The following is a 108,777-nucleotide window of genomic DNA, read 5'->3' as shown; positions in this document are numbered from 1 at the left end:
AAGCTGTTCTGGCTCGTGGCGGCCCAAAGCCCTATTAAGACACTTTATGTTGGTTTTTCCTTTATTATGGCAGTAACTGGAGTGTACATTTGTGAGGTTCTTTTTGATAGCTAGCTAGCTAGCTTCCTTCAGTTCAAGGGATGGGAGGGCCAAATTATGTAGACGTACTGAAATATGCAGGGCTTATTCCAGACATACCCACACAATATGTTAAGGCAACAATAAATTAAGCTACTTCAGGCTAGCCAAATCAGCGACACCTATGCTGACCCTGTCCATTAACAGTGATTGAAGTCAGGAACGGCCGCATGAGTCAACGATTTGAATAGATGGAAAGGATGGCATGAATACCAGGTTTTGATGCATTTTTAGGACATTTTTTAATTTTGAAAAAAAAAACACCAACAGAATCATTAAGAAAAAACACGAAATTACTAAAATTGAGGATTTAAAAAATATATAATGTCATTTTTTTTATTTGGCTTTTATAACAGCTTGTCACGTCCTGGCCATAGTAAGTTGTTATTTTCTATGGTAGAGTAGGTCAGGGTGTGACAGGGGGTGTTTGTCTGTTTTTGTATTTCTATGTTCAGTTTCTAGTTTTGTATTTCTATGTTGGTGTTGTTTGGGTTGATCTCCAATTGGAGGCAGCTGATCCTCGTTCCTCTAATTGGAGGTCATATTTATGTTGATGTTTGTCCCACCTGTGTTTGTGGGTGATTATATTTTGAGTAGTGTGTTTTCTCTCTGCGTCACGGTTTGTTGTTTTTGTGTTTCAAGTATTAGTGTATTGCATTTCAGTTTCACGTTAAATAACATATGTGGAACTACGAACACGCTGCATTTTGGTCCGATCCTTCAGACAGCCGTGACACAGCTTTTTTATTAGATTATCACACTACCCTGACTACCCTGACAGCACGTCACTGGTGGCAGTAGTGGCATTAAAACCAGATATCTGAACCCATAGAATTTCTAGGATTCTATTCTATTTTGAGCATTTGATGCAATTTTTTGATGACTTGAAGGTCTTTTTACATGCTTGATGACTTGAAAAAAAATGGTACCCTTTTTGCATTTGCACAACTCGGCCTTCATGACTTGTAAAAACATTTTTTTTAACCAAAAATGTTTTTAACCATTAGATTTTTTGTCTGCACCACTTTTGTATTATATTGTACATGGCCTTGATAACTTGAACATAATTGTAATCCTTGGCAGTGGGAAAAAAACAACACTTCAGCATTTGATTACTTGTGATGGCCACATCTTGAGAAACACACAAACCAACTGGACACAGACGTCATCTCTGTGCCCATTTGGTTCTTTTCAACTAACATGAATTCCACGTGAAATCAACAAAAAACTTCACCATGTCCATGGATTTACTGTAGGTTAAAAGTTGGGTGAAAAAAATACTAAATGCCCTTAAGCTGAGGACTTTTTGCAAATCCAAATCCAATGTTGATTCAACCAGTTTTTGCTCAGTGGGTACTATCCATTGAGAGCTATAGAGTGGAGACTCATGAAAGGGGGTTCTGATTGGATTGTTAGTCATGAATCTGAAGTTATATCGGCCGATTTGCTCGGACTCAGCTCAAGGTATCTCTGTTAACCAAATGACACCCTATTCCCTATATAGCGCACCTGAGAATAGGGTGCCATTTGGGACACATCCATAGTGAACCATGATGTATAGAAACTCGAAAGATATTGGGAACATATCCAGTACAGTATAATTGTTTTCTCTATTCATCTTGTCACGTAAAGCTTGAGTTTGGTTTGCCCAACAATAAGATTGGTGTGTGGTGTGTGGTATGTGAGTGTGTGAGTGAGTGAGTGTTTGAGACAGAGAATGAAACAGAACGAGAAAGATGGAGATAACAGTAACATAAACTCAGCAAAAAAAGAAACGTCCTCTCACTGTCAACTGCGTTTATTTTCAGCAAACTTAAAATGTGTAAATATTCGTATGAACATAACAAGTTTCAACAACTGAGCCATAAACTGAACGAGTTCCACAGACATGTGACTAACAGAAATGGAATAATGTGTCCCTGAACAAAGGGGGGGGGGGGGGTCAAAATCAAAAGTAACAGTCAGTATCTGGTGTGGCCACCAGCTGCATTAAGTACTGCAGTGCATCTCTTCCTCATGGACTGCACCAGATTTGCCAGTTCTTGCTGTGAGATGTTACCCCACTCTTCCACCAAGACACCTGCAAGTTCCCGGACATTTCTGGAGGGAATGGCCCTAGCCCTCACCCTCCGATCTGGAGGGTCATGTCAGGGTGAGCCTGCAGGAAGGGTACCACATGAGGTAGGAGGATGTCTTCCCTGTAACGCACAGTGTTGAGATTGCCTGCAATGACAACAAGCTCAGTCTGATGATGCTGTGACACACCGCCCCAGACCATGACGGACCCTCCACCGCCAAATCGATCCCGCTCCAGAGTACAGGCCTCGGTGTAACGCTCATTCCTTCGACGATAAATGCGAATCCGACCATCACCCCTGGTGAGACAAAACCGCGACTCGTCAGTGAAGAGCACTTTTTGCCAGTCCTGTCTGGTCCAGCGACGGTGGGTTTGTGCCCATAGGCGACGTTGTTTCCGGTGATGTCTGGTGAGGACCTGCCTTACAACAGGCCTACAAGCCTATTGCGGACAGTCTGAGCACTGATGGAGGGATTGTGCGTTCCTGGTGTAACTCGCGCAGTTGTTGTTGCCATCCTGTACCTGTCCCGCAGGTGTCATGTTCAGATGTACCGATCCTGTGCAGGTGTTGTTACACGTGGTCTGCCACTGCGAGGATGATCAGCTGTCCATCCTATCTCCCCGTAGCGCTGTCTTAGGCGTCTCACAGTACGGACATTGCAATTTATTGCCCTGGCCACATCTGCAGTCCTCATGCCTCCTTGCAGCATGCCGAAGGCACGTTCACGCAGATGAGCAGGGACCCTGGGCATCTTTCTTTTGGTGTTTTTCAGAGAGAGTAGAAAGGCCTCTTTAGTGTCCTAAGTTTTCATAACTGTGACCTTATTTGCCTACCGTCTGTAAGCTGTTAGTGTCTTAAAGACCGTTCCACAGGTGCATGTTCATTCATTGTTTATGGTTCATTGCACAAGCATGGGAAACAGTGTTTAAACCCTTTACATAGAAGATCAGTGAAGTTATTTGGATTTTTACTAATTATCTTTGAAAGACAGGGTCCTGAAAAAGGGACGTTTCTTTCTTTGCTGAGTTGATTCTCATCTTGTCTGGCTTTCTAACATGTTGTATTGTGCTTGCTCATATGCTCTATTGTTGACATGTCCCTCTGACTCACACAGACTGCTGTAAAGTGGACTGACTTCCTCTCACACAATACCTGGTAGGCTCAGCTCACACTGAGCTGAGTCTACCTAAAGCAAAATCCTTCAACACTAGTACCCCAGACAGCTTATCAAAAACATGTTTTTAAAATTGTTATTTCTAATGGAAATGAATTGCATCTTCTAAAGATACACGGCAAGCTTATCAAGGAGACAGTGTTTTGGTAGCCCTTTTTATGGCAGATATGAAAAAAGTGCTTCCGCGTCACCCGCCACCACAATTAGAACTTCATTATTCAGCCTGTAATTTGGTTCTTGTGAAATGTTCAATTATGAATCCCAGCTAATGAATAGCACTGAGAAATGTTATCTGGGAAGCGGCGGGTCCTGGGTCATTAGCCGATCTTAATCCAAATGGAAAACATACAAGTGCATTTTCATAACGCCACTTGACTGTCTCTGGCTGCATTTTTATGCAACTCTCGTATTGTGCAAAAGCCAGCATCTTATGGAAGCATCCCATAGTGCAAATCTCTCTGCTGCCTAATGTAGACTATTCGTCACACACGCACGCAAGAACAAACCACACACACACACACACACAAACAGCACTGTTCCACTATATACAGTATTGACAGTATCGAATGAACACTTCAGGCAGAGCAGATAACTACTTGCCTGCTTATTATGGGGTTAATAACCGCCATGGGGCGACGCTTGTGAAACATCTGAATAGTGATTACTTCAATGCCTTGCATACATGTTCATTGTTGTGTGGTTGATAATAAAAAGGCTTGTTTGTTTGTATAATGTACATATTAATTCTAATAATTTGCAATTCTAGTAATTCTAAAACATAATTTACAAGGCTTGTGACGTGTTCATATCCTATCTAGGGAGGGGGAGGGTAACCATAGAGATCCTATTAATTAACTTTTATACAACGGGTTACCAACATATTCAAATAATGATTGACATTTTGCTTAAAAAATGTATTTATTCATACTATTTCATCCTTCCACAAGATATAGTACCGACACAAATCTAGGGTTTCTACCTAGTCGTTTAGTCTTTTTGATCTGTATCTATGCATGTGACCCAGTTGTTCGTTCTAAATGTTCCATTGCCATATTGGCTGGCAGCGTTCTTCTCCCTTGCTTGCTAGCTAATTTACGGTCATGTCAAACAGTGCAGTCAGAATAACAACAGTAGCCACATTTGCATTTGTTTAAACTCTTTTCTAGTGACATTTATTTGGAAATATGAGGCGCGATATTGCCTGTCACAGAAAATGTGCTCTCTTGTTGTTCAGATGAGCTAGCCAACAACACATCTAACACAATCTTTTCAAACTAGAGCTGGAAAGACTGCAAACTAGCTGCACTTCGTTTCGTTTGACCTTTTTTCAATTGAAATGTCTTTGTATATATCCATAAAAATTATGCAAGCTTATTCATGATTTAGACTGGCTGAGAAACGCTGCCTGCATTTCTGTCTTGTCCCGACACGTTCATTACTATGGGACAGCAGGAGCAGGGGCGAAAATCTGATATCAACTTTGGGGGGGACAATTACATGAAATTTTCTCAAGAGCAATTCCTGAGGGGGACACCAAAAGTATTGCTGTAACACATAGCCTACATTGTAATATGGTAAATGTATATTGAGGAACCAAAGAAATAAGGTGTTTGCCGTACTCCTAACTACCGGTACCCAAACCTACACAACTACATTTACACATTTTAGTCATTTAGCAGACGCTCTTATCCAGAGCAACTTACAGTAGTGAATGCATACATTTCATACATTTTTTTTTTCTGTGCTGGCCCCCCGTGGGAACCAAACCCACAACCCTGGCGTTGCAAACACCATGCTCTACCAACTGAGCTACAGGGAAGGCTAACTACTCACAACAGCAATACCATTGCCTTTAACAAATCTTAGTTCAGTCACCAGTTTAAGTTGAGAGTGGGGGTATCCATGGCATTTTCCAATTATGTTCCTATTTTACAAGTAAAAAAAATGGAGAACCTTTCATAATGTTGCCAAACAAAGACTCAACAAACTTACCTGAGACTCCCTGTCTCTGCCAGTCTGTCCCTGCATATCTGTCCCCAACTCTGCTGTCTGTGTGCCATCTGTTGCCTGCTCTGCCTAATGACATCATTGTGAAACATTTCCATTAGAATTTCATTTCTTTCTTATGAACATTTTATCAACTAGTCTTTGAGATATTAGGCTACTAGGGTTCTTACTTTGCGTTTTGGTGTACTGAAAAATACTCTGATGTCCGTCTTTTATTTTTCTGCCATTTTTCTACCTGGCTGGCTGGCTACACACACACACAGTGTGTAGGTTATTTACAGTAGGAGATGGGCTTCTATCATCTTATCTTTTATCATTCTATTTGGGCTTCGATCTAAAAGGTAGCTAGCAAATGTGAAACGGATTAAAATGACAAGAGTTGACAGCTGTATGAGTTCACCATTTACACAACATATGCTGCAACCTTTTGTAATTTTAATAGTTTGTTTCATATTGGCTGGCTTCCAACAATAGCTGAATTTGCAAAGCTAGCGAGCACCAATTCAGTTTCAGTGGTGTTTGCTATAATCTTTGCTACCCGGGTTAAATAAAATAAATAAATAAAAGTTCCCTTGCGACAATTTAGCTTTTGCAACGAGACCATTAAATATATTTAAGACAATGGTAGAAGAGAGTGTAGTTCTGTTCAGTTTGGACTTCAGTTTATCGCTAACCTTATCACAGGGACTTTGAAGCACTAACTTACATCATCTGCATGCTGATCTCGGAATAAATTGACGATAGCAAAGATTCCATCTTTGACGAGGCCACATAAATGGAATAGGTACTAGCTTGCTTAATAGTTAATATTTGCGCGCTAGCTCTGCATATTCAGCTAGTGTGTGTGCGCGATTGACTGGATTAACCTCACGTCAGTTACGTTCATTGAGTGCCTTTCAGACAGTGGCTACGACCCCTCTGTTACCTTGCCAGTGGATCAAACCATTGTGAGGAAAAGGGTGGGGGGGGGGGGGGGTCGCAATCTTTTGAAACTTAAAAACGCGCTATTAAGTGTCTATAATCAGCAGAATTGCTTTCATTGCGTATTATTAATATTATTTAAATTACATAGTTATGTTTCAGTGATATATTGGGGGGGACAAATCATATTTTTCCCAGGATGGGGGGGTCGTGTCCCCCCCGCGATTTCCGCCCCTGAGCAGGAGATCGAATTTGACTATTGAAACAATGTGGCAATGTCTGAGATACGTACAGCAAGTTTTATACAAATCGATGCTGTTGAAAACGATGCTTTTTATAGTGGAGATCAAGTTTATAAATTGCCTGGCTGGGCTGATGAGACAGTGAATTGCGCAGTAAGATGGAACTGAGTAAATAGGCATTTTAACGTCATAGATTTAGCCGGTGTTAACTTGTAGGTTAGACACCGTCTGGAATGAGGTTTAAACCAATCAGCATTCAAGATTAGACCCACCCGTTGTATAAATTGTCATGAACCCTCAAAGTTCCATAATGGGGGTGAAAATGGCAGCCATATTGGGCATGGTGAAATCCACAGTCTAATTGGAATAAATGGCAGTAGAGGCATAATACTTATGCAGTTTATATGGGTTTTATGAAAAAAATATGTATAAATAGCCTCTAAAATATACACTGAGTGTACAACATTATGAAGAACTGCTTTTTCCATGACATAGACTGACCAGGTGAGTCCAGCTGAAAGCTATGATTTATGTCACTTGTTAAATCCACTTCAGTGTAGATGAAGGGGAGGAGACAGGTTAAATAAGTATTTTTAAGCATTAAGACAATGGATTGTGGATTGTCTTAATGGATTGTGTATGTGTGCCATTCAGAGGGTGAATGGGCAAGACACAAGATTTAAGTGCCTTTGAACGGGGTATGGTAGTAGGTGTCAAGCGCACCGGTTTGAGTGTGTCAAGAACTGCAACGCTGCTGGGGTTTTCAAGCTCAACAGTATGTATCAAGAATGGTCCACCACCCAAAAGACATCCAGCCAACTTGACACAACTGTGGGAAACATTGGAAACAACGTGGGCCAGCATCCCTGTGGAATGCTTTCGACACCTTTTAGAGTCCGTGCCCCGACAAATTGAGGCTGTTCTGAGGGCAAAAGGGGGTGCAACTCAATATTTGGAAGGTGTTCCTATTGTTTTGTACACTCAATGTACATACATAACTGTTGTCTTTGTTCTTCCATCAATCAACTGAGGGCTCTGACTAGGTTATTGCGGCTCAAATTATGTTCCACTTCACCCACCTATACCAGTCATGACGGACACTGTCTGACCGCGGTGGTGAAATTAAATATAGACTTTTCTCCTACCCTCTGAAGACCATGAGAGATGTTGTATGGTCACCTAACATAACATCTTTGTGTGTGAGAGAAGTGTGATAGACTATCCACTGGGCACAAACTGGATGAATCAAAGTTGTTTCCATGTCATTTCAATGAAATGACATGGAAACAACGTGGAATAGACGTTGAATTGACACCTGTGCCCAGTGGGAACTTTGTTGTTTGTCTAATGCAGAAAATAAAGCCAGGTAAGCCGCTATATCGCGCTCCCCCTTGTTATATCTTAAGGCATATCTGAAAAAGCTTAAGAGAAATGACTTGGTTCAGACAACATGGCTATGGATCGGCATGGACAGAAAGGACTCTTCATTTCCTTGATCAAAATAAATACTTCCTCTTCCTGCACTCATTCCTACTTGTTTCTTGTCAGCTGACAAGGTAATGAATGATTTGTTATGGATTGGTCGATCTGCTAGTGCAGCTCAATTTAGATGTTTTATGAGGATTTGTCAAATCGTATTTGTAAGGATAACCACAAATGATGTACTGTGAGTTATTCCTGAATGCTTTCTCATAACCTTGGATGTGAATAACTTTTAGATAGTTGGAATAGAGCTACAGTCTAGAGGGGACTATTCATGTCAGTACTACTGAAAGTACGTTTTTGATCTGTTTTAGTGCGATTAAAAAACTGGTACAATATTTGTGTCATTTCAATTCAATCTATCCAACCTCTGAGTGAAATTTGTAAAGTTTGTGAGCGAGCGGTGCGCCATTTCCTTTCCAGTATAGTTTGAAATATGCATATTCTTCTTATACACTAAAGAAAGTAAATCTTTAATTACCTAGGTCATAAATATAGATGGTGAATATCATGCATTTTGAACGTTTTCACAGTCTACCTCAATATTTAATCAAGACTCACAGGTAGGCCTATAGGCTAAGGATGTATTAATTCAAATGAATGTTTAGATGGAAAAATATATCACCTCCATGCCAGAGGGTGTATTACCATTAACCTCTTGAGATTAAAAAAACTGGGCACTAGGCTGTTTAAAGCCTCCCAAAAAAGGTTGTGTTATTTGTTGATTAAAACAAAAACTATAAGTCTGACATATGGCTGGATTCAGCTCGCTGCTGTGCTTCCAACAATGTGTATTATACCATCCAGTGTGTGTAAGCGGTACTACACCACCTAGTTTCAAAAGCGTGTCTGCTACATTTTCATTGGCTCAGAAAGGCTCATGTGATGTCAACAGCAATAGACGGACTTCCGTGTGAGGTAACGTTGAACGTGTCTCAACCGGGGCAATCCAAAAACATGTATTTTGTCTCTGTAGGATTTGACATAAGCCTCCCAGGCCTTGTGAGTATGGGGGGCCAACAGTAACGGTCCGTGGGTAAAAATCACTGGGGAAGCCAGTCCTGGGGAAAAAAAGCCATATTACAACCTATGTGTTGTGATAAATTGTCAAAACTCGCTAGGAGAGGTGGGGGGGTGTGAAGTCAGGCGCAGGAAACTAAATATACAGAGAAAGTGTTTATTCCAGAGTCCTTCAAAATAAACAGGGACAGGACCAGAATAAGCAGTCGACACAAATGGTCCGGAACGCAGTCCAGAAAATACACCTGTCTAAATGAGCCAAAGCCATAAACCGCTACCCAAACCCACGACAGGGAAAACAAAACAATCCCGCACGAACCCAAACTGGTAAGGCGAGAATAAATACCCTACTAATGAATCTAAACAAGAAACAGGTGTAACACAAGACAGACCAAACCAAACGAAAAGGGATCGGTGGCAGCTAGTAGACCGGCGACGACGACCGCTGAGCGCCACCCGAACAGGAAGAGGAGCCACCTTTGGTAGAAGTCCTCGAGGACGACCCGGAGGGCGAGGCGCAGGGTGATCCGGATGGAGGCTGTGGAACTCACCCAGCAGTGATGGATCCAAGATGTCCCCCACCGGTACCCAGCACCTCTCCTCCGGACCGTACCCCTCCCAATCCACGAGGTACTGCAGGCCCCCCACCCGACGCCTAGAGTCCAAGATGGAACGGACTGTGTACGACGGGGCCTCCTCGATGTCCGGGGTGGGTGGAGGGACCTCCCGCACCTCAACGTCCTGCAGTGGACCAGCTACCACCGGCCTGTGGAGAGACACATGAAACGAGGGGTTAATACGATAGTAAGGGGGAGCTGTAACCTATAACACAACTCGTTTATTCTCCACGGGACTTTAAATGGCCCTACAAACCGTGGGCCCAGCTTCCGGCAGGGCAGGCGGAGGAGCAGGTTTCGGGTCAAGAGCCAGACCCGGTCCCCCGGTGAGAACACGAGAGCCTCACTGTGGTGGCGGTCAGCGCTCTCCTTCTGCCATCCACCGGCCTGTTTCAGGGATTCCTGGACGGCTCTCCAGGTCTCCTTTGAGCGCTGCACCCATTCCTCCACCACAGGAGCCTCGGTCTGGCTCTGATGCCATGGTGCCAGGACCGGCTGGTAACCCAACACGTACTGAAAAGGCGACAGGTTCGTGGAGGAGTGGCGGAGGGAATTTTGAGCCATCTCGGCCCATGGAACGAACCTTGCCCACTCCCCTGGCCGGTCCTGGCAATAGGACCGCAGAAACCTGCCCACATCCTGATTCACTCTCTCCACCTGCCCATTACTCTCGGGGTGAATACCTAAGGTCAGGCTGATCGAGACCCCCAGACGTTCCATAAACGCCCTCCAAATCCGGGACGTGAACTGGGGACCCCGATCAGAAACTGTCCTCAGGCACCCCGTAGTGCAGGATGACGTGTGTAAACAGGGCCTTCGCGGTCTGTAGGAAGACCGGGCAAAGGGAGGAGACGGCAGGACTTAGAAAACCGATCCACAACGACCAGCATCGTGGTGTTCCCCTGTGATGGAGGAAGATCGGTGAGGAAGTCCACCGACAGGTGGGACCACGGCCGCTGTGGAATGGGGAGGGGCTGTAACTTCCCTCTAGGCAGGTGTCTAGGAGCCTTACACTGGGCGCACCCAGAACAGGAGGAGACATAAGGCCTCACGTCCCTTGCCAACGTGGGCCACCAGTACCTCCCTCTAAGACCCCGCACCGTCCGCTCAATACCCGGATGACCAGAGGAGGGTAGCGTGTGAGCCCACCTGATCAATCTATCGCGAACACCAAGCGGGACGTACCTCCGACCAGCAGGACACTGAGGTGGAGCAGGTTCGGACCGTGAAGCTTCAGGGGTGTGCCCGAGCACTGAGAACACGGCTCCAACACCAGCCTCGGACGCGTCCACCTCCACTATGAATGGCAAAGAGGGGTCCGGATGCGCCAGCACGGGAGCATCGGTAAACAGAGCATCCAGACGAACAAAAGCTCTGTCCGCCTCCACCGACCACCGCAAACGCACCGCCCCCCTTCAGCAGTGAGGAAATGGGAGCAGCCACCTGCCCAAAACCCCGGATAAACCTCCGGTAGTAATTGGCAAACCCTAAAAACCGCTGCACCTCTTTTACCGTGGTCGGAGTCGGACAATTACGCACGGCCGAAATGCGGTCACACACCATCACCACCCCAGATGTGGAAATGCGATACCCCAGGAAAGAGACGGCTTGTTTGGAGAACACACATTTCTCGGCCTTGACGTACAGGTCATGCGCCAACAGTCGCCCAAGCACCCTGCGCACCAGAGACACATGCGCGGCGCGTGTGGCGGAATAGATCAGAACGTCATCGATGTACACCCCCACACCTTGCCCGTGCAGGTCCCTGAGAATCTCGTCCACAAAGGATTGGAAAACGGCTGGAGCATTCTTCAACCCATACGGCATGACGAGGTACTCATAATGGCCAGATGTGGTACTAAACGCGGTCTTCCACTCATCTCCCTCTCGGATACGCACCAAGTTATACGCGGTCCTGAGATCCAGTTTTGTGAAGAAGCGTGCTCTGTGAAATGACTCCACCGCCGTGGCGATGAGAGGTAGTGGGTAACTGAACCCCACTGTGATGGAATTTAGACCTCTATAGTCAATGCACGGATGCAGACCTCCCTCCTTCTTCTTCACAAAAAAGAAACTCAAGGAGGTGGGTGATGTGGATGGCCGAATGTATCCCTGCCTCAGAGATTCGGTGACATATGTCTCCATAGCCACCGTCTCCTCCTGTGACAGGGGATACACGTGACTCCTGGGAAGTGCAGCGTTAACCTGGAGGTTTATCGCACAATCCCCTCGTCGATGAGGTGTTAATTGGGTCGCCCTCTTTTTACAGAAAGCGATAGCCAAATCGGCATATTCGGAGGGAATGCGCACAGTGGAGACTTGGTCCGGACTCTCCACCGAGAGAGTCGCACCGATGGAAACTCCCACACACCTACCCAAGCACTCCTCTGACCACCCCTTAAGAGCCCCCTGTCTCCATGAAATGTTGGGATTGTGAAAAGCCAGCCAGGAATCCCCAGCACCACTGGAAACGCAGGAGAATTGATGAGGAAGAGGCTAATCCGCTCCTCATGACCCTCCCGTGTTGCCATGACCAGTGAAACCGTGGCCTCCCTGACCAGCCCTGACCTGAGAGGTCGACTATCTAGGGCGTGCACGGGGAAGGGTTGGTCCAACTGAACCAAAGGAATCCCTAACTTACTCGCGAACCCACGGTCCATAAAACTCCCCGCTGCGCCTGAATCTACTAGCGCCTTATGCTGGGAATGAGGGGAAAACTCAGGAAAAGAAACCAACACATACATATGGCTGACAGGGGAGCTCTGGGTGAGCCTGGTGCGGACTCACCTGAGGTGTCCGAGTAGTGCTCTGCCTGCCCTCTCAACTCCCAGACGAGCTCCTCCAGCACCGGTCAGCAGTGTGTCCTCTCCAACCACAACTGGTGCAGGAGGAGGCTCCTCCTCCCCTTCGACCTAGCTGCAGCACCCCCCAACTCCATGGGCGTCGGAGCAGGAGTGCTGGGAGGTGGAAGGAACAGGGCCCGATCAGGACGCCCACGAGCAGCCAGCAAGATGTCCAATCTTTTTATTTAATTTTTTTATTTCACCTTTATTTAACCAGGTAAGCTAGTTGAGAACAAGTTCTCATTTGCAACTGTGACCTGGCCAAGATAAAGTGTAGCAATTCGACACATACAACACATAGTTACACATGGCATAAACAAAACATACAGTCAATAATACAGTAGAACAAAAGAAAACAAAAGTCTATATACAGTGAGTGCAAATGAGGTAAGTTAAGACAATAAATAGGCCATGGTGGCGAAGTAATTACAATATAGCAATTAAACACTGGAATGGTAGATGTGCAGAAGATGAATGTGCAAGTAGAGATACTGGGGTGCAAAGGAGCAAGATAAATAAATAAATACAGTATGGGGATGACGTAGGTAGATAGATGGGCTGTTTACAGATGGGCTATGTACAGGTGAAGTGATCTGTGAGCTGCTCTGACAGCTGGTGCTTAAAGCTAGTGAGGGAGATATGAGTCTCCAGCTTCAGAGATTTTTGCAGTTCGTTCCAGTCATTGGCAGCAGAGAACTGGAAGGAAAGGTGACCAAAGGAGGAAATGGCTTTGGGGGGGACCAGTGAGATATACCTGCAGGAGCGAGTGCTACGGGTGGGTGCTGCTATGGTGACCAGTGAGCTGAGATAAGGCGGGACTTTACCTAGCAGAGACTTGTAGATAACCTGTAGCCAGTGGGTTTGGAGACGAGTATGAAGCGAGGGCCAACCAACGAGAGCGTACAGGTTGCAATGGCGGGTAGTGTATGGGGCTTTGGTGACAAAACGGATGGCACTGTGGATAGACTGCATCCAGTTTGTTGAGTAGAGTGTTGGAGGCTATTTTATAGATGACATCACCGAAGTCGAGGATCGGTACGATGGTCAGTTTTACGAGGGTATGTTTGGCAGCATGAGTGAAGGATGCTTTGTTGCGATATAGGAAGCCGATTCTAGATTTAATTTTGGATTGGAGATGCTTAATGTGAGCCTGGAAGGAGAGTTTACAGTCTAACCAGACACCCAGGCATTTGTAGTTGTCCACATATTCTAAGTCAGAGCTGTCCAGAGTAGTGCTGCTAGTCGGGCGAGCAGGTGCGGGCAGTGATCGATTGAATAACATGCATTTAGTTTTACCTGCGTTTAAGAGCAGTTGGAGGCCACGGAAGGAGAGTTGTATGGCATTGAAGCTCGTCTGGAGGTTAGTTAACACAGTGTCCAAAGAAGGGCCAGAAGTATACAGAATGGTGTCGTCTGCGTAGAGGTGGATCAGAGAATCATCAGTAGCAAGTGCAACATCATTGATGTGTACAGAGAAGAGAGTCGGCCCGAGATTTGAACCCTGTGGCACCCCCATAGAGACTGCCAGAGGTCCGGACAACAGGCCTTCCGATTTGACACGTTGAACTCTATCAGAGAAGTAGTTGGTAAACCAGGCGAGCCAATCATTTGAAAAACCAAGGCTGTCGAGTCTGCCGATAAGAATGTGGTGATTGACAGAGTCGAAAGCCTTGACCAGGTCGATGAAGACGGCTGCACAGTAATGTCGCTTATCGATGGCGGTTATGATGTCGTTTAGGACCTTGAGCGTGGCTGAGGTGCACCCATGACCAGCTCTGAAACCAGATTGCATAGCGGAGAAGGTACGGTGGGATTCGAAATGGTCGGTAATCTGTTTGTTAACTTGGTTTTCGAAGACCTTAGAAAGACCGGGTAGGATAGATATAGGTCTGTAGCAGTTTGGGTCTAGAGTGTCACCCCCTTTGAAGAGGGGGATGACCGCGGCAGCTTTCCAATCTTTTGGAATCTCAGACAATACGAAAGAGAGGTTGAACAGGCTAGTAATAGGGATTGCAACAATTTCGGCAGATGATTTTAGAAAGAGAGGGTCCAGATTGTCTAGCCCGGCTGATTTGTATGGGTCCAATCTGATGGACATGTCGATCTGTTGGTCCCGAGTGAGGGTGGTGTCTCGGCAAGCTAGCTCCCTGCGGACGTCCTCTCGTGAGGCTGCACCTATAATGGTCCATCAGGGCCCTGTCATTCCACCCGCGCCGGCGGCAAGGGTCTGGAACTCCAGCGCAAAGTCCTGTGCGCTCCTCGTCTCCTGCCTCAGATGAAACAGCCGTTCACCCGCCGCTCTGCCCTCCGGTGGATGGTCGAACACAGCCTGGAAGGGGCGGGTGAACTCTGGGTAATGGTCCCTCGCCGAATCTGGACCCTCCCAGACCGTGTTGGCCCACTCCAGGGCTTTACCCAAAAGGCAGGAGACGAGGACGTTAACGCTCTCCTCTCCGGAGGGAGTCGGGTGAACAGTCGCCAGGTAAAGCTCCAACTGGAGCAGGAACCCCTTACACCCGGCAGCCATCCCCATCGTACTCCCCTCGGGAGCGCGAGCCGAATCCCACTGGGGCTGGACGTCATCGGAGAGGGTGGTGGTGCAGGCTGAAGAGTGGCTGAAGACGGGGTAGGGAGACCGCTCCTCTCCCATCTCTCCATTCTCGCCAACACTTGATCCATAGCCGTCCCCAGACGGTGTAGCACGGCTGTATGCTGTAGGACACGCTCCTCCATGGACGGGGAGGGCGCGTCCGCTCCTGCTGACTTCATGTTTATCGGTGCGGGATTCTGTTAAAACTCCCTAGGAGAGGTGGGGGTGAAGTCAGGCACAGGAGACTAAATATACAGAGAAACCGTTTATTCCAGAGTCCTTCAAAATAAACAAGAATAGGACCAGAATAAGCAGTCCACACAAATGGTCCGGAAGGCAGTCCAGAAAATACACCTGTCTAAATGAGCCAAAGCCATAAACCGCTACCCAAACCCACGACAGGGAAAACAAAACAATCCCACATGAACCCAAACTGGTAGGGGCGAGAATAAATACCCTACTAATGAATCTAAACAAGAAACAGGTGTAACACAAGACAGACCAAACCAAACGAAAAGGGATCGGTGGCAGCTAGTAGACCGGTGACAACGACCGCCGACCACCACCCGAAAAGGAAGAGGAGCCACCTTCGGTAGAAGTCCTCGAGAGGGCGACCGGAGGAGAGCGGCGCAGGAAGTGATCCGGATGTGACTGTGGAACTCACCCAGCAGTGATAGATCCAAGATACTCCCCCACGGTACCCAGCACCTCTCCTCGGGCCGTACCCCTCCCAATCCACGAGGTACTGCAGGCCCCCACCCGTGCCTAAGTCCCAGATGGAACGACTGTGCGACGGGGCCTCCTGCGGTGTCTCCGGGGTGGTGCTGGAGGGACACTCCCGCACCTCAACGTCCTGCAGTGGACCAGCTACCACCGGCCTGTGGAGAGACACATGGCTGAGAGTTAATACGATAGTAAGGGGCTGTAACTCATAGCACGCTCGTTTGTTCTCCTGGGACTTTAAATGGCCCTGAGCCATCGACACAGCTTCCAGCAGGGCAGGCGGAGGAGGCAGGTTTTGGGTCAAGAGCCCAGACCGGTCCACGGTGAGAACACGAGAGCCTCACTGTAGTGGCGGTCAGCGCTCTCCTTCTGCCATCCACGGCCTGTTCCAGGATTCCTGGACGGCTCTCCAGGTCCTTTGGCGCTGCCCATTCCTCCCACCACAGGGGCCTCGGTCTGGCTCTGATGCCATAATTGTGCCAGACCGGCTGGTAACCTGTACTGAAAGGCACCCAGGTTAGGTGGAGGTTGGCGGAGGGGAATTTTGAGCCATCTCGGCCCATGGAGGCAAACTTGCCCACTCCCCTGGCCGAGGTCCTGGCATTAGACCACGCAGAAACCTGCACCACATCCTGATTCACTCCTCCCACCTGCCCATTACTCTCGGGGTGAAATACCTAAGGTCAGGCCTGATCGAGACCCCCAGGCGTTCCACTGCGCCACTCCAAATCCGGGGCGTGAATGGGGACGATCAGAAACTGTCCTCAGGCACCCCGTAGTGCGAGATACGTGTAACGGGGCCTTCGCGGTCTTAGAACCGGGCAAAGGAGGAAGACGGCGAGACTTGAAAACCGATCCACACACCAGCATCGTGGTGTTTCCCTGTGATGGAGGAGGATCGGTGAGGAAATCACCCGAGCAGGTGGGACCATGGCCACAGCTGGAGATGGGAGGGCTGTAACTTCCTCTGGAAGGCGGGTGTCTAGGAGCCACCCACACTGGGCGCACCCAGAACAGGAGGAGACGCAGGCCTCACGTCCGCTTGCCAGCGTGGGTACAGTTACACTCCCTCTAAACCGCACATCCGCTCCAATACCGGATGACCCAGGAGGTAGGCGTGTGAGCCCACCTGATCCAATCTGTCGCGAACACCCAGGCGGGAGGCTCTTGCCTCCACGACCAGCAGGACACTGGGAGGTGGAGCGGGTTCGGACCGTGAAGCTTCGAAGTGTGCCCGAGCACTGAAACTCTCCAACACCAGCCTCGACGTCCTCCTGAATGGCAAGAGAGGTCCGGGATGCCCAGGCATCAGTAAGCAGAGCATCCCGGAGCCAGACCACAAAGAGGCTCTGTCCGCCTCCACACACCACCGCAAGCGCACCCCCCTTCAGTGAAGTAGGGCAGCCACCTGCGAGCCACGGATAAACCTCCGGTGATAATTGGCAAACCTAAAAGTAACTGCCTCATTTTACCGTAGTACGAGTCGGACAAAATTCCATGCGGCGAAATCTTGCAGTCACACACCACATCACCACCCCAGATGTGGAAATGCGATACCCCCCCAGGAAAGAGACGGCTTGTTTGGAGAACACATTTCGGCCTTGACGTACAGGTCATACTTGGCAAGTACTTCAAGCACCCTGCGCTTCAGGGCCACATGCCTTGTTGGCGTGTGGCGGGAATAGATCACAACGTCTCAGCCGATGCACCCCCACGCCCGCGTACGGGTCCTGAAATCGTCCAAAGAGATTTGACGGCTGGGCATTCTTCTTATACGGCATGACGAGAGTACTCATAATGGCCAGATGTAGTGCCCTAAGCGCTGGTCTTCCACTCATCTCCTCTCGGATCGCACCAAGTTGCTCGCGGTCCTGAGATCCGTTTTGTAAAGCGTACTCTGTGAAATACTCCACCGCGGCGCGTGGAGGTAGTGGGTAACTGAACCCCCTTGTGATGAATTTAGACCTCTATAGTCAATGCGGATGCAACCTCCTCAACCTTCTTCACAAAAAAAAACTCCAAGGAGGTGGGTGATGCGATGGCCAATGTATCCCTGCCTCAGGGTCGGTGACATGCTCTCCACAGCCACACGTCTCCTCCTGTGACAGAGTATACACGTGCTCACGGAAGTGCAGCGTTGTGGCCTGGAGAGTTTTGTATCGCACCAATCCCTGAAATGAGTAAGGTGTTAATTGGAGGTAGCCCTCTTTTGCAGAAACGTGGCCAATCTGGCATGTTAGGAGGAATGCTTTGTGTGGAGACTTAGTCCAGACTCTCCACGAAGAGAGTCGCTTTGATCACTCCACACACCTACCGAGCTTGCTCCTCTGACCACCCTTAAGGCCCCTGTCTCCTTGAAATATTTAGGATTGTAAAAAGCCAGCCAGGGGAGATCCACCGGCACCACACTGGAAACGCAGGAGGGTTGTTGGGGAAGAGGCTAATCGCTCCTCACTGGCCTCCCATGTTGCCACGGCCAGTGAAACCAGCTGGCCTCCCTGACCAGCCCTGGCCTGGGAAGTGAACTATCTAGAAAATTGCGGGAAGGGATTACTAGTCCAACTAGACAAAGGAATCCTAACACTCGCGGGCCACGGTCCATATAAACTCCTGCTCGCTAGATCTACTAGCGCCTTATAACAGGAATGAGGAAAAACTCCAGGAAAGAGAAACCAACACATACACATATGGCTGACGAGGCTCTGGGTGAGCCTGGCTCCAGAGAGGACTCACCTGGGGTGTCCGAGTAATGCTCTGCCTGCCCTCTCAACTCCCAGGCAGGCTCCTCCAGCACGGTCAGCAGTGTCCTCTCAGCACAGCTGGTACAGGGGCTCTGCTCCACTTCGACTAACTACAGCACCCCCAACTCCATGGGCGTCAGGCAGGAGTGCTGGAGGTGGAAGGAACAGGGGCCCGATCAGGGCGCGAGCAATGTGAGATGTCCAGTCTTTTTATTTAATTTTTGTTTTCACCTTTATTGTAGCCAGGTAAGCTGATTTGAGAACAGGACTACCATTTTGCAACTGTGACCGCAATGGGAGATAAAGTGTGGCAATTCGACACATACAACACCGTTACACATGGCATAAACAAAACGCTGCAGTCAATAATACAGTAGAGCAAAAGAAAGCAAAAAGTCTATACTTTCTACGGTAGTGCCAAATGAGGTAAGTTAAGACAATAAATAAATACATGATAATGAAGTAATTACAATATAGCAATTAAATCACTGAATTTGTAAAATGAATTACAACTTCATGTTGTGATAAATTGTCAAAACTCGCTAGGAGAGGTGGGGGGGTGTGAAGTCAGGCGCAGGAAACTAAATATACAGAGAAAGTGTTTATTCCAGAGTCCTTCAAAATAAACAGGGACAGGACCAGAATAAGCAGTCGACACAAATGGTCCGGAACGCAGTCCAGAAAATACACCTGTCTAAATGAGCCAAAGCCATAAACCGCTACCCAAACCCACGACAGGGAAAACAAAACAATCCCGCACGAACCCAAACTGGTAAGGCGAGAATAAATACCCTACTAATGAATCTAAACAAGAAACAGGTGTAACACAAGACAGACCAAACCAAACGAAAAGGGATCGGGTGGCAGCTAGTAGACTGGCGACGACGACCGCTGAGCGCCACCCGAACAGGAAGAGGAGCCACCTTTGGTAGAAGTCCTCGAGGACGACCCGGAGGGCGAGGCGCAGGGTGATCCGGATGGAGGCTGTGGAACTCACCCAGCAGTGATGGATCCAAGATGTCCCCCACCGGTACCCAGCACCTCTCCTCCGGACCGTACCCCTCCCAATCCACGAGGTACTGCAGGCCCCCCACCCGACGCCTAGAGTCCAAGATGGAACGGACTGTGTACGACGGGGCCTCCTCGATGTCCGGGGTGGGTGGAGGGACCTCCCGCACCTCAACGTCCTGCAGTGGACCAGCTACCACCGGCCTGTGGAGAGACACATGAAACGAGGGGTTAATACGATAGTAAGGGGGAGCTGTAACCTATAACACAACTCGTTTATTCTCCACGGGACTTTAAATGGCCCTACAAACCGTGGGCCCAGCTTCCGGCAGGGCAGGCGGAGGAGCAGGTTTCGGGTCAAGAGCCAGACCCGGTCCCCGGTGAGAACACGAGAGCCTCACTGTGGTGGCGGTCAGCGCTCTCCTTCTGCCATCCACCGGCCTGTTTCAGGGATTCCTGGACGGCTCTCCAGGTCTCCTTTGAGCGCTGCACCCATTCCTCCACCACAGGAGCCTCGGTCTGGCTCTGATGCCATGGTGCCAGGACCGGCTGGTAACCCAACACGTACTGAAAAGGCGACAGGTTCGTGGAGGAGTGGCGGAGGGAATTTTGAGCCATCTCGGCCCATGGAACGAACCTTGCCCACTCCCCTGGCCGGTCCTGGCAATAGGACCGCAGAAACCTGCCCACATCCTGATTCACTCTCTCCACCTGCCCATTACTCTCGGGGTGAATACCTAAGGTCAGGCTGATCGAGACCCCCAGACGTTCCATAAACGCCCTCCAAATCCGGGGACGTGAACTGGGGACCCCGATCAGAAACTGTCCTCAGGCACCCCGTAGTGCAGGATGACGTGTGTAAACAGGGCCTTCGCGGTCTGTAGGAAGACCGGGCAAAGGGAGGAGACGGCAGGACTTAGAAAACCGATCCACAACGACCAGCATCGTGGTGTTCCCCTGTGATGGAGGAAGATCGGTGAGGAAGTCCACCGACAGGTGGGACCACGGCCGCTGTGGAATGGGGAGGGGCTGTAACTTCCCTCTAGGCAGGTGTCTAGGAGCCTTACACTGGGCGCACCCAGAACAGGAGGAGACATAAGGCCTCACGTCCCTTGCCAACGTGGGCCACCAGTACCTCCCTCTAAGACCCCGCACCGTCCGCTCAATACCCGGATGACCAGAGGAGGGTAGCGTGTGAGCCCACCTGATCAATCTATCGCGAACACCAAGCGGGACGTACCTCCGACCAGCAGGACACTGAGGTGGAGCAGGTTCGGACCGTGAAGCTTCAGGGGTGTGCCCGAGCACTGAGAACACGGCTCCAACACCAGCCTCGGACGCGTCCACCTCCACTATGAATGGCAAAGAGGGGTCCGGATGCGCCAGCACGGGAGCATCGGTAAACAGAGCATCCAGACGAACAAAAGCTCTGTCCGCCTCCACCGACCACCGCAAACGCACCGCCCCCCCCCCCTTCAGCAGTGAGGAAATGGGAGCAGCCACCTGCCCAAAACCCCGGATAAACCTCCGGTAGTAATTGGCAAACCCTAAAAACCGCTGCACCTCATTTACCGTGGTCGGAGTCGGACAATTACGCACGGCCGAAATGCGGTCACACACCATCACCACCCCAGATGTGGAAATGCGATACCCCAGGAAAGAGACGGCTTGTTTGGAGAACACACATTTCTCGGCCTTGACGTACAGGTCATGCGCCAACAGTCGCCCAAGCACCCTGCGCACCAGAGACACATGCGCGGCGCGTGTGGCGGAATAGATCAGAACGTCATCGATGTACACCCCCACACCTTGCCCGTGCAGGTCCCTGAGAATCTCGTCCACAAAGGATTGGAAAACGGCTGGAGCATTCTTCAACCCATACGGCATGACGAGGTACTCATAATGGCCAGATGTGGTACTAAACGCGGTCTTCCACTCATCTCCCTCTCGGATACGCACCAAGTTATACGCGGTCCTGAGATCCAGTTTTGTGAAGAAGCGTGCTCTGTGAAATGACTCCACCGCCGTGGCGATGAGAGGTAGTGGGTAACTGAACCCCACTGTGATGGAATTTAGACCTCTATAGTCAATGCACGGATGCAGACCTCCCTCCTTCTTCTTCACAAAAAAGAAACTCAAGGAGGTGGGTGATGTGGATGGCCGAATGTATCCCTGCCTCAGAGATTCGGTGACATATGTCTCCATAGCCACCGTCTCCTCCTGTGACAGGGGATACACGTGACTCCTGGGAAGTGCAGCGTTAACCTGGAGGTTTATCGCACAATCCCCTCGTCGATGAGGTGTTAATTGGGTCGCCCTCTTTTTACAGAAAGCGATAGCCAAATCGGCATATTCGGAGGGAATGCGCACAGTGGAGACTTGGTCCGGACTCTCCACCGAGAGAGTCGCACCGATGGAAACTCCCACACACCTACCCGAGCACTCCTCTGACCACCCCTTAAGAGCCCCCTGTCTCCATGAAATGTTGGGATTGTGAAAAGCCAGCCAGGGAATCCCCAGCACCACTGGAAACGCAGGAGAATTGATGAGGAAGAGGCTAATCCGCTCCTCATGACCCTCCCGTGTTGCCATGACCAGTGAAACCGTGGCCTCCCTGACCAGCCCTGACCTGAGAGGTCGACTATCTAGGGCGTGCACGGGGAAGGGTTGGTCCAACTGAACCAAAGGAATCCCTAACTTACTCGCGAACCCACGGTCCATAAAACTCCCTGCTGCGCCTGAATCTACTAGCGCCTTATGCTGGGAATGAGGGGAAAACTCAGGAAAAGAAACCAACACATACATATGGCTGACAGGGAGCTCTGGGTGAGCCTGGTGCGGACTCACCTGAGGTGTCCGAGTAGTGCTCTGCCTGCCCTCTCAACTCCCAGACGAGCTCCTCCAGCACCGGTCAGCAGTGTGTCCTCTCCAACCACAACTGGTGCAGGAGGAGGCTCCTCCTCCCTTCGACCTAGCTGCAGCACCCCCCAACTCCATGGGCGTCGGAGCAGGAGTGCTGGGAGGTGGAAGGAACAGGGCCCGATCAGGACGCCCACGAGCAGCCAGCAAGATGTCCAATCTTTTTATTTAATTTTTTTATTTCACCTTTATTTAACCAGGTAAGCTAGTTGAGAACAAGTTCTCATTTGCAACTGTGACCTGGCCAAGATAAAGTGTAGCAATTCGACACATACAACACATAGTTACACATGGCATAAACAAAACATACAGTCAATAATACAGTAGAACAAAAGAAAACAAAAAGTCTATATACAGTGAGTGCAAATGAGGTAAGTTAAGACAATAAATAGGCCATGGTGGCGAAGTAATTACAATATAGCAATTAAACACTGGAATGGTAGATGTGCAGAAGATGAATGTGCAAGTAGAGATACTGGGGTGCAAAGGAGCAAGATAAATAAATAAATACAGTATGGGGATGACGTAGGTAGATAGATGGGCTGTTTACAGATGGGCTATGTACAGGTGCAGTGATCTGTGAGCTGCTCTGACAGCTGGTGCTTAAAGCTAGTGAGGGAGATATGAGTCTCCAGCTTCAGAGATTTTTGCAGTTCGTTCCAGTCATTAGCAGCAGAGTACTGGAAGGAAAGACGACCAAAGGAGGAATTGGCTTTGGGGGTGACCAGTGAGATATACCTGCAGGAGCGAGTGCTACGGGTGGGTGCTGCTATGGTGACCAGTGAGCTGAGATAAGGCGGGACTTTACCTAGCAGAGACTTGTAGATAACCTGTAGCCAGTGGGTTTGGAGACGAGTATGAAGCGAGGGCCAACCAACGAGAGCGTACAGGTTGCAATGGCGGGTAGTGTATGGGGCTTTGGTGACAAAACGGATGGCACTGTGGATAGACTGCATCCAGTTTGTTGAGTAGAGTGTTGGAGGCTATTTTATAGATGACATCACCGAAGTCGAGGATCGGTACGATGGTCAGTTTTACGAGGGTATGTTTGGCAGCATGAGTGAAGGATGCTTTGTTGCGATATAGGAAGCCGATTCTAGATTTAATTTTGGATTGGAGATGCTTAATGTGAGCCTGGAAGGAGAGTTTACAGTCTAACCAGACACCCAGGCATTTGTAGTTGTCCACATATTCTAAGTCAGAGCTGTCCAGAGTAGTGCTGCTAGTCGGGCGAGCAGGTGCGGGCAGTGATCGATTGAATAACATGCATTTAGTTTTACCTGCGTTTAAGAGCAGTTGGAGGCCACGGAAGGAGAGTTGTATGGCATTGAAGCTCGTCTGGAGGTTAGTTAACACAGTGTCCAAAGAAGGGCCAGAAGTATACAGAATGGTGTCGTCTGCGTAGAGGTGGATCAGAGAATCATCAGTAGCAAGTGCAACATCATTGATGTGTACAGAGAAGAGAGTCGGCCCGAGATTTGAACCCTGTGGCACCCCCATAGAGACTGCCAGAGGTCCGGACAACAGGCCTTCCGATTTGACACGTTGAACTCTATCAGAGAAGTAGTTGGTAAACCAGGCGAGCCAATCATTTGAAAAACCAAGGCTGTCGAGTCTGCCGATAAGAATGTGGTGATTGACAGAGTCGAAAGCCTTGGCCAGGTCGATGAAGACGGCTGCACAGTAATGTCGCTTATCGATGGCGGTTATGATGTCGTTTAGGACCTTGAGCGTGGCTGAGGTGCACCCATGACCAGCTCTGAAACCAGATTGCATAGCGGAGAAGGTACGGTGGGATTCGAAATGGTCGGTAATCTGTTTGTTAACTTGGTTTTCGAAGACCTTAGAAAGACCGGGTAGGATAGATATAGGTCTGTAGCAGTTTGGGTCTAGAGTGTCACCCCCTTTGAAGAGGGGGATGACCGCGGCAGCTTTCCAATCTTTTGGAATCTCAGACAATACGAAAGAGAGGTTGAACAGGCTAGTAATAGGGATTGCAACAATTTCGGCAGATGATTTTAGAAAGAGAGGGTCCAGATTGTCTAGCCCGGCTGATTTGTATGGGTCCAATCTGATGGACATGTCGATCTGTTGGTCCCGAGTGAGGGTGGTGTCTCGGCAAGCTAGCTCCCTGCGGACGTCCTCTCGTAGGCTGCACCTATAATGGTCCATCAGGGCCCTGTCATTCCACCCCGCGCCGGCGGCAAGGGTCTGGAACTCCAGCGCAAAGTCCTGTGCGCTCCTCGTCTCCTGCCTCAGATGAAACAGCCGTTCACCCGCCGCTCTGCCCTCCGGTGGATGGTCGAACACAGCCTGGAAGGGGCGGGTGAACTCTGGGTAATGGTCCCTCGCCGAATCTGGACCCTCCCAGACCGTGTTGGCCCACTCCAGGGCTTTACCCAAAAGGCAGGAGACGAGGACGTTAACGCTCTCCTCTCCGGAGGGAGTCGGGTGAACAGTCGCCAGGTAAAGCTCCAACTGGAGCAGGAACCCCTTACACCCGGCAGCCATCCCATCGTACTCCCTCGGGAGCGCGAGCCGAATCCCACTGGGGCTGGACGTCATCGGAGAGGGTGGTGGTGCAGGCTGAAGAGTGGCTGAAGACGGGGTAGGGAGACCGCTCCTCTCCCATCTCTCCATTCTCGCCAACACTTGATCCATAGCCGTCCCCAGACGGTGTAGCACGGCTGTATGCTGTAGGACACGCTCCTCCATGGACGGGGAGGGCGCGTCCGCTCCTGCTGACTTCATGTTTATCGGTGCGGGATTCTGTTAAAACTCCCTAGGAGAGGTGGGGGGTGAAGTCAGGCACAGGAGACTAAATATACAGAGAAACCGTTTATTCCAGAGTCCTTCAAAATAAACAAGAATAGGACCAGAATAAGCAGTCCACACAAATGGTCCGGAAGGCAGTCCAGAAAATACACCTGTCTAAATGAGCCAAAGCCATAAACCGCTACCCAAACCCACGACAGGGAAAACAAAACAATCCCACATGAACCCAAACTGGTAGGGCGAGAATAAATACCCTACTAATGAATCTAAACAAGAAACAGGTGTAACACAAGACAGACCAAACCAAACGAAAAGGGATCGGTGGCAGCTAGTAGACCGGTGACAACGACCGCCGACCACCACCCGAAAAGGAAGAGGAGCCACCTTCGGTAGAAGTCGTGACATAAATGCGTTGTTTGCTCTATAATCTATGCCTTGCCACTGTGATATATAGGCCTAAGGCAGAGACAATAAGAACACACAGTGGCAGAATAAATTCAACCACACTTTTGTTTCATCACAAAACCGGAGAGCAACATCTGTCCGGTGGAGTCCACAAAGCAATTTGCATGTAACAAACAGTTACATCACCTACAACATGGTCAATCAAGTTAATGTTGCCGACATTTCCGGACTACTAAACAACTATTGATTTAGAACACTGGAGAGTTACATCAAGTTACAAAGAAAACAGGAGCTGCCTCTACTATTCCAGCACCATTTCAACTTCAACATCATCAAATCACCTATGCTTAGTCCAATCAATGTAAGCTAAATATCATGTGGCTGTCCATGGTACTGATATCTGTATGTGCGTAAGTAGAAAAAGCATGTTGAGAAAAACAAGTAGAGAAATGCCAGTGCCATCCTCCTCTCTTTCATGTTGCCGAAACGGTCTATGACTTTGTCATACAGTACATGCTTTTGTTTTTGTTGTCCTAGGCCACCTGGCTAAAATGCTTGCTCGCTAGCCAAACTTCCTTTAATGGGCAATGATTAGCCAGCTAGTTAACATTAGCCTACTACATCTAGCTACATATTGAACTTCCATCCTCTCAGGCCAGAGGCACAATGTATGAATTCATCGTAGGATCAGAATCGCCTTTATAGTAATTGGTCCGGACAAAGAATTAAGTAAAACAACAAATCCTAATCTCTTCTCCACCCATAGCTAATTTAGGAAAGGGGCAATTTTAGCTAGCTAGTTAACCACAGGAGGGCAACAACACAACGAGATGCAACAATTCAAGTTTTTTTCTGTTAATGACGTTTGGCTTTTGATGTGATTCGTGTGAAGCCAAATCCAAACTGGCTTCCCTTTACACTTTTTTTGGGTGCGCCAGGATCATTCAAAGTTGAGTTCACTCAGTTTAGCTCAATGCTGATTGACTATTATTGTGTAATTTTTTTATCAAGTAAGGCCAAATGCTCGCTGGCTTTCCTTGCATCCAATGCTATGGGTGGTAACAATATCATACTATTTTTGACCAGACAGCATCAGATAGATAGGCTACACATACAGAGACAGAAGGATGCTGTTTCGCTCGCTCGGATGCTTTCTCCAGTGAGATGCATTCAGCCACTTGCAAATTGAAGAAAAACTACGAAACACAGAGAGACGAAAGATACATGTTTTTATATGTTTTTCCTTTTTTATTGGTCATATTTTTGGGGAAGCCTGGCTTCCCTTGGCATGCATGAATACACGCCACTGGGGGCCAACCATATAATTAGAAATTTGAATACTAGAATGGACATGAACCTTCTTATGATGGGATTAAGATCAGCCATTTTGGTCAGGAATTTAGTCAACCATGGTTTGCCAGTACTGTGATCACATATTGTGTAAAATAATGAATTAGAATAATTGATCTGCACTGTATGTTTGTTAGTTAGCTAGCCAGAAGTGGTGGAAACATCATCAATTGTCATACTTGAGTAAAAGTAAAGATAACTTAATAGAAAATGACTTAAGTAAAAGTGAAAGTCACCAGTAAAATACTACTTGAGTAAAAGTCTAAAAGTATTTGGTTTTAAATATACTTAAGTATCAAAAGTAAATGTAATTGCTAAAATAATCTTAAGTATCAAAAGTATAAATATTTTTAAATTCCTCATATTAAGAAAAACAGGCGGCACCATTTTCTTAGATTTTTTTATTTACGGATAGCTAGGGGCATGCTCCAACACTCAGACATCATTTACAAACAAAGCATGTGTTTAGTGAGTCCACCAGATCAGAGGCGCTAGGGATGACCAGGAATGTTCCATTGATAAGTGTGTGAATTAAACTATTTTCTGTCCTGCTAACCATTCAAAATGTAACGAGTACTTTTGAGTGTCAGGGAAAATGTAAAAAGTAAAAAAAATGTTTTGGAATGTAGTGAAGTAAAAGTAAAAGTAGTTAAAAATATAAATAGTAAAGTAAAGTACAGATACCCCGAAAAACTACTTAAGTACTTTACACCACTGCTAGTCAGACAGTTTTAGAGGAATGATTCCAAACATTTTTCTAATGAACTGCCAATATTCCATTCAAACAATGCAATCAATCCACAGCAATACACTGGCTGAAACCAGTTGATGATAGGACTTAGACAAGTTTTAAATGCAACAAGTACTGATATTGTATCATATAATAGCACTCATGGCATTTCAAGAAAACAAAAATTGAGACATTTATTGTCTGTTTACAAATTTAGAGGCTATTTATTCAGAAAATGTGTATAAAACCTGTATAAACTGTATTTACAGTATAATTATATTACAATATTTTAGGTTGACAATCATTCAGTTACACAATTTCTGATATCACATGCCTTACTTTAATTTTCCTACATAAGTACAATCACCCTGAAAAATATGTCTGACATTTTCACCCCGTTCTGGAACCTTTGAAGGTTAATGACATATCACCTCTAGTAATTTAATAGAATCTCTATGGGGCCAACCAGGGGAGAACGACAGCCCCATGGAAGTTAAAGGTCGCCCGCGGTACTGCAGGCATTGTTAGCAGAAAACAGGATCCCCCATTATAATGAATGGTAAATGGCAATCTTCGTGGTGAATCTTCTAGTAATAAAAAAAATAAAAGTATGTCCTTGAACAGATTATTTTAAAATTGCGAACAGAAGTTCTAAGGATAATTTAGTTGCTAATGGCATTCTGCAGTACCCCAGTCGGCCTTCAACTTGTGTTTCTCAATGAGAGGGGTAGCACTGAGGTAGCCTGCAACGTCACTTCCTGGAGTAACTGTGCATGTTATGTTTCCATGAGATGCCATCTTAATGGACTTAATTTGGCTTTAATGTGCTATTGAGTCTTCACATAGGAATGAATGGTGTCATGTAATAGATGGCTTTGTCCATCCATTGGGGCCAACACTACAGTGAAATTCATGGAAGTAGTGCCTCAAAATATATATTTTTTATTTTACAATTACTCATAACATAATAATACATTTGAACAGTATAGGACAAATAATCATTCATGTCATGTCATGAAGTCTCTGTTTGCAACAACATTTTTAAAGGATTCAAAGAGTGAAAAGCCATTTATTTTTATTTGATACTCAAGATTTCTATAGAAAACATAACAGATATGGACCAGTCCAGCATATTACACAGCTCTCCAGCATTCTGTGGATATAAGTCTATACTAGTCTATTCTTCATGGCCTTCTCTATACTGTCTTTTATCCGTGCATAACCAATATAGGTGAAAATCACTCCAAGGCTGTCAGCTCAAGAGAACCAGCTATATGATTTATTCAGATTCACGTTCCACACTCTCCAGGTGTTGCCATGCACTTGCTTAAATTTGCTGCATTTCATAATGGCAGCATTGGCAATGTTGAAATCTAAAATGAATGGTGAATGACTCAGATTTTTCACTTTAAAATGAATGCCAAAAAAAAACAATGATTGCAAAGTTAAACAAACCATACAACTCTGTGCTCAAGGACTACAACACATTTACAACAACACATTTACTTGAAGAACAGTACAGATGCAACGTTTGGTAACAGAATGACGGTTTGTGCTGTTTATGCTGTCATTCTGTTACCAAATGTTTGTTTAATGTTGCAGTCATTGGTTTTTGATTGACATACATATTAAAGTGAAAAATCGGAGTCTTAGCATCATTCTGTTATCGTGGAAATAACTGTAGGCAAAAAAAAAGGGGGTGCAAGGGTTAGGGGTAGGGTAAGGATTTAGGTTAGGTAGTGTTCAGTATGGTGGAGGGAGGAGTGTCCATGTAGTTAATGGCTTCTATTGGTCTGTTTAGTGATCAGATGTCTTTTGCTTTATCTATGTATTTGTGTCTTAGTAAGTCCATCCAGAGACAGAGCAATGAATCTAAGACCCTTTTATAACCATCTGACTAGTTTGTAATCAAAATCTGAGATGTTGATCAATAGCATACTCTAACTAGTTAACTTCCAGTCAGATCATCAGACCTAAGGGATGTGAGCACGACAACCCTTCTTCCCAGAGGTGTGTGGGGGGATGGGAATAATGCACGTGGCAGGGTAGGAACCATAATTGTTGTTAGTGTTTCCCTGGGGACCATGTTTAGTGGAGGACCAACAGAAAGGTATAAAGCACCCCTTGGTCCTTTTCAGTAAAGAGCTTTACCCATAGAGATGCATAGGGTTCTCAACTTGTATCTCTGCTCTTATGGCATCTGTGATGGCATGGGCAGGGCCATTGAGGCTAGGGATGGGTACGGTTAATCGATTAATCTACTTGCGAGAATACACATTTAAAAATATAGATATATTTATATATTATAACAATTAAGAGGCTTTGTCTGAATTAAATCAAATTATCAATGTGACATTGCTACAGTACTATATATAAGTATATACTAAAGCTGGGCGACATGGGCAAAAAGTCATATTGTGATAAATGTAACTATTGTGTGTCATGACTCCTGCCGAGGGTGACTCCTCTCCCTGTTCGGGTGGCGCTCGGCGGTCGTCGTCACCGGCCTACTAGCTGCCACCGATCCCTTTTTTCCCTTTTCTGTTGGTTTTGTCTTGATTGTTTGCACCTGTGTATGATTAGTGTTTAGTTGAGTATTTAAGCCCGTTTCCCCACCTGTTCTGTGTGCGGGCTTACTATCTGTTGTCGACTGTTGTTTATGCAGTGGTACGTGTTATTGGATCATTGTGTTTGTTGGATCACACCCAGTTGTGTTTTCGTGGGTGTACTGTTCTTTTATGGTGCAATTCATTAAAAGCCCGTTAGCAACTACTCCTGTTTCCTGCACCTGACTCCACACCCACTACTGCAATCGTTACATTGTGCTCGAAAAGAATAAATATATCGATAAAAAAATTGTGTTTTAATGGACATTTACTTTACAGTTGCAGCAGGGCTCTAGATATATATTTTTTTCAGTGCCAAGTAAGACAACTGAGATGGTAGCCTATGATTAAAAAAGTCAGCTATTTCATCTGACATATCCAGGTAATGCACGATTGATATTTTGATGTGCAACCTGTCAAAATAGGATCCAGAATGATCACATTTTTGACAACTTTGTGCATATTGGCCTAGGCTATATTATTCACCACCCCTTGAGAAAGTGGGAACTCACAACACTTAGCTAGATTGCTAACTCTAAATATGATATTGTTGCTACAGTAGATAGCCATGTCAGCTAATTGATTTATCTATCAGTAAATGTATTGCACTACAAAACAAGTATATATCCTCAACTCCGCTCCGCTTGCATGGTTGTAAAGTGGTGCCAATATTGAAAGGTGAGAAATAAATGATATACTCCCAGAAAGCTGTGACTCTCCTCTATGTAACTTGAACAACAGTAGTTACTTTGAAACCTATATTTATAGATATTGCATTTTGAGCAATGGTCCATGCGCACAGTGGGGAAAGGAATTGAGAGTGGCTCACTCACACAGCAGCCGACAGCGAAACAGGGACAGGAATATACTGTATTTTCAAAGCAGTAATCAACATAATGGGAAAGGGGGGTACCTAGTCAGTTGCCCAACTGGATGCATTCAACCAAAATGTGTCTTCCACGTTTAACCCAACCCCTCTGAGTCAGAGAGGTGCGGGTGCTGCCTTAATCGACAACTGCACCCGGGGAGCAGTTGTTGTTGGGGTTAAATGCTTTTCTCAAGGGCAGAATGGCAGATTTTTTCAACGTGCCTGCTCAGGTATTCGAACCAGTGACCTTTTAGCTATTGGCCCAATGCTCTTAAAACCTCTCTAGGCTAGTGACCAACATCCAGTGAACGTGCAGGGCACCAAATTCAAACTACAGAATTGTAAATAGTTAACATTCTTGAAAATACACATGCAAAATGTCAAAATAAAGTGTAACTTCTTGTTAATCCAGCCGCAGTGTCAGATTTCAAAAAGGCTTTATGGCGAAAGCAAACCATGCAATTGTCTGAGGACAGCGCCCCATCATACAAATGCATAACAATCATTTTCAACCAGGCAGGTGGCGACACAAAAGTCAGAAATAACGATATAATTCATGCCTTACCTTTGAAGATCTTCTTCTGGTGGCACTCCAATATGTCCCAGAAACATCACAAATGGTCCTTTTGTTCGATAAACTCCTTTTTTATATCCCTAAAATGTCCATTTATTTGGCGCATTTGATTCAGAAAAACACCGGTTCAAACTCGCCCAACATGACTACAAATTATCTAATAAGTTACCTGTAAACTTTGTCAAAACATTTCAAACAACAATCCATCCTTAGGTATCCTAAAATGTAAATAATCAATACAATTTAAGACGGAATATACTGTGTTCAATAGCGGATAAAATCAAACTGGAGCGAGCTATAGGTCGTACTTCTTCATTTCTCAAAGGAAAAACATCAACCAATTTCTAAAGACTGTTGACATCTAGTGGAAGCCATAGGAACTGCAACCAGGTGCGTCATAAATCTAGTTTCCCATAGAAATCCACAGACATAATTTTAACAGTTTTAGAAACTTTTGAGTGTTTTCTATCCAAATCTACCAATTATATGCATATCCTAGCTTCTAGGCCTGAGTAACAGGCAGTTTACTTTGGGACGTCAAAATACCGCCCCCTATCCCAAAGAAGTTCCGCTAGACTACCTACCGCATAATGAATAGGCTATTACTTTTGACCAAATAATGTTTTTTGAACAATCTACAGGAACCTTGTGTAGAAAAATTACCGGAAATGACTAACATAAGCAAAATGCTTCAGCAAGAGGAAGACAATGTCAGTTACGGTCATTTTCGGGTTTTGGTTCCCAGCTCTACTATACACCATGGCATTTGACATTCTTAAAGGTAGACTCAGTGAAATGACAAAAACTAAGAGCGTTGAAGTGCGAGGCTCAACTTCTCTGTTGTTTTGGTACCCTGGCATCCACGCTGTGAACAGCGTGAAATGCACCCGTGCACATGTGCAGATACCATGTGTGACTGTGTGAGAGTGAAGTCTTGCATCTCGCTCATCTTAATATCTGCAGTGCTGCTCGTGGCAATTTCATTTTCAGCTTTAATATTGCAGATAAAACCTAAAATCTATCAAATTAAATGTTTGCATCATTTCTAATCCCCTTAATTTTTTATTTTAAAAAACAACAAACTTTTGAATGTAGTTTTTATTTGAATGACGTGCACACCATAAAAAAGACATATGGGCAGCAAGCTGTTAATGTCGGGCAATAAAAGCGGCACTGCAGTCAGAGGCTCCATATGAAGACTAGCAGCTGAAGTGGGATAGTTCAAATTATTGCAAAATGGAATAAAAATTATGGAATTAAGTTACTTTAGTGAGAAGGTTTAGACTACAACGAGCAACCAACAGGTAGGCTGTTGCTTAACCTGAATGGAGTAGTTGTAGACAAGGACTTGGAGCACAGCAAAATAGCTTCAATTAGCCTTGCTAGCTAGCTAGTTGGATAACTTAGCTGGCTAGCGTAGCTAGATTCTTTACATCGATTTGATGTAGTCAATACAGGCCCTGCCAGATGGTATGATGGATAACCTAAGGCAGCAACAAGTTTGTCTAATTAGCACGAGTATGGCTACTTTCGCTCCCTCTTCCTCCCTCCCGTCTTACACCGGCCCCTACCCTTCCCCCGCCCTGCTGCAGCAGCAAACAGAGCTTTCTGAGTCATGCAGCAAACAAGTGCTGTTTAGAAAAAAAGTTGTATAAAAGTTTCACAAAAAAACACACATTTAGACTATTCGGATATCCCCCCAAAAATGCATGATATTATACGAATAGTGAAAATATTCCCTAATTGATGCTATCTCCATTTGAAGTAGTACATTTTCTTCTTTTGATGTTTACATTCACATTACATTTTAGTCATTTAGCAGACGCTCTTATCCAGAGCGACTTACAGTAGTGAATGCATACATTTCATACAATTTCATAATTTTTTTTTTGCTGGCCCCCCGTGGGAATCGAACCCACAACCCTGGCGTTGCAAACACCATGCTCTACCAACTGAGCTACAGGGAAGGCTATGTTTGAAAAAAGTGTAAAGCTAATATTGGTGATTTCACGCCACCTGCAGTGCTGGAGTCAAATATTGTGTATCATTAATTTATTGTGGCCACTACATGGCGGTGATATCGCTAAAAAGCCATTTACAAACTAGGCAAACCAATTTGAAGAAGAAGACAATGCTCTGATCAATGGCTGATTGCTCCCGAACCATATGAATCCCAATCCAGTTGACTACTTTAAAATGGTGGAAGCCCTCAATGGTAAAGTCCATGCAAAAACAGGTTATTTACAAGTAATGATCTCTTTACATCACTATGGCTAAACTGTGTCTTAAAAGTTGGTAAAACAGTACACACTTACACAAACAGCTTCCTGTTTTAATACTTTCAGTATGAGTTTTAATGACCACAGCTATATATAAACCTAGAAGCCTACAGAGTGAACTCCACAGTATACTGTATACCACCACCTGCATAGGGTGTACTGCATAGTCAACAGATTACGTACAGTAAGTGTTTAAATCATCTGAAGCATGCTTTACTATAAAAGGACGAGGGATAGCAAATAGATCTCATCTTAGTTTGTTACCCAGGCAAGGCAAAGGACCGGTTCAAGGAAGAGAACAGAAAACCGGGAACGAAAATGATCTATACTGTTCCGGAACAGAAACGTTATTTTAAAATCACAGGAACCAGTTAATGATGTTATTTTACGTTCCGGGCATTTTTTTCAGTCCCTCAAAAAACGCAACAAGGCAACTATGCAAAGACCTCACTCAGAAATGTATTCCAGTGTCTGCCTGTCAGTTTAAAATCTTTGCCAGTGTGTGTACATGTGTAGGCAACCTGCCCTCCCCCTCTGAAACTTAGGCTACTGTAGCCTACTGACGTTACCAGCGTGATTCAGAAAATAGTGAGATATTTAATGAGAGATTTGATTAGCTTTTTCAATGCTAGTTAAGGTTACTAAAGTTATCACGTTTGACATTCGATTTATTAACTACAAAAGGTAATATGTGTTTTTAATTCTGGTTCTGCTCTTCACACACAAGCTTCTTAGCTAGCTAGCTACCTCTGATCCAACGTTAAACCAACTCTCTGAAGTTCAAGGACATTCAAAGTTCCTCCATAGAAGCCACTCCTCCTTAGGTATAATTCTGTAGGTCTAATTCAGATAATACATGTCATAACAAGATGCCCAGCGATTCAAGCCAAGTCTCCTCCTCCACCCTCTTTCACTCACTCCCAACCCGCAAAATTTCAGTCGCATCTCGCGACGCGCCCTAAACTTGTCTGTCCATCGCACTTGGACACAACTAGCTATAGCTTGCCCATTCAATAGCAAGCTGCTCTATCAACACTGATTGGTAAAGTAATTTTAATGTTGAGTGAATGTAAGAAAAAATGTATTTCAGAGGTTTAAAAGGAACAGAAGGGAACGGTATAAGCCGGTACTTTTTGGGGGTTCAAACCAGTTCAGAACTTTATTTTGCAGGTGGGAACAATGTAATCTCTATGCCTATGCACATGTCTGCATGTTCAACTAGTCTACCCTAATGGTATTATGCTGGCACACGTTCATACTGTGTTTAACTGGATCCTGGACTTCCTGACGGGCCGCCCCCAAGTGGTAAGAGTAGGTAACAACACGTCTGCCATGCTGATCCTTAACACTGGGGCCCCTCAGGGATGTGTACTTAGTGCCCTTCTGTATTCACTGTTCACCCACGACTGCATGGCCAAACATGACTCCAACACCATGTCAACACAGTGGTAGGCCTGATCACCAACAACGATGAGACGGCCTATAGGGAGGAGGTCAGAGACCTGGCAGTGTGGTGCCAGGACAACAACCTCTCCCTCAATGTGAGCAAGACAAAGGAGCTGATCGTGGACTATAGGAAAAGGCGGGCCAAACAGGCCCCCATTAACATCGACGGGGCTGTAGTGGAGCGGGTCGAGAGTTTCAAGTTCCTTGGTGTCTACATCACCAACGAACTATCATGGTCCAAACATACCAAGACAGTCGTGAAGAGGGCACGACAAAACCTTTCCCCCTCAGGAGACTGAAAAGATTTGGCATGGGTCCCCAGATCCTCAAAAAGTTCTACAGCTGCACCATCGAGAGCATCCTGACCGGTTGCATCACTGCCTGGTATGGCAACTGCTCGGCATCTGACCGTAAGGTGCTACAGAGGGTAGTGCGAATGGCCCAGGACATCACTGGGGCCAAGCTTCCTGCCATCCAGGACCTATACAATAGGCGGTGTCAGAGGAAAGCCCATAAAATTATCAGAGACTCCAGTCACCCAAGTTATAGACTGTTTTCTTTGCTACCGCATGGCAAGCGGTACCGGAGCGCCAAGTCTAGGACCAAAAGGCTCCTCAACAGCTTCTACCCCCAAGCCATAAGACTGCTGAACAATTCATAAAATCGCCACCAGACAATTTACATTGACCCCCCCTCCCTTTTGTACACTGCTCAGTCCCTCCAGGATTCCGCGATTCTACGATCGCATAATTCAATGCAAAAAAGGGTCCAATCAAAAGCGGGTTCGTAATTGCTACACTGTTACTGTGAAAAATGGCCAAATCCAACCACACGTCAACAAAGTTTTTCCTCCCTGGCCTGTCAGCGTATTCATGTGCGAAGATGATGAGTGATTGTTGATGGCTGACAGGCAGTACAATGAACAGAAATCACTCTCATTTGCCAACAAAAATAACAGCTAAAGACGGTGCGAAACAATTTCCAAATGTTTTTGGAAACGAGAAAGTCAACAATCAACAGTCACTTTGAATCAGCAAAGCGTATGAGAATGTCAGAACAGTTCCCACAGCAGCGGCAGATCACCATGACTGAAGTGGTAGCAGGAAAGACTGGCAAGCGCTGAAAGAATCAAGGTGAGTGGCGTTTTATTCAAACTTTTTCTCCACTTTAGTAGGGTGGTCGGCACTCTGCTCTCCCCAGTCTGTCTATGAGGAGCGCTGCTCAAAGCACTGAGTGCAATTTGTCAGCTTTGCCATTTTATACTCTGTAAAATTTAATACGGATCTCGAAAGCACAATCTTTCTGGATAAAAAAAAATGGTAATACTGTTTTAAAAGTTAATATCAACCACAAAACTCTATTTTTACGTTTTCTGTTCCTTATCGCCCTTACGACCCTTTAAACATTTTTTTTTTTAAAATCGCAATCTCAAGTATTTTGAAGACAATTTATGCGAAAGAAATGTCGATCCTCAAATTGAAAGCGATTGATCAGTTTTGAATCTTATTTTTGAGAGAGAGTGTGAGTGGGAATGGGAGGTGCATCTCGTGTTGATAGCAAACCCCAAGCCTGATGGAGAGGAGAGGTGTGTATGAGTGGATTATGACAGAGCTGTTTGTTCAGGAAAATAAACAAAATTGAGCACTTTAGATGTTTCTAATTGTTTTTGTATTATGTATTCTGCTTAAAATTTTCCTAAAACTGAGCACATATGACTTTGTATTGTCTATATGAAATTAACGTGAACTAAAAGATCGCAAAATGTATCGCAGAATTTCAGAAAAGCTGCTTCAAAATTAAGTATTTCTGGCCGCAGAAATCACAAAAAAAATCTGCGAAATCCTGGAGGAACTAGCTGCTGCTATTCGCTGTTCATTATGTATGCATAGTCACTTCACCCCCACCTACATGTACAAATTACCTCAACTAACATGTACCCCCACACACTGACTCGGTACTGGTGCTCCCTGTATATCCTCGTTATTGTTATTCTTGTTACTTTTTATTATTACTTTTTATTTTAGTCTACTTGGTAAATATTTTCTTAACTCTTCTTGAACTGCACTGTTGGTTAAGGGCTTGTAAGTAAGCATTTAACGGTAAAGTCTATAGTTGTTGTATTCGGCGCATGTGACAAATACAGTTTCATTTGATTTTGATGACAAATGTGAGTGAAAAACAAACGTTCAAAAAGTAAATTGCCTAGAGAAGTTCTTAGATTACTGTGTGTTGATCATTCGAAATTAAACAACGCGATGAACTAAGTTTGTGGGCATGCCTCATCTACCTAGCGGGGCGGTATCTGCATTCGCTATGAATGCTGGACTTTGTTTCACTATGAACACACAGGAAGGCGAAATTTCCCGATTCTACCAGTGAAATGAAAGTGTGCTCGTTCTAGCTTTTGGTTTGGATAACATTAATGTTTACGACAAAAACGTAATGTTGTTAATATAGTAAGGACTATATGCTGTGGCAGAGCCATGGTGAAATTCCCCTTTAACTTGTATTTTTCATTCGGTACATGGGAATTTAACAGCAAAAGTCATTTCTTTATGTGCACTACGTCATCACCCACAGCCTTTTGTCCGGAAAAAGTATGTTTGGTGGAAACACATCTCTGGTGGAAGAATGCGCAAACTGTTTTATTCAGAGTTTTGAATATTTGCATGAAAAACTGTGGCAAATAGGATGGAAACCTAGCTTGTGAGATGACACAAAGCCAGTAAATAAAAATAATAAACAGGATATTTACTTTGTATAATCAATATAGCATGTGTGTTTGGAAGATACACTGTATATAGTTTCATTCATAAAAATGTGAAAATTGCCCCTCAGTGCTGTACATAGTGGAGAGTGGGGTAAATTGAGCAAAAGGGTTAGTTGAGCCACCCCGTGTTTCTAGGAAACCATGGTTAGGTTCTGAACAGAGTATAAACTCAAACGGACGACTAGAAAAAGCTCAAACCATGTTTATTCAACCCACTGGTTGCTCCAGCTGCAAGCACACTTTGCACATGATCAAAACAGGCATGATTAATTCTGTGTATGGAGTTCTAACTTGAAATATACTTATTCCTGTAACTATATAAGGCCTTATCAATTACGTCACGTGGATAATGAATGTATATGTTATTGATAACTGAAGGGTGAAGAAGAACTTTGTTTATGGAAAGTTACTGTGAGAGAAAAGGGGAACAGAGACTATAACCAAAGTCTTAAACAAAGCAAAATGAGATTAGAGGTGTAACTTCTCCAAACTGCCATCTGTTGCCCAATACTGCCTAAATGTTGCGCTGTTGCTCTTCATCCAATCACTACTCCATGATGTTTACATTAGTGAACAGACTTTGGTTATAGTCTCTGTTCCCCTTTTCTCTCACAGTAACTTTACATAAACAAAGCTCTTCGTCACCCTTCAGTTATCAATAACATATACATTCATTATCCACATGACATAATTGATAAGGCCTTATATAGTTACAGGAATAAATATATTTCAAGTTAGAACTCCATACACAGAATTAATCATGTGACCAAATATTTAGGATGAGCCGAGGTCACCATTTCATGGAGTCTGTGAAGGAAGAAACCACATGGAAAAAGTGGTTAGCAGGTTAGGTTAAAAAAAAACGGATTTTCACAAAGTCAAAATAATGTGTTATAGGTTTCATGCTTGTATCTAAACCAAAGTAGATTGTTTTGTACATCAGTTGAGGTCTCTATAAGCTACAATATAAGGTCCTAAACCTACAGTATATACAAAAGTATGTGGACAGCCTTCAAATTAGTGGATTCAGCCATTTCAGCCACACCCGTTGCTGACAGGTGTATAAAAAATAAAAAATAATAAAAATAAAAAAATCGAGCACACAACCATGCAATCTCCATAGACAAACATTGGCGGTAGAATGGCTTACTGAAGAGCTCAGTGACTTTCAACGTGGCACCTTCATAGGATGCTACCTTTCCAACAAGTCAGTTGCCCTGCTAGAGCTGCCCTGGTGAACTGTAAGTGCTGTTATTGTGAAGTGGAAACATCTAGGAGCTACAACGGCTCAGCCGCAAAGTGATAGGCCACACAAGCTCACGAAATGGGACCGCTGAAGCGAGTAGCACGTAAATATCATCTTTCTTCAGTTGCAACACTCACTACCGAGTTCCAAACTGCCTCTGGAACGTCAGCACAAGAACTGTTCGTCGGAAGCGTCATGAAATGGGTTTCCATGGCCAAGCAGCTGCACACAAGCCTAAGATCACCATGTGCAATACCAAGTGTCGGCTGGAGTGAGGTAAAGCTCGCCGCCAGTGGTCTCTGGAGCAGTGGAAACATGTTCCCTGGAAAGATGAATCACGCTTCACCATCTAGCAGTCGAAGGACAAATATGGGTTTGACAGATACCAGGAGAACGCTACCTGCCCCAATGTATAGTGCCAACTGTAAAGTTTGGTGGAGAAGGAATAATGGTCTGGGGCTGTTTTTCATGGTTCAGGCTAGGCCCCTTAGTTCCAGTGAAGGGAGATCTTAATGCTACAGCATACAATGACATTCTATATGATTCTGTGCTTCCAATTTTGTGGCAGCAGTTTTGGGATGGTCCTTTCCTGTTTCAGCATGACAATGCCCTGTGCACAAAGCGAGGTCCATACAGAAATGGTTAGTTGAGATCGGTGTGGAAGAACTTGACTGGTCTGCACAGAGCCCTGACCTCAAACCCATCGAACACCTTTAGGATGAATTGGAACGCTGACAACGAGAAAGGCCTAATCCCCCAACATCAGTGTCCGACCTCACTAATGCTTTTGTGGCTGAATGGAAGAAAGTCCCAACAGCAATGTTCCATCATCTAGTGGAAAGCCTTCCCAGAAGAGTGGAGGCTGTTATAGCAGCAAAGGGGGGGACCAACTTCACATTAATGCCCATGATTTTGGAATGAGATGTTCGACAAGCAGTTGTCCACATACTTTTGGTCGTAGTGTAGCATGAAAGTAGCTGTGTGGGCTAATATAATCCAAAATGTTAGCCTTGGGGTAAGCTGAGCAATTGGCTACCAAACCCCCATACAAATTATGACATTTTGTTAATTTTATGCATAATATACTTTTGCAATGTGCCTTGTATATCAACTCAAGATAGTGACCTATGTACACAAACTTAAAACAAGCAGTGATCTAGCCCCCCTTGAGGTTTTTGAGAAAGCAACCAATGAAGTGAGAAGTTCATTTGAGCAGCAGCAAGGAATAAAAAAACATTGACTGTAACACTGAAAAGGTACAAAAAAGACAAAAAAGAAAATGAGCATGTGCAAAAGAGAGGCTATGGTAAAGTATGTTTACATAAATTCAGATTATTTCCAGCGATACACAAGATCCTGAAATATATGTAGATATCTTTGTTAGGAAGAGTATTATATTTCCCTTGACGTAGTGATGCTGAATGTAAAAAAAAAAAAAAGGCTCAACATACCCAACTCTCCCATAGGTCAAATAACAGTCCTAGGGCCAGTTGCAGCATTTGCAGCTGTCACTGAAGACTAGGCCAGCGGGGCAGCTCTGGATCCAGGTGATGCCGTTAGCACAGTTATAGAAAGAGCTCGGGGAATCTGCTTTGACATACAACCCACCAGCCCTGCCTGCACAGAAACTACCACCGGGCACAAGGGTAGTAGTGGTGGTGGCCTTAGTTGTGGCCTTGACTGTATGTGGTTTCCCTGGCCATGGGGTGTGTGTAGGTGGCAGGGGAGGTAGTTCTGGGTGAAAAGAAAACGTAATATGTCTATTCAGAATAGCACTCGACCACAAAAAAAAAAACATTGACATGTTTGTATATATTTGGACAAGTAAGAAATAGTTGAAATGCGATTTACCAATGTTGAGGAGTTTTTGAAGATGGCTGATCAGGGAATAGTTGCCCTGTCCACATGACTGTCCAGCAAAGTCATCCAAGTCCAGTGTCCAAACCATGGCCCCTCCAAAGCCATTTTCCTTTAGGTAGCCGACCTTAGGAAGGGAGAGCATAGGAAAAAAGCAGGAGCATGTCTTTGATTCTTCTGCAATTTCATTGCACATTTGAAAAATAGATGTTTGGTCCAACATTTTGGATTATAACCCAGGTATTCTGCTGCATACCTTTGTGTCATAGCTCTCCCTATTGTCAAATCCCACCCATTGATTTCCTTTAAAGGCATAGGGAACCTTTTGATCCTCAATCCACTGGACACTGGCTCCTTGGAGGAAAGTACAGATCTGGAAACATGAGGGGCAACAGGTTACCTCAATCAAAAAGTTAACTATCAATTTGATACCTTTTCAAAAAAATACGCAATTAAGCCTTACTACCTCATAATAAGACCAGAAACCAGCCTCCCTGGTGAAAGGTCCGGCTGCAGCACCACCGTTGGCTGACGCTCCGACCCCACTATCTACAGAGGCGAGCTGGAACGAACGTCCATACGTAGCAAAGCCCATCATCAGCTTCTCAACAGGGGCTCCCTGATCTCGCCAGTATTTCATGGCAAAATCCTGCCAGGGAGATCGAGACAGAAAAGAGAGACTTTGAAACTAGTTTTGCATGAATGTATACAGTACTTTCTTTACACTCACATTTGATAGGCTTTATTTAACATGTAGACTAGAAGCTGGATTTATGGCGTTTTAGTCATTGAAAAGCCCCTTTCTCACTGTGTTGAAGTAGATATGGTCTCCTGTGTCATGGGATCCCTGGTAGAGAGGGCTGTTGTGTCCTGTGAAGGTCTCCCAGGATCCATGGAAGTCATAGGTCATCACGCTAATGAAGTCCAGGTATCTAAAGACAGAAAGGTCATTCCATATGATTTCATATATCAGCTTTCAAATGATATCAAACTCAACAGTTTATCTTTCAGTGATAAAGACATGAATGTCTCATGGTAGGGTATGCAAAAGTGGTCAACTTTGTGCACCTCTAGCTCCTAAATGTTTTGGCATTCACATCCAAAAAGTCACTGACCACTTCCACCATGGGCAAACATGAATGAAAGGTTTCATTCAAATCAAGAGGTGCAGTCAAAAAGGGATTGAAATGTATGGAATGACCCAGAAGACAAGTTTAATTAATACACATCCATTAATCCAAATGGGATCCTGTTCACTGTATTATTGTTTTCTAAAATGTGACTAAGGTGGTTATAATGTTAAAATCCATATTTACTTAGCAACTTCTGCAATTTCATAGCCAGAATCAATGGTCCCTTTCCCAGCAGCCACAGCAGCAGTAAGCAGCAGCCTGGGGCGGCTGACTGCCTTGCCCTCAGCCTCAAAGGCCTCCAGGAGCTCCTACAAAAACAACAGATGTCTTTTTACTCATATGGCATTACATGTATTGCCATATGGAATGTCTGAACATCCCTAAATAAAAGTCTAGTAGCATGGTTTCCCAAAACTAGCTACACCCCGGCTCAACCATAACCCTAGCCTCATGTCCACATCCTGGCCTAACTATAACCATAGCCATATCCCTAACCCTAACCATCACCTTGCACAACAGTGTGAATCTGTGCTTGTCCTCTGGAGGGCTTCCCCGTGCTCCAGGGTACTCCCAGTCCAGGTCCAGCCCGTCAAAACCATGCCTCCGAAGGAAACTAATCGAAGACTGGATGAACTTCAGCCGATTGTCAGGTGATGAAACCATGATACTGAACCTAGGGAGAATTAGGGATGCTCAAACAAGTTGACTTAACTAAATATAAAAGATATTATCAATCCTTCAAAAATATACTACCCTTTACCCATGTAAATATAAGAAATTAGATAGCTCACTGTTGTGTGCCAAAATTCCATCCACCGACAGCCAAAAGTGTTTTGAGCTGAGGATTTCTGTTAGATGACAAAAATACAATTACTATTGTCAGTAAACAATTACCCCTGAACATCTCAGAATGTCTTGGTAAAAGATGCAAACCTGTCTTTAAGTCCATTGAAGGAACTGTAGAGGGTCTCATCATTCCACTCATAGGTGGCAAGCTCATTGGCAGGGTTGATAATGGAGAAGGCGTAGATCAGGTGAGTACACAGGTGAGGGTCAACATTAGCCGGCAGGAACTTCCCAGTTCCAGATCTGTACTGGGACCAGTTGGTAAAGTAGCAGACCAGTTGGGAGGTCGAGCCTTAGACAGGAACAGAATGTCTATCATATATGGTTTTTGCAGAGTCACTGTCAGAATTTCCCAGGGTGACACAACTTCATGGTAGCATCGTCCTTATATATCACAATTTTTAGATGACTGATACAAACATAATTATCTTGATGAATACTGAGTGACAATTCAAGTAAAATAAAAATCCTAAAATGTTGATATAATGTGTGGGAAATGTCATAATGTTTTTTTTTAAAGTGGAAACTCACCCAAGTGGCACAGGGCGAAGCACAGACCTTCAAAAGCACATATTTAGAGTTAATAAAAATTTCACACAAACAGAATATATGTGAACATATTAATAATGTTTTTACCTGCAAGTAAAGTGAGCTTGCTCATTGTGCCTGCTTCTCTGCTAGATAGGTTAGAGGGCTTATTTATGTCCGTCTTAAAAAGAGGAAGAAGAAAAAAGGAGAAATGACAACTATTTGACTATGATTTTTTGTTCCACTTTCTATGACTAATTATTAACCCGAGTAAATCATCTGACTTCCCCAGAAACAGTTCTGTCATTGTAGTGGAAATATTTGTACAGTGGCTTGCGAAAGTATTCACCCCCCTTGGCATTTTTCCTATTTTGTTGCCTTACAACCTGGAATTAAAATGTATTTTGGGGGGGGTTGTATCATTTGATTTACACAACATGCCTACCACTTTGAACATGCAAAATATTTTTTATTGTGAAACAAACAAGAAATAAGACACAAAAACTGAAAACTTAAGTGAAAGATTAGTGGAATCTGTGTGGGTAACTGGACAGGTAGGATGACTGACTGAGGGTGAACAGGTGGTCACGGGTCAGGTGACAGAGGAATGGATGAGACTGAGGCAGGAATTCCTTTAACCATAAAGTGGTATATTTACTGAGTAGTCTGTGCTGCATAATAAAGGAAACAGAATAACGTGTATCCAATCAAATCCATCATCACAAAGATCTAATCATCACGATCATTCATTGTGAACATCATTTTGGGAATTCAACAATCCAGTTCATTAATAAGTCAATAGGAATCATCGGTGAGTAATTTAGGCTCGTAACTATTTATCATAAAGCATGAAAGAATAATACAAACAGTGATCGGTTATTCAATCTATAGTCGCCATTAGTTGGATATCAGAGCCGATCAGTTCAACAAACAATTACTTTCTTATTTCACCCTTTCAAGTGTCTTCATGTGTACACGGAATTTCATTACATATTAACCATACCAATTGCATAATTGGCCTATTATGATCCGTAGAGCCGGAATCATTGACCATTCACACTAGAAAACCTGTTTGAAGCGTGCGCTCCAAGCCACACGATAATAACTTCAAACAACAACTGATGGCCCACTCTCCCGATCGCAACAGGTAGCTCAGATGAAAGGTAACAGAGTCGGTGGACTTACGTGGCTTCATGGACGCACATAACTTCTGTATTTGACAGAGTTAAGGAAGAGAAAGCAGCGCGATCAGGTGATGGTGATTTCCTCCTTTTATGGAGTGGAGATCTGTCGGACATTTCCACCTGACCTAATTAACGCTGGCCCAGCTGAGTAAGTGGCAATGAATTAAAGGATTATTCCACCAACTCCATGGGCTTTTTCTACATTAAGCGTGCATAACTATTCACCCCCCCAAAGTCAATACTTTGTAGAGCCACCTTTTGCCGCAATTACAGCTGCAAGTCTCTTGGGGTATGTCTCTATAAGCTTGGCACATCTAGCCACTGGGATTCTTGCCCATTCTTCAAGGCAAAACTGCTCTAGCTCCTTCAAGTTGGATGGGCTCCGCTGGTGTACAGCAATCTTTAAGTCATACCACAGATTCTCAATTGGATTGAGGTCTGGGCTTTGACTAGGCCATTCCAAGACATTTAAATGTTTCCCCTTAAACCACTCGAGTGTTGGTTTAGCAGTATGCTTAGGGTCATTGTCCTGCTGGAGGGTGAACCTCTGTCCCAGTCTCAAATCTCTGGAAGACTGAAACAGGTTTCCCTCAAGAATTTCCCTGTATTTGGCGCCATCCATCATTCCTTCAATTCTGACCAGTTTCCCAGTCCCTGCCAATGAAAAACATCCCCACAGCATGATGCTGCCACCACTATGGGGATGGTGTTCTCGGGGTGATGAGAGGTGTTGGGTTTGGACCAGACATAGCGTTTTCCTTGATGGCCAAAAAGCTCAATTTTAGTTTCATCTGACCAGAGTACCTTCTTTCATATGTTTGGAGAGTCTCCCAAATGCCTTTTAGCGAACACCAAACGTGTTTGCTTATTTTTTTCTTTAAGCAATGGCTTTTTTCTGGCCACTCTTCTGTAAAGCCCAGCCCTGTGGAGTGTGCGGATTAAAGTGGTCCTATGGACAGATACTCCAATCTCCGCTGTGGAGCTTTGCAGCTCCTTCAGGGTTATGTTTGGTCTCTTTGTTGCCTCTCTGATTAATGTACTCCTTGTCTGGTCCGTGAGTTTTGGTGGGCGTCCCTCTCATGGCAGGTTTGTTGTGGTGCCATATTCTTTTCATTTTTAATAATGGATTTAATGGTGTTCTGTGGGATGTTCAAAGTTTCGGATATTTTTTTATAACCCAACCCTGATATGTACTTCTCCACAACTTTGTCCCTGACCTGTTTGGAGAGCTCCTTGGTCTTCATGGTGCCGCTTGCTTGGTGGTGCCCCTTGCTTAGTGGTGTTGCAAACCCTTGGGCCTTTCAGAACAGGTGTATATATACTGAGATTATGCGACAGATCATGTGATACTTAGATTGCACACAGGTGGACTTTATTTAACTAATTATGTGTCTTCTGAAGGTAATTGGTTGCACCAGATCTTATTTCCAAAAAAAAATTGAAACAACTTATTTTTTTCATTTCACTTCACCAATTTGAACTATTTTGTGTATGTCCGTTACATGAAATCCAAATAAAAATCAATTTAAATTACAGGTTGTAATGCAACAAAATAGGAAAAACACGAAGGGGGATGAATACTTTTGCAAGGCACTGTACATATTCCTCACCTGACCTCATAACTAGACTATGTAATTTGTATATTAATGAAGTCTAGTAAACTGTATTATTGAACTCCATAAGATAAATAGCAATGTGCAAAAGGACTATTGTTGAGTTACAGGAAAAGGCATTTCAAGAAAGGTCTAACAATTGAATATCAATGCAAGTGTATATAATAACATTGTAAAATGAATGAATTCCATTATACAAGGCAAAACCATTCCTTAATTTCGCTTAAATTACATGACATTACTGGCATTGACAAGGCATTAGTAACCTCGACATGATCAGAAAGAGGGGAAAAGACAGACAAAGAGAGGATCCATGGCTCCAAAGTCCTCGGAGGAGTGAGAGAGAGTTTACCTCACTGCAACAGGAACCAGCAAAAAAGAGAGAGTAGTAGTAGTAGCTTGGTCTGGGCAGGATAGCTCAGAGCGTCTCTCTCTTTTCTATCAATTTCCTCTTGCTTGGAGGACAACTGAAATGGGCAGGGCATTTGTGTGAGGTAACCCTTACCTCACCTCGCTCATCAACTCATCCTTGACCGCTGGCTACGTCCCTTCCGTCTTCAAGAGAGCAAGAGTTGCACCCCTTCTGAAAAAACCTACACTCGATCCCTCCGAAGTCAACAACTACAGACCAGTATCCCTTCTTTCTTTTCTCTCCAAAACTCTTGAGCGTGCCGTCCTTGGCCAGCTCTCCTGCTATCTCTCTCAGAATGACCTTCTTGATCCAAATCAGTCAGGTTTCAAGACTGGTCATTCAACTGAGACTGCTCTTCTCTGTGTCACGGAGGCTCTCCGCACTGCTAAAGCTAACTCTCTCTCCTCTGCTCTCATCCTCCTAGACCTATCTGCTGCCTTTGATACGGTGAACCACCAGATCCTCCTCTCCACCCTCTCCGAGTTGGGCATCTCCGGCGCGGCCCACGCTTGGATTGCGTCCTACCTGACAGGTCGCTCCTACCAGGTGGCGTGGTGAGAATCTGTCTCCGCACCACGTGCTCTCACCACTGGTGTCCCCCAGGGCTCTGTTCTAGGCCCTCTCCTATTCTCGCTATACACCAAGTCACTTGGCTCTGTCATATCCTCACATGGTCTCTCCTATCATTGCTATGCAGACGACACACAATTAATCTTCTCCTTTCCCCCTTCTGATAACCAGGTGGCGAATCGCATCTCTGCATGTCTGGCAGACATATCAGTGTGGATGATGGATCACCACCTCAAGCTGAACCTCGGCAAGACGGAGCTGCTCTTCCTCCCGGGGAAGGACTGCCTGTTCCATGATCTCGCCATCACGGTTGACAACTCCATTGTGTCCTCCTCCCAGAGTGCTAAGAACCTTGGCGTGACCCTGGACAACACCCTGTCGTTCTCTACTAACATCAAGGTGGTGACCCGATCCTGTAGGTTCATGCTCTACAACATTCGCAGAGTACGACCCTGCCTCACACAGGAAGCGGCGCAGGTCCTAATCCAGGCACTTGTCATCTCCCGTCTGGATTACTGCAACTCGCTGTTGGCTGGGCTCCCTGCCTGTGCCATTAAACCCCTACAACTCATCCAGAACGCCGCAGCCCGTCTGGTGTTCAACCTTCCCAAGTTCTCTCACGTCACCCCGCTCCTCCGCTCTCTCCACTGGCTTCCAGTTGAAGCTCGCATCTGCTACAAGACCATGGTGCTTGCCTACGGAGCTGTGAGGGGAACAGCACCTCCGTACCTTCAGGCTCTGATCAGGCCCTACACCCAAACAAGGGCACTGCGTTCATCCACCTCTGGCCTGCTCGCCTCCCTACCTCTGAGGAAGCACAGTTCCCACTCAGCCCAGTCAAAACTGTTCGCTGCTCTGGCACCCCAATGGTGGAACAAGCTCCCTCACGACGCCAGGACAGCAGAGTCAATCACCACCTTCCGGAGACACCTGAAACCCCACCTCTTTAAGGAATACCTAGGATAGTATAAAGTAATCCTTCTAACCCCCCCCCCCCCCCCCCTTAAAAGATTTAGATGCACTTTTGTAAGTGGTTGTTCCACTGGATATCATAAGGTGAATCCACCAATTTGTAAGTCGCTCTGGATAAGAGCGTCTGCTAAATGACTTAAATGTTAAATGTTAAGGTAAGAAAAGTCAGTGGGAAGACAAAATATGACAAAAGAGATTCAAAAAAGGGTTTGGTGACACTTTATTTTAAAATACATAGTAGTATTACTAATGAGGTGTGCTTGACAACTTTCCCAACAACTTACATAAACACCTAGACGTAGGTTATTTCTCTGCTATTTAAATCTGAAGTCAGAATAAACATACTCTACGGTTAAAAAGTTTGGGGTCACTTACAAATGTCCATGTTTTTTTAAAGAAAAGCAAATTTTTTGTCCATTAAAATAACATCAAATTGATCAGAAATACAGTGTAGACACTGTTAATGTTGTAAATGACTATTGTAGCTGGAAACGGCAGATTTTTTATGGAATATCTACATAGGCATACAGAGGCCCATTATCAGCAACCATCACTCCTGTGTTCAAATGGCACATTGTGTTAGCTAATCCAAGTTTATCATTTTAAAAGGCTAATTGATCATTAGAAAACCGTTTTGCAATTATGTTAGCACAGCTGAAAACTGTTGGTCTGATTAAAGAAGCAATAAAACTGGCCTTCTTTAGACTAGTTGAGTATCTGGAGCATCAGCATTTGTGGGTTCGATTACAGTTGAGAAATGAAGGTTATTCCATGCGAGAAATTGCCAAGAAACTGAAGATCTCGTACAACGCTGTGTACTAACTTCCTTCACAGAACGACGCAAACTGGCTCTAACCAGAATAGAAAGAGGAGTGTGAGGCCCCGGTGCACAACTGAGCAAGAGGACAAGTACATTAGAGTGTCTAGTTTGAGAAACAGATGCCTCACAAGTCCTCAACTGGCAGCTTCATTAAATAGTACCCAGTCTCAATGTTAACAGTGAAGAGGCGACTACGGGATGTTGGGGATGTTGGCCTACTAGTCTGCCCTCTGTTCAGCAACAGGAAAAGTTTTTAGATAATATTCAGAGGTAAGTTCAAGTGAGGAAGTACAACTGAGTTGCCAACTTAAATTCCTGGTATGTAAACCAAACACACACATACACACGCACAATGACCCAGTCAATCTGTCTGCACCATAGATGATTGACATTGTCCGAAAGGCTTCCCTGTGGCTCAGTTGGTAGCGCATGGTGTTTGCCACGCCAGCATGGTGTGGGTTCGATTCCCACGGGGGGCCAGTACAAAAAAAAAAAATGCATGAAATGTATCCATTCGCTACTGTAAGTCGCTCTGGATAAGAGCGTCTGCTAAATGACTAAAATGTAAATGAAGTGGAAGAAGTATACAATTAAATTGTTTGAGGCTAGAGTTAAATGTCGGCCAGTGTAGTAGTGACAGTATTATAGATGCAACTATGTTAAATAAATAAATAAAACAAATGTTAGGTTTTGAGCCAGCAATGGTGTCAAAGTGAGTTTTTCCTCACAATTTCTTCAATACTCCCTTTTACAGAAGGAAATTTGACATGTCGGTTGAGAACTAAATTCCCATAATGGCCAGCAGATGGCACTGCGATCTCCTCACTAGTTTTCTAGCTAGGAGGATGCATAGAAATGAAGCATTCTCTCATAAGGATTCTCTAAGAAGACTTTTAAGCAATTCCACTAAGTTGACAACAGTGACACTTGAATGACAGTGAAATATTACATATCGGAAGTAGGCTTGGGCAGTATGCAGTATATACCGTAAACAGGGGTATTTGGAAATAGCTACGGGATGGTTTTTCAATACCGTTGGAATTATTTTTTCAATACATGAAATATTTGTAGCTACTTTTTTAAGTGAATACCTGCAGTCAAGTTGTGCAATACGTTAGGAGATAAAGCAGATCGCATTCTTCATTTCACCTGTCACATTACTTTACATTTTGAAAGTTACCATAGTTCCCTAGAACAGTTTAGCCAGTCACATTTGTTTGTAAATAGCATAACGGGAGAAAGCAGGAGTAGGTGAGTCCAGCTGTGTATCGACAGGGGTTGCGTTTTACTTTGAAAGTCAATAGTCAATCAGGGACGTGCAACTATAGTTTTCTTTCACAGAAAATACATTAGTGCATTAACCTTTCATCCTGCGTGAAAAACACAGAATTTTGCATGAAGGCGACCCTTAAGTTTAACTTGCTTGTTATCAATGTAAGTGGCTGAATTAAAAAAGTAACGAGGCATCATATATTGTTAGCTTACTGCCGTGTTTGAGAAGTCAAAGCCCTTTGGATAAGTTATTTGTACAGCTGAATTTCCTTGTTTTTTCTCCTCTCTGCTTCTCAGCCCCGTCTTCTCTTCCCCCCTCTTCTCCGAGCAGAGCAGGCAGGCCCATTGCCCTAGTGACTCCAGACTCCACACAGACACAGTGTCTGCACATGCTGCTCCAGACAAGCATGCGTCAAAACTTTGTTCATTTCCACAATGTCTCTCGTTCACATCCGCTTGTAAATGTCCAAACTCACCAAAAATGACATTCAGTAGTTCCTATCCTATATATGTATAACTTTATGACCTGGATTGCCTGTCTTTGCAATTTGTTTATTTCAGTTTGCGCTCTTTAGCATATTTAGCTAGTAGCCTACATGGAAATTTGCTATTACCTGTGCTAATTCTGCTAGCATTCTGGTAGTATAGGCCCAATGGGCTTTTTCAAAAATTTTTGCGCACCATTATGTACTAAGCAGTACTTGTCGCTGTTAGCTACTCTTCAGCCATTTCTCTATTATTATTTGGAGTCTCATCACCAGTCACAGAAAGTATTGCAATACCAAAACATAACAATATTTAACTCAAGTAAACCTAACCAACATGATTGTAATACAGTCATCAGCAATGTTCCCTCTAAGTTGTGCAGTAGTCCCGAGACTGCCCCCATGCAGAAGAAATATCAGCCCACGGAGAGAAGCATGAGAGTGAACTTCACCCAACTTTCTAGAGTTTTCCCTGTCAACACTATCAACATTTCCCTTTACTGTGGCAATAGTGATCGAGTCAACGCAATATCAGCCACTTTCAATGCAACATAGCGAAGCAAAACTAACTATGCAAGAGATTTTGTTAAAAGGCAGAACGCATCAGAGTAGGATTGTATTGCATTGACACACATGACTTAGCCCGTACTTTACATTCTTTCTAAGAGTGTACTGTACCACTCAGTTTTCCCTTCATCGTTCTTCAGTGAGAAGAGATGGTGGTATGATGGTGGTATGAGTCACAGTAGTGACTCAAAAATAAAATATGGAAATGATCCATTTTTATCGACCGTTAGAAACTGCAAGCATTAAACTATTAACTATGCAAATTAGCAAAAACTGTGTGGATTAAGGAAATAGAAGCCTGTCTCTAATAAGCACCTGTTGTGTTCAGTGATTTAATCAAATTAATGCCCGGCTATTAATTGAATTTCGAGGCTGGAAGTAACCTATATTGTAGCCTAAAGTCCAGGCCATTTCAGAAAAGTTCGAAAACATTTTCTTCAGTGATGGACATTTCATTTATCATTGCTTTGATAAGAACAATAAATATTTCACGTGGTGGTGTTTTATTAGGCTACAAGCTATTGTCACAGTGAGGCCTAATATTTTAATTCTGCTTGGAATGATTCAATCCTAATCAAAGCGTTACTTTGACTGAAGGTAATTACTTTTCCAAATAACTAATCCCAACATTGGGTAGAAGTAGGCATAATAGTAGTAGAAGTACTCTACCGTAGTAGTAATATTGACTGTTGTAGATAGGTAGGCCCCGTGTACACTAGCACAAGATGCCGCGCAGTGAAACACCGCTTCCCATTAATTTTCAATGGACGGAAAGCGGTGAGAAGCGGAGAGGGTAGGGACCTTTGGGCGGTGCGAACGTGGTGTGGGAGGCGGTGAAAAAGATCAACTTTTCCCAACTTTATGCAAATCACCAGCGGCGACCGCTGGGCGATGACCAATCATATCGAGTGGTTCCCATGACAAATTTGACGCTATGCGACCCAAGGCTGGAGACTTTCTTCAGCAAAGATGGCTGACAAAAATAGTAGGATGGAAGCAAATGAAAGTGATTATAACGTCATAACGAATCATGCAAAAAAATGTACATTTGAGAGCAATATGTTAGTTAATGTAGAGACAAACGATTATGCATATTTTTTTATTCATAAAATTAATTTACGAAAATTGCGATTTAGCAAGCTAGCTGACTAGCTAACATTATTGTGCAATGGAGTATAAAAATACCTGTATGCCTATGGATGTGTAGCTAGCTATGTAGCCGATCTGTGTATGGACCATAAAACGTTTGGTATGCATATTAGTTCAGAACCTAGCTATGAACCTCAGCTATCATAGCCTGTTGTATCAATTTCAAAACATTATGAATGACATTAATGAAGCCTATGACTTAAGTAGAATATAATACAACTTTGTGCCAAGGATGCAAGTCATATATACATGTAGTTATTACCATGCATGCGATCCCCACATTGTAGCCTGTACATTTAATATACAGTCGTGGCCAAAGGTTGAGAATGACACTAATATTAATTTTCACAAAGTCTGCTGCCTTACTGTCTTTAGATATTTTTGTCAGATGTTACTATCGAATACTGAAGTGTAATTACAAGCATTTCCTAAGTGTTAAAGGCTTTTATTGACAAGTACATGAAGTTAATGCAAAGAGTCAATATTTGCAGTGTTGACTCTTCTTTTTCAAGACCTCTGCAATCCGCCCTGGCATGCTGTCAGTTAACTTCTGGGCCACATCCTGACTGATGGCAGCCCATTCTTGCATAATCAATGCTTGGAGTTTGTTAGAATTTGTGGGTTTTTGTTTGTCCACCTGCCCCTTCAGGATTGACCACAAGTTCTCAATGGGATTAGGGTCTGGGGAGTTTCCTGGCCATGGACCCAAAATATTGATGTTTTGTTCCCCGAGCCAGTTAGTTATCACTTTTGCCTTGTGGCAAGGTGCTCCATCATGCTGGAAAATGCATTGTTCGTCACCAAACTGTTCTTGGATGGTTGGGAGAAGTTGCTCTCGGAGGATGTGTTGGTACCATTCTTTATTCATGGCTGTGTTCTTAGGCAAAATTGTGAGTAAGCCCACTCCCTTCGCTGAGAAGCAACCCCACACATGAATGGTCACAGGATGCTTTACTGTTGGCATGACACAGGACTGATGGTAGCACTCATCTTGTCTTCTCCAGACAAGCTTTTGTCCGGATGCCCCAAACAATCGGAAAGAGGATTCATCAGAGAAAATGACTTTACCCCAGTCCTCAGCAGTCCAATCCCTATACCTTTTGTAGAATATTAGTCTGTCCCTGATGTTTTTCCTGGAGAGAAGTGGCTTCTTTGCTGCCCTTCTTGACACCAGGCCATCCTCCAAAAGTCTTCGCCTCACTGTGCGTGCAGATGCACTCACACCTGCCTGCTGCCATTCCTGAGCAAGCTCTGTACAGGTGGTGCCCCGATCCCGCAGCTGAATCAACTTTAGGAGATGGTCCTGGCGCTTGCTGGACTTTCTTGGGCACCCTGAAGCCTTTTTCACAACAATTGAACTGCTCTCCTTGAAGTTCTTGATGTTCCGATAAATGGTTGAGTTAGGTGCAATCTTACTGGCAGCAATATCCTTGCCTGTGAATCCCTTTTTGTGCAAAGCAATGATGACAGCACGTGTTTCCTTGCAGGTAACCATGGATGAGAGGAAGAACAATGATTCCAAGCACCACCCTCCTTTTGAAGCTTCCAGTCTGTTATTTGAACTCAATCAGCATGACAGAGTGATCTCCAGCCTTGTCCTCGTCAACACTCACACCTGTGTTAACGAGAGAATCACTGACATGATGTCAGCTGGTCCTTTTGTGGCAGGGTTGAAATGCAGTGGAAATGTTTTTGGGGGATTCAGTTCATTTGCATGGCAAAGAGGGACTTTGCAATTAATTGCAACTCATCTGATCACTCTTCATAACATTCTGGAGTATATGCAAATTGCCATCATACAAACTGAGGCAGCAGACTTCATGAAATTTAATATTTGTGTCATTCTCAAAACTTTTGGCCATGACTGTATTCACTGATCATGTACTCTACCTTGGAAAATAAAGGTGCAGTTCAGGTATGAATGTCTTTGAGATAATTTTTCAGTCATATCCAATACCAGGAGTATCAAATCCCAGCCTTTGAATGATGCTGTGTCTGCATGTACAGTATGTATTACAATTATACACTGGGACATCAATGGTTACACATGATTTAACTAGTTAAAAGGCTGATTTGTAATTCCTATTTACAGAAGTAGAATTTACAGTACACTACACTTCCTATGCATCATGTAAATACTCTAAAACCGGTTCATCTCAATATCTAATTTCCTTAATCGGCATTGATCTGATAAACACAGGATAAGTGTAGTATTTCATCAAATGAGAGACTTAATTTCAACCAGCAGAGAATGTGAAATGCTTTACTGAAAGAAGTTCATTATCCAGGTGTTATAAATACATGCACTATAAATGTTATAATTGTAAGTTCAATCTTTACTTCAATGCACATCTGTTGTGCATTATAAAAACAGAGGAAGAAAGAGGTGGCGAGAGAGGTGTAAAAGACAGAAAGGGAAAGAGGTAAGAACAGAGGAGCAGGGAAGGCAGCATATGATTAATGAATCACAGTGCTACCTGAATATTCTCTCAGTTCATCACAATTACATAATAGTGTCTCTAGTCGACCCGAAGGTGATATTAAAAGCGGGTGAGGTGGCGATGACGGGACTGGGGGTTGGCATCCTCTCTCACATCAAAACATACCTACAGACGAGAGACAGAGAGAGAGAGAGCGAGCATGTTTAAGCCTTGTTTTTTTTTTATTTTATTCTGACACTGTCAGTAATCATATTTAGGAGGTGAAATGCAAAACTGACCTTGGATCATTAACTCTGGGACTACTGCATCTCTATCTTTATTTCAATGTAAAGCATATTTTTAATAATACTTCCTGTTGGCCTGACCAAGTGACCTCTCAGCTTTGATCATCCTGTGCCCTCTATGTAGACAGTTCATTTGCGGGAGGGGTTCACCGACACAGCTGATATAACCTAGTGGATTTAGGGAGGAGGGGAGAGAGGGACGAAGTGAAGGAGAGAGACTGTTATTGAGAAAATAAGGCAGTTAAAGAGGTAGTTAAAGAGACAGTGTTCAACAGGAATCTGTGTGTGTGGCCTCACCTGGCCTCCACACGAAGTGGCTGCAGAGTACTATATTCTGAAAAACATAAATGGACAGACGAGGACAAACAATATAGCGTAATTATAGAAATAATGAAGTGTCTTACTATTTTCCATGGTTGACCCTCTTGCCTATTCTTTGAAGGTGGAAGGAGCCACAGTTGTACACCTGAGCCTGCTTACTGCACAACACAATCCATCAATCAGATTGATACATGAGTGTGTAGGTGTGGGTTATAGGGTGTCTAATTATTCAAAATAAATTCAATAAGGGTGACTTAAAATAGCCTAAGACAAAAACAAAAATGTGCACCCCTTTGAGTCCCCAGAACCAGGACTGAGAACCACTGCTCTTCATTGGGACCTCTTCATCTGCAGACAGACTTTCAAAGCTCTTTGTATCTGAGGACAGAAAACCTCAAGAGAAACTGACTTCATTATATTCAAATTAGACTGCATTGAATATCATGTTACTATTATATCCGTCCTCAGTTCTAGGGACTGGAACTACACAAAAGTACCTGCCCTATCCAGAATAGCATACTTTCTCACTTTGACAGCTGGGGCTGCTATCCTTTCACCCTCCTCCATGGCTGTTAGCTAGCTACCTACAAATGCATTTGTATTTTTTTTATAGTGATAAATACATTAAGATAGCTAGCTAATATGAAGTTAGGTAGCTGGTGATATTTAATTCACTTAGCCAGCTATCTATAGAGTATGTAAAGTTGGCTAGCTAGCTAGCTAAGTTAGCAGCTCATTTGAGTTAGCCTGCACTGTAGCTAGTTAGCCAATAATACATCGTTTGTTTTTACATTTTCGAAATGTAATTACTTACTTGAATAGGTTCTCCAATCCATGTGGATGATTGGAAACAGGACAGCAAAGTTTGTTTGTCACCAGAGCGTTTTAGAGTATATTACTATTTATCTATTTACCCATTTAATAACCAGACCTTCATACAAACTTGCTATGCTGAATTCTTGACGCACAATCGAACATTTTGCTCTATGCTGCCATATGCTCCCAGAACGCCCACAAGCGAGCCACTCTTGGCGGCCTAAACAGCATGCGACAATTTACCGCTTGCTAGTGAACACGAGCCGTAAGTGGCGGACTTACCAATAGGCAGAAGAAGAAATTTCCCCTTAAGCCTCACATCATCAAGGGGCCACGTGCGCTGGGCATAATAAAAAATAATAATACTAACAATAAATAATTAATCCGCTGATGCCCCCCCCACCCCACCCATGCTTTGCTCAAGGCAAATTTTAATATAATCCAAGTTTTCTCATAATAGTAGAAACAAGTGACATTAATCAACCCCAGACTGGTTCATAATAATGGAATATTTCACCCTGACAGAGTTCCCGTGCATTGTTTCGCACGATATGATTGTAAACGTGACTTTCATTCCAGTTAAGCTGCAGCAATGCGGCGTTTTCAGAGCAGGGCAGAGAAAAGAAAACGAAATGTCATGTCACGCTCTTTTTGGCCAGACAGCATCAGACACATGTGCTACATAGAGGGCTCTATTTTCACAAACCTAGCGCGTTGGTAAATCTAAGTGCATGCGGTAGCACTACATCTTCAGGGGTGTGTCAGAAATCTTTTTGCTATTTTCACCATCACAATTATCGGCGCACTTCCTGGCGTTGGCGTAAAGGGCTGGGTTTTGATGACTAAACAAGTTGTGGGTGGGTCGAGGCTTGGCCCGTCACTGGCCAATCAGAACGTGCTCCATGGCGAAATATGTGGTTGCTTCAAGTTGTGTATTTACGGTCTTTTATGTATTCCCTTGGAATCAACTCCAATTCCGATGTTAGTCCGGTATAGTTTGTTAAATGGTTTACAGAAACAAAATAACAAAATGTAGACCTACCTTAGCTAAATACATTAACCTGAACCCATTTGCAGTGCACATTATTCGAAGTAATTGCATGGCACCAATAGCATTCAGACTGATTTGGGGCTAGGCCTGATGTAAATTGAATTATAGCTGAGCATGAACATGCCAAACATTGTCAATAAGAAAGATTCAATTAATTATTGATAAGGCCTAAAAAGAGAACAAATAATTAGAATCAAATTCTAATCCAAACTTCTCACAGTAGCTGGACAAAGATCCAATATAAATAGAATGTCCACTCGCTGTTATACTGCTCCCAAATCGACCTACAGTGGCAAGAAAAAGTATGTGAACCCTTTGGAAATACCTGGATTCCTGCATAAATTGGTCATAAAATTTGATCTTATCTTCATCTAGGTCACAACAATACACAATTACACAGTCTGCTTAAACTAATAACACGCAAACAATTATACATATTCATGTCTTTATTGAACACACCGTGTCAACATTCACAGTGCAGGTGGGAAAAGTATGTGAACCCTTGGATTTAATAACTGGTTGACCCTCCTTTGGCAGCAATAACCTCAAGCAAACATTTTCTGTAGTTGCGGATCAGATCTTGTCACGACTTCTGCCGAAGTCGGTCCCTCTCCTTGTTCGGGTCGACGTCACCGACCTTCTAGCCATCGCTGATACATTTTTCATTTCCATTGGTTTTGTCTTGTCCTACATCACACCTTGTTCCAATCTCATCAATTACATGTTGTGTATTTAACCCTCTGTTTCCCCTCATGTCCTTGTCGGTGATTGTTTGTTTGTTTGTATGTAATGTGCAAGTTATGTTCTGGTGCGCGACGGGTTTTGTACCCACTTTTATTATTTTCTATATTTTGGTTTTCGGATTTTTGTGAGCACTTATTAAACAACTCTGTTTATACCAAGTTCGTTCTCCTGCGACTGACTTCCCTGCCACCAGCACGCACCCATTACAGAATCACCGACCCAAACTATGGAGTCAGCAGGAGAAGGTACCCCGGCCATTGAGGTGGAGGAGCGTATCCAGGAGCATGCAGTACTACTTCACCATCTTGGTACCGCCATGGATCGCGTTGTCTGGACAATGGACCGCTGGGAGAGACAGGGAGTTCTTCCAGCGCCTCCACCCGCACAATCGGGGTCTCTTTTGAGCTCCCCTTTCCCACCTGAACCCAGTGGGATCCGTCTCTCCTTGCCCCAGGAGTATGACGGGGGGGGCTGCGAACTGCCAGGGGTTCTTATTACAATTAGACCTCTATCTGGCCAACGTTCACCCGGCTCCATCGGGCCGTGAGAGGGTGTCTGCCCTCGTCTCGTGCCTCACCGGGAGAGCCCTGGAGTGGGCCAACGCCGTGTGGAGAGAGGGAGATGCGGCGTTGGACCAGTTTGACGAGTTCACCCGTAGTTTCCGGGCAGTCTTCGACCACCCGCACGAGGGTAGAGCGGCGAGTGAGCGCCTCTTCCATTTGAGGCAGGAGACTAGGAGCACCCAGGAGTTCGCCCTGGAGTTTAGGACCCTGGCTGCCGGTGCGGGATGGAACAACAGGGCCCTGATCGACCATTACCACTGCAGTCTGCGCAAGGACGTCCGTCGGGAGCTGGCCTGCAGAGACACGACCCTCACGTTGGACCAGCTGGTGGACCTGTCCATCCGGCTGGATAACCTGCTGGCTACTCGCGGACGTTCAGATCGGGGTCTGGTAGTTCCATCCTCCCGCACCCCCTCTCCTATACCCATGGAGCTGGGAGGAGCGGTGCGCAGGGAGACCAGAGGGGGTTCCTGCTCGTGCACCATCTGTGGCCGCAGAGGTCACACTGCCGGTCGGTGCCGGGTTGGTTCCTCTGGGAGTCAAGGCAGCAGGCAGGGCGCTCTGGCGTCACCCCAGGTGAGCCGGCACCATTCTCACCCAGAGTCCTCTGTTGCACAGATGTTTGTGTTTGTCATGTTCCCTGAGTTTTTCCCGCATTCCCAGCATAAGGCGCTAGTCGATTCAGGCGTGGCTGGGAATTTTATTGATATTGCTTTAGCCCATGGTTTAGGGATCCCCATCATTCCCGTGGATGTGCCCTTCCCCGTTCATGTCTTAGATAGTCGACCATTAGGGTCAGGGTTAATTAGGAAGGTCACCGCGCCTTTGGGCATGGTGACGCAGGGGGATCATACGGAGAGAATTAGTCTCTTCCTTATTGACTCTCCTGCGTTTCCCGTGGTGCTGGGCCTACCCTGGTTAGCTTGTCATAATCCCACTGTTTCTTGGCCACAGAGGGCTCTCACGGGGTGGTCGCGAGAGTGCTCAGGTAGGTGTTTAGGGGTTTCCGTTGGCACTACTATGGTGGAGAGTCCAGACCAGGTCTCCACCGTGCGCATTCACCCTGAATTTGCCGATTTGGCTCTTGCCTTCTCCAAAAAGGCGACTCAATTACCACCTCATCGACGGGGCAATTGTGCGATAGATCTCCTGGTAGACGCTGCACTTCCCAGGAGTCACGTGTATCCTCTCTCACAAGCGGAGACGGAGGCTATGGGAACATATGTCTCCGAATCCCTGCGTCAGGGGTACATTCAGTCCTCCACTTCACCCGTCTCCCCGAGTTTCTTTTTTGTGAAGAGGGAGGGAGGTTTGCGCCCGTGTATTGACTATCAGGGTCTGAATCAGATCACTGTGAAGTATAGTTACTCGCTACCGCTCATAGGCACAGCGATAGAGTCAATGCACGGGGTGCGCTTCTTCACCAAACTAGATCTCAGGAGCGCTTACAACCTGGTGCGTATCCGAGAGGGAGACGAGTGGAAGATGGCTTTCAGTACCACCTCTGGGCACTATGAGAACCTCGTCATGCCGTACGGGTTGATGAATGCGCCATCAGTCTTCCAAGCCTTTGTAGATGAGATTTTCAGGGACCGGCACGGGCAGGATGTAGTGGTGTATATTGATGACATTTTGATATACTCTGCTACACACGCTGAGCATGTGTCCCTGGTGCACAGAGTGCTTGGTTGCCTGTTGGAGCATGACCTGTACGTCAATGCTGAGAAATGCCTGTTCTTCCAACAGTCCGTCTCCTTCCTAGGGTATCGCATTTCCACTTCAGGGGTGGAGATGCAGAGTGACCGCATTGCAGCCGTACGTAATTGGCCGACTCCCACCACGGTAAAGGAGGTGCAGCTGTTCTTAGGGTTTGCCAACTACTACCGGAGGTTTATCCTGGGTTTTGGTCAGGTAGCGGCTACCATTACCTCACTGCTGAAGGGGGGCCCGGTGCGCTTGCAGTGGTCAGCTGAGGCGGACAGGGCTTTTAGTCACCTGAGGGCTCTGTTTACCTCGGCTCCCGTGTTGGCCCATCCGGATCCCTCTTTGGCGTTCATAGTGGAGGTGGACGCGTCCGAGGCTGGGATAGGAGGTGTGCTCTCTCAGTGCTCGGGTACGCCACCAAAGCTCCGCCCCTGTACCTTCTTCTCGAAGAAGCTCAGCCCGGCAGAGCAAAACCATGATGTGGGGGACCGGGAGCTGTTGGCTGTCGTCAAGGCCTTGAAGGCGTGGAGACATTGGCTTGAGGGGGCTAGACACCCTTTTCTCATCTGGACTGACCGCCGCAATCTGGAGTACATCCGGGCGGCGAGGAGACTGAACCCTCGCCAGGCAAAGTGGGCCATGTTTTTCACCCGTTTTGTGTTTACCCTTTCCTATAGACCAGGCTCCCAGAACATTAAGGCAGACGCATTGTCCCGGTTGTATGACACAGAGGAGCGTCCCATACTCCCCGCCTTTTGCTTGGTGGCGCCGGTAGTGTGGGAGCTGGACGCGGACATTGAGTAGGCGTTACGTGCAGAGCCCGCTCCCCTCCAGTGTCCAGCTGGGCGTCTGTATGTTCCGTCTGCTATCCACGACCGGCTGATCTTGGGCCCACACTTCATCCTGGGATCGATCGGACAGTGCGCTGTCTTACTGTGAAGTACTGGTGGCCCACTTTGGCCAAGGATGTGAGGGTTTATGTTTCCTCCTGCTCGGTGTGCGCCCAGTGTAAGGCTCCTAGGCACCTGCCCAGAGGTAAGTTTACAACCCTTACCCGTTCCACAACGGCCGTGTTCGCAACTGTCGGTAGATTTCCTGACCGATCTTCCTCCTTCACAGGGTAACACCACGATCCTGGTCATTGTTTATGGGGGCATTTAAAGTCCTGAGGATAGTGAACGAGGTTTGTTATAGGTTACAGCTTCCCCCCGATTACCGTATTAACCCCTCGTTCCATATGTCTCTCCTCAGGCCGGTGGTGGCTGGCCCGCTCCAGGAGTCTGAGGTGCGGGAGGTTCCTCCGCCCCCTCTGGACATTGAGGGGGTCCCGGCGTACTCTGTTCGTTTCATACTGGATTCAAGACGTCGGGCGAGGGGCCTTCAGTACCTCGTGGACTGGGACTGGGAGGGGTATGGTCCGGAGGAGAGATGCTGGGTTCCGGTGGAGGACGTGTTGGATCCTTCAATGTTGCGAGAGTTCCATCGTCTCCATCCGGATCGCCCTGCGCCTCGCCCTCCGGGTCGTCCCCGAGGTTGGTGTCTATGCGCTGCTGGAGCCGCGCATCAGGGGGGGTACTGTCAAGACTTCCGCTGAAGTCGGTCCCTCTCCTTGTTCGGGCGGTGTTTGGCGGTCGACGTCACCGACCTTCTAGCCATCGCTGATCCATTTTTCATTTTCCATTGGTTTTGTCTTACATCACACCTGGTTCAAGTCTCATCAATTACGTGTATTTAACCCTCATGTCCTTGTCTGTGATTGTTTGTATGTGCAAGTTATGTTCTGGTGCGCGACGGGTTTTGTACCCACTTTTATTATTTTTTATATTTTGGTTTTCTGAGTTTTATGAGCACTTATTAAACGACTCCGTTTATACCAAGTTCGCTCCCCTGCGCCTGACTTCCCTGCCACCAGCACGCACCCATTACAGACCTGCACAACGGTCAGGAGGAATTTTGAACCATTCCTCTTTACAAAACTGTTTCAGTTCCGCAATATTCTTGGGATGTCTGGTGTGAACTGCTCCCCTGAGGTTATGCCACAGCATCTCAATCGGGTTGAGGTCAGGACTCTAACTGGGCCACTCCAGAAGGCATATTTTCTTCTATTGAAACCATTCATTCTGTTGTTGATTTACTTCTATGTTTTGGGTCGTTGTCCTGTTGCATCACCCAACTTCTGTTGAGCTTCAATTGGCGGACAGATAGCCTAACATTCTCCTGCAAAATATCTTGATAAATTTGGGAATTCATTTTTCTGTCAATAATAGCAAGCTGTCCAGACCCTGAGGCAGCCCCAAACCATGATGCTCCCTCCACCATATTTTACAGTTGGGATGAGGTTTTGATGTTGGTGTGCTGTGCTGTGCCTTTTTTCCTCCACACATAGTGTTGTGTGCTCCTTCCAAACAACTCAAATGTAATTTAGTCTGTCCACAGAATATTTGCCAGTAGCGCTGTGGAACATCCAGATGCACTTTTGCAAACTTCAGACGTGTAGTAATGTTTTTTTTTGGACAGCAGTGGCTTCTTCCATGGTGTCCTCCCATGACCACCATTTCTGTTTAGTGATTTACATATTGTAGACTCGTCAACAGAGATGTTAGCATGTTCCCGAGATTTCTGTAAGTCTTTAGCTGACACTCTAGGATTCTTCTTAACCTCATTGAGCATTCTGCGCTGTGCTCTTGCAGTCATCTTTGCAGGACAGCCAGTAGCAACAGTGTTGAACTTTCTCCATTTATAGACAATTTGTCTTACCGTGGACTGATGAACATCAAGGCTTTTAGTGATACTTTTGTAACCCTTTCCAGGTTTGTGTAACTCAACAATTCTTAATCTTAGGTCTTCTGAGATCTACTCTGTTCGAGGCATGGTTCACATCAGGCAATGCTTCTTGTGAATAGCAAACTCAAATTTTGTGAGTGTTTTTTACAGGGCAAAGCAGCTCTAACCAACATCTCCAATCACATCTCACTGATTGGACTCCAGGTTAGCTGACTCCAATTAGCTTTTGGAGAAGTCATTAGCCTAGGGGTTCACATACTTTTTCCAACCTACATCGTGAATGTTTAAATTATGTATTCAATATAGACAAGAAAAATACAATTTGTGCGTTATTCGTTTAAGCACACTGTTTGTCTGTTGTTGTGACTTAGATGAAAATCAGATCAAATTTCATGACCATTTTATGCAGAAATCCATGTAATTCCAAAGGGTTCACATACTTTTTCTTGCCACTGTATGTTTTATGAACATAAAGTGATTAGTGAATCATTCTAATAAGTTTGGTTGTAATAAAATTAAACAAAAAACAAGAAATCAGTATTTATTATTTTAAACAACAAAATGGAATGATATAATAAAATTGCCAGCATAAAAAAAGACACGCATTGCTGTTGAACCAGCTTTCATTATAGTAGGCCTAAGGCAGGGCTTGGGTTTTGAACATAGGAAATGGATAACAAGCCATTTTTACAGGTTACAGATCTAAATACGAGATTCACCGGTATTCATCAAGGTTGTCGTCTTTCGTTTCATGATGGACATCAGCACGTAGCCTACATCATGGAGGGGGTTTTAAGCATGTCCAAAACAGGACCTGCATGGCTAAAATAATGTGGGCCTGCCTACAATACATAGATGAAAAGGGAATGTCAGCTCACTGTTTAACTCCTCTCAAACTTGATATTTTAATAAAGCTTTGGTGATTAAAATTGATTTCCAAGCTGTCTCAGGAGCCAAACCCTTTATCGACAGTCTTGACTACTGCTTTGGGCGGACAAAAAAAATCCTTAATTGAGAGGAGGGGAGGCTGTGCTTGGTTTTTTAATCAAATAAAACTAAATGGGAAAAACAAATGTTTTTTATGTTTCTAAATACGAAGTATACATGCACCAAAAGCACATTAGGCTACTCTTATTCCATGCGCATATGGGCAGTGTGCATCACGGCTGGATAGGCTGCATTTCTAGGGTCAAAATTCATGCCATAACAAAAACAGCTTTTGGATGGTCTTAAATATCCTTATCAGCACTGCCTGAAATTAGCACTTTGGATCATGCTTTTAAGGACACGCCTATAATATTTCCACCCCACAAGCAAGCTGATATAAGACGGGTAAATTGCCGAACTTGGCGTTAGGGCCGAAAAATACTCTTTATCGACGGTGATGCTTTTGTTGCAGCGGCAACTGGCACCCGAGGAGCAAAGCATCCTCCGTAGGTGTGTGTGTACAGTAAGTATACACATTTGTTACAGCCAGACTTTTTTTATCCCCCCGCACCCCTCCCCAACGACCACTTGACCTTTACTTGAAGATAGGAACATCTAAATTCCATCGACCCGCATTCACCTTGGAGAACGTTTTAGGGCTTTGCAAAGGATTTACAGATAAAGGGAAAGCTCACACCTGGGCATCTCCTTCTGTGTCAGGGGATTGGAAGTCATGCTACGGAAGAAAGCGTTCACTAAACAGTATCCGCCGGACTAGAAAGACAGGTCTTTTTCATAGTCATGGCCGTCCTATGGGTTCACATTTCAGTTATTGGTATCTGCTAAATGTCAGAGCTTAATATTTATTATTACGTGTCTGCGGTGGCAGAGGCCTTTTACATGTGACATGAAGAGGTATGCATTACCAGGAGGTATAATTCATAGTGCTACATATTCACTGTACAGTGTCACGTAAATAAGACCTGGGCCCATATCCACAAAGCATCTCAGAGTAGGAGTGCTAATCTCGAATCTGTACATATAATCTTAATCATTATAATCTAAAAGGCCAAACTGATCCTAGATCAGCACTCATACTTTGAGATGCTTTGTGGATGTGGGCAATGTGCAACAAAACACAGTACAGTAGAACACAGTATCATAGAACCACAAAGCACAGTAGTTAATTCGGTGATTGCTACAGGTACAGCCCTGTATAGACATACTCTGAGGGGTAAATGTCAGCCTAGTGAATACATGTTGAGTAATAATGCCTCAATCTCCATCCTCTCACCTACAGATCTGTACCCGGTGTCCACCTGGCGTGGCATATACCCGCTGGCAGGTGAGAGTTTAATTAAAAATCCTGGCATTTCCATGTGAATGCGGCATGCCCTCCCCCACCAACCTTCCAAACAGTACTTACCTAACACGCATTACAAGTCATCATCACAACACACAGGGGAAACTATCCGTGGCCAGGGTAGGCTTCTTTCATCAGAAATGGTTAGTGCCGCCTGCCTGCTGCGTCTGTTGGCTTATTGAACACATGGCAGGCAATGGGGTTCAAATGCTAAGCAGACAGAAGCCTTTGTAAACAACCGTTGTAAATCGATGGTGGAGAAGAGGGAGGACGTGGGGAGGGATGATGGCTTTGAGAAAGGCCCAGGGGAGAGAAGCATTTATTTAATGGTTATCATTACCATGTCTATAGTGGCAGTGATGAGGTCTCTCCTCATGTCCTTATAGGCCTACACCACTGCATGTTGCCTGTTGCCATTATTATGGCGTTTTAACCTCCTTTATAGTGCTTAGGAATGAGAGAGCGAGGAGGATAAATGGAGAGGAGGACAGTTAGAACGAAACAGTAAAGGAGAGAAGAGAGGGAGAGCAGAAGGGGAGTTAGTAAAGGAATAGAGAGATAGAAAAGAGAGAGATTGGGAAATATAATACTGTGAAAAATAAAGTAAAAGGTCAAATATAAGGTTGTATATATGTATGAGGAACAGAAGAAGTGTACAAAAGCTGAAGAACATACACAGGTACTTTCCGCAGGTGCTGGAGATGTAGGCAAACTCATAGAAAACAGAAAGGAAATCACCAACACACTGCTGCACATGCACCGAAGTGATTTTATTTATAACAAAGTTTCCAACCTTGGGTCTTCATCAAGCATCCATATCCCAGGTGGGGTGGAATGTCCTATATATAGGGGCAATACTCAGTGAGGTAAAAATATATAACATTAGTTCACAATATTAACATTCAATGTATCGAAATATATGATCATACACAAGGAATGTGATCAATATTTACAGTGATATATATATATATATATATATATATATATACACAGTTGAAGTCGGAAGTTTACATACACCTTATCCAAATACATTTAAACTCAGTTTTTCACAATTCCTGACATTTAATCCAAGTAAAGATTCCCTGTCTTAGGTCAGTTAGGATCACCACTTTATTTTAAGAATGTGAAATGTCAGAATAATAGTAGAGAGAATTATTTATTTCTGCTTTTATTTCTTTCATCACATTCCCCCTGGGTCAGAAGTTTACATACACTCAATTCGTATTTGGTAGCAATGCCTTTAAATTGTTAACTTCGGTCAAATGTTTTGGGTAGCCTTCCACAAGCTTCCCACAATAAGTTGGGTGAATTATGGCCCATTCCTCCTGACAGAGCTGGTGTAACTGAATCAGGTTTGTAGGCCTCCTTGCTCACACGTGCTTTTTCAGTTCTGCCCACACATTTTCTATAGGATTGAGGTCAGGGATTTGTGATGGCCACTCCAATAACTTGACTTTGTTGTCCTTAAGCCATTTTGCCACAACTTTGGAAGTATGCTTGGGGTAATTGTCCATTTGGAAGACCCATTTGCAACCAAGCTTTAACTTCCTGACTGATGTCTTGAGATGTTGCTTCAATAAATTCACATAATTGTCCTCCCTCATGATGCCATCTATTTTGTGAAGTGCACCAGTCCCTCCTGCAGCAAAGCACCCCACAACATGATGCTGCCACCCCCGTGCTTCACAGTTGGGATGGTGTTCTTCGGCTTGCAAGCATCCCCCTTTTTCCTCCAAACATAACGATGGTCATTATGGCCAAACAGTTCTATTTTTGTTTCATGAGACCAGAGGACATTTCTCCAAAAAGTACAATCTTTGTCCCCATGTGCAGTTGCAAACCGTAGTCTGGCTTTTTTATGGCGGTTTTGGAGCAGTGGCTTCTTCCTTGCTTAGCGACCTTTCAGGTTATGTCGATATAGGACTCGTTTTACTGTGGATATAGATACTTTGTACCGGTTTCCTCCAGCATCTTCACATGGTCCTTTGCTGTTCTTCTGGGATTGATTTTCACTTTTCGCACCAAAGTACGTTCATCTCTAGGAGACAGAATGCGTCTCCTTCCTGAGCGGTATGACGGCTGCATGGTCCCATGATGTTTATACTTGCAATCTATTGTTTGTACAGATGAACGTGGTACCTTCATGCATTTGAAAATTGCTCCCAGGGATGAACCAGACTTGTGGAGGTCTACAATTTTTTTTCTGAGGTCTTGGCTAATTTCTTTTGATTTTCCCATGATGTCAAGCAAAAAGGCACTGAGTTTGAAGGTAGGCCTTGAAATACATCCACAGGTACACCTCCAATTGACTCAAATGACGTCAATTAGCCTATCAGAAGCTTCTAAAGCCATGACATAATTTTCTGGAATTTTCCAAGCTGTTTAAAGGCACAGTCAACTTAGTGTATGTAAACTTCTGACCCACTGGATTTGTGATACAGTTAATTATAAGTGAAATAATCTGTCTGTAAACAATTGCTGGAAAAATTACTTGTGTCATGCACAAAGTAGATGTCCTAACCGACTTGCCAAAACTATGGTTTGTTAACAAGAAATTTGTGGAGTAGTTGAAAAACGAGTTTTAATGACTCCAGCCTACACAATATTCAATTAGGATACAAAACACAATTATTTGGAACTATAAAAACGGTTTTAAGTCGAACTCCTCGTTAAGGCCAAGAGGAGACAGTGTGTCGAGGCTGTGGATCCAGAAAGATTCCCTTTTTGAAGAAGTTTCCTCTCAATGTCCCCTCCGCTGCGTGACATCTTGACCATTTCTATTCCTATGTATCTCAGAGAACTAATAGGATGTCCAGCTGGTACAAAATGAACAGCAACCGGGTTTTTCTCTCTCACTTGTCCGTATATTGCTGTAGTCCAGGTCTGAAGGCTTCTACGGGTTTTCCCTATGTAAGACAGATCACAAGGACATTTCAACATGTACACAACATTGGTGGACATGCAGGTAATAAGACCTTTGATCTTAAATATTTGTGCGTGAAACTGCATTGAGTACATTGGCCACGTTTGTAATTACCCTCCAGAACCTTGTCCAACTATGTTTCCCTTTTCTCTGGTGGATAATCACCGTTTGGGGTCTTTTAAAGACCATACGTAGGGGATATTTACAGATGGGTTTCAATTGTGGGTTATTATCAATAATGTACCAGTGCTTCCTGATAATGTCCTTAAAAAATGCTTTCCCCAATGGTGAGTATCGGGTAAAGGATGAGGGGTTGAAGGCTTTTGGTTGAAGGCTTTCCAAGTGTGTTAGCCCATCAAAATGATTATTGGCATGTTTTACCCAATTGTCTTTGTACCGCCTTTCCTTAAACCTTTGTGTGAGGTCCGTGGTCTGTTTCTGGTAAGAAGCATCAGAGCTGCATATTCTTCTGATGTGGCTGAACTGACTTACAGAGAGACTTATAATTGGACGTGGATGAACGCTGTCACCTCTAAGGAGGGTGTTCCTGTCTGTAGTTTTCCTATAGAGGGAGGTTTTGTCCTAAATAACCATCACATCAAGAAAACTGATTTGGGGTAGGTCATAGTTAATGGTATAACGAAGGTGCTCATTCATAGATTTTAGATAGGCATGGAATTCCAAGAGTTCTTCCTGGATACCAGCATAGATCGCTAAAATGACATCTATATATCTCAGAATTAGGAGAATATGGGAGAGAAAGGGGTTAAGGTCTGGATTCAGCACCACCTGTTTCCTAGATATAGGTTACCATAATTAGGAGCCATCGTGCTCCCCATCGCTGTTGGTCTGGAGGAAAAAGTATCCTCTGAAGACAAAATTGTTGGAGGTTAGTACCAGTTCAGTCCACTTAAGTGATAATGCCAGAGAAGCCGGTGTTTGGAGGATATATTGGTTCGTCGAGGGCCGGCAAGCCGTGCCAATATATCCTCCAAACACCGGCTTCGAGGGCATAATCACTTTCATACAACGGGTTACCAACATATAAACATTTTTTTTTTCATGACCACATTATTTTGATTAATTTATTCATCCTATTTCATCCTTCCACAAGATATAGTCCCGACACAAATCTAGGGTTGCTAGAGACCCAGTTATTCAGTCTTATTGTTCTGTATCTGTATCTATGGACGCGACCCAGTCGTTCGTTCTAAACTGTCTGGCAATGTTCTTATCCCTTGCTGGCTAGCTAGCCAACTACGGCTAACTTACAGTCACGTCAAAAAGTGCAGCCAGAATAACAGCAAAGTAGCTGCATTTGCATTTGTTTAAGCTGTTTTCTAGTGACATTAATTTGGGTACATCCATAACATTGAGTTAATGAGGCGCGATTTCGCCTGGTATAGAAAATGTGCTCACTCGTCAGGACACTGTTGTTCAGAGGAGCTAGCCAACAACACAGCTACAGTAACACAATCACTGCAAACTGAAGCTGGAAAGACTGCAAATTAGCTGCGTTTCGTTTGACCTTTTTTCAATTGACCTTTTTTGTATATATCCATAAAAATGATACCAGCTGATTCATGATTTTGACTGGCTGAAAAACGCTGCCTGCCTGTCTGGTCCTAACACGTTCATTACTATGGGACAACAGGAGATTGAATTTGAATATTGAAACAATGTTACAAATGTCGGAGAGACAGACAGCAAGGTTTATACACATCCCCGCTGTTGAAAAAAAAATGTTAGTCTAAAAGAAATGTGAGATAATGTCTATTTGCTTTTTATAGTGGAGATCAAGTTTATAAATTGCCTGGCTGGGCTGATGAGACAGTGGATTGAACAGAGTAAATAGGCATTTTAACATCATAGATTTAGCTGGTGGCAACTTGTGGAATAGACACCAGCTGGAATGTGGTTTTAACCAATCAGCATTCAGAATTAGACCCACCCGTTGTATAAAATACAGTTAGGGCTAGGAAGAGCATTAGGGGGACGTTCATTGAGGTAGAACTTGAGGGCCTCTCGGCCCCCCTGATGGGGGATGTTAGTGAAGAAGTACTCAAAGTTGTGTCTCCATATGTCAGTCTCTCTCTAGCAGTTGGAGAGTTGATGCATGGCTAGGCTCAGTGACTGATGGAAATCCCTCAGGGTATTATCTCTGAATTACAGCACACTGCAATGGGGGATTCAAGTGTGTATGTGTGTCCCCACAAGAATAGTAAACTAAGACAAATTTGGCAAACTGGGGACATTTTGTTAGTCCCCACATGGAAAAATACTATTTCTAGGGGTTTAGGGTTAAGGTTAATATTAGCGTTGGAATTAGGGTTAGGAGTTAAAGGTTTAGGAGTTAGGGTTAGGTTTTGAGTTGAATGGCAATCAATTGTGTCCCCCAACAAGGTTAGTTAAACAAGACTGTGTGTGTATGTGTGTGTGCGTGGAAGAGAGAGTGAGAGATAGAGAATCTGAAGATTACGAACGAGAAGGAAGGAGAGGTATAGTCAGGACATCTCCATTTGATGCATGTTGATTGCCATGCAAGTAGAAGAAAGAGTACTTGAGTGCAGCTACAGTATAGTACAAGCATTCCCATTCACTTGCTGCACGGCTCTGTGGTTGAGCAGGTCTTCTCAGGTAGTGCATGACACAAGCATCCACACACACACTGCAGGTTAATAGGCTGTATACAGCAGAAGGTCAGTGCCTCCTACAGGCTGTGTGTGAGACGACCTGCAGTGTTACCAGAAGGAGTAGGGGACAGTGAACAGAGCCTGCCATTTCTCACACAGACATACACAAGCGCACACACACACACACACACACACACACACACACACACACACACATATATTTGTTCAATGCCAGGTGCCTTTTCACACAGTATCAATCAATTCAAGGCATAAAGGCTAGTATCATGGTGCAACCTGCACAGCATGGCTCTTTCATAGTGGTGGTAGCTTTCATTCTGAATCATACTTAACCTCCCTGTCACCTCCCTTATTTGACCATACACTTTCTTCCATCATTCAATAATGATTTCCTTTTAAAGTACAACCTGGTATTTTATTGCTGGTACATTTGGTCCTTGTAGAGCACTTACAAGCTCTCAGGTCCATTGACTGGTGTTGAGCAGGAGAAAGAGAGTTGATGAAGATTAGTCGTTCCTGTATACTCTCTCTTTCACACAAACACACTTTCTCTCTCTCTTTCACAACTTGAGATAACAAGTGACATGCTCAGCCATCATAGAGCCAGAGCAATTACTTGGCAGGAGCTTTGTCAGGCCTTAATAAAAAACATGGAGGGCAGGATGAGGACTGGAGTGATGAGAAGTCTTTCCTCTCTCTCTCTCTCTCTCTCTCTCTCTCTCTCTCCTGTCATCCATTTACTGCACTTGTAACTACTGTGCACTGAACAACAATATAAAAAGGCACCAGGTAAGTGTTGGTCCCATGTTTCATGAGCTGAAATAAAAGAGCCAAAAAATGTTCCATATGCACAAATAGCGCATTTCTCTCAAATGTTGTGCACAATTTTGTTTACATCCCCGTTAGTGAGCATTTCTCCTTTGCCAAGATAATCCATCCACCAGAACGGTGTGGCATATCATGGAGCTGATTAAACGGCATGATCATAACACAGGTGCATCTTGTGCTGTGGACAATAAAAGGCCACTCTAAAATGTGCAGTTTTGTCACACAACACAATCCTGCAGATGCCTCAAGTTCTGGGAGTATGCAATTGGCACGCTGACTGCAGGAATGTCCACCAGAGCTGTTGCCAGAGAATTGAATGTCCATTTCTCCAACGTCGCTTTAGAGAATTTGTCAGTACGTCCAACCGTCCTCAAAACCGCAGACCACGTGTATGGCGTTGTATGGGCGAGAGGTTTGCTGATATCAAAATTGTTAACAGAGTGCCCCATGGTGGCGGTGGGGTTATGGTATCGGCAGGCATACGCTACAGCCAACAAACACAATTGCATTTTATCGATGGCAATTTTAATGCACAGAGATACCTTGACAAGATCCTGAGGCCCATTGTCATTTCATTCATCCTCCACCATCACCTCATGTTTCAGCATGATAATGCACGGCCCCGTGTCACAAGGATCTGTACACAATTCCTGAAGGTGAAAATGTCACAGCTCTTCCATGGCCTGCATACTCACCAAACACGTCACCACCCATTGAGCATGTTTTGGATGCTCTGGATCGACGTGTACGACAGCCATTGAAGAGGAGTGGGACAACATTCCACAGGCCACAATCAACAACAGCCTGATCAACTCCGGTCGAAGGAGATTTGTTGTACTGCATGAGGCAAATGATGATTAAACCAGATACTGACTGGTTTTCTGAACTACACCCCTACTTTTTTTGACAGGTATCTGTGACCAACAGATACATATCTGCAGCGACATATCTGCATTTCCGTCATGAAATCCATAGATTAGGGCCTAATGAATTTATTTCAATTGACTGATTTCCTTATATGAACTGTAAATAGAGTAAAATCTTTGAAATTATTGCATTTATACTTTTGTTCAGTATTCTTCCTGCCAGGTCTGTTAACTTTAGATATAAATCAGGAATAGCAAAGAATAAAAGGACCACATTTCCACAGTCAGCGGCCTGTTTTGAATTAATCTGTTTGTGTTGCAAATATATTGTCCTTCATGTTTGGATGGAAGTGTCTCTGGTATGTAGGCCTACTGGGACAAAATGCTACTAGTGTTCTCCTGCTCTGTCTCTCTCTGCGGCTTTCCAACAATTCTGATGTCTTTAGTGGGAGCCACTGTGTGTGTGTGTGTATAAAGGGCTTGTCGTGATCAGTGATGGAGTGTAGTAATGTTGATCTCCCTTTGATTGTCCCTCTGCAGAAGGCAGATGAAGACACAGCTGCACAGACAGAGAAATGCAGTGCCCGCTGGTTATACAAACAAGTACACAAACACAAATCTACCATCTCAAGTGAGTCACCAAGGCTCTCTGGGCACTGACTGTTTCTTAGAAATGTACACCATTTAAACATGTTCTAATCCAAGTATGCCAGTCCTTACATCACGTCCCTCTCCTTCACCTTATCTTAGTCCACATAAGGAAGTCTTCGTCAATGGGGGAAATGATTAGTATTATTTAAAGTACACTCACACAACACAAAGCACCACATAGGATGCAGATTGTCAATTATTAGCATTTCACATTTACCGTTTTAATATGAATTGTTTACCAGACATTTTTTGACAAGTTGGTGCTTCTTTTGTTGTGTCTTCAACAGTCACATACAGTATTGGGGATATTTTCAGCTACACATTTGGGGTGAACTGAGACAAGAGGGGTCATTTTTCTTCATATAATTCACCTTGAACTGAATGTTTTCCTGAACCGTGTAGATAACTAGTCTGTTATGAGAGGGGTTCATTTGAAAGGGCTACAGATATCAGGACTGCGTTCAGTTGTCAAACGTTGCAGATAGAAATGCCATAGAGCCGACTTGATTCCTTGTTCTACATGCCAGAGAGGTAGCATAGAACTGAACAAAGAATGTCTCACATGATGTCATCATCATGCAGGTCGACATACCAAAAAGGTGTAAAGAATATAGTGTCAGTAATATAGGTTACGTCATTATAAAAAAAAGAAGATAAAATGCCAACTCATCTGCTCTGGGCAGAATAGTCGCTGGTAGGTAAGTGAGGTTAAAACAGTCAGCAGTGCCACTGTGAAACTTAATTTGTGCAGTAATATAAGAAGTCCACAAGGTGGCAGCAGAGGCACACTGTTCTCTTAGTAGTGCGAGTCCTCTTCCCAACAGGATATGCCTACATGGGTCCTATTTGAATACAACTAAAATGCATTCTTCCTTCCTTCCTTCCTTGCTTCCTAGAAATAATCCCTGATCTGACTGTTATTTTATTTATTTAAACTTTAGTTAACTAGGAGAACAAATTCTTATTTACAATGACAGCCTACCCCGGCAAAACCATAACCTGAACGACGCTGGGCCAACTGTGCGCCGCCCTATGGGACTCCCAATCACGGCCGGTTGTGATACAGCCTGGAATCGAATCAGGGTCTGTAGTGACGCCTCTAGCACTGAGAAGCAGTGTCTTAGACCGCTGTGCCACTCGGGGTTGGTGAAACATATTGCATTCACCTATACTATCCTTAAGCAATAAGGCCCGAGGTGCCTTATTGCTATTATTGTTACCAACGTAATTAGAGCAGTATACGGTCTGATATACCACAGTTGTCAGCCAAATCAGCATTCAGGGCTCGAACAACCTAGTTCATAATGTTGAATAAGTCATGGATTATTTCACAGAAGTGGGAAGGAGGGATGTGCTTCTGAAGTATTGGAACAGGGTCATGCTTTCATCTCTTTATCATGATGCACTTTTGACCTTTCCCATCATGGCACCCTCCCTTTTGAGTCTGTATGGTGCTTGTCTTTAGACAGACAATGTTCCTGCCTCAGTCTCCTCAACAGCATATCAATCAATAGGCTCCTGCGATGGCTAGGCTAGACTTAGCAGTAGGCCAGCCTAGCTCCAAGGTAACAAGTGTCACTGTCACTGTATTGGGGTGCAGCGGTGGCTCTTGTAGGTACCCAGGTGACGGAAGCTCCTCCCACATTGCTGGCAGCAATAGGGTGTGGCACCACTATGGATCCTCTGGTGGGTATAGAGGTTACCAAGCTCCTTGAAGCGCCGCCCACACTGCTGGCACGCGTAGGGGCTCTCCCCTGTATGCACCCGCTGGTGCCTCTTTAAGCCTGAGAGCACTGGGAAGCCTTTCCCACACTGGGGGCAAGGGAAGGGGCTCTGCCCGCCGTTGTGCCCCAGCCGGTGACTCTTCAATCGGGCAGCGTGCCGGAACCTCTCCCCACACTCGGGGCATATGAAGGGCTTTTCCCCTGTATGGATGCGCTGGTGCTGCCGCAGGTTGCCCAAATAGTTGAAATGGCGGCCACAGTCGCCGCACTCGTAGCCCCCTTCCACTTTCTTCTCCCTCGTACCTCCCCCACCTCCTCCTCTTGCTAGGCTCATCCCTCCGGATCCAGCCCCCATGCTCCCACCTTCCAGCACCCCCAACCCCCGCTTGGAGTTACTGCTACCCTCCCCCAGGGTGAGGAGTGCGGTGGAGGTGGACTGCAGGGCACTGTGGGTGCCGGTGGTGTTGCCGTGTATCAGTTTGATGTGTTCCTCCAGGAACAAGGAGTCGGGGCAGAAGGTTCCACACAGCGGGCAGAGGTATGTGTGGGAGGGAAACTGCTGGCCTGTGAACCGACACATTAATGACTACAGTTATCGCACTCAGTCCACTAGAGTTCCTAAGCATGGAATTGAAGCATGCAGCCAAAGCAGCAGCAATAAGGATTGATCAGAAGGTTGTCAACACACTGCAAAACTTTTTAAAAAGTTGCATTTTTGCGAAATAAATGGAGCAAAAAAGTTCAATGTGCAAAGATGAAGACGCTCAATGTCACAAATAAATGACCCTGAAGAAGACACAGTGATGCCGAAACGTTGGTAAATACCCATTAAATTGCTGGGAGATTATACATGGAGTGTGCGACTTTATTTTGATAGTTCACAAGTTAATGACGACATGATATGAAGTGTAAAGGTCTTCTCCCTCTCCTCTCACCTGGTTCTAGTCGATCCACATGGTCCTCCACAGAACCGTCCCCTTCCCCTCCTGAAGAGCCCTGGGGGGCCAGGGGAAAGTCAGGGGTGTGGGCGTCATGGGCGAAAGGTGCTGAGGGATGCTCTAATCCACCATCCCTTTCGGTTGACTCATCACCCTCTTCCTCGTCTTTCTCTTCTTCATCTTCATCTGGTATTGTCTCACATTTAGGCTCCCTCATACCTGCATAAACAAACACATGGTTTGGCTTTTATGATGCCAATTTACAGAAAAGTCGAGTGGGCCTATACAGCCTTTACATAGACACATGCAATGGTGCAAGACCGGATAGCATCCATTCCCAATGTATACCCCACTCCATGGCCAATGCACATAACAGTGATTAGTGCAGTGAGTGATTGATGAGTTTACCTTTCAAATCCGACGTGTACTCCACACCCGTCATCCATTCGTAGTCGTAGATCCGTTTGCTTCCCGATGGTAGCATGCCGAATATGTCATCCGTGTTCGAGTCCGACTCCTCATCCCCAGACCCCGCGTCAGGGATGGTGTCCGGCCACAGGTTGAGGGAGTGCGGCTGGGGGTCGTGGCGGCTGTCCCTGTCACTACCAGACGGAGGATTGCTCGGGTCGCTGTCCGCTTCAGCCCCCCGTGAATTCTTATCTTTCATCAGATAATCGCAAATTGCATTGATGTTTTCTTTCTTTACGCCAGGCATGGCTGGTTTGGCTTTCTTGGGGTCGTTGCTGTGCTTGCTGCCCGAATGGAAGTCTGATTTTCGGAATACAGATGATGCCTCGGTGGTCATTCCGCCGGGGTACGGGTCCCTACAGTCTCTTTGGATCTCCAGCCTTGCTTTAAGGACTTCAATTTCGTCTGTTTTCTCCCGAAGCTCAATTTTCAGAACCCGTATCCTGACGCTGACAATTTTCCTGATTTCGGACAATGCTGTCTCGAGCACGACTGTTATGTTTCTTCCAAGGTGTTCGGTGATGTCGTTCACCGAGCAGAGTAGCTCCTCGTCGGGTTCGAATTCCAAGAAATCATCGTCGGCTCTCGCCGTAGGCCCCGGCGTGTCCATGAATGCGTTTTGAGGGTCGGGAGAAAGGCTCGTTTCGGTGAAACTGTGGTTTCTTTTGCGGCTCATGTCTTTGGAGTCTTTAAAGTTAGCTAGCTAACAGACTAGCTTCTGTGGTTGGTAGAATGAGCGTCTCGTCAGCAACACTTCAAAAATAACTTCCGGGTCATGGAATTTCGGGTAAACGTTCAAAGTACAAGTACCCCACGTAATAGTAGAAAAGTGCCATTAACCTGTATTTATTTATTCACGATGTATGAAAAATATTTATCTTAACATTAACAGTAATTCATATTTGTTCATATTTAAGTGACATTTGTATTACATTTGTGGTTTAGCACATGTTCCAAGGTCAAATAAATGCCCCCATATGCATTACATAAACTGTTTTATAGAGGAAAAACGATTATTTGTGCCGATGTAAAAGTGGTTGGGAGTACTCAGTAGGGTCTGTGGAATCTATATCTGGTGCGATTTCATTGGGCTCTGAATAATCACAATCCATGTCTCAATTGTCTCAAGGCTTAAAAATCCTTCTTTAATCTGTCTCATCCCCTTCAACTACACTGATTGAAGTGGATTTAACAAGTGACATGTATAAGGGATTATAACTTTCACCTGGATTCACCTGGTCAGTCTATGTCATGGAAAGAGCAGGTGTTCTTAATGTTTTGTATACTCAGTGTATATACATTATAGAGAAAAATGTATTATTTGTGCCGATATAAAAGTGGGATGGGGAGTACTCCATAGGGTTTGTAGAATCTATATATGGTGTCACGGGGCTCTGAATAATACGGAGTGTTACTGGCCTTTTATTGTGGTCAAACCGTGTTACTCATTTGAATGTTTCTGAGTACTACATTAGCATTTTCTGAATGCTATAAGTGAATACTTAGAGCTGACCAAGTGAAACAGTCTCCTCACTTTAAAAAGGCCATTTCACAGTTTGAAGCATTGAATTCAGGGACATTTTCACAATCCATGGTTCAGGAACAACTTTATTACAATAGTGTAAAGGAAATAGTTTAGAATTAATCAACAAATGGCTGCACAAAGCCACATTTTGTAGTGTAGAGGTTCTCCACTTTGGTCTGAAAGAAGTCATTCACTTATGCACCGTCAAATGCAAGGAATGTGATTCCTCAAAACATAAAAACATTCCCAAGCCAACTCAGGGGAAACTGTCTTCACTAACTGAGGATTTTGATCAAATAAGCACTAGAGATTGGTTCAGGGATAAGATAATTGATGTGCACCTTGATCTTGTAAAATCTAATTTAGAGGATTACTTTGTGTTGATGTGCCCCGCTTCTTCATTTGTCAACAGTTCCAGAATGTTCTGAGAGGATAGATGTTCTACCTAAGGTACCTGGAATAGCACACAATTGGTGGCATTTTGAGAATGTAATTATACTTGTGAATTTAAAAGCACATTGGATGGACATATCTAAAAACATGAAAGATAAAGTATGTGGTCGCAGTAGTATAACATTGAGTTTTAAAGTAATGAACTCCTTAAAGCAGTATCAGAAGGAACTGGAGGGCATTCTTCACTGACTACAGAAATAGCTGGTGCTACAGTATTTGGCATTACATGAAAAAGTTGTGGACATTGTTCTGAAATATGAATTTGCTCATCATTGTGGGAATTTCAAAGCTCAGGTAGATGGAAGTAGTTGTGGTCCCGATATGTGTTGGTTCACTAAAGCGGTCGTATTTGGCGATAACGTCAATGAATTAATTCACAATAACGTGAGATGTTGTATTTTGCATGAATGTTATTTAAGAATGTGTAAATCAGATTCATTGAGTATAATGGTGAACACTATCCCCCTAAAAAAAATCATATTTGATTAGTAGAGACCTTACTGAGTATTTCCCACCCCACTTTAGAGGAAACAGGTAGAATAGTTTTCTCTCTACGAGCCAATATGTATCCCATGCACAGTGTATTGCAGTGTATTCAAATTGTGGGCTATGGAGGGTCGGAGAACAAAGTGTTGCTGGATATGTTTTACACAGTCCTCCTCAAAAACAAATCATATTTGGTTAGTAGAGACCCTATATTCTCACCGCACTTTAGCTGAGGCAGGTAGTAGGGTTTTCACCTATTTAACCATAGTAAAGTCCAGCAACACTTGCTATGACCTAGCTTTTTGTTCAAACTCACCTGTTTTGTATTTTAGGAACTCTAGTGAGTAGACTGCACCCTGGTTTTATGGACACACAATCAATCTTTTTTTCCTGTAGAGTGCAATTCGTTTGTGCAATACAACAGAAATGCAATACGACTTTTATTAAACATTACATTTCAAAATTGCATCCTTGAACAATAGCACCAGTCAATAAACATTAATAATGTTGTTGTTTTTTTAGCAGTAGGCTGTTATGTTCTTGACATTAATTTACTTAAGCTCCAACCATTTCTCAATGTGCTCCACCTTATAATATTCTTTATCTTATATTTTTATTTTATTTAACCTTTATTTAACTAGGCAAGTCAGTTAAGAACAAATTCTTATTTACAATGACAGCCTACGAACAGTGGGTTTTGTTCAGGGTCAGAAGGACAGATTGTTACCTTGTCAGCTTTTATATATACATAACTTTAACATTATGCGCTATGCAAAGCCGCAATTTTTTTTGATTTCGTGTAGTTGTACCGCGGGCTTTTATTTTAAAGGCAAAATCCAAAAACCGGAAGTCTTAATGTGGATAGGATCCAGCTAGTGTTGCTGCCGTGACGCTATGACAGTACAGTCAGAGTTTCTAAAGCCAGAGGTGCAACATCGCGAGACGGTTGTGAAACAGACCAAACAGACCAGGCCGGGGTTTGGGATTTGAGAAGTCAATGAGAGAAGTGAAAAGTATTCCTTAGTTGTTAATAACATTTTCTCGAAATCTAAAGGCACAACCTAGATTCGAGCGAATGTTTTAAGTAGTTTAACATATTATTACTCCAACCTCGTGAAAGTGACAAACTGACACGTTTTTATTTTCGTTAAAAACAACTTTATATCGAAGGAGTGCCTTTGATTTGACGGCCTGCACATGCGCAGTTTGGCGGGAGACGACCGTTATACCACAGATTGAATAACGAGACAAATATTTCACCGGATGTATAAATGCGAAGCATCCGCTGGCGTTTACACTTATTACCAAATATGGTGGTGGGAGGAAGCCCAGTGGCTGGCAGTGAAAGAAGATGTAACTTAATACAGCTAGAAGGAAGTTACATTTTAAACTATAAATGTAATAACATGTATATAAGAAAACTATGTCAAGATGTTACTATTCCCTCTGCACATGAGCTTAGCTTGCCAATGTCGCCATGATATCGCCTACAAGTGTGAGCTGGGATTTCTATTGTAGAAGCAGTTTCTGCCTATCTTCATACTGTACTGTCTTTGGTACAGAATATGAACATAGGCTGAAACTGCTTCTCCAATAGAAATCCCCCGATTGCATCTGGGTTTAGACATCCAGTCATGCACCACAGAATTCAAAGTGCAGATTTCTGTGCAAATGGGTGGTTGATTGTGGACTTCAGGACACAGCAGAGGGAGCACCCCCCTATCCACATCGACGGGACCGCAGTGGAGAAGTTGGAAAGTTTTAAGTTCCTCTGCGTACATATCACTGACAAACTGAAATGGTCCTCCCACACAGACAGTGTGGTGAAGAAGGCGCAACAGCACCTCTTCAACCTCAGGAGGCTGAAGAAATTTGGCTTGTCACCTAAAACCCTCACAAACTTTTACAGATGCACAATTGAGAGCATCCTGTCGGGCTGTATCACCGCCTGGTACGGCAACGGCACCACCCACAACCGCAGGGCTCTCCAAAGAGTGGTGCGGTCTGCACAACGCATCACCAGGGGCAAACTACCTGCCCTCTAGGATACCTACAGTACCTGATGTCACAGGAAGGTCAAAAAGATCATCAAGGACATCAACCACCCAAGCCACTGCCTGTTAAGCCCTCTACCATCCAGAAGGCGAGGTCAGTACAGGTGCATCAAAGCTGGGACCGAGAGACTGAAAAACAGCTTCTATCTCAAGGCCATCAGACTGTTAAACAGCCATCACTAGCACAGAGAGGCTGCTGCCTACATACAGACTTGAAGTCATTGGCCACTTAATAAATGGAACACTAGTCACTTTAAAAATGCCACTTTAATAATGTTTACATATCTTGCATTACTCATCTCGTATGTATATACTGAATTCTATAATATCTATTGCATCTTAGCCTATGCCGCTCTGACATTGCTCATCCATATATTTATATTTATTTATTCTTATTCCATTCCTTTACTTAGATTTCTGTGTATTAGGTATTTGTTGTGGAATTGTTACATATTACTTGTTAGATATTGCCCCACTGTCGGAACTAGAAGCACAAGCATTTCGCTACACTCGCAATAACATCTGCTAACCATGTGTATGTGACCAATAAAATTTGATTTGATTTGAGAAGTTCCTGCCATGCTTTCAAGTCTTTCTTGTTGTATTTTCTTCAAGCTTCCAGCAGGTGTCAGTTTCGACCAAGACACCATATAGGCCAACGTTGACCTTTTGAATCCATTCGTCTTTCACACCCACTCTAAATACTATGATTTAATACCAGTCCTTCCTGTCAGAAATATTATTTGGGTTCATCTCCACAACATAATGCTATTATGTAACTGTCCATGCCATAAAAGGGAGTCATGGAGGCATTATAGGTCATTCTATATCAGTAGATATTTCCCAGTCACTGTACCGGAGTACCCACCCCCTTCTCCCCATACCACCCTGAAATAGCCACCAATCAAGTGTGAGTCGAGGTGTAATACATAGGCCTACACATATAGCCCGGTGGTTGGCCATACATAGTTTAACAAGCTAGGTTTATCTTACTGCTGCAGTTGGATGGACTGCTGCAGTTGGATGGATGCAGGTAGCCTAGCAGTTAAGAGGGTTTTTGGGCCAGTAACCAAAATGTTGCTGGTTTGAATCCCTGTGCCGACTAGGGGAAAGATTTGTCAATGTGGCCTTGAGCTAGGCACTTAACCCTAATTGCCCTTGTAAGTCGCTCTGGATGAGAGTGACTGCTAAATTACTAAAATGCAAATGTTTATGTAACTTCATCAAGGTCTCAGATGTATTCTACAGTGCAATGAGTGAGTGCACACTGAAATGCAATATTAAATGCAATACGCTCGTTAAGAAACATTTATTGACATCAGGTTTATATTTTCATATGCCGGCTGAGTTTGAGATAGAGTTTCACTTCTAAAAGTTCTCCATCTGTTACACCTATTAAACAACTGCATGCTGCCCTCATGTGGGAGACATGACAGGTAAATAGCAGTAAATAGAAACTGTATCTAGGCTACTCATACAGTATGTTAAGGAGATGTTGTGATACTTCAAAGGTCAAGTGTTGATGTTTTTCACCTCAGCACCTTCAGTAAACACCTGGGATAGTTCAACCAAATTACAAAATCACATATTGGTTTCCTTACCCTGTAAAAAGGTGAGACAGCAATCCATGCTTTGATTTTGTTAACCTGGTCACTGTCCCAAGTGAGAAATGGAAATGTGAGAAATGGAAATGTATTGATTCAATACCATAAGTGCCTTACCCTTTAGAACCTATAATAGACTAAATGTGATTGGTCCATTGATCATGTAAGATAAATTAATCCAACTGGTTCTCCTCAAGGCATCTAGGGGTGGAGATATGCCATTGAAAGGATGACACATATGTTAATTGCAAAACTTTGCTTTAGCTAATAAGATCTAAAGAAGATCTTCTGACTCATCCTGGCAGTAGGCATTCTGGAAGCACAGCATTCATTTCAAAAAATTATTTTGGAGAGAGGGTTTGCAATACCGGAACCAATCCTCTACATATCAAATAGTTCAGTGTTGTCAATACATGAATCAAATTCTGCTTACATAAAGCTGTCCTTTGAGTTTTTGAGTTGAAATATTCTGTGAAATATTAATGTAGGGCTCTCTATTTAACACATTGAGTGACTCATGCACAGTTGGAGAGAGAGAGAGAAACAAAGACATAGAAGAGAGAGAGAGAGAGAGAGAGAGAGAGTGTGCGTGTGTGTGCGTGTGTGCATGTGTCCAGGGGAGATTCTGATTGAGGGTGATTTGACACCGTTTTGTAACATAGGAACAAACCCACATGTCCTCTGTCAATGTCAGACCCACTATTAAAAGGTGACTCTGTCCACTGAGTGACAGGCCAGCCTGCTCCTGTCCTGTGTCATTCTCAATGAGAGCACAGCTTCCCACCTTCTAGCCACCACCATCGTATCTCTAGCACTTGGAACAATTCGACACACTCTCCTGACTTCAACCTTCCATGACAGACACTCCTCACACACACTCTGGAAAGAAAGTCACATGATCAGTGGTGTTATGCTCAACAATAGCTACAGGCTTATAAATCCTTAGGAAGAAGGTGAAAGTCATAAAACAGTAGGAGGCTGATTCCTCTAAAAACATTTATAATTTAGGTAGTCACCTGGAATGCTTTTCCAACAGTCTTGAAGGAGTTCCCACATATGCTGAGCACTTGTTGGTTGCTTTTCCTTCACTCATCCCAAACCATCACAATTGGTTTGAGGTTGGGTGATTGTGGAGGCGAGGTCATCTGATGCAGCACTCTCCTTCTTGGTCAAATAGCCCTTACACAGCCTGGATGTGTATTTTGGGTCATTGTCCTGTTGAAAACCAAATCATAGTCCCACTAAGCGCAAACCAGATGGGATTGCATATCACTGCAGAATGCTGTGGTAGCCAGGCTGGTTAAGAGTGCCTTGAATTCTAAATAAATCACAGACAGTGTCACCAGCAAAGCACCCCCACACCATCACACCTCCTCCTCCATGCTTTACGTTGGGAACCACAAATGCGGAGATCATCCGTTCACCTACCCTGTGTTTCACAAAGACACGGCGGTTGGAACCAAAAATCTCAGATTTGGACTCATCAGACCAAAGGACAGATTTTCACTGGTCTAATGTCAATTGCTCATGTTTCTTGGCCCAAGCAAGTCTCTTCTTCTTATTGGTGTTCTTTAGTAGTGTTTTCTTTGCAGCAATTCAACCATGAAGGCCTGATTCACGCAGTCTCCTCTGAACAGTTGATGTTGAGATGTGTCTGTTACTTGAACTCTGTGAAGCATTTATTTGGGCTGCAATCTGAGATGCAGTTAATTGCCCATTTCTGAGGCTGGTAACTCTAATGAACTTATCCTCTGCAGCAGAGGTAACTCTGGGTCTTCCTTTTCTGTGGCGGTCCTCATGAGAGCCAGTTTCATCATATCGCTTGATGGTTTTTGCGACTGCTCTTGAAGAAACTTTAATAAAAGTTCTTGAAATTTTCCGTATTGACTGACCTTCATGTCTTAAAGTAATGATGGACTGTCATTTCTCTTTGCTTATTTGAGCAGTTCTTGCCATAATATGGACTTGGTCTTTTACCAAATAGGGCTATCTTCTGTATACCACCCCTTCCTTGGGGTGGCTGATTGGCTCAAACACATTAAGAAGGAAAGAAATTCCACAAATTCACTTTTAAGAAGGCACACCTGTTAATTGAAATGCATTCCAGGTGTCTACCTCATGAAGCTGGTTGAGAGAATGCCAAGAGTGTACAAAGCTGTCATCATTACTTTGAAGATTCTCAAATATAAAATATATTTAGATTTGTTTAACACTTTTTTGGTTACTCCATGATTCCATATGTGTTATTTCATAGTTTTGATGTCTTCACTATTATTCTACAATGTAGAAAACAGTAATGAAAATTAAGAAAAACCCTTGAATGAGTAGGTGTGTCCAAACGTTTGGCTGGTACTGTACATCACAGAAGACTGAACTATAACGAAACCGTTTGACATAGAAACACCAGATTTTTTGAATGTTTTAAAAATTTTTTTTTAATTAATTCTGAAATTCTGAAAAATATTAATAACATTCCACCTATGAGGCCACTAGGTAATTTAACTACAGGAAATGGCTACTGTAACATGTGGACTGAAAAGTTGAGTAAACAAAAAAAAAAAGGCTGTGGAACCAGTTACTTATTAATAATTAGTCAAAACAACTACATTTGTGTTATTTTTTTATTTATTTTTTACAGTGTACAACATTCTTCCCACAGCTCTAGAATCCCATGGATCTCTGACATTGAACTGGATCAATTTCAAATCCAAATGTCCAAAGTTAAATTAATCACTTTGTGGCACCCCAGTGACTGATGCCATAGGAGGTATTGGGGTTCCATATTGCAGTGGCTAAGCCACATTAATGCTTAGCAGCCCTGCATGTAGTAGCCTATGTCCTCCCAATGCCTAATATCCAATTACAATGCTGCTATCTACTCCCTACTGTGCTGACTGGGTGGACGTTGTACAGATTGATGTGGTCATTACAGCACTATGTCCGAATTACATTTTGGGCTATCATAACCATACGAATATGATCGAATCACATAGGGTGGGATCGCAGGTCGCAACGGGGCATAATGGGAATTTCCATGGTAATGCTGACTGTTGTCTTTCCTTCTGAGTCCTGGTCTTGCGACCATCCCATTATTGTAGAGAACCACGTTATCTAGTCCTGTATCAGTGGTTAGGGGCAACTACCAAATCTCCCCCTCTGTGGTGCAATGGGACCTACAGGCAGGAATGGATTGGATTATTAGCCCAGAGAGCTGGGTCTGACACTCTAATGGAGGGACCTGATTGGATTATTACCCCAATAGGCAGGGTCTTATGCTGTAACGGGGCAAGAGAGATATTTGGAAGAGTGATGGATTATGTAATATTCTTTCAAGCAAGAAGGGAGAAGGAAATCATAGAAAGGACGACCTAACCTGAAAGAGAGATGTCTCGGTACTCCTGAGAGATATGTAGGCACCAATAAATCCTTATTGACTAGACAGAGCCCTCTCGGCTCTCATTCACTAAAATATTATGAGACTTGAGCAGAAAACTATTAGCTCACCTGAATATACTGTATGTCGTCCATTGGACTACACACGTGTCCATCCCCTATAGAATATTTATGTTCATCTCAGGACCTCCATGTTCTGTGTCCATATATCTGATGCAGTGAGCTGGGCAGAAATGAGAGGCATGGTACAGGGTCTATTTTTACATAGTGGTTGGTTGGAATGACTCAGTTCACCTGTCAGTGAGCATCACACTGAGGTGCCCTCACAGTCTAACACTACAGAATAACCTGAATGAGCCTGGGGATAGAGAGGAGAGGATAGGATTGAGAGAGAAAGTGTGTGTGTGTGTTTATGGAAGCGTGAACTCTTTAACACACATGGATCTCAATACAGACATCATTGATGAGTCCCCTGGATCGAAAGTGACAGAAGTGGGTCTGGTTTTGGGTTTGTGTGCTGTGCATGTACACTGAATACCCAAGGTAGTGTGGGCACACACAGCTGTAGGTGCTTGGAAGTGGAATATATTTACCTGCTTCCCATTGCCGGAGGGCAGAATCACCTGTAACCTCTATAGGGTCATTGCTGTCTGAATGAGTTAGACTTACCAACATTCATTCTGCATCCCAAATACTGTATTACAAATGGCTACGTAGCCCAGTAGAGAAAACGGCTGAATGGAATCTCATTGAAAACTTAATGGGATGTAATGGGAAGCCTGACTGATCAGTGAGGGGGTTACCCTTTGACATTTCATCAGTGATAAAAGTTTCAAGTTTCAGTTTCAAATTTTAATGTCACATGCACAAGTACAGTTAAAATCCTTTCTCGCAAGCTCTAAACCCAACCATGCAGTAATACAAAAATGTCATAAGAAGAAGACGAGAAGTAAGTAAGCTATATACAGGGTCAGTTCCAAGAACATATTTACAATGTGCAGGGATACTGGAGTGATAGATGTAGATATACAGTGCCTTCGGAAAGTATTCAGACCCCTTGACTTTTTCAACATTTTGTTACGTTACAGCCATATTCTACAATTGATTAAATCGTTTTTTTCCTTCTAATCAGTCTACATAATGACAAAGTAAAAACAGGTTTTTAGAAATTTTAGGAAATGTATAAAAAAATATATATAATTGAAATATCCCATTTACACAAGTATTCAGACCTTTTACTCAGTACTTTGTTGAAGCACCTTTGGTGCTTGTCTTAGCATGCTGTTGGTGAGTTTCTCCCATTCTTCTCTGCAGATCCTCTCAATCACTGTCAGGTTGGATGGGGAGCGTAGCTGCACAGCTATTTTCAGGTCTCTCCAGAGATGTTCGATCGGGTTCAAGTCCGGGTTCTGGCTGGACCACTCAAGGACATTTAGAGACTTGTCCCAAAGCCACTCCTGCGTTGTCTTGGTTGTGTGCTTAGGGTTGTTGTCCTGTTGGTAGGTGAACCTTTGCCCCAGTCTGAGGTCCTGAGTGCTCTGAAGCAGATTTTCATCAAGGATCTCTCTGTACTTTGCTCAGTTCATCTTTGCCTTGATCCTAACAAGCCTCCCTGTCCTGAAAAACATCCCTACAGCATGATGCTGCCACCACCATGCTTCACCGTGGGGATGGTGCCAGGTTTCCTCCAGACGTGACGCTTGGCATTCAGGCCAAAGAGTTCAATCTTGGTTTCATCAGACCAGAGAATCTTGTTTCTCATGGTCTGAGAGTCTTTAGCGGGCTGTCATGTGCCTTTTACTGAGGAGTGGCTTCCGTCAGGCCACTTTACCATAAAGGCCTTATTGGTAGAGTGCTGCAGAGATGGTTGTCCTTCTGGAGGGTTCTCCCATTTCAACAGAGGAACTCTGGAGCTCTGTCAGAGTGACCATCAGGTTCTTGGTCACCTCCCTGACCAAGGGCCTTCTCCCCCAATTGCTCAGTTTTGCCGGGCGGCCAGCTATAGGAAGAGCCTTGGTGGTTCCAAACTTCTTCCATTTAAGAATGATGGAGGCCACTGTGCTCTTAGGGACCTTCAATGCTGCAGAAATGTTTTGGTACCCTTCCCCAGATCTATGCCTCAACACAATCCTGTCTCAGAGCTCTACGGACAATTCCTTCAACCTCGTGGCTTGGTTTTTACTTTGCCATGCACTTTCAACTGTGGGACCTCATATAGAAGGGTGTGTGCCTTTCCAAATCATGTCCAATCAATTGAATTTACCACAGGTGGATGATCAATGGAAACAGGATTCACCTGAGCTCAATTTTGAGTCTCAAAGGGTCTGAATACTTATGTAAATAAGGTGTTTCTGTTTTTTGTTTTTAATACATTTCAAGAAATGTCCAAAATCCGGTTTTTGCTTTGTCATTATGGGGTATTGTGTGTAGATTGCTGAGGAAATTGTTTTATTTAATACATTTTAGAATAAGGCTGTAACGTAATAAAATGTGGAAAAAGTCAAGGGGTCTGAATATTTTCTGAAGGCACTGAAGCCATAAGACTGCTAAATAGTTAACAACATGACCCCACGGACTGAGTTGACCCTTGTATTTTATTTGTATTTTTGTGTCTCTATGCACACTCACAGGACTCTAAACACTGACGCACACGGACACTCCAACACACATAGAGGTAAGGTGACTAGGCATCCGGATATGTGATAAACAGAGTAGCAGCAGCGTAAATGATGATTGTATGTGAGTGTGTGTTTGTGCGTGTGTGTAGAGTCAGTACTAATGTGTGTGCATGTTGAGTGTGTGTGTGTGTGTGTGTGTGTTGGAGTGTCCCTGTGAGTCAATGTTTAGAGTGCTGTGAGTGTGCATAGAGACACAAAAATACAAATAAAATACAAGGGTCAACTCAGTCCATGGGGTCATGAAGTACAGAATCACACACCACTATGGGGCCCCTGTGTTGAGGGCCAGTGGGGATGAGGTGATGTTGCCTACCCTCATCCCCTGTGGTCGGCCCATCAGGAAGTCCAGGATTCAATTGCAGAGGGAGGTGTTCAGTCCCAGGGTCCTAAGCTTGGTGACGATGAGCAGGTTGAAAACGACCATGAACATGCCTGCTAGCTGTTCTGCGCATGCTCTGAGAACGCGCCCTGGAATACCGCCAGATTAAAGACCTTACTCACATCGGTCCCAGAGAACGAGATCCCCCGGTCCTCTGGGTCGGTGGGGACCCTCACGCACGGCACGGTGGTGTTATTGTCGAAGCGTTCATAAAATGCGTTGAGTTTGTCTGAGAGGCATTTTTGCGCAGATCATGGCTGTAATCCGTAATGGACTGTAGCCCCCGCCACATGTGGCAGGTGTCGGAGCCTGTGTAATTTGATTCCACTTTATTCCTATATTGTCCTTTTGCTCGATGCAGATGTGGCCCATATATAAAAGAGCGATGGAGTGGAGAGGAAGAAAACTAAATATATTGGGGGAAGTGTGCTGAGATTTAAGAGAGGAAAAGAGAGAGAAGGTGACAATGTGGTCCCAAGACTGATACAGTCTATGTTCCCATCTTTCAACATGTGTTTCTGCCAATGCAGTGAGCCATCAACAGTCGTGTTGACAGTATTTTTCCAACGCTCTGCATGCTATTAGTAAAGGATGTGATTCGCAATACTAAACAGGAAAAAAGATCTTTAATCTGTAAAACTCAGAGAGAGTTAAATTGGGCATGCAGAATCCATCCACCTATCCACCCAGCAAACCTCAGAGATCTGAATCAATACACACACACACACACACTAACACACACACACATACTTTAGGCTCAGAGAGGGTTAAATCAGAGGCCCATCCACAGCTAAGCTCAGAGATCGGAATCATCTGAATCAATACACACACACACACACACGGCAGTGAAAGATTAAGACCCTTCCTTTAGAGAGGAAGTACGCAGCGCATCACTTCCACATTTTCCATCACAACAGGAGTTACCAGGTGATTGCTGTACAGGAAACACACTCCTCACAACAACACACCCTGGAGGGAGCCACAGTAGGATAGTATGTTATTTGGTACATGTGTTGGATGGAGGTTATTTGTGTCTGATATGGCATGCATACGATAATGTGTGACTTTGTAATGGATGTTTTGGAAAGACAAACCAAATAATGGTTTGTATCTGTTCAAACTACTGTATATAAAGTGCAATTTTGGGATGCAAACTGAAAATGTAATACATTTCAACTCTATATCTGAAATGTTACAGGTGTCTTCTTTTTTTTAAGCCCATAACCATGTGTGTGAGGTGTATACTTTTGTTTCAAAGTAGATTTGTTTAAGTTTGTTATGAAGTGTCTGTCATATATCTGAGAGACATAAGAATGGTCAGGAAAAACAAATGGTAAAAAAAATGTATACGTATTTAACCCCTTATAAACTCAGCAAAAAAAGAAACGTCCTCTCACTGTCAAATGCGTTTATTTTCAGCAAACTTAACATGTGTAAATATTTGTATGAACATAACAAGATTCAACAACTGAGACATAAACTGAACAAGTTCCACAGACATGTGACTAACAGAAATTTAATAATGTGTCCCTGAACAAAGAAGGGGTCAAAAGTAACAGTCAGTATCTGGTGTGGCCACCAGCTGCATTAAGTACTGCAGTGCATCTCCTCCTCATGGACTGCACCAGATTTGCCAGTTATTGTTGTGAGAGGTTACCCCACTCTTCCACCAAGGAAGAGATTGCCTGCAATGACAACAAGCTCAGTCCAATGATGCTGTGACACACCGCCCCAGACCATGATGGACCCTCCCCCTCCAAATCGATATTGCTCCAGAGTACAGGCCTCGGTGTAACGCTCATTCCTTCGACGATAAACGCAAATCCGACCACCACCCCTGGTGAGACAAAACCGCGTCTCTTCAGTGAAGAGCACTTTTTGCCAGTCCTGTCTGGTCCAGCGACGGTGGGTTTGTGCCCATAGGCAACGTTGTTGCCGGTGATGTCTGGTGAGGACCTGCCTTACAACAGGCCTACAAGCCCTCAGTCCAGCCTCTCTCAGCCTATTGCAGACAGTCTGAGCACTGATGGAGGGATAGTGCATTCCTGGTGTAACTCGGGCAGTTGTTGTTGCCATCCTGTACCTGTCCTGCAGGTTTGATGTTCGGATGTACCGATCCTGTGCAGGTGTTGTTACATGTGGTCTGCCACTGCAATAATGATCTGCTGTCCGGCCTGTCTACCCGTAGCGCTGTCTTAGGCGTCTCACAGTAATTTATTGCCCTGGCCACATCTGCAGTCCTCATGCCTCCTTGCAGCATGCATAAGGCATGTTCACGCAGATGAGCAGGGATCCTGGGCATCTTTCTTTTGGTGTTTTTCAGAGTCAGTAGAAAGGCCTCTTTAGTGTCCTAAGTTTTCATAACTGTGACCTTAATTGCCTACCGTCTGTGAGCTGTTAGTGTCTTAACAACAGTTCCACAGGTGCATGTTCATTAATTGTTTATTGTTCATTGAACAAGCATGGGAAACAGTGTTTAAACCCTTTACAATGAAGATCTGTGAAGTTATTTGGATTTTTACCAATTATCTTTGAAAGACTGTGTCCTGAAAAGGGAAGTTTCTTTTTTTGCTGAGTTTATATACTTACATTCATTTTTTTTCAACTGGTACCGGGGACCAGGGGACGAGTCTTGTAGCCCAAACTTCAGAAGCTTCTAACAGAAGTTGGCAGATCGGCTGTAGTGACTTCAGACAAGTCCCAAGACGCTTGTGGGGGTCGTAGAGCAAAAAAAACCATAAAGAAATCATCCGGTATGTTGCGTTTTGCATCATACAGGGACGATTTCTGTATTTTGAAAGTTACATATCTTGATAACTTGATTGCTGACAAGCAAAACATTTTTGGACTATAGCCCTATTCGGATGGGATTAGTTTTACTGGGGGTGGTCGGGTAATGTAATTATGTGCGCGCGCACAAAACACCACACCTGTAATTTTAGTCCCATTCGAATCTGCCATGGCAGTAATCTTTACATGGAAGGAGTATCTACATGTATCACCTTTCACAGTTAATGCTTTTATTTATATGTTTGCGCATATTAATTCAATATTGCCAAATGCATCAGTAAAACATATTTTGACAATTTAGTGTAACGCTTGCTGTTAATTGATGCCAATGCTGGATACAGTATACCACTGACCTTAACGTTTGGAAATGATCTATTCACTTTCTCATCCATATCTTTAAAAAGCATCTCAAGTGCAAGTGCACTTTTTAGCTCACATCTGAAGGCTTGGGGGCACTTAGGACATCTACTGCGGATCGCTAAAACATCCTACTGATTATGATCACGCTTCCACAATTCACATTTTAGGGTTTGGTATGGTTTAGAAACTTGGGAACCAAGAAAAAACAAACAAAAAAAAACTCCAGGCTTCCGGCATAATTGTCAATTTATTGAAAAAAAATAAATAATTATAGAGGGCAGTTTGGTAAAACTAATCCGTCCGAATCGTCCTCTAGAATAACGGACATTCTGTGCTAATAATTACATAATTAACTGTCTCTAATACTAGTAGTCCCGTGCGAATAGGGTTTATGCCAACAATGGATTAATGAAAAAAATACCAAACATCGTTTTGGGGTGGAGTTTTCCTTTGAATTCAGGTAACACTTTGACCAAAAGTTGAGTAAACCAAAAAAAGGCTGTGGAACCAGTTACTTAATAATATTTAGTTTTACAGTGTAATCTATTGCCCTCAGCTCGTGTCCAACACACACATACATAACGTAACCTACATATCCACCTGTCTCCGTTACTGGTGATAGGAGCGGGATCATCTCTCATCTTCCTCTATGTATACTATAGCGTTAGGGTACTGCCCATCCCCCTGTCTCTGACACTTTCACAATGTAACTACCCCTTGCTAGGTCCCTGACCAATAAACTGTCACCAGCTGGGACACCAGCCCCCACCCCGCCCCACCCATTCAGTGTCCCCAGTGACAAATTGGGGGTTGAGAGGCTGAGGCTGTCCTTCTTGAGTTAGTTACCCAACCCCCATAGGCCTTATAGACCCAGTCATAAAATACATGTTTCAGTAATAGAATAGTGCATGCAGGTATATGGGGTGTTTTTGTCTTGCATTCTAGCTCTTTCTTAGAGACTCTGCAGTAGACCAATACTGCTGATGTAAGTCTCAATGCCAAATTCCACACAAATTATTGACCCAGCTGATGTTCAGCCAAAATCAAGTCAACTCTCTCCTTGAATTTATTCATTTGGATAAAAGGCTTCAGCGCAAGTGAATAGAAAATGTTTGTCACATTGACTGTGCAGTCAGCTATGTGTGCATAGTTTGACATTGATGGAAAAGGCATAACACGTTTGTTTTGTTTGTTTACACAAAACAATGATGCGGCTGCATGAATTCATGTTAAGGATTGATTTGTGTATTCCCTCGCCATACAGAGCGAGCTGAATATGATTTTGAAATATGTCACAAGCACAGCTTGCGATTCAACAATTCTAACTCACTCCCAGCTGTGATCAGATTCTCTGTGATCAGTTTTACGTGCGCGAGCGTTGTCGCCTCTTCTTCAGTCACAGCAGAGCAGCATTGACAGAACGAGACGTGGAGAGGGAGAAGGGGTGAGTGGCAGAAACAAGAAACAGACCATCTCTGACAAAATAGCGGCAGTGGCTGGCGAGGGAGAGCTTGTGCTGCTGCATCGCGCGCCCAGAAGTACACACACACACACACACACACACACACACATGCACACACTTCGGAAAACGTCATTTGAATAGACTCGACTGGGCACCAACTCTACTTCAAGCTGCAAACGAGCAGCCGCACAGGACGTATGGGAGACAGCACCTAGATTGTAAAGCCGGACAGATACTCAAGGTTTCGGCCTGGAATGTTGACAGTGCAGCCACGGTCTCCACGGCTGCACCAGGACTGAATGGTAAAGAGACCCGAGAAACGTGACAGCAAGAACGGCTTGTGAATGAGACTGGAACATGGCTTCTTCTCCTGTCCCAGTCACTCCAGCATCGATTGAAGGAACGACACCGTCGCCCCCTGGGAATGAAGAGCCCACCACCAACACTCGTCAGGTGGGTTGTATACACGGATTTAGCCCTAAGTTGTTGCAAGAAACATTGTTATTGAAATGTATCCTCGTGGTTGATGTGGAATAGCTCACGGATACTTTGGCTTGCCATATGTCCGCGTGAGGATGGTAGGGTGAAGGCGTTCCCCTGGTTACCAAATCCTCAAGGTGCACGGCTCGAGCGCAGTCGAAAACAAAGTTGTCCTACGGTTTATTTGTTGCAATATTAGTGTTTAGTGTCAGTGGTTGTTAGGTGATACACTGTACAATGTACTCCCTCCTCGACTAAGGAATGTGTTACTTGTGATTTGCACGTTGCAAGTAGGCTAGCCTATGCATTTCATTGAAGATTCATCACATCCAAAACAGAGCCAAACTATCCAAAATGCATGTTTTCCATGGACAGTGTGTATGGTTGTTTACAGGTGATATTTGGACAGTGGGGTTGTTTAGGTTTAGAGTCTGCTAAACAGGTCTATCATGGTATCAATGTCACTGGTTCTAAAGAGGGTTTGCTGGCAATTTGCCGTGACGTCGTGTAGCCAGTTATTTTGCGGAGTGACAGAGACGCAAGAATGTCAAGCCTATAGCGCAGGGGCCTTCAACTAAATTCAGCTTGCAGCTGAATCTAGGGACCATCATAAGCGGTCAGGGGCCCGGAACATAATTACACATTATTTATAAACAGCAAATTGACTGCAGTAAGCCCAAACGTATGTAATATTTGGCTAAAACATTTTCATTTCAATCCTTCCTTCCTTATAGATCACATAGGCCTATATCTTTCTATTATGCGTGGGAATCATTTTGCAACAGATTTCCTAAATTAAATTCACTTGGAGCTGATTTGCACCACAGGCTATATCTATATCATACAAACCAATCGGTGTTTACTCTTATTTGCTTCGGCTCTTTAGGTGTAACCTATAAATGACAACCTTTTTTGTTTTGCATTGTGGTCACCTGTTTTGCATCTAGGTAGACCGACACATTGTAGGCCTGAAATAGGCAACCATATGTTTCTCTGTTCTTCTGTAACTGGCTGCCCTGCAGCCCTACATTCTGACCATAGGCTGTAAAGCAAGTAGAAGTCATTAGAAGGGCGGTAACCTTTGAATTTATCACAAATAGCTCACCCCAAAAGTGTCAGTGTTCACCACTCGTTATGGGCTTTTGAATGATTACACCACAATTTTACAGGACTAGTTATGCGCTTTTGAATGATTACACCACAATTTTACAGGACTAGTTATGCGCTTTTGAATGATTACACCACAATTTTACAGGATTAGGCCTGTGTATTGTCATGACATGCTAAATTGGAGAGGTTGTGTGAAAGCAGTCATGGCATGAAACACTGATGTCATGAGCCCTGGGAGCCAGAGTTTTGTGCTGAGGGCTGGGCGGAGGGCTTTGCAGAAATGCGTCTGGTTTTAGTTGCCTTTCGACATTGTCTGTTATCTGGAACAACCTTTTAAAAGTACAGTGTAGTGAAATGACATGCAATGACAACAATGCGAACAAGAGGCATGGCTATTTATTGATATTACTATTATATCACATGTTCAGGGTGGCGGGCCTGAACTAGACCTTCTGTGTTAATTGCTGCCTATGGGAGTGTGGTTCTCAAAGATAGTTTGAAAATAGGATTTTGTGTACAAACATGACACAAAATCACTGAGCCTGTAAATATGATGGATAAAGGAATATTAATTGTCTCTCTGTTCTATCATTACGTCTCTGTGAGGCTGCCTGCTGTATAGTACAGTGTGGTGCTGGTGCACAGAGAGAGAGAGAGAGTGAACTGGCACAGTGTCACCCAGGGGGCAGGCACAGTTGTCCAGCACCATGGCAGCAGATTGTTTGGCAGAGCAGTCTGTCGAGAATATGGCAGTGGGATTACGCACTAGCACACAGACAAGCACACACACATGGAGACATGCACCATGCACGTACTGGTGCGTGCACACACACTCACACCCTCAGACAAACACATTTAGAAATACTATAAGACTGTTATTATTTCTTTATTGTAATGGGTGTGCCTATACCAAGGGCCCTATGGTAGGTCGGTTAACATCAGGAGTAGGATTGTCTGACAGGGGATGGGATGGGCGGAAGAGGGAGATAAAAGGCGTTTGTCACCAGATCTGTTCACGTGGAGGACATCTGCCACTCTTTCCGGCTCGGTTAAGGCCAGATTGTGACAAAATCAGGACGGGCAACAGTGACATGTGTGATGTGTGTGAGTGCGCTTGTGAGTGCGCTTGTGTGTGTGTGTGTGTGTGTGTGTGTGTGTGTGTGTGTGTGTGGGAGACAGAGAAAGAGACAGAAAGATAAAAAAAGGGGACAGAGAGGAGGCAAGGGCAAGGAGGCGACAGCGTGATAGATATCTTATGATGAGTGTGGTAATATCATTGTGTTGGTAATGCTGGATCAATTATTTTCGAAAAGAAGGCGGTTGTTTTGCAGTGGTCGCCGTGGCTAATTGATGAGGAGAATGGGAAAGATATAGAGAAAGGCATACATGATTGATAAGGAGGGATGGCGAGAAATGAAAAAGGGAATGGAAGGGGGGGAGAGAAGTGATGGGTGAGAATGGATAGGGGAAGGGAGGGAGAGGGAGAGAGAGAGACAGCGAGGTTAAGGGTACAGCCTTGTCTGTATCTCACCTCAAGACGACTTTTGAAACGATGTCGTTGAAATCTCAGAGTCGTTTCATGCTTTTAGCATAAAAGCAGATCCCACCACCAGTTACCACCCCATACAGCCACCAGGGACACAAGAGAACAGTCACAGCATGGTCTCGATGTCCCGTCTCACCCAGCCACAGTCTTTACCCATCACCGCTACATAGACTGCCATGTGGAATAAATAAATACTACTTCGGTTTATATTTCTTCCCATGCATTATTTCACATAATAAATACATAACAGGTTGGCAATCAGTTATGGAACATCAGCTGTATTTGCAATATCTCCAGTTGCCCAAAACTCAGAGAACATGGAATAGCGTTGGTGTATGCCATAATGTAACAGTCATTAAGATCAAAGACATGTTTTTAGATCAGAGTTAGGGTCAATTCCATTTCAATTCCTGTCAGTCTAATTGGACAAGGTCTTTTCATTATACAAATAGAAACCGACCCTTTTCCAGATGGAGTTGAGCCCAATAATGATCGGAATAACTATTTTGTCAGAGAGTTTTTGAGTGCAGACAGACAGGTGTGGTATAGACAGAAGAACAGTGCTGCTGTGTGTCAGGTTAACTTAGTGAATCCGCTCTCTGTCCTCCACTCTGTCTCTGTCTCTCTCTGTCTGTTTCTCTCTCTCTCTCTGTCTCAGTCTGTATCTCTGTCTCTGTCTCTCTCTCTCTCTCTCTCTCTCTCTCTCTCTCTCTCTCTCTCATTCCCTCTCTTTTTGCCCTGGAGATGTTTTGCTAAGTCATGCTTCCCTCTGCAGTTGCCATTGGTCTGACCACCATTACTTCCACCGTGAAACCACAAAGGGCACGAGCAGTCTGAGGCTATGTGTACACGCGTGTGTGTGTTTGTGTGGGTGTGTGTGCTCAGCGGACTCCACATATGCGTGCACAGTGGACCCCATACCCATGCTACGAGTGTGGGTTTATGTGTCAATGTTTCTGTGTATATTTTATCAGCGTGTGAGGCCATACTTTCTGACTGGGCCATTTTTCAGTCACGTCATTATCTGTGTTTTTGGTCTCCAGCTCGCCTAATGCAGCGTATCCAAGGAGGCGTGAGGGAGAGTGCGTCGTATGCTACGGTTGCGTGTTTGGGCCATATTTCGGGAGCTTTAGTGAGTTCAGACTCAGGTTAAAGTGCTTTGCTCAAGGGTTCATTCTCTCTACTGCAGCCGGAGCCCTGTGTGCTCCCTCCTGTGTCTTTCCAATCTGTGGATATGACAAAGCATTTAATTCTGAGTTTAGCAGTTGCCAAGACGATGTACGGTGCACGGCACGGTAATAAGGTGCAAATTACAATGTGCGTGCATTCTGTCCTTTGGTCTTAGTTATCATCCTTGCTGTTTCATCCTCATCAGATTCCTGGCTATATATCATCAGATGTACAGCAAAAATGATTTCATTGTCCCTCGTCCTATGACATCATGTTAATGCGCCTCGACTAGCCTGAAAGTTACCAAAAATGGTGCAGACATTAGCATAGGGGGTGACAGGTTTGATGAAGATGACACATACTCACTCGTCATATCATGTGTGGTATATACCCAGCTTTACTCATGTCTCATGGGGCAGTCTATATGGGGGTGCCACAGGGTTCAATCCTCGGGCCGACTCTTTTCTCTCTATACATCAATGATGTCGCTCTTGCTGCTGGTGATTCTCTGATCCACCTCTACGCAGACGACACCATTCTGTGTACTTCTGGCCCTTCTTTGGACACTGTGTTAACCTCTATGGGCTAGGTGGGACGCAAGCGTCCCACCCGTGGTGCACTCCATCAACAGCAGGTGCATTTCAAGAGCGGCAAATTTGAATCCAAATAAATGTCAAAATTCAAATTTTTCAAACATACAACTATTTTACACCCTTTGAAAGATAAACATCTCCTTAATCTAACCACGTTTTACGATTTCAAAAAGGTTTTACGGCGAAAGCATAAATTTAGAGTATGTTAGGACAGTACATTTACAAGAGTTGTGTGTAATGTTTTGTCAATTCAAAGACAGGGTCACCAAAACCATAAAACCAGCTAAAATGATGCACTAACCTTTTACAATCTCCATCAGATGACACTCCTAGGACATTATGTTAGACAATGCATGCATTTTTAGTTCTATCAAGTTCATATTTATATCCAAAAACAGCGTTTTACTATGGCATTGATGTTGAGGAAATCGTTTCCCTCCAATAACCGGCAGTCAAGTCAGCACCACAAATTAAATAATTAAAATTAGAAAACATTGGTAAAATATTATATTGTCATTTAAAGAATTATAGATTTACATCTCTTGAACGCAATCAACTTGCCAGATTTAAAAATAACCTTACTGGGAAATCACACTTTGCAATAATCTGAGCACTGCGCCCAGAAAAATACGCGTTGCGATACAGACTAGCCGTCATGTTGGGAGATCTAAAATCGAAAATACTATGTAAATAATCCATTACCTTTGATTCTCTTCATCAGATGTCACTTCCAGGTATCACAGGTCCATAACGAATGTAGTTTTGTTCAAAAAAGCTCATCATTTATGTACAAAAATCTCCGTCTTGTTAGCACATGATCTAAGCCCGCCGGACTTCACTTCATGAACGAGGGGAAAAAATATATTTACGTTCGTTCAAACATGTCAAACGTTGTATAGCATAAATCATTAGGGCCTTTTTTAACCAGAACATGAATAATATTCAAGGTGGACAAATGCATTCTCTTTTATAACGTATTGGAACGAGGGTACCCAACATGAACTCGCGCGCCAGGTGTCTAATGGGCCATCATCGTTCCATGGCTCTTGTTCGGTCAGATCTCCCTCCAGAAGACTCAAAACACTTTGTAAAGGCTGGTGACATCTAGTGGAAGCAATAGGAAGTGCCAAAATATTCCTCAGCCCCTGTGTTTTTCAATGGCATAGGTTTAAAGGTAATACAACACATCAGGTCTCCACTTCCTGTCAGAAAATGTCTCAGGGTTTTGCCTGCCAAATGAGTTCTGTTATACTCACAGACACCATTCAAACAGTTTTAGAAACTTTAGGGTGTTTTCTATCCATATATAATAAGTATATGCATATTCTAGTTACTGGGTAGGATTAGTAACCAGATTAAATCGGGTACATTTTTTTATCCAGCCGTGCAAATACTGCCCCCTAGCCCTAACAGGTTAACAATCCTCCAGACGAGCTTCAATGCCATACAACTCTCATTCCGTGGCTTCCAACTGCTCTTAAATGCAAGCAAAACTAAAAGCATGATCTTCAACCGTTCGCTGCCCACACCTACCCACCCGTCCAGCATCACTACTCTGGACGGTTCTGACTTAGAATATGTGGACAACCACAAATACCTAGGTGTCTGGTTAGACTGTAAACTCTTCTTCCAGACTCACATTAAGCATCTCCAATCCAAAATTAAATCTAGAATCGGCTTCCTATTTCATAACAAAGCATCCTTTACTCATGCTGCCAAACAAACCCTCGTAAAACTGACTATCCTACCGATCCTTGACTTCGGCGATGTCATTTACAAAGTAGCCTCCAACACTTTACTCAGCAAATTGGATGCAGTATATCACAGTGCCATCCGGCTGCCCTCGCTTCATATCCGTCGCCAAACCCACTGGCTCCAGGTCTTCTACAAGTCTTTGCTAGGTAAAGCCCGGCCTCAGCTGTACATGGCCCATACAACTACCTCATCACCATATTGTTATTTATTTTATTTATTTTGCTTTATCTCTACTTGCACACTCATCTTCAGCACATCTATCACCCCGGTGTTTAATTTGCCATACTGTAATAATTTCGCCACTATGGCCTATTTATTGCCTCACCCCCCTTATCCTACCTCATTTGCACACACTGTATGTAGACTTTCTCTATTGTATTATTGACTGTATGTTTGTTTATTCCATGTGTAACTCTGTGTTGTTGTTTGTGTTGCACTGCTTTGCTTTATCTTGGCCAGGTTGCAGTTGTAAATGAGAACTTGTTCTCAACTGGCCTACCTGGTTAAATAAAGGGAAAAAATACAAATTAAAAGGTGGTGGTGCTGTTACTACTAAAGCCCTGGTTATGAACACACAGTGAGAGCTGCCCATTCATATCGTATTAGGGAGCAATACCACTGAGTATGTCACTGATGGCAAAGAGCTGGTAGGTGGGTATCGGTTTCATTCATTCATTGGTTCATTCATTCATCCATCCATCCATTCATTCATTGGTTCATCCATCCATCCATTCATTCCTCTATTTCTCTCCCTCTCTCCGTCTCTCGCTCTCTCCTTATTAAATAAAGGTTCAATATTATTATAATTTTTTTTTTAAAATACTGTGGGCCTCCTATTCTAGGAGATGACCAATTGTCTGTGAGGTGTGAAATAGGCATAATGACTCTGAAACTGACCTGATGGAACGATCAAAGAGCGAGCGGGAGAGAGACCGCAACAGAGGGTCAGTTAGGACAACGTCAGACCAATGTTATTTCTAGGTGGGGCTCCAAAGGCCCCCGAAGCAACATCCAGGGCCCCTGGCACCAATATTGAAATTGAAACCAATTGAAGCCTAAATCCTTTTGATAGGAGAAACACTGGACCAAAGTAAAACATCTGAGCAATGAATGAAAATAATCAAATAATATTGTCCTATAAAACAGTACAGTGGTCTGGGGTAAACCCCAGGTTAGACAACGGGATGAAGGGATGTGGGATGATGACGATGATTATGATGAATACCGTTTTGGGTGAAGGTGAGGTCTTATGTGGGCTTCCTCTATGAGGCACGTTCACTTCACATTCACTTCACATTCACTATATCACTGTCTGCTGCTTGCTCCTACCCTGTTCTCCCACTCATGTATTCACTCAGAGACCTGTGGGTTACCACTAATAGCATATTTGTGTTGGTGTGGGATCAAAGTGGCCATTTAACCCACCCCCAAGGCACAATGTTCCAAACATCTCTCACATTCGTAGAATGCCTTTGCTCTGCCCCCTCTTGAGAGCTGACGGATGTAGTGCGTGTGTGCGTGTGTGTACGTGGAGAACGGTGCGGTATGTTAAGGGGAGTTCAATGTTACGGAATGCACTAACAACGATCAATAGCATCGTGTGGGAACCGGAGGCCCTTGTTGCTATGTGTGTGCGTGTCTGTCTGTGTGTGTCTTTGTGGATCGGTGCCTGAATGGCTGCCTGTGTGCATGTGGCCCCTGTGAAGCCCCCTATGGGACAAAGACAGTGCTTGTGTTTATGGCTGAGAGGCGTGCCCCCCGGGGGTTTGTCTCTTTCCCAATAAAATACAACCAGGCATTTGATCGGACAGCTCTTTTTTTCTTAAGTCTCTCCAGGTTTTTTTGTCTGACCTCAAAAACATTCTTCTGGGGCTTTCTGGATGTCTGACAGCTTGGGTTTAACCACCAGTGACTGGCGTTTCTAGACTCATAGAGAGGAAAAGGCTGGTGTGGAGTAAGAGGGCTTTACCGTCCAGCTCTATCTCTCTGGTCAGACAGTCTCTTAGCCCCTCTTACCCTACTCAAAGGTCTAACCTCAGACTCTTACGTACTTCAAATGTAATTTAAAAAGTGTAAGTTGTGGAGTTAATTATTTTCTGGTGATTTTAGTTTGATTTAGCTTAGAAGAACAGGCATCAAGTGCTCTTTGCGTTGACTATCTACATGAATGGAATCAAAGAGGTTTTCATCGAAAGTGATATCGTAAAGTGTGTGTGGCTTAACACCAGAAAAGGCTTCAAAGGAGTTTTGCAAAAGTAGGGCCCAACATTCCGCACTAAGCCTTCAAGTCTGTAAGTTAAATAAGTAAATCTTAGTGATTAATAAGTATTACAGTAAAGTAGCTCAAAGGCTGTATGCTCTGCTTTGGTTATCCTGAACAACAAGGTGCTAAAAACAGCCCCAGGTCAGTGCAGCAGCTAAATTAGGCCTGAAATGCCACGTGTTTGAAGGTCTAATAATAGGTCCGGGACGATACCAGTATCACAATATTTTGTTCCATAGCAAAAAGGTAAACATGAAGCAGACCAAACTCATTGGTCCTTAAAACACCTGCTGTTTGTAAAATATTGTGTGCTATAGGTTGGAAAATAAATACGTGACTCTGGATGACAACATAATAATGTTTGTTTCCAACATTAAGGCTGTTAAATCCTCTTCGTGTTTTGTTTCCTTGCCACGATACTAACGAGTATCGCGATACTGGTATCGTCCCAGCCCCACTTGCTAGGGTCCTTGTCATTACAATATAATAAGTGGGCTTGAGTGACTTTGTGAAGTGTGTGTGTGTGTGGGGAAACAGAAGTGTGTGTGTTTACAGTGTCAGTGCTAAGACTCCCTTGGCGTCATTCAAAGGTCACACTATCTCACGCTGGTAGCTCTGCCCGTCCTGGCAGACCTTGATAACCCATACCAGACAGGAATTTGGCTGCTATTAAACATATTTTCAACAGCTAAATTAGGCCTCTGTTATCAAGTGGCCAGCAGGAATCTGGGCCATCAGTGGGAAGTGGTCATTCATCCCTATTTCCTAGTCCATGCCCTTTAGGAGGCCTGGGGTGAACAGACAGCAGACAGTCAAGGTTTAAGGTCTTGGGTACTGTAGACTTCTGGTAATGTATCAGGTAGGGTGTGTCCTCCTAGCAAAACTGTCAGTTCCATGTTCACTGATATGCTGTACTGCTTTTGGATCCACGGCAGCACTTTTAACTATATAGGGCAGTTCTTAGAGAAAACGAGTCTAAATATGTATTGGTCTAGCTTCCAATGCTAATGAGCTAGTAGGAACCCATTGACAGCAACATGGAGTCTTTCAGAGGTTTTTGCAAGTGAGGAAAGCAACTTCAAAACCATCCCGCAGTGCCCTTCACAGAAATAGTTGATTGATCGCCTGGAAATTCCACATGCTGTAAGAGCTGGCAAAGGTCCTTATCATAACAGACTCCAGCAAGTGGACATGATTATGACTTTGTGAAGTGTGTGTGTGTGGAAAACAGAAGGGCACTGTGTGCCTGTGTATGTGTATGCCTGTGTGTGTGTTTAGAGTATCAGTGCTAAGACAACATTGGCATCACTCAAAAGTCATACACACTGTCCCATGCTCTTAGCTCTGCCAGTCCAGGTGCTGGCACTCCTTGATGGAAGTGTTTTGTTACCCCTGTAGGTGACAAGATTCTTTCAGAAATGCAATCTTTTTTGCTTTGCAGAAAGCCTTTGTTGAACTGAAAGTGGTACTTAATGCAGGTAAAACGAAGTATATGTTACTTTCCAAACAGCTTAAAAATGGATCTGATGATTTATGCATATGTACATTGGATGGTGCCCACTGCCCAATATTGATCGTGTCCCCGCTTATAAATACTGTATATGGATTGACGAAAATCTATCTGTCAAAAAGCATATTGATGAGTTAGTTAAGAATTAAAATGGGCTTCCTGTATAGAAATAGACCATGACTTTCGTTAAATAGTAGAATCATTCAGTCGACATTCATTGCACTATTTTTGTATTATAAAGCCCTATCTTCCTTGTTAACCTAACCCTATATGAGTTACTAGACCCGGTCTCAGAGATGGCTAACTCTGGAGGCCGCTTCCCTCTCCACTGAGTTAGGTAGATCTGCGTTTAGTTTTTTTGCACCTTACTTGTGGAATGATCACCAGAATTCTCTAAAGTTGGATGGTGCCGTTAGGGCAGTTCAGACAGCTGGTTGATGACATTTCTCCTGTGGAATGTGTTGGTTTTTCAGGATATTGTTTCATAAGTTACTTTTCTTGAATTGCATGTGTTTTTATTGCCTTGAAAATTGTAAATATTGTGAATTTGTATGATTGTGTGAAGGCTCCCTTGTAAAAGAGGCCTGTGTCTCAATGGAATTTCCCTCTTTATATAAAGGTAAAAAAGCTATTAAAATACATACAGTACAGACAGACACCAGAAGACTTTGTCTGCTTTTAATTATTTCCTTTTTATCGCAAAGCTCAAGTACAGGCTGTGCTTTTCCATTGCATCATTATCCATTATCTCCTGCTGCAGTACAGCTAATCTATCCAAACCGATTCTGCTGACCGTCCCAATCACAGGAGCAGGTGCACAGCATGCCTTTTTGCCTTTGAATAGCAACAAGGCCACACACACACACACACACACACACACACACACACACACACACACACACACACACACACACACACACACACACACACACACACAGACACACACACACACACACACACACACACACACACACACACACACACACACACACACAGACACACACACACACACACACACACACACAGACACACACACACACACACAGAGGCACACACACACACACACAGGCACACACACAGGCACACACACACACACAGGCACACACACACACACACACAGGCACACACACACACAGGCACGCACACACACACACAGGCACGCACACACACACACACACGCACGCAGACTCACACACACCCCTCCCTGTATTAAGGCGTTATTTACGACCCTCCTCCTGGATATCAGCGAGTGGTAATGGACGTGTGGCGGACCTTGAAGGGATGGTTAGGGGCCTTGAAGTGAAGGTTGTGAGTGGGAACAACCAATGTGTTTGAGCATCTATTATAAGAGGTTCTCTATCTGCTCTCTGGAGCATCAAGGGGTCCAGGGACCGATGCACACCTGATGAGATGCGTGTACTATCTCAGCTGGGTAACCACTATGCAGTGCACATCTCCGACACACACTCCCATTCCGTTAGTTCTTTGATGAAATGGTAGTAGGATCCCATACCTGGAGCTTGGCCAAGGTGACTGGGAGTTCTTCCGCTGCTCTGTCGTTCACTTCATACTTTAGTCTGAGGCTGCCATCATTGAAGTCGTTTGTGGTGACGAGGGGCACTAGGAGCGTTGTACAAAACAAAGTCATCAGCGATTGGATTGTTTCTAATCAATCAGAGTATCAAAGCCAATGACGAATTTTCAAACCGCCGCTTTACCCAGGTGTGTTCTGGTTCTGACCCAACTAGAGTTGGGCGGTATCCGGATTGTCATACCGTTTCTGTACCATACTGGGGAATACGGTATTACCGAATGTATATTGCACACAAGGGGCGCAATAGTAGAATAGTTGTACCATCTAAACCACTGGGACATATCTTTTCAATAACCAAAAATATTGTATTTTCAGCTGTTTGAAGCTGGTGTACAAAACCAAAAGTAAAAGACGCAAAAACAAACTTAAGACCAGGAAGCATAGAAATAGTGCACATAGAACAGTTCTACTGCTTCTTATACTTGCTTTCAATGAGAATGACAGATCTATAACTTACATTTCTATGTGAATTTGGTCAGGCCGCACAAAAAGTGACATGTTGCAGCTTTAATTTATAGTTGCATGCACGCATCGAGTGGCGGGGGTGCCCCCAATACGTCGGTATTTCGAAATACCCCGGTATATGGTGTAAACCACAGAGGGCCGAGTGTCTGCGGGTTTTCGCTCCACTCTTGTACTTGATTGATGAATTAAGGTCACTAATTAGTAAGGAACTCCCCTCACCTGGTTGTCTAGGTCTTAATTTAATTGAAAAAAACAAAAACCATCAGACACTTGGCCCTCCATGCAGTGAGTTTGACACCCCTGGTATAAATGGTATATCGCCCAAGCCTAGCCCCAACCCAACGGTTTCTGGACCAATCAGATGGCCCCGAATGTCTTTGCATTGGGGAGGTACTCAGATCCAGACTCACTGCGGAGAAAAAACTAACATCCGTGGGTGTGGCGTAGCGTTTTGCTGGAGCAAGGAGTCTGGGTAGCCAGGCAAACTGGGAGTATGTTCTGGGATGTGTGTGCAGCAAAGGATAACTTGGCAGAAAACTTGGACATTTCTGTGCACTGAATGCATAAAATCCCCACTCTGAGGATTTGAAAGTGATTTTTTTTTTCTCTCCACCATTGTATCAGTTTAAGTGGAATGGATTGAATGCAATGATTAATGTCCAGTTGCTCCACAGTTAAAAACAAATTATTTCAGAACTTGGTGGATATATTGCAGTTGTGTGTGTGTGTGTGTGTGTGTGTGTGTGTGTGTGTGTGTGTGTGTATGTGTGTGTGTGTGTGTGTGTGTGTGTGTGTGTGTATGTGTGTGCGCAAAGCGTCCATGCATGTGTGTAGAGTTGTGGACTAAAACTCAAGTCCTCTGTTTCCCAATGCTGGCACAGGACACGGTCTTTTGTGTGTGCTACTTCATTAATCTGTTTTAGTGTGGTCTGTGTGACGCACACCACTGTTTTACATCTCAATAGATGCTTTACAGCCTTTGGTATCTGAATCTAAAGTCCTTTGAGGGAAACAGGTTTTGAAGCTTTTCAGATGAAAGTTAGTGCCGTTTCTTTGCCTCGGAATACTTACAATAAGTAGGCCTACATGTCAGCATACTGTTGTCTTAGTGGAAATTTGATGCCAAGGGCTGTAGTAGTATACCCAGCAAACTGGGAACATTCCCAGGACATTAGCTAGCGTTCCCACTAAGTTCTAGTTACACTCGTAGAAAAAAAGGTGCTATCTAGAACCTACAAGAGTTCTTCGACTGTCCCGATCGGAGAACCATTTGAATAACCCTTTTTTTCCCCAGGTAGAATCCTTTTGGGTTCCATGTAAAAACCCTTTCCACAGAGGGTCCTACATGAAACCCAAAAGTGTTCTATCTGGAACCAAAAAGGGTTCAGCTGAAGAACCCTTTTGGATCAGTTTTTTCTAAGAGGGTGACAACATCGCAAAAACATTCAAATAATGTTTTTGATTAACACTTGATAACACTTGATTTAGCCTACATCATCATCAATATTCAGTCTGAATGGCTGATACCGCAGCAGAGAGAGGCAGAAAGACATAGAGAGGTAAATCACTATTCGTAAAAGAAATCGAGTGCATTGCCATGCCTAGTACTCATGTTGCTCTTACGGTTATACATGCTTTTATAATGATGGTTTAGCCTGTATTTTTGTAGTCTTACGTTTGGGTCTTCAACCTTTTCTTGCCCAGGGACCCTGCCGAGGCAAACTGGCGACCCACGTCTTGTCTTATCGCCAGGTGAATGATAATGGCAAGGAGAAGTAATCAACATTTTAAAATGAATAGATTTGGTAGATAGTTTTTCATTATTTTGACCTCCCCACATTATAATTGGAATAGGAAATATAAACTCTAACATAGCCTATTAGCTAGAAAAAGGTAACTCTAAACAGGAATTGGAAAACCTCCATGGTCTTTGTAGTTGAATCTGTGTTTGAAATTCACTGCTCAACTGAGTGACCTTACAGCTAATTGTATGTTAAACACTATTATTGCACACAGAGTGAGTCCATGCAACTTATTATGCGACTTGTTAAGCACATTTTTACTCCTGAACTTATTTAAGCTTGCCATTACAAAGGGATT

General features: G+C 44.1%; 3 protein-coding genes across 4 annotated transcripts in view; 1 reads left to right on the top strand and 2 right to left on the bottom strand.

Annotated features, from left to right (window-relative positions):
* Positions 1 to 19,769: 19,769 nt before the first annotated feature.
* On the bottom strand, positions 19,770 to 44,194 carry LOC106577510 (acidic mammalian chitinase). Of its 2 annotated transcripts, none has more exons than XM_045701307.1 (12): positions 44,025 to 44,194; positions 43,920 to 43,946; positions 43,476 to 43,680; positions 43,334 to 43,390; positions 43,050 to 43,215; positions 42,726 to 42,850; positions 42,218 to 42,341; positions 41,876 to 42,058; positions 41,666 to 41,782; positions 41,404 to 41,536; positions 41,004 to 41,286; positions 19,770 to 19,788 (listed from the first exon to the last, which is right to left on the bottom strand). In XM_045701307.1, the coding sequence occupies exons 1-11, from the start codon at positions 44,047 to 44,049 to the stop codon at positions 41,033 to 41,035; spliced, it is 1,416 nt and encodes a 471-aa protein (XP_045557263.1). In that variant the 5' UTR covers positions 44,050 to 44,194; the 3' UTR covers positions 19,770 to 19,788; positions 41,004 to 41,032. The 2 variants fall into 2 exon arrangements, with proteins under 2 accessions (XP_045557263.1, XP_014011074.1); XM_014155599.2 differs by lacking the exon at positions 19,770 to 19,788 and adding an exon at positions 38,493 to 39,113.
* A 29,813-nt stretch (positions 44,195 to 74,007) lies between these two features.
* On the bottom strand, positions 74,008 to 77,775 carry LOC106577509 (zinc finger protein 16-like). The gene is made up of 3 exons (XM_014155598.2): positions 76,948 to 77,775; positions 76,537 to 76,758; positions 74,008 to 76,165 (listed from the first exon to the last, which is right to left on the bottom strand). Exons 1-3 carry the CDS (start codon positions 77,681 to 77,683, stop codon positions 75,459 to 75,461), a joined length of 1,665 nt encoding a protein of 554 aa, XP_014011073.1. The 5' UTR covers positions 77,684 to 77,775; the 3' UTR covers positions 74,008 to 75,458.
* Positions 77,776 to 94,066: 16,291 nt separating this feature from the next.
* LOC106577504 (ankyrin-2) overlaps positions 94,067 to 108,777 on the top strand; it is a 255,844-nt gene continuing 241,133 nt past the window's right edge. The window contains exon 1 of the mRNA XM_045701293.1: positions 94,067 to 94,644. Coding sequence (XP_045557249.1) covers positions 94,549 to 94,644 — 96 coding nt within the window. The 5' untranslated portion in view covers positions 94,067 to 94,548. The remainder of the gene's footprint in view (positions 94,645 to 108,777) is intronic.

The sequence above is a fragment of the Salmo salar genome, chromosome ssa18 (genome assembly GCF_905237065.1).
Source record: "Salmo salar chromosome ssa18, Ssal_v3.1, whole genome shotgun sequence".
Classification (NCBI taxonomy): domain Eukaryota; kingdom Metazoa; phylum Chordata; class Actinopteri; order Salmoniformes; family Salmonidae; genus Salmo; species Salmo salar.
The sequence above is the reverse complement of the archived record's forward strand: the minus strand, read 5'-3'. Positions and strand labels throughout refer to the sequence as shown.

Bases quoted from the DNA above. Each gene is read 5' to 3' on its own strand.
- LOC106577509 (XM_014155598.2), bottom strand. From the start codon at position 77,683: ATGAGCCGCAAAAGAAACCACAGTTTCACCGAAACGAGCCTTTCTCCC. The intron at 76,759-76,947 runs GTAAACTCATCA...TTGTTTATGCAG, and splicing joins GTACACGTCGGATTTGAAAG to GTATGAGGGAGCCTAAATGT. The intron at 76,166-76,536 runs GTGAGAGGAGAG...GTCGGTTCACAG, and splicing joins TGTGGATCGACTAGAACCAG to GCCAGCAGTTTCCCTCCCAC.
- LOC106577510 (XM_045701307.1), bottom strand. From the start codon at position 44,049: ATGAGCAAGCTCACTTTACTTGCAG. The intron at 43,681-43,919 runs GTGAGTTTCCAC...TTCCTGTCTAAG, and splicing joins CTTCGCCCTGTGCCACTTGG to GCTCGACCTCCCAACTGGTC. The intron at 41,287-41,403 runs GTAAATCGCATT...CTTTTCACCCAG, and splicing joins TCAAAAACTCCTCAACATTG to AACTACCTCCCCTGCCACCT.